This window comes from Panthera onca, chromosome D2 (genome assembly GCF_046562875.1).
Source record: "Panthera onca isolate mPanOnc1 chromosome D2, mPanOnc1 haplotype 2, whole genome shotgun sequence".
Lineage (NCBI taxonomy): Eukaryota > Metazoa > Chordata > Mammalia > Carnivora > Felidae > Panthera > Panthera onca.
In genome coordinates, this window is record NC_138349.1 from 63,222,307 (window position 1) to 63,366,485 (window position 144,179).

General features: G+C 42.3%; 2 protein-coding genes, 1 long non-coding RNA gene and 1 pseudogene across 7 annotated transcripts; 2 read left to right on the plus strand and 2 right to left on the minus strand.

The window, feature by feature from the left end:
• The first annotated feature begins 6,527 nt into the window (after positions 1-6,527).
• EGR2 (early growth response 2) lies at positions 6,528-12,221 on the plus strand. Of its 2 annotated transcripts, XM_060642659.3 has the most exons (3): positions 6,528-8,203; positions 8,304-8,412; positions 9,741-12,221. In XM_060642659.3, the coding sequence occupies exons 2-3, from the start codon at positions 8,394-8,396 to the stop codon at positions 10,991-10,993; spliced, it is 1,272 nt and encodes a 423-aa protein (XP_060498642.1). In that variant the 5' UTR covers positions 6,528-8,203; positions 8,304-8,393; the 3' UTR covers positions 10,994-12,221. The 2 variants fall into 2 exon arrangements, with proteins under 2 accessions (XP_060498642.1, XP_078290427.1); XM_078434301.2 differs by having other exon boundaries at positions 6,528-8,412.
• A 4,195-nt stretch (positions 12,222-16,416) lies between these two features.
• On the minus strand, positions 16,417-19,020 carry ADO (2-aminoethanethiol dioxygenase). The gene has a single exon (XM_060642660.3). The coding sequence runs from the start codon at positions 18,668-18,670 to the stop codon at positions 17,858-17,860; it is 813 nt and encodes a 270-aa protein (XP_060498643.1). The 5' UTR covers positions 18,671-19,020; the 3' UTR covers positions 16,417-17,857.
• Positions 19,021-21,155: 2,135 nt separating this feature from the next.
• On the plus strand, positions 21,156-117,581 carry LOC132685398 (uncharacterized). 4 transcript variants are annotated; one of them, XR_014135380.1, is made up of 7 exons: positions 21,156-21,717; positions 27,740-27,790; positions 79,358-79,549; positions 81,516-81,589; positions 83,165-83,230; positions 113,071-113,285; positions 117,406-117,581. It is a non-coding gene; the product is annotated as an uncharacterized LOC132685398 (long non-coding RNA). The 4 variants fall into 4 exon arrangements; XR_014135381.1 differs by lacking the exon at positions 81,516-81,589; XR_013550470.2 differs by lacking the exons at positions 21,156-21,717; positions 27,740-27,790 and adding an exon at positions 70,085-71,835.
• A 25,419-nt stretch (positions 117,582-143,000) lies between these two features.
• Positions 143,001-144,104, minus strand: LOC132684671 (small ribosomal subunit protein uS2 pseudogene; annotated as a pseudogene).
• Between the last annotated feature and the right edge of the window lie 75 nt (positions 144,105-144,179).

The following is a 144,179-nucleotide window of genomic DNA, read 5'->3' on the forward strand; positions in this document are numbered from 1 at the left end:
ACTCTTGGCTTCAGGAGCAGATTCCCGTGATTTATCACTTACATACAACACTCAGTGCTCATGCCAACAAGTGCCCTCCTCAATGCCCATCACCCATTTTCCCCATCCCCCCACCCCTATCAACCCTCAGTTTGTTCTCTGTATTTAAGAGTCTCTTATAGTCATCATTATTATTAAGAATATTATTATGATGAAGAGACACCAAGGAGCCTGATTCCTAATCTAGTGCATTTCCATACAGTGATGCACTCAGTATCGGGGTCTGGCATTCTTCCTCCCTTGAATCCTTTCCCTTTGCCCTCACCACCCTCCTCACTCAAGACAGTGAAAACTCAAACTCTCTTTCCAAACACTGTGGCCTTTCTGGTTGCCATTTAAAATTCTGGGCAAGCATGAGGGGATGTGATGTCTCTACATCTTTGTGACATATGGATGAGAAGTATCATTAGATACAGGGAAAGAATAGCCTATCTCCCAGGGCTTGAGTGATGTCACTAGAGGAGGCACTGTTGCTTCCTCCTAGCATCAACCGCCAACCCAAGATAATGCCATCAGTCCGCCGCAATGGTGTTCCACCCTCCACGAGGAGGGTCTTGGGGCTCCTTGCCCTGAGTCCTCTCGATTCCCCAGCTTCATGTATTATCCTCCATGGGAGGGCAGGGTCAGGCAGGAGGGAGGCTGGCCTGAAAAGGGCTTCTAGGTGGATGTCTCCACAGTGATCCTTGCTCCTGGCTGCCACCACACCAGCGGCACTCACTATGCTGAGGACAGATGGTGGCAGCTTGGAACTTCATGATTTAAACTTTCCCAAAAGGGTATAGCTGAAAAGAAGCCCTTCAGAGGATGTTTTCTGGGTTCCTTGCCCTTGCTCCGATGTCCAGCATCTCCTGGAGAAATCATTTAGACATACCACACCACGAGCTGGGTAGAATTAGTTAATTAAGAGCTCTCTGACAAGATCGCATATGAAAATCTCAGACAGGCCAGGTCTCATTCCTCTCACTGCTGGGAGGATTTATCAGTCAGGCTCTTTTCCAGAAACTCTGCTTGCTGGAATATAGACAGGGAGCACACTTGGGGGTCCCTGCCTTCAGGGAGTTTAGAGACTACGTGAGACAAAGCACAAGGCAAGTCCCATACACAGGTTATACGAGGACTAGGACTATTTCTTATGGAGCACCGTCACCAGATTTTGCCAGTCACTCACTAACCCATTCTTCCTAAATTTTAAATATCTACCCCATACTTCCAAACCTCCTTGGAAAAACAACAGTGTTATCGTTATGCATTTTGATCTTTCTGGGGGAAAAAAGGTTTTATCTCAGTTAGGTTATCAATGTGGATCTTGGCTTTTAAAGTTTAAATGACATTCTCCACAAAGGCATAGGTTGTTATAAATTGCATGCCAATAGCTGCTGCTCTCTGGATTCCTTTTTCTCCTTACAGCCTAACCTGAAACTCCTCAGTAATGCTGACATCATTATTCTCGGAAGCTGAAACTCTGGAATTTGGAAATAAATATAAAAAATGCTTCATATATCAGTATTGAAAGTATAGCTACTCTTTCGATTTTATCCGCTGCAAGATTCTCTGTATCACATGATGCAGTTGAGGGATGTGGGCTTTGGCAATTGACAAAATAAAGTTTGTATTCTGGCTCGGTAACTTCCCAACTGTGTGAATTTGGGTAAGCTCTGTATCTTCCTGAGCCTTAGTTCCCTCATCTGTGAAATAGGAATAAACAGCCCTATTTTGCAAGGTGATTGTGGGGAATAAGGCAATGAAACTATAAGAACATGGTACATTGTTTGTCTACACAGTAGATGTTCAGTAACAGTAGTAATTTAAAAGCTAACAATGAATACTTACTATGCACCAAACAGTATGCTATGTGCTTTACATATATTGCTACGTTTAATCCTCAATATACCCTATGAGATACATGTAATCATTCTGTCCACTTTATAGATGAGGAAACTGAGGCACAGAGAAGTTACATAAATTGCCTAAGAACACACACCCAGGTACTGTCAGAATTAGGATATAAATCTAGCACCTAGGGTTTGAATCCAGGCCATCTGGGCCTCCAGAGCTCTTAATCTTAACCACAAGAAATAGTGACTATTCTTGCCAAGATTATTCAGTTGAAATATGAAATGTTTGATATTTTTCTTTTTCTTTTGGTTTAAATGCTGCAAAACAAATGTTCTGACAACTGGATGCAATGACTTTTCCTCCTTTTTTTCAACATAAAAGCAAAGCTTCCATAGGAAGTCTGACGTTATTTGGAAAAAGGAAAATTGCTTTCCATAACCTAGTGATGTAAGCAGTCTAGAGAGATGTACAATAAAAAAATCCAGGAATTCTCAAATTATAGTGAACTTCATTTTTCATACATTTAAATGTGTAAGCTGAAAGAGGTAAAATTTAAAGGCATTCAAAAGGGTGATTTGGAGTGAAGATTTTGCTTTGAGCCTTTGTGACCAGACTGACGGACTATCACTTATTAACCTGGACCCTAGGTTGATATGTGCCTTGTTTTCAACAATTGTGATAAATGATGCATTCATTTACTTTTTATTTTTTGCCAGCAATGGTATCGTGATCAGTAGGTTTGACATGATGTGTTTTTACTAGAAGGGCTGCACTTCTCCAGTCTATTCATTTTAAGTGGAACAAAATTCACTTTGTCTGTCATTTCCTTATTGAGAAATAGACAACTAAGGAATGTTATTTCATTAAGACTGTCACTAAAACATAACAGTGATGTCAATAAGCACTTCTGTATATGTTCTCTCTTCTTGCTGAAATCTTGTTGGCATGTTCTCATTCCTTTGCAGAAGTTGAGTGGTAAAAAAAACTCAAGTGTTAAAATTATAATGCCATTGTCATTAGTCAGAAAAGATAATGGCAGAGAAAAAGGAGAGACCCTGAGAGGTTAAAGAGAGGCTTCCAAGGAGTCTGCTTGTATTGGCTGCCCTCAGTTCCACTGCACTAGGTATGGAAGGCGGCCTGGAGGTTTCCACCCACGCTGGACTTTCTTTATTCCGGAAATATGCTTTGCTCCTCCCACCTTGGGGCCTTTCCACACCTGCTCTTTCTCCTGGGAATGCTCTATCCATTGACCTTTCCTCAGTCATTGCTCATCCTTCAGACCTTGGTTCAGAGAAGCCTTCCTCAACCTTCCAGACTCGATTGGGTCCTTTGTCCTTTTCCTTCATTGGGGTCAAATATTGCCATTGTTTGCAATTGTATATTTGTGTGACTGACTGCAAGCAGGCCTGGTTTTAGGCACCACTGTATGTGCAAGATTTGGCATAGCACTTGATACATAGTAGATGTTCAAGAAGTTGACTCCATAGTTCACCCTTTAGTATGAACTGAGCACCCCCTGCTTAAACCAGTGTAGCCGCTGCTGGCCGCTGCTACAAAATAAAATCATAGGGGTCTTATTTCCTCCTCTCCAGGTTATTTGTGCCAACAGAACACAATTTCGGTTGCACACTGGACTGGTGTGAAGCATTGCTTTCTGTCAGGCTTCACAACAGCTCTGATTGACATAATCTGGGCTTGGTTTATAAACTCTTGAGATTACCAGATGCCCAGTGAGATGCTGAATGTAGAGAACCATTTATCAGTTTGCTCAGCACACAGGGGCACCTTTAAGAAAGGCGTGGCTGGATGGCAGAGTTGCCATTAGCCTGATTTTCATTGAGATGCACATGCTCTATGCCATTCGAGTTCGGATCCATAATGTCCTGTGTGTCCACAGTTCCGGGCAATTCTGACACTCTGTTTCCCACTCCAGAGCAGTATCAGAATGGAAGTGAATTAAAACGACATCACAATAGGAATAACCTCTACTGATGTTACACACGTTTCTTAATAAACCAAAATTCAAATCTTAACACATTATTTGTGATATGCCTTATGGCTGATTTTGATTCTCAGTCCACATCATGGGAAAAAAGCTGGAAGCCACGTACAGAAGAGTGTCAGGGCTGGCCAGAAGCCTCAAGCTGTCACCCTTGCTCCCATCTAATCCTTCCCTCGCAGGGGCAAGTCTACTAAATGGTCCTCTCTTTCCTTTCCCTTTTACTTTTTGGGTTTGGAATTCAGGACAAAGCAAATCAGAAACTGGTATTAATAACCCTGACTCATCTTGGAGTGCCCCGTTTACTTGGGCATTTTGACAACTCTGTTTTCAAGAAAAGCATTTGTTTGTTCAGGGTTTTTTGGTTTTGTTTGTGTTTGGAAACTTAAGAATCAGTGCATTTGCAAGGGTTGGCTCTTTCAGTTTTTTGATCAGAATAAGTTCAAGTGCCTAAAAGTAGAGACCATGGTACATCTCTGTATTCATGTGCCACATTCCCCCTTCCTCCCTCACTCTCCTCCCCAGCACAGTACAGAACTCTGTAAACACCTTCGGAGTTTTTATTGTCTCTACCTCCTTGTTTTCTCACTGACTCCCTCCAGGAAGGATACTGTGGGGTTGACTTCTCCTATTACAGGGCCTATTAGTATGCTGGCTTTGTGCCAACCCAGTTACTCCATCCATAACACAGTCTGGAGAGCCCAAGAACTCAAATTCTGCCTTCACCCCCGGGGGGAGGGGTGTGTGTCCCTGACAGTCGTGCAGCCCTTGCCCGTTGAAAGCCCTGACCTCAGCTTTCCTCTCCTCAGAAATGCCAAAGAAAAGAGATGAAGTTGGCGAAGGTGACCTGTTTCTGCTCTAGTGGGCGGAACCAGGCTTTCAATCCTCAAAGAGTTGTTCCCCTTCCGGAAGGGGCTTTTCCTGAGAGAATGATGTAGCGACCAAGAGCACTGTACTTGGAGTCAGAAGATCCAGTTTCAAGTTTGGATTCCACCACTCATCACTTTAGGCAAGTCACGTTAGCTTTCTTATTACCTACCGCAGAGTGGCTGGCTTCAAGTGAATGTACCTAGACTTCGTTCCATTATTACTCTTTTAAAAAGAAGAAAAAGAAGAAGATGGTTACAGGAAGTATCTACTGACCGGTTTCCAGCAGCGGTTCAGGGACGGCCTCCCAGGACTGGCCCCAGGCACCCTCCCGGGAGCCCGCCCAGCCTCGCTGCGATTATTGGTTGCCCTGCCCCAGTCAACCCCAGGCCCACCGCGGCCCTGACACCCAGCTCGGAAGTGGGGTGTGAGTTAGAAAGCTCCGAATAATTCCAGAGGGTCAGTCACTCCCACTTACTGTAAAGTGCTTGCCAGACGGGCCAGGCAAGCCCACCTCTCCTCGGTGGGGCCCCCTTCCCCAAACTCAGCCTCCTCCTTCGGGAACGTAGCAGCTCGAGGACCGCAAAGCTCCCCTTCGCGCGGGCCGTCCCCTGCCTGAGTCCTGCCCTCCGCGCACAGCTCTGCCTGCACTCGGGCGTCCAGGAGCTCCCCCTCCGGGCGGCGCGAGGTGACCGCCGGCAGGGTTGGCAGCAGCGCCCGCTGCGGGGCGGCCCCGAAGACTAGCCCGCCCGCCCGCCCATGTGCGTGGAGAGGAGCGAAGCTCTAGCAGTCGCCGCGCCCGCGCCTGCTGCGTGTGGGTGCCTCACCTCGGAGGCCGGCGGGGGCCGCAACCCGAGTCCCGCTGCCAGGAACTACATTTGCATAATTTGGCTCCCCCCCTCCCCCTTTTCGGATTCAAGGCTGGAGATGCGAGTCGGGCTCCCCTCCGAGGTGTCGTCTTGCCGGTGGTCAGCGCGGGGGCCGCGGGACCGGCCCGAGCGCAGGCGGAGCGGGCTGGCGCACGTGGTAAGAGCGCAGCTTTCTTTCTTTTTCTTTTTTACGAAATGCACGTTTATGCCGAGGGTGGGGTATCTACAAGGGCGCCAACCTCGCCGCGATTTTCTTTCTTTCTCTTTTTATTTTTATCTCCAATTGGAAAAGCGCGCACAGTGAGAGCGACAAACTTTCCCAAAATTTTACTGGGCGTTTGAAGTCCGGAAGGTGGCCGGCCGCCGGAGAAGATTTCACCGCGGGCAGGGGGAAACGTGACCCTTGGGTGGAGAAGCATAGCCCGCTCCCAGTCGCCCCCGGACCCTGACGGCCGCGCGCGGGGCCGGGTGAGAGCGGGCCGGCTGCGGCGGCGGCCGCGGCAGGTGAGCGGCGGCGGGAGAGCCGCCTGCAGCGCCGCGCTTCCTCCACGGCGTGGCGTCGTGGCTCTCGCCCGCGCGGGCCCCCACGAGGCTGCGGCCGTCCCGGGCCGGGGCGGGAAAGGGCCGGGCCGGGCCAGGCCCTAGAGGCTGCCCCCGCTCTCCATCCCAGGTCGTGGTGGCTTTGAGCGGTACAATAGCCAGGCAGGAGGCGGTGCGCCGGCTCGGGCACCTGGGACCAGCCTCCGGCGGAGCCCGGGCCAAGCCCGGAGCGCTCCGGCTATGGACCGGGAGGCAGGAGCGTTGCGTGCAGCGAGCCAGAACCCACCGCTGTCTGGACCTCTGAAAAGTTTTAAAAAATTGCTTTGAGAACTAACCAGAAAGGTTTCCATCGGGGTCAGTGTTTTTTGTTTTTTTGTTTTTACTCGAAAAGGGAAACGCGTGTGGGGTCATGGCGGCCTGAAATTGGCATTAGCGACGCTGTTTGCTGTCCCTCAGGACCTCGCTGAGCTCACCGAGGTGGCTCTTGGCGAGGCAAAGCAAGAAGATTCTTCCAAATGTGCGTGTTGTGGAGTAGGGCTCGGGTGAGGGCAGGGCGCACTTCCCGAGAGTGTGGGCTTTCGGGGGTCGGGGGCCGCGGTGGCGGCCATACGGCCGGAGAAGGTGAGGTGGGGTGTCTTGGCAGAGCATCCTGTCCGGCAAAGCCCAGCGCCCGCTCGGCGGGGCGGGCGCCCCGGCGCGCTGTCAACAGGGAGGTGTGTAGCGTAAGGTGTGCGAGTGGGTGTGTGAAGAAGGCAGCGGGGGCGGGAGTGTGTGTAGCGGAAGTGGAGCGTGTGTGAGTGTAGCAGTGTGTGTGTGTGTGTGTGTGTGTGTGCGTGCGTGGCGGGGCAGGGTGAGTGTCCAAGCCTCCATCTGGACGCCCCCACACAGCCGACCGCCCAGACGCGCCGGGAAGGGCGCCCGCTCCGCGCAGCAGCTGAAGGGGGGTGGGGAGCGCGCGGGCAGAGGAAGGGGGGTGTCTCCGGCTGAGGATTTCTCTCGAAGCTCGCCGCAGTTATTCTGTTCTTCCTAGGGTCTACCCCCACCAGCCCCCAAGGTGCCCGAAATACTTAAACAAACAAACAACCCCAAACCTGTTCCGTTTTCGATCCTGTATAAATAGAACAGACTTTCCAAAAAAGCAATACCGCATTCACTCTTATCACCAGCCACTTCTTTCCACCAAGTAATTCAGAAAAAAGCAGTCAGCTTCCGTGAATGCATGCAGCTTTTTTTTTTTTTCTTCGCTGCCTCCTTTTGCTTGCGGTTTTGAGTTGCCAAGAAAGTGAGTAGGGGTTTGACTGTAGTGTCTCGGCTCCGCTCGGTTTCTTTCCGAAGTTTAATTTTCCGGAATGGCTCCCAAACAAGGGCTGGGGAGGCGGAGCCGCCGGCACCGGATCTTCGCCTTTTTTGGAAAGCCTCGGAGAACCGGAATTCCTCCCCGCTCCGGGAGGCAGCGCCGCAGCTAGGACCTGCACGCTCTTCCCCCGTGGCCTGAGCCGGACTCGCGGGGCGCCGGCTCCCCGCTAGGCTCGGCGCCCTGGACCGGACTGCGGCTCGGCCTGCGCGTCTTAGACCCCCGCGATTCCCCGCGGTCTGAGAGCCGGGAGTCGCGAGCCCGGCGGAGTCCGCGCTGCCGAGACTGTATGCAAATCGGCCATGTGACGGCAAGAAGCCGCCTGGCCCAGCCCTGTTCCTCAGTCCATATATGGGCAGCGACGTCACGGGCATTGAGAACCTGCCCATAAATACTTACAGCAACACTTTCCGTCTAACCGAGAGAGCAGCAATTGATTAATAGCTCGGCGAGGGGACACACTGACTGTTATAATAACACTACACCAGCAACTCCTGGCTTCCCAGCCGGAACACAGGAGAAGAGTCAGTGGCAAATAGTCATTTTTCTTCTTAGAAAAACAGCAACTTGTTTTGCTAGTTTTATTTCTGTTGGATTTTTTTTTTTTTTTGTGGTTGCTTTTAAGTGTGGAGGGCAAAAGGAGGTACCAACTTAGACTCAGTCCAATCCCTCTCCAAAACGGCTTCTCTGACACTCCAGGTAGAGAGGGAGTTGGGTCTCCAGGTTGTGCGAGGAGCAAATGATGACCGCCAAGGCCGTAGACAAAATCCCAGTAACTCTCAGTGGTTTTGTGCACCAGCTGTCTGACAACATCTACCCGGTGGAGGACCTCGCCGCCACGTCGGTGACCATCTTCCCCAATGCCGAACTGGGAGGCCCCTTTGATCAGATGAACGGAGTGGCCGGAGGTAAGCCCCATGTCCCCTTCGCGGGCCGGGACCCAAGCGGCTCGAAAGTGGTGGGTGGGGTACGGTGCGTGTGCAGGACTTGGAGGAGAGGTTTGGGTGCGAGGTGGATGGTGTTGACTGAACGGGATGCAGGAGGAGCCCGCGGGAGCAAGGACCAGATCGCTGGAGCTGGGCGCGCGGGCAGATGCACCAGGTCGTCAGCGAGCGGGCGGGCGTGCGCCGCGGCGCGCCCAGCCCCCTGCGGGCGCAGGAATAAGAGTAGAAGAGGTGCCCCGCCAGGCTTCGGGGCTTGTGCTGGCCCTTGGGCTGGCGGAACCTCGGCCTTTCCTCTCCCGGGGCAGGGACAAAGTGACGGGAAAGTTCGGGGCTCCGGAGGAGAGCTGGAGAGCCGAGCGGCGGCGAAGCGCCAGAGGAAAGCGTCCGCCGCTCCCTCCCGGGCAGAGCCGACCCGGGGAAAATCTCCGAGCGCGTTCCGGGTGCGGCCAGAAGGAGCGCCCCCACCTGCGCGCCGCCCGCCAAGTTGAGGGGGTTGGCGAGGCGGGAAGGAGGAGGAGGAGGTGGAGGGCGGGCAACGGCGGGAAGCAGCCCCCCGGTGGCGAAGGAGGCCCGCGGGGGCACCGGAGCCGCTGGTTTCCTTGGCGATGCAGTGGAAAGTGGTCTCCCGCGGCCCCCGCTCCTTCCTCGAAGCTCCGCCACCGGCCTCGGGCTAGGGCGTGCGGGTGTTGGGCATGGCCGGGAAGGTTGGAAGGGAAAGGAAACCTATAGATTCCTTCCACTGCAGAGCCCCATACCCTCCTGCAGCCGTCAGCTGTAGCGCAGCGGGAGAGGGAGGGACGGAAGCGCCGGGGATGGGGAGCATCCAGGAAATCTCTGATCTCTTTCTCAGGCTCCCCTCTCGGGCGGCACTGGCTGGGATCAGTCTTCTGGTTAGGGTCTGCCCTGGAGCCCCAGCCGTGGGACCCCCAGGCAAAGGAGAGGCAGAGAAGTTCCAGGCAGATGGGGAATTTTTAATATTGTTGTTGCTATTATTGGGTGTTTTTATTGGGGAGGAGAGCCACAGATGGTTGTGTGTGGGGGTTGGGAGTAGTTCATCCTGCTTTTCTGGGTAGTTTGAGTCCCAGACTGTCATTGGCTGCCACAGTGGGATCCTGGGCTACCCTCTTCTTACTGTCCCCTAGGCTTCAATTTTTCCACCTGTTGGGCTCTGCCCCAGCTCTACTATGCTAAGATCCTGGGCTTTGGGAATGGACCTGTGTGAGAGTGGGTGAGAAGGGATTCTTGGCTGCATTCTCATCGCTCCACCTCCATTCTTTCTTTTCCCTCCCCAGATGGCATGATCAACATTGACATGACTGGAGAGAAGAGGTCCTTGGATCTCCCATATCCCAGCAGCTTTGCTCCTGTCTCTGCACCTAGAAACCAGACCTTCACGTACATGGGCAAGTTCTCCATTGACCCCCAGTACCCTGGTGCCAGCTGCTACCCAGAAGGCATCATCAATATTGTGAGTGCAGGCATCCTGCAAGGGGTTACCTCCCCAGCTTCGACCACAGCCTCGTCCAGCGTCACCTCTGCCTCCCCCAACCCACTGGCCACAGGACCCCTGGGTGTGTGCACCATGTCTCAGACCCAGCCTGACCTGGACCATCTCTACTCTCCACCGCCACCACCTCCTCCTTACTCTGGCTGCGCAGGAGACCTCTACCAGGACCCCTCGGCATTCCTGTCAGCAGCCACCACCTCCACATCCTCCTCCCTGGCCTACCCACCGCCTCCTTCCTACCCCTCCCCTAAGCCAGCCACGGACCCGGGTCTCTTTCCCATGATCCCGGACTATCCTGGATTCTTCCCATCACAGTGCCAGAGAGACCTACATGGTACAGCTGGCCCAGACCGCAAACCCTTTCCCTGCCCCCTGGACTCCTTGCGAGTCCCTCCTCCACTCACTCCGCTCTCCACCATTCGCAACTTTACCCTGGCCGGTCCCAGTGCTGGGGCCGCAGGGCCAGGGGCCAGTGGAGGCAGTGAGGGACCCCGGCTGCCTGGCAGCAGCTCGGCAGCAGCCGCTGCTGCCGCCTATAACCCGCACCACCTGCCGCTGCGGCCCATTCTGAGGCCTCGCAAGTACCCCAACAGGCCTAGCAAGACCCCAGTGCATGAGAGGCCCTACCCGTGCCCAGCAGAAGGCTGTGACCGGCGCTTCTCCCGCTCTGATGAGCTGACCAGACACATCCGCATCCACACGGGACACAAACCCTTCCAGTGTCGGATTTGCATGCGCAACTTCAGCCGCAGTGACCATCTCACTACCCACATCCGCACTCACACTGGCGAGAAGCCCTTTGCCTGTGACTACTGCGGCCGCAAGTTCGCCCGGAGTGACGAGAGGAAGCGCCACACCAAGATCCACCTGAGACAGAAGGAGCGCAAAAGCAGTGCGCCTTCCTCATCCGTGCCAGCTGCCTCCGCAGCCTCTTGCACTGGAGGCACGCAGGCTGGGGGGGCCCTGTGCAGCAGCAACAGTGGCACTATTGGCGGCGGGTCCCTCGCCCCTTGCTCCTCTCGGACCCGGACACCTTGAATGAGACTCAGGCTGACACACCAGCTCCTTGAGGCCCCGGAGGCTCTTCGTCCACTGGTCCACTTCAACTGCACAACAAACACTACCACCCTTTCCTGCCCCCCTCTCCCTTCCAGGGCGAAGGGCCTAGGTGGAGCCCAGCACTGCCCCCTTTTCACTTAGAAACAGGTCCTTCCTAAAACTTAGCCCACTTTAGTGTCTCTTAGGTGGGTTGACTATCACCCTAAGATAATGGGGAGGTGCAGAAGGGTGTTGGGTGGGGTCCCTGGCCTAGAGGGCTGAGGCCTGACCCTGCTTTAAAGGGTTGTTTGACTAGGTTTTGCTTCCCTTCTCTCATATCTTGTCCCATTACAGGTTTTGACTCTGGATGTCAGAGTTGATTTGAGACTTTTTCTACAATAGTAGGTTGGGAGATGCTGATCCCTTCAGGTGGGGGCAGCAAAAAGAAGCAAAGCTGATGTGCACTTTATGGCTTGGGACTGATTTGGGGATGCTGTACAGTGAATGAAGCATGGCCTTTATGCTGCATTCTGTGGCCCTAGAACAGTGAATCAAAGCTTATCTAGTCGTTCCAACCCTTTAAGCAATATGTATTATAAACTCAGAGAACGGAAGTGCAATGTGATGGGAGGGACATAGCAATATCTGCTCCTTTTTGAGTTGTTTGAGAAGTGTAAAGACTATTTTTTCAGTGTATATCCACTCAGATTTTGTGTATTTTTGATGTGCACTGTTCTCCAAGTTCTGAACCTTCGGGAAAAAAAGCATTTATGATCTCCTGAAATGAGTCAGAGATTAACTTATTTAAAGGGGGATGTACATATATTCTCTGAAACTAGGATGCATGCAGTTGTGTTGGAAGTGTCCTTGGTGCCTTGTGTGATGTAGACAATGTTAAAGGGTCTGCATGTAAATGGGTTGCCTTACTATGGAAAAAAAAATCACTCCCTGGGTTTAGTATGGCTGTATATTTCTGCCTATTAATATTTGGATTTTTTTTTTTAGAAAGTATATTTTTGTATGCTCTGTTTTGTGACTTAAAAGTGTTACCTTTGTAGTTGAATTGCAGATAAGAATGTAAATAATATTACTGGAGCTGACTTGTTTGGTTATTAGCTCTTAATAGTTGTGGAAATAGAAATGATTTATTCTAACGCAAAACCACTAACCAAAATTCAGATAATGGATGGTTTATGACTATAGTGTAAATAAATACTTTTCAACAATATTTTTGCTGCAGAAATCGTTGATGAAAGATTTACTTGGTGGGAGTTCAAAAGTTATCCAGTGCTTTGACCAAGCTAGGATCTCCCAGGTTTTCTTTGCTGGCCTTTCAACACCAGCCCTCTCACCCCCCAAGCAATCTCCATTCATAATCAAATGCTAGCGTTCCGGGGATTTCCCCCATGCATTAGTGTAAAAGTGGGGAGGCGTTGTTTTGACTCATTGTTCCGTCCTCTCTAACAGCCTATAGCTTCTCTCGACTCCTGAGTGGGCTCCGGAAAATAAATACTTACAAACAAGTGCCCACTCGGAGACTACACATTTGTGGCTGCTTTCAGAACTCTGACCAAGGCCAGGAACTCAGACGAGATGTGGCTTTGTGGAAAGTGTGGTGGCGTGGTCAAGCTGGAAATGACTTTTAGGTTCCAGGATTAGTCTCATGACCACAGAAAACTTTTTGAAAAATGCTATCGCCTCTTCAGATCAAAAATGCACTCAGACACTGCTGAAAACAGCATTCATGGTTTGCCAAAGGAATTACCCCAGGACTCATTTCTCTCTAGTCTTCTCTCCCTGGTTGCCCCTATTTGGAAGGATCACTAACCTGCCATATGTTTGGTGGGCCTAGAGACTATCAAAACACCCGGCTCATTAGATAAAATTGTTGCACACCAGCTTAATAAAATCTCAAAGAAAGACATTCTGAATCAAATAGGCAAATATGGTTCTCCATTTTACTTGATAATAGTTTGCAAAAGAATACTCTATAGGGTTCATTTTACTGTGAGCCTTTTGTAGCAATTTTAAAATATAAATTTCACCAAGAAAGAGTTATCTACCTGTCATACAAAGCAAATGGGTTGGGCCTCTGTGAAGAATTGGGCCTCAATATCATTGAAGTTCACCCATTGCTTCTGGATCCTCACATAAGTATAACATGTTGGAGCAGAAACTGTTCAGCTGTATCATCTGAAAACTGTCATCTGTCCTTTGCCACTGTCAGCCTCCTTCATATGTGGTCGGTAATTGGCCTGTATTTTAGAACAGCAGACAGCAAGTAACTACTCCTCAAAACTTTTTGCTCTTCAGAGGGCTGGAATTTTTAGATCTAACTTGTGGAGGTAATTAATCCTTTTATTTCCTCTCTTTCTGTATTTCAAAGATGCAGAATACCTCTTTCAGTAACTACTAAATAGAAATTTTCTAAACCCCAGTGCCAGATTGTTCTAGTGACTGATGTTATTCCATTAGATTCATATTTCGTAGTTTGTCAGCTTATTGTCATCCTTGCTTGGCTAATTTTGTTAAAACATGTATACAACAATGCCACATTTTGGTAATTATGTGTTTTAATGAATACTCTCCTCCTAGCAAAATTTCATAATATTAAAATACAGTAATTTGTCCTGCCAACTTAAATTTCAGAACACCTTCAATCAAGATAATGTAAACAATTGTTCACAAAGCGGGACTAAAAAAGCTTTTTAAGAAGTCCTTTTTAAAAGAATAAGTTAATGTTAAATGTATTTTGATGATAGTCAAATTGGTTACATAATCACTTTCACCTTGAGGTGGGCTTGGTGAAGAGACAACATACCATGAGGAACATATCTTGGTGTTTTTTCAGAGACAACTTGGTGGCTTTTACTTCTTGATTTTAACATGTTAGGTCAATCTTTCACCAGATTTCACTCTCAGCTTGCAACATTCAGGGTACTTTCATCTAGGTGTTTCATTTTTTACTTTGCTTAAGAAATAAAGTATATAAAGCTAAGTCTGATCCTTCTTATATTCAGTATGCCTTATTGAACAGTATTTCTGATAGTAAACCTGTTTAAAAATAAACTTCTGGAGAATAAGTAGGTCTATTAAACTAAACAAGGTTTTCAATTATTCATAAATGAGTGTATTTAAGTATCAATTGCTAATGAAATTAAGCCAAATTGTTTGGTATATATTGAAAATGGCTGTAGTGATATTTTAACTGTCCCTGATATATGTGTGTGTGTGTGTGTGTGTGTGTGTGTGTGTGTGTGTGTGTATAGAATGGTCAGCATCAAGTACCTAAAATGCTGCCAGTCCAAACTATAATTAAACAAATTTTACAGAAAAAGACAAATATTTAAGTCCAAACATTCTTTCCTTCATGGATAAAAGTATTTTTCTTTTCTTGCACTAGTTTATTTTCTTTAGGTTAAACATAAAGGAGAACTATTTTCTGTTGTAGCAAAATAACATGATTCCACATTAATTTCAGATGTGTTTTCAATCAGATTGTTTCAAAAAGCTCACAAGGAAATGGACTATGTAAGTTTCTACTACTTGGACTTTGGAATCTGCAGAAAGCCACCAGTTTTCAGTACAACATAATCTTATAGAATGAATGTTTAATAGTAATTTGACATCATAGTATTTTTCATTTTGCAATAATCAAATAAGATTTACCTCTTTAACAATTTCAAACATGCTTTTATTTTCCATAAGTACACTGATTTTAATTTCTGGATCTTAAGATTCAGTATGTAGGGGGCTTAACAAAGGATTGCCTTGACAGTAGATGCTTCATTACACTGAAATAATCAGTGGTTGGTTTCTGTTTGTAACCTGGCTCTCAGAATTCAGATGAAGAGGGTTACAGGAGTGGCACTACCCTCAGGTTAGAGTTGAATAGTAACGGGCTGAACCCTGAATTAAAGACATATTGCTTCTACGTTGAGCAGTAGAGCTAGCTAGTGCAGAAGATACAAAGTCATTTGGAATCAGTAACAGTCTACCTGAGATGCCAAGGCAGAGGTATCTACAAGGGGACAATGAAAAAGGAGAAATAAAAGGTGTGGACTCTGGAAGAATTTAACGGCTATTAGCCTTGAAAGTTCAGAGAACCCACTCCAGTTGACAACTAGTACTTTAAAAATGGGCCCATGATTTTCATTAACAAACAACAGTTAGTGTAACCTCAATCCACGTGAATCAGGCTTAGTAAAAAAAATCAATTCTCATAGAGTAGTAGGTAGGTACACAATACACACCATTAATAAAACTGGCTTTTGATATATCAGGGAATTAAAACGCTTTGGAAGTATTGAGACAGACTTCTCACCCGGGGGGAGGCAATTATTGCGTTTGTTATTCAACAGGAAAGTGATCAGTATCATTGTGCTCATCAGTCTGTGTAGGGGAAGACGACTTTTCTCCTCAGTCGTTACTAAAATAGTCTATATTGCAGCAATATATGGAACGCAATAGCAGCACATGAAGTCAGTCATGACGAACAGTTTAAGCGCAGATGTGCCAGGTTTTGCTGCACGACATTTTGTCTTTGTAGTAAGAATATTCTTCTTAGTGGCTAAAACAAGTTCTGTTTTCACCATTAATTTACTCAATATATTAGTGAACCACAAGTTTCACTGTCCTTACTGAACTAAATTAGAGAGATACCATATTGCTATTTTGGCCTGCAACAATTTCAGTTCTTTTGAAAAGCACCTTAGTTTTTTTTCATTCAGCTTGTTTGCACTTGAGAACTTTAAAACTTTTCACAATAAAGTTTGGAAAAACAATTCCTTCTTGCTTACTGTTCTATTGCTAGAATGTTTTTGTAGTTTTAATGCATTCTAGGGTGTATTATAGCATATACATCACTGTCAATAATTTTATAAATTCATCAACTTTTTGCTATAATTCAGAATGGGTAGGCATGTGATTGATAACCACATTCATTACTGTGCTATTAAAAAAACCATTTTGTGAACATTTTTCTAAGAAAATCATCATTTGCATATCTAGGATTTAGTTTTAAATTGAATGGCATTATGAACTGCTTCAAACTGCCCCAAGGCATATTAAACTATAGCATCATGTGAAGCCACCATAAAACGTTAGCAACCTTGGAGGAAAGGCTTGGCATTATGCCTGTTTCAGGTTTTACAAGGGTGGCATTTCACATGGAATAAGCGTCTTTTTTGTTTAAAAAAAAAAAATCAAGAATTTGCTTTCTTAATCTATTTAAAAAATTGGGAACAAATATTCCTTCACTCTGGGCCACAGTAACCCAGTATGCATAAAGAGGCAAAGGCACATACTGTCTCTCCAGTGTCAACACTTTCCACCAATAGCAAGTCTCCCTTTATTACATACAGACCTTAGAACTCGATTGCCATTTGGGCAAGTCAATCAAGAGGGCTTAGACAACAGCTGGGCAGATTTTAATGTGTTTATTTCTACAGTTTGTTTTTATTAAAAGTGTTGTGAAAAAGGAATCCTATAAATAGTAAAAAGAGGGAAACAATAGTGCTCCATAGCCTGAAGCAAATGGTGTAAATACATTTGTAAACAAGGTAAAGTTGCTGAGCTTACCGAAAGGACAAAAATAAAACTAGTTACAGATAGCACAACTGTTTAAGAGGTTGGTTAGTGTTTTGTCCCTCGTTCTGGTGCCCTAAAATGGCCAGCAGTATAGGTAATTCTCTATTCTGTAGCCTTGACCATGTGTGCCTTCTCTCTTCCTATAGAAACCACACCAGATGAGGCAAGCTCTGGCTCACTACTGTTGGGAGAACACTGCCATCAAAACCACACAGCTGGAACCAGCAGCCTTCTGGAACATTTGAGCTCCTGAGAATTTGAAACAGTCATCAACATTTTTCTCTATTTTTGCAGGAAAATACTGGAAGTAAACAGGGGCATGGAATTCAACAACTGGCTAGAAGTGTTTTACATTCAGTTGTTTGGAAGCATGGCGATTCAGCTCCTTTGAATCTTCTGGTTAGAAAACCCAGAATTAACCTATCACCTCTTAAAGCTCACGAAGACCCTCCCCCCAAAATGAAAAGTCATTTGAAGGTAATATAGTTTTTGCATTAAAGGTGAATCTGCAACAAGAAATCTGCTTAACTCCCAGATCTGGAGACTCAAGGGGACAATAAGCTCTAAGTGATCATCTGTCACTGAGATATGCAGGCGCTGGATTTCTTGGTAGATGCTGCCAGAGTAAACCAGATGTGGCTACCGGGCAAGAGGAGGAAAGAAAACAAATCTTGTCCTCTACATGCATAGTTATGCTTTGGGGGTGATACTCCAACTCTGGAAAAATGATCTAATTTTCACTTTACATAGTAGCTCATCTTGTTAAACCTAGTTTTTACCAGTGACTTGAACTAAAAACAATTCAAACCACTGGGTCATGCAATCAATAAATTAGAATTATAACAATAAGGAGTAAAAGGGACATAGGTGGAAAACAAATCCTATTTACCCGGGGTAGGGGGTGTGGGGGCTTTTAGTGTATTTTGTATAGTATAAAGAACAGAGAAAAGACTATTTTCATTATGGCTTTAGGATGGAAGCGCTTCAGATAGTCCCCTGCCCCCCTTTCCCCCAAACCAAAACCCCAATGGCAGTGACAGAGCCAGGAAACAACCTAGTCTACTAGCCTTCCCCGCCCCTTAACCCGACCCCGCGGCTGCACTCCAGTCGCCAGTGCTTCCCACGGCTCCGGAGAAAGCAGCTACAGCCCATTCCAGTAGATCCAAAGCCCAGGCCTGCGGGTAGGGAGAGAGCCCTTATGGTGGGTCGCGGGTAGCCAGGCCCAGATGTGAACAGGGCACGTCTTCGCCCCACGGCAACCGGGCGCTGGCGGCTTCAAGGGAAGACCTTGGGACCTGGATAGGGCTCCCCCTCGCACCAGAAGTCATCGGCTTGAGGGGTCTCCAGGAGCCACACCTCTCGGGGCAGGTCGCAGGCCGAGCCGGAGAGCTCCTTGTCCCTGACAGGCTCCAGCACCCGGTAATAGTGGCAGTCCCGGCCATCGTCCGGGTCATAGGGCGGGGCCAGAATGTCCAGGAAGGCGGCGGGCCCGTCCACAGCGTCGATCTGGTGCAGGTTGTCCTGGTGTGGGGTGAGGACGCAGGGGCCGCTGGCCTCGGTGTACTCGGCCCTCGAGCGCAGCACGCCCAGCCGCACGGCGTCCCGCTCCCGGGCTTTCAGCGGCGGCTCGAACTGCTGCTCTGGCGGCGGGGCCCGTGGCCGCTGCCCGCCGCCCGCCTCCAGCTTGTCCATGCAGCTGATGCGCACGGTGCCGTAGAGCACCTTGAGCATGCCGTGCATGCCCGGGTGGTCATGAAGCGGAATGGACGTGCCGCTCTTGAGCAGGAACACGCCGAGGCTGAAGCCGTCGGTTTCGTAGATGTGCATATAGGTGACCGGTGGTAGGTTGGGCGGCAACGGCTGCACCGTGGCCTTGCGCGGGGCGATGTTCAGGTCCTCCGCGCGGACTTGGGTCAGCAGGTTCTTCAGCTTGCTCAGGTTCTCCGGGAAGCCCTGAGGCATAGGGGCCTCGGAGCCCGGCGCCGCGCCGTGGTCGGAAGCGCTGCGGCAGCCCCCGCTGCCCCGGAAGGTGAGACACGCCTGGCGGGCGATCCGTTGGATCAGGGAGGCCATGTTGTCTCGGGGCATGCTCGGCTGATCCTCTGCGTGTCGAGGCTGGCCCCCGCCGCCCCCTGCTTTCCTCCGCCCCTTGCGGTCTCCGGTGGCCGCCACAGCTGCCAGCAGCCCGGGGCGAAGCGAGGGGCCCCGCAACTACCGGTCTTACGGGCGCGCGGCACCGCTGCCGCCAACCTCAGCAGCCTCGCGCCCGCAACGGCCCGGCGCACCCGCCCCGCGCCTCCGGCGAGCGCGCACGCGCACGACCCACGCGCCGCACTCACGCCAGAGGAGCAGGTACCGGCCGCGCGGACGGTGTAAGGCTTTGCGTTACGCCCGACGTTCCATTCAAGCAGCCCACACCTACGACGGTGGCCGGGCGCGCTGGCCGCCTTACAGAGCATGCTGGGACTTGTAGTCCGATATTACGGATGAGCGCTGACCGTTTCCTTTGCCAGCTGGAAAAGGAAGGATTGGATTTGTTTCTTATAAAGAGCCTTTCTTTAACTGTTTCAAGGTATTTGCTTGTTTGAGAAGAAGGTGAATTGGGACGCAAGAGAAGTAGCCAGTTAACTACAACTCCCGGCATCCTCAGCAGGCCGGAGTGGCGCACTTCCGGCAGCTGCCCTGAGGCGTGGTGGAGGCTCTTGGCCATCGCTAGGAACGGGGCAAGAGGGTCGTTAACCTTTCTGGCGCCGGTCGGCCTGTTCAGCCAGCCAGGGTCGCTCTTCTCTGGCGCCTACCTTTGGGAAGGAGGCTGTTGAGTTAACTTCATGTCTTCCTGGCCACCTAGGCAGCACAGGCTACCCACGGGGATTACGGGACAGCACTTTCGTAATTTTCCAAGTTTCTTGGGAGATGAGAGGGTCGAGGCTGTCCCTAGCGATCCGGATTCCTCTGCACAGCCGTCCCCAGCTGTTGTTTGCATCAGGGTGTGGTGACGCTGCTCTTCCGGTTAAAGAGCCGGATAGTTTTGCTGGCATTCGAGAGGCCATTTGCTGTGGCCAAGGATTGTGTATACTAAAGGTTATTAAACCATGGTTTGCCTGAGAAGCACCTGGTTGTAAGGGGGAGGTAGGGAGGAGCTTAAAAAAAATACAAATTATTGGTTGTCATGTAGAAACTGATTCACTAGATGATTCTAGGGCATCTTATGAGAAACAATGGTGTGCGAGAACGAGGCACGCTCTCGATCATCACCTTACCCTGAGTTTAAAATCCTTTTGGGCTTCCAAAGCTAAACATGAGTTTTTTGCTCATTTTGTAATTATAGTGGTTCCATAAATCCTCTCCAGCTAAAAAAGGCATGCTTTTTTAGTGGGCTGTGTAACCTATCTAATGAACACTTGATATATGCGAGGCACTCTGTTTGCATTATCTAATGAATATTATACTATTTAATCCTCATAGCAACTCTTAAAAGATGGGCTCTGTTATTAATCCCGGTTTGCAGATGAGCGAATAAGTTGCTCAAGGATAGTAATCAGCAGGGCCTAATCAGTAGTGAAGAAAAAAGTACAGTTTTACACACACACACACACACACACACAGTTTGAGTTGGTATTAAAAGCACTAAATGTGGAGTTAGGAAATTGTTTTTTCCAACCTATTGTGCTAATAACAAGTTGTATGTTTTAGGCGGATCGTACCCTTTCGGTCCTCAATTTATTTACTTGTAAAATGTTGGGGTTAGGAGAACAGTCCTTCTGAACACTAGTTACTCATCAGAAGCCCCTGGGAGCTTTATAAAAATAAAGATTTGGAGGTCATACCCCAGAGATTGTGATACAGAAGAACTCGTGTGAAGCCTAGATTTTTTTTTTTTTAAAGATGCTATGCAAGTGATTCTTAATTTTCAGCCCAGTTTGAGAATCGCTGCTAGATCTGTAAATTCTGAAGCAGTTCTTAATATTTGGTGATTTTGATTAAGACAGTGATTATTTGCTTTGGAAAGGACTCCTAATATTTGCTTTTCAGATTGCCATGCCATTGTTAAGGTATTTAAATTGTACTGTCAAAGTTCATCATGTAATGAAATCCCATGCAGTCTTTTTCTAAATTTTCTTTTAATACTTATTTTTGAGAGACCTAGACAGAGCGCGAGTGGGGGAGGGGCAGAGAGCGAGGGAGACAGAATCAGAAGCAGGCTCCAGGCTCTGAGCTGTCAGCACAGAGCTCCATGTAGGACTCAAACCCACAGACTGTGAGATCATGACCTGAGCTGAAGTCAGATGTTTAACTGACTAAGCCACCCAGTCTTTTTCTAAAGTGAGGAATATTTAATTTAAGAGAAAGAATCCCTGTCTTTATTTACAAATCTGGATTTTTATTTACTGGTTTTGCTTTTATTAAGATATAATTAGTGGGAGGTATAGATAGACTCGATAGAACTCAGACTTGAGTAACACATAGATGTATTTGATTTTCAAATCTATCACTTCTTGATAGTTACCTATACTTATTTAACTGGAACTCATCTATAAAATGATAAAATGATATAAAATGATATAAAATAATAAGAGACATGTGTAGAAATGTCATAATAGCATATGGAACATAGTAGCTATCCTATAATAATAGCTATTATTATGGTTTTTAAATGGTTAAAAGCAATTTAAAAAGTAGTTAACACCAATGAATTTAAATAATACTCAGCAAATATTGAGATGGAATTTGACTTGAGAATCAATTTCAAGGTAGAGATAAAAACTCTTTATTGGTTAAACCATTTACCTGGTGATGCCATCCTTCAGGTCCTTGCTATTATTGTTTGGCGAAAGAGTTGAAAATTTTCAAAGACTGGTTGTATCAGAATAACTTGGGGACATTTGTTGCAAGTGCAGATTCCTAGATCCTGTCTATACCTACTGAATCTGAATCTTTTGCATATTAAAAGTTTTAATAACTACTGAGTGTCCACAGGATATATAGTACTTTTTTTAGGCCACAGACAGGCTATCTCCATAATTCCTTTTGATGCTGTCCTTAAGAGCTGCACTAATGGATGAGGTCAATCCTAAGAGCTTTTGCCTTTAAGAAGCACTTCACTTGACCTTCTGCACCACTGCCAGTAGCATTGGGTGAGTAGGTTTCTATTACCATTAATGTTCTTTTTTATGCTCGTTGTTCTGTTTTCCTTTGTGTTGGAGCAAGCAAAATGAAGATCAAAAGAAAGTCAAAAAAGGGAACAAAGGAGAAGTGACAGTGAACAAGTGATAGAAATACAAGACAGACACAAGATTTTGGAAAAGTTTGGGATGGACAGAATCTATCATTTGATAGATTCTGGATACCAGGCATTGTGCTAGGTTTTGGGGTTTCAGCAAGGAATATCTGCTTTCGCAAGGAATTTACCTGTGTGTGTGTGTGTGTGTATTTTGGGGTGGAGGTCGTTACCCAGTATAAATCAGTGAGCAGCATAATTTCAGACAGAGATAAAACTTATGAAGACAAAACAGGATGATAGGATGGTGTGATATTTGTGTGTGTGTGTGATGTGTTACTTTAAACTGGGTTGTCAGGGGTGATCAGAAGGTAACATTTGAGCTGCTCCTGAATATTAAGGAGTCAGCTATGGAACAATGTGGGGTCAGAACATTTCAAGACCAGGAAACAGCCTTAAGGTTGTTAACCAGGGTATAGGATATTATGACTTTGACTCATTGGGAAGGAGCTTGGTATAACTGGGGACAAGAATGAAGGGCTATGAGATTCCTGCAGGGAGATGAAGTTGGGGAGGTAGGCAAGGGCCATATTTTATAGGCCTTCTAGGACATGGTTAGGGGGTTATGGGAATTGAGGCCCATGATGGGGAGGTGGATTTTGTCACAAGTAAATACAGTGAGCTTTTGGAGAGCTTTGGTCAGGATAATGACTTATCTGTTTTACATTTCTGAGAGACTGGTGGGGGAAGTGTGTAACAGCAAAGAAACCTTGATTGGAGGCCGTAATCCAGAGGAAAGACAAGAACTAGTGTAAAGATTGGGAATCTGTTGTGTAGGTGGATCTGACAGGGCTTGCTGATGAACTGTTGCTTTGATGACCTATTTCTTAAAGTGTATTCTCTCCACATTTTTTTTCATGAGTTCACAGCGATGTAGTGATGGGTGAGACTGACAAATCTCACCTCTTGTCCACATTTAACTATTAAATTTAGGAATGGGCAAGGCACACAGAAGCATGAGTAAAGCTGAATTTCTTTTTAAATAGTTAGTCAATTAACCAGGAAGCAAGAAGAACTGGAAAAACCCCCAAATACACCCCCCCCCCCAACCACACACACCCCTCTTAACTCCACAGTTCTCTGATCTCTTCATTCTTTGGGAATAGGCTTGTATTTTATCTTTTCCCCTGGTCTTCCTCTTCATGAGGACTTATTTTCCTTAATTCATGAGATAGATTACATTCTGATTTTTTTTTTCCCTCAAATCCTTCCTCAGGATTCATTTTGTCCATCTATTTTGGTCATACTAGGGCCCGGTCAAAAGAGTACCAAAGTGTTGACATTCTCAAATGCTCAGAGTTCCTAGCCTGCAGTTGTTTGTTTGTTTAAAGGCAGGCAGGAAGGTTTCTTTAGCTCTTGCCACCTTATTCCTAGATCTGTCTTCTATGTTAGTATAGAACATGGTAACTAAATTGGTAAAAAATTTTTCCTACTTTTAGACTAACTTACTCATGCTTAATTATATTTGAATATTTGGGGTTTATATTGTGGTTTTCCTTTCAGTTCTTAGAAAATGTTAGCACGTATCTCTCATCTATTATCATGAATGTCAGGTTATAAAAAAAAATACTTTTGAAGGCAGAAGAGCTGATTCTAGTCAGGGCTTTCCTACTAACTAGCTGTGTGTTATTGAGCAAGTCACTTGTCCTCACTAGATCCTAGTTTCTTAGTGGTTCTGGGATATGATCTCTAAGATTCCTTCCAGCATCTCATTGGCTCATCATCGATGATGGAGACAATTATAAGGACAATTCAGACAAAACCATGTATTTTGTTTTACTTATCTAAAATTATTGCACCATAACTCTCTTGGCTCTTTCCATCTCCACTAACATCTTAAAAGTAACTGCTCCACTCTACTCTGATTTAACTTTGTGTGGTTATCTGAAATCAAATCATTTGTATGTATGGGCTGTTCAGTTAAATATGCTAAGCTCAGGAATTTTTAGTGTTCAGGTTAGACTTTTGGTGTGCACATGGCACCAAAAAATTGCAGGGGTTGTGTTGTGTGATATAAGGTATAGGACATTGTTTTCTAACTGTGTGATTTCTATAGACCACTGCATGTAGCACTGAGATGGAGAAGGACTTAAAACTGGTTCATCTTTTTTCTTCCTTGCCAATGTCTTATTTCAGGCAAGGGGAGGCAAGGGAGAAAGAAGTTAAAAATTAGGAGCATGCAGAAGAAGGTAGAGGGGGGGAAAAAGGTGTGGCTTTTGCAATAAAAGAGAATGAATGAGGAGAAGCTTTTGCTGTGCTCAGTCTGAAGCACTGCCAAAGGCCAGGTATTACTATTTTTGGAGGTGATTTAAGAGAACACTCCCCTACCAATTTCATATTAGAGAGGTTTTCCTCTTCTTCTTGAAGGAGTGCAATTATGAGAATCAAAATAGTTCTGAACTGTAAATTAAATCCAAACACCTTTTACCTCTCTTAATTAACTTTTCCCCCCAATTTCATGCTTTTTGTTTTTCTTTCCCTTTTTCCCCCTCTAAGAAGACATCAGCTGTCTCCACCTCCTCCGCTTCCCCATCTGTCCTTTTCCTCTTGGCTGAAAGAAAGATTTTTACTTTATATTTATTTTAATTAATGGATTTGAATCACAAGTGGTGAAACAGTTGATGTTCATCTTCAAGAGGCAGTAAAAAGGAAAATCATCTTCTCTAACTTGGCAGAAAAGAACTGTATGTTCATTGCTGCTGCCTGCCTGAGAAGTGACTGTGGAAGGGGAAGGGGAAGATGGTTCCAGAGTTCTGTGTTGGTGCAGGGAACAGATATCATGTCCCAGGATCAAGAGAAATGAAGATGGGAAAAACTCTTTAGAATGAAATGGTACTTTCTTGGGAAATGTCTTTCTCAAAGGATGCATAGTAAATATTGCTTGATGGTTTATGGTCCCACCAATTGGGGATCAAATTCCCTAGGAACAAAACACATCCTAGGGCATTTGACTGATTTGAAATAAATAGGTATAAGTATTATACATTTCCTTGGATGAGTGAAATGCTATACAGCCTTCTTTTAAAAAGCCACTCAACAAATAAACAAACACCAAAAACCTTGTCCAACTAGATGCTCTATTCAGTATTTTAGAGAAAGCATGAAAAGTGACAGTATAATTTGAAAGTGGAACAGCGGAATCAAGGAAGAAAGCATACCTGAGAGGATACCAGTTCTTTTCCTGGTTCTAGCAACCCATTGTGTGACTTTGGATAAGTCATTTCACTTCTTGGCACCTCGTTTCTCTTATTTATAAAGCGAAGAATTTAGTTCCCATGGTTTACCGCTTTCCTTCTAGCTTAAAAAAAAAAAAACCTATGAATTTTAAAAATTATAATTATATGACAATAAGTAATATAATTTCATACTGTGAAATACTGCAGAGCACCACAAAAGACACTTTGAAAATGTATTTTTAAAAGCAACTTGTGAAAAGAACACTTAGTAACATGCATACAATGATATCGACTTCTCCTTTGTACCTGTGTTGTCTCTACCTAAAGCAGATTATATAGACATTTCTTGAATATAAATCATTGAATAAAATGAACAAGACTCTTGCTTAAATAATATTTACCATTGTTATTAAGTTTCCACAGCATTTTTTAAGGAAAAACTTAAAAAAAAATTCTAAACATAAATTATGCACCAAGAGTACCATGTATTGCTATTGGGAAAAGCAAAACACTCCTTGAGTTAACTGCACATTTCCACAGGACCTGCTGAGGTAATTGACAACCAACATCATAGCGGGCGAAATTCCTCTAAGGCAGCAGAACTTTAGTTTAATTAGATAATTAGCCCTGGTCAGCCTATAATGAATGCACAAGCAATTAGCAATGAATTTGAGCTGCTAAAACCTATTTTTCCTCTTTTGTGTTTCTTCCCTTTCATTAACAACTCTTAACTACTGAACAATTTATATCTTCACACTAACAATCAACTTTATTATCATCAAACTCTTTGTAAGCGATAAAGCAATGAGACCTGACTGTTGGTTGCACAACATTAAGTGATTATGTTAAGTAATGCCGTTTATTTCCCTAGCCATCCCACTGCTATATTATGTCAAACAAATAGGGTTTTTGAAAGCAGTGCACACTTCTTGATTTTGATGATTGCTTTATTTGTCAAATCCAAGCAACTAGTAAGAGATGTACTGCAATTTGGAGTTCTTTCTTAGTGGCTTTGAGCAGACTTGAATGAAAGGAAACAGTTCCATAAATCTACCTACAACAAGACCGTCAAAAAAGACCCCCCTGCTTTTTTTTAGTAGCTTGGAGATTCTTCTGTTTGGAAGCCCTTGCAAGTGCTTGAGATGCATTTCAGTAAGTGAAAGTCCTTACTTGGCCATCTTTTCCTATTTGGGAACAGTTTTCAGTCTCATGAATGACAGAAGGAACCATCATGGTTTTTCCTCACATGGGGGGAATGGCAGAAAAAGGAAGAAGTGAGGGGAGTGATAAAGTTAGGAGAGAGTGTTTTCCAACGTGGAAAAGCAGAAGTTACCAAAGTGCGCAGGTGCTAAGAATTAATGATACTAAAGTATAAATATTAAGAAGACATTTGGGGTGCTCTGGTTTGGTGCATATGAACTGAAACATCCATTACATTTCAACCAGAAATGGGTTTTGAAAATTGGACATTAAACATTTCTATGGGCAGATTATACATTTACAAAGAGATATCCTTTGCCACATCAGAAACCATTTTGATTCTATTCGAGTTTATGGAATCCTTAATATACAGAATGTTCTTATAAACATTGCTGTTCTACTTATTAATAATTTAACAAGATTTAGGGGATTAAATTCAGTGTTAAAAAATTAGTGAGGTAACCATTTGAATAAATATATTGCTTACTTTTAAGCAGAACTAAAAATGTATAAACAGCAATTTTCTTGTGATTGGAATAGGAGCATTGGCTTATAATTTCTTATCTTGAGACTTCCCATCTGGTCGGTCTTGGAAATAATTTTTTTCTTTCTTTCCCCAGCAATAACTAGCAATTAGAGTTTCAGAAATGCCAATTTTAATCAAAACTCTTATTTCCAAAATAGAAAAACTTACATGAACTATATAAAGCCTCTTCATTTTATTCAATTGACTGTTTTGAAAAAGTAATTTAAATAATTCGGAGCCAGAATTAAGATGTTACAGAAATGTTAAGAAAATAGTCTTTCCAAATTATGGTCATTTTTACTCTTACCATGGTATAGTAATTTCACCGGCATTAATGTTTACACCCTCCAGATAGCAACTGTATAGCAGCTAGTTCATATGAAGCAGGTTTTCTCAACTTTAGCACTATTGACGTTTTGGATTGGCTAATTCATTGTTGTGGGGGTTGTCCTGTGCAACATCCTGGCCTCTACCCTCTAGATGACAGTAGCACCAACTGTCCCCCATTTCCCTCCACTCTGGGATAACAGTAAATATCTCCAGATGTTGTCTAGTCCCCAGGCTAGGGAGCAAAGTCACTCCAGGTTGATAATCAATGATGTAGAATAAGACCGTGGCAATTTCTTCCTGTACAAGTATTAAAACATGAAAAAAAAAATAAAGTGTGTTGAATTTGAACATCTGGATAGTGTTTAGTAAGTGAAGTGTTAGTAGAGATAAAACAAATGAGCCTTGCTGATCTTCCAGTTTGGAGTGATTTTGGGGGCACTGAAAGAATATTCTTGCTCCCAAATTCTACTTGAATTTTCCAAATGGCCTGCTATAATATTGGAAGTTGGCACTCTTATTTGCTCCTTCTATTAAAATGTAAATATTCCTAAAAGGATCATTTTTTACATTAAAACTGAAACTTTAGTTTTCAGCTAAAAACTAGCATGTTTTAACGTATATCTACCTACCTTTTTCTTTATGAAAAGGTCCTTCAGGAAGAGAACCCTGAAGAAAATTTCCTCAGGAATTGAGAGCTGGTAGGTGTATGGGAAGCAAGCACCACGTCTGGGAAAAGGAAGGATGAAAGGGAGGTGGGAAGCACTAAAAAGATCCTTTAGACCACATTTTTAATGGGTCACCCTGAGTTGCTCTTGCCTTGTTTCAGTTTGTTTTTTCTACTACTCCCTGTATCTTTAAATCCCTGCCCCCCCCCTCCTTTTTACATTAATCTAAAAATTTTTTTTAAGTTTGTTTGTTTTTGAGAGAGAGAAAGAGAGCATGGGCGAGTGCATGCCTGAGCATGAGGGGGTGGGGGAGAATCCCAAGCAGACCTCGAGCTGCCAGTGTAGAGCTCGACTTGCAGCTCAAACTCATGAACTGTGAGATCATGACCTGAGCCTAAATCCAGAGTGGATGCTTAACCTACTGAGCCACCCAGGTGTAGTACCGTCCCCCCCACCCCAAACTTTTTATACTGCAGCAAAGTCTGTAGTAGATTGTATGGTAGTTGTTTTTTAATGTACTTTCTTTGCCACTTTGTGTTGGGTATCCCAAGTTAATTTTGAAAAGTTAGGAATAAATGAAATCTAAAAGTCGACAGAAGGATTGACTACATTATCTAGCATCTAAACCTATCATCCATGCTGATAGAGGAGATCTGAGCCAGGTGAAGCCTGTTTTCTTCCATTGTTGTCAAACACATCAGTGACTAGTAGTTTCAGGCCTATAAGGTGGCTGCCTGGACCTTCTAGCACCACTCAGTGGAGACCATAATGGATGGCCCTGCTTGTACAGTTCACAACCTCTCATAAGTACGTGTTCAGGCTGATATTCAGCTAGAAAAAAACAAAAACAAAAAAAACCCAAAAAACAAAACAAGCAAAACTCTCTAATGATTAAAATAACTCTCCATTTAAAGGAGCTTTCTAAAACATGGGAGAGACATGGATACCTGAAGGCCAGCATGCTGCAACTGATCCCAGGGTATTTGCATAAAAGTCTTAGTATAGCTCCCCACACTGAGCTTCCATGTAGCTCTAGGCTTTCAGTTTTTCATGCTGGGTATTTGTCTGGTTGGCTTTTTTTTAGGGAATTACTGTATCATGGCACTTGGACCATGGCCAAACTACTAAGTATAGGTTCTGTGTATTTCTGTTTTTCCCATCCAGTGTCACTTGCCTCTTCATTTCCTGATTTCTTCCTAAAGTGAGGAGGCCAGAATACATCACAGATTACAGCTGGATTTAGACAACAGGCATCTGCTTTGCAGGAACTTGCACAGAGCCTGATTAATTTACGTAAACATTTTACTGCTCACTATGTAAGATTACAGATTCCTTGGGGCGCCTGGGTGGCTCAGTCGGTTAAGCGGTCAACTTCGGCTCAGGTCATGATCTCGCGGTTTGTGAGTTCGAGCCCCATGTCGGGCTCTGTGCTGACAGCTCAGAGCCTGGAGCCTGCTTCAGATTCTGTGTCTCCCTCTCTCTGACCCTCCCCCGTTCATGCTCTGTCTCTCTCTGTCTCAAAAATAAATAAACGTTAAAAAAAAATTAAAAAAAAAAAGATTATAGATTCCTTGACTAGTTACTGGTCTCATGTCTTCTAGTGGTTAATCCAACATGCTTTCAAAACTGAACATTGAAATAAAATATTCTCATTTGTTCACAAGTTTTTACTTTCAGGCTGTATAGTGTAACATTCTGCATTGACCCCACTGTTTTTTTTAGGTTCTTTGCCTCAAACTGGACTAAATGGTTCCTGTTTTTAGTTTTGACTTATACATACTATGTAAGCAGTTGTCTTAATATTATACCCCACTGGCAAGTTTCACATTATCCCTTTTGGCGTAATTTTTCCAATCTAGCATTATGTTTTTACCTTTCGTCTCTCAGCTCAAGATTTTCCTACAAGATTTCGCATAGACATAGGGTTTTTATTATTGATAATAATAGCAATAGTACATTAACACTGATGGCCATATGAGTGTTCACCTTTGAGTAATTTGCTCTAGCCTTTTTTCTCCTTAAAATATAAGTGTCTCTGAAAATGATCCCAATCCTGCTTTCAAATGTTGTTGCATGTTTCCTTTAAGGTTTTGTTTGTTTTTGCAATACTAGACATTTTCTATAGCATTTCTAACTCTAACAGATATGCATGATTTCATAGAGTGAAAATTACAGACAAGGTGAAACACGGACTGAAAGTTTAAATTGTTCCAAAAGAATAAAATTCTTAAAGGATTTTAGGAACTCTAGGAAAAAAATCCTTAATGATTCTGAATTCATGTTATCCTTACTTAAGTTACCATTTATTCTTTATTGTTAGCTATCCTGGCCCCCATTTATTCAGACAGACATTTGTAAACTACTACCAACAGACAAAGGTGAGTAGAAATCCAGGGACAGGATATGAAAACTAATGTCCACATCCAGGACAGTAAGAATCATGCCACCCAGCTCTCCTTGGATTATAGTTCTCTGAACAAACACAGTTTAGAGAAACTTACTGCAGAAATTGTTTGGTGTTGTCAGCAAACAACCATGAGATACCGTAGACCAGAACAAGTGGTCTGTTACTGTCTTGAAACTCCATGGATTTTGCAGCAATTCCCTGAATTATATTACTGATAGAAAATACTTTAGTTAATAAGTTGTCAACCAAAGAACCATCCTATAAACATTTTATAAGGCAACATTAGATGGAAATATATTTGTTTTAAGATTTTGCACAAATCTGCGCAATTTAGTTCCTTTTGAGAAACTCCCACTTCAGGCTGTGTGTCTTACTGGAGTTGATGAATATAGTCACCAAAACCCTAAGGGGTAAAATGGCAGAAGCCCCAGAGCGCGGCCAGAGGATGGGAATCCAACATGGTGCCACCTGGGCCATCTCCTCACTGTTGGGGGCAGGGATGGCAGGGGGAATTCATGGATTGGCTTGTACATTTCTTGAGGACAAAGACTACATACATCTAATTGACATATTTTTAGCAGAATTCAGAATGGTACCATGAATATCTTAGCACACGTTAATGACTGTGGGGCTTATTCCTTTTGCACTTTTTAAATCAAGGCACGTTCTGGAATACACTCCCAGAAGGAATAGTAATTGGGAATTTTCTGGGGAAGTGAGGACAGCACTGCAAAGGAAGAAAGAAAATCTGGTGCAGAGAGTTGCTTTAATGTGTAATTTGCCCAAGTGACAGAGGGTTAGATTCTGAATTACTTTCCTCTTTCTATTAAAAAAAAAAGTTGGGAGGGGGGATAAACAGTCTATTTTAGATTTTTGAGCATCAGGTATGAAGCATTAAAATGAATGGTCAAAGACATAATAAGTCAATCTAAGAATTTGTGATTAAAGGGGCACCTGGGTGACCCAGTTGGTTAAGCGTCTGACTCTTGGTTTCGGCTCAGGTCATAATCTTGTGGCTGTTGAGTTCGAGCCTTGTGTTGGGCTCTGTGCTAACATCTTGGAGCTTGCTTGGGATCCTCCCTCTCCTTCTCTCTCTGCCCCTTCCCTGCTCTCTCTTTTTCTGTCTCTCCTTCTGTCTGTCTCCCTTTCTCTCAAATAAATAAATAAATAAATAAACTTAAAAAAAAAAAAGAATTTGTGATTAGTGATGGCACTGTCACTTTTCCTCCTCTCCTTTCCCTGGCATGGGGTGTAAGTTGGGAAGCATGTATGACTCTGGCTGCAGACTTTGGCCAAGACGAGAGCACCATTGATCCATGTGTGTTACTGCTAGAGAACAAGTTTTACCTGAGGCTGGAAAGGGTCCCATGAGGAGACTGCCTCTGCCTCTCGTATCTTCAACTGGTCCTTTGAGTCCCACAGGGAAGCTGGTCCTCTCCTGGGCCCTTGTACTGAGTAGTCAGGTGATCTGGGAAGGCTGCCCCGAATGGCCAGCAGTGGACACTCGGAGAACTGAGCCCCAGCCATGACAACTTTGATTTCCTGAGAGGCTTTATCTAATTATTTCTTATACTACCTTGAAAGAGAAATGAAGTGCCAGAAAGTATCAACATGGAAACGAACACCTTAATCAGGGGGGAGACCTTGGAAACTCTAAAGGTTTCAGTTATCACACATCATGAGAGCTGGGTGTGGCTTGGGAGATAATATCCTGGGAGTGCATCTGGCACTGGAAAGCAGTTTAGGGGAAACCTTCGCCTAACAATTCTTCTATATCTGGCAGATGAACTTGGTTGTGCTATAACTGTGGACTGTTCTCCCATTCACCTTTCTCCTACCTCAGTACCCCCCTCACCCACACACACCCAGAAATGTTCACTTTGTTTCACTCTTGGCTCAGCATTTGGCACATTTTTTCTGGAAACCCTCTTCTCATTTTGGTTTTAGTGCCACCATTCTCTCCTGACCTTGAGTCTTTGCTCCTTCTGGATCCCCTCAGTGCTTCCTGTCCTCTCCTTGGCCCTTAACTTGTACTGTTTGGTTCAGAGGTCTTTCCTTGCCCTCTCCTGGGTGAATGCCAGTCTTCTTTACCTCTTCCTCCTTAGCCTAATGTGTTTACTACTTTGTCTTCCTCCAATCATACTCCAGTGTTCCCCAAAGTCCAGTTCTTATGCAAGGGCCCCCTGGTCTTCAGGAATGAATCCTGTGAGAAAATAATTTGCTAAGTCATTCTGCCAGCTTTTATTAAATAACCGATTTGTGAGAATACTGTACCAAACTGTGGGGAGATAGGGGACGTACATCCCTCATGGTGGGGAGATTGTAGGCTACCTCAAGACAGGACACAAAGTGGCTTGAATGAAAACAGCAGATTAGGGAGATTTGGATAGTGTCTATTACAAATTAGTAAAGACAGGTAGGGGCTCACAAAATCCATCAAAGTCAACCCTAGGCAAGATGTGTTAGAAAAAGCTTTGCTGAAGATGTGCAACCTGACCCAGATTTCCACGAAAGAATTGGGAACAACTTGATGGAAAGGCTAGAGCAGAGAACTCCAGGCAGACAAACTCAGAGGGAAGGCTCAGCCTGAATCTTCCCACTTGTCTGTATGTGCAAGAGTCCCACATTTTTCTGTTTGGCTTTGTGTGCATGGTGTATCCCATGGAGGCATGGAGTCTGGCTTGCTTAACGGAATTCTCTCCAACAATCTGGTAATCCTGCCCGAACTTTCCCATAAGAGCATCTCCTGTCTTCTAGCTTCTCCCGTGATACAGTCAGCAATGTGTGTTCTCTCCCACCTGGGCTTTTGTTCTCCTGTTTGGGGAAGCCCACAGCGATGCACTGTAGCTGAAAGCCAGACACAAGCAGCAGATCCCAGTTTGTCATGTTTTCTCTTTAAATGTACCAAATGTATGAAGTGGACTTTTGGTAGTAGTGCAGTTTTCTTGCTCTAAAACTAAAACAGAGAATTTTCTGCCTAAGTGAACAGGATTAGTGAAAATGAATTTTCCGTTTAGCCATAGTCTCACTGTATGTTTTTAGTCCATCATAAAGAATGTAGGAAGCCTGGAGGATGCAGATATTTTTACCTTGGCCCTTTGGCATCCAGCTTCTAATTATTTAATTCGCAAAGTACGCTAAATACTGCAATGTTTATTTTATCTGCAAAGACAAATCTTCTTGATACTTCTTACTGGTTGTGGAATTTTTAGCTTAGCAGGTGACTTTTTTAGCATGGTAGAATCACATTGGCATAGCCAGAAATACTGTTGGTGGGGATAATAGATTTATGTAGCATCTGACTTCTAGTGTTTCCAGATGTAGGATTTGGGGCTCTGCTTAGATTTCGCAGAAGGAGTGGAGGTAAGGAGGATGCAGGGACGTGGATAAAACAGAAATCATTTTGTACAGCGTAGGTACTGAAAAAGATGCTCAGAGTGCAAAGTAAAGCTCTTGGTGGGCTTTTCAAAGTTAATGATTTTACTCATACCAAGTTGCTTTAAAATAAAGAGGTGGTCCTTGGGTGCAGCAGCTCCCTGGGAGTCAGAAGAAAGATGAAGTGATGGTATATATCAGTAAGAAAAAGTAAGGAATAATTCTGTTTTACAATTGTGATTCATAGTCTGGTAGTTCTATTCTCTAATAACAGCATGGACTTAGAAATTTTATTCCTTAAATTGTTTAGATAGTCTCAGCGACAATAGTTTTTCCCATTTACATGCTTCATTTGCCAGGTACCACTGGGAAATGAAATTCTCCTCACAAGAACATTTATTAGAAAATCCATTAAAAACAAGAAAATCCACCATTGATTTGGTCATTCATTCATTCATTCGTTCATTCATCCAACAAAGCTGTATGAACCCACCCATGTGTTAGGTACTCTTCTATGGGCAAGAGTCCTATTTGCGTAGAACTTACATTCTAGAAGAGAGAAATAGACAAAGAAAGAAAACAAAGGAACAAGATAATTTCAAAACACCCTGAGTACTGAGATAAAGATCACATAGTGACTATGACTGGACAACTGCCTTAGTCTGGAAACTGAGAGAAACTCTCTTGGTGAATGTAGCTTTTGAGAGGGACATGAAGGATAAGAAGGAGCCAGGAATCCTAAGATCTGGGTAAAACATTCCTGGCAGAGGTTCTAGGCTGGAATAAGCTTGGTAGTTTGTATAAACTAGTTTTGGAGTATACTTCTGTAGTGTACATTAAATATAGTTTTTTATTAACAATTCTTACCTCCTGTCCTTCAGACCCTCTGTCTTTTCCTGGTGATGGTCTTATTCTGTTGACCGTCTCAGTGGGTCATCCTCAGAGAAGCCCTCCATCCCTTCTTGGTATAGCCTAGGAAGAAACAAAGCAGTCCCAGATAGACAGGTTTATAAATTGACAGACTCAGTTTATACACACATTACAAAAAGAGCTGAGGAAGCAAAGAGGAAGCTATGGGTTCTTAGAGTGCTAACCTGTGTGGGTCCCATTCCTTTCTCCTTGCCTGGATTTTAAACTTCAGCACTGAGGTATGGGTCTACATGTTTGGAGTCAACATTTCCTACCTCCTGTGTCCTCCATCTTCTCATGCCAATTTCTTTAGCCAGGCATTTTCCTTTGCTAGTTTTTAGACGAAATGACTTACTTCTGGTTCTTCATCCCAGCTGGTTAATAGTTAAGATGAGTAGAGCCATACAAGCTGCTTCTGTTTCATTACACCATGCACTTGGACTATAAGTAGACATAGTTTTGAGTACATGTAGATTCTGTCCCAGATTTTTCTTCTCTTCTGGTTTGTTAAGGGGCTGTTACCATGAAAGATATTTAAAAGGACCTGGTGACTTGATGAGTGTCATATTTTAATCCATAGAAAGTGAGAAAATTTATTCCAAAATTCACTGGCATTTTCTGGTGAAATGTTAGTGGATGAAAGCTATTCGGAAGTATTTCCAAGACCTTTGATATGTGGTAAACATTTGGGCGTTGCCTGCAACTAAGGTTTCTTCAATATTTTAAAAAGCAATCAAAAGTTTTCTGCTCTGGGGTGCCTGGGTGGCTCAGTCAGTTAAGCATCTGACTTCGGCTCAGGTCATGATCTCACAGTTTGTGAGTTTGGGCCCTGCATCGGGCTCTGTGCTGACAGCTCCGAGCCTGGAACCTGCTTCAGATTCTGTATCTCCCTCTCTCTGTCCCTCTCCCGCTGGCACTCTGTGTGCATCTCTCTCGAAAATAAACATTAAAAAAAATTTAAAAAGAAAAGTTTCCTGCTTTGTTCAGATGCTAATGTATAATGTAGTTGTAATGCTGATACCCCTGGACCTGACTCCTCTTGATGGTGCTGCCAGAATATCTGACAGTTGCGATAAAAGAATGAATTGATCAAGGAGGTGTGTATATGTGAGTCAATGAAGATAAATGATCTTTTACTGTGAAAATAGTACCTAGTCACTATTTCACAACTGAAAATCCCCCTCTCTTTCACACTCACTAGTCAGGCTTCTCTTCTATTTAATATTTAAAATAAAATAGTTTAGCTCTCCAGGGGCCTTGGGACTTCCCCGGTGCTACAGGTTGTGATGTGCCTTTTCACACATTTGGGCTGGGGAAACCCCACACTGGGCAAAGGGCCAATTTTAGACCTAGCAGCTCATTAAGGGGATTCAGACTCTAAGGAGCTGCAGAGAGACAATTAGAGGAAGGAGAGAAATACAGGGAAACAATACCTGAAGCTGGCACTTTGGCCAAGTTAACAGTTATCTTAATATCTTAGAGGCATGGGGATTGGTGAATGAGGCCATGTGCAGATTGGGAAAAGATACTAGTTTGGATATGTAAAGGGAATTTCATGGGTAACAATCTTTGGGAGAAGATAAGGCCATTTATTTTAAATGACTCAAAGAGATGGTATATGAGCTGTGAGAGAAAATCATTCTCAAAACCTCATGGTCACAGCACTTAGGAACAAAAACCAGCTCTAACTATGGAAGGGGCTCTTGGAAAACATCTGGTTTATCCTCTGACTCCAGGTGCAGGAACATCTTTCAGGAGCTCCCTAACTGATGGTCACCTGACTTCCATCTGGCCCTTGTGGTTCTGGAGTGCCTATTGCTGGACATACATGGGTGACACAGCCATTCCTTGGCTGGCTAATACACTTGGCAAGAAAGTTCTCATGTCAAGATGAGATTACCTTCTTCTTATCTGCAGCCAGAGTTCTTCCTTTGACATACTACATGTCTTCTCTCCTTTTCTCATGACTTATTCCAAGAATTTGAGGTCAATTAACCATCTTATAACTTCTAAGTTTTCTCTTCTGCATGCTAAGCATGTCAGATGCTTCAGCTGTTTTCATGTTTATAGCTCTCATTGTTCTAGTCATCCTTTTCTAGACTCATTTAGTTTGTGGAGGTCCTTCATGAAACCTGGGGCGGGGAGTAGAACATAATCCTCTGGATAGGGTCACTTCAGGTGAAGACTATTTGTCTTTTTATGGCACAGGATGTGGTTTATCTTGGTAAATGCGCCATGCCAGCTTGAGAAGAATGTGTATATTGCTGTTGTTGGATGAAGTGGTCTATAGGTGTCTGTTATATCCAGTTGATTGATGATGCTATTGAGTTCAACTATGTCCTTAACTGATTTTCTATCTGCTGGACCTGTCCATTTCTGATAGAGGGGTGTTGAAGTCTTTGAGAGTGGTTTCATCTGTTTCTCTGTGCAGTTATGTGTTTTTGCCTTATGTAGTTTGATGCTGTATTGTTAGGCACATACATGTTAAAGATTGTTATGTCTTCTTGGAGAATTGATCCTTTTGTCATATGTAATGCCCCTCTGTATCCCTGACTACTCTCCTTGCTTTGAAGTCTACTCTGTCTGAAATTAACATAGCTACTTCTGCTATCTTTTGATTAGTGACAGCATGTATATTTTTGTCTATCCATATACTTGGAATCTATATGTTTTTATATTTAAGGTGGGTTTCTTGTAGACAACATATAGTTGGGTTTTGTGTTTAAGCCATTCTGATAATCTCCTTTAATTGGTACATTTAGACCACTGATGTTTAAAGTGATTATTGATATATTTGGATTAATGTCTACCATAGTTGTTACTATTTTTTATTTCTTGCCCTAATCTTTGTTCCTATTTTTGTCTTCTACTCTTTTTCTGCTTTTTGTGGTTAAAATTGAGCATTTTATAGAATTTCATTTTATGTCCTTTATTAGCATTTCATTTATACTTCTTATTTTAGTAATTGCCTTACAGATTCCAGTATACATATACCGCCAACTGAAGTCCACTTTCAAATAATGCTATACCACTTCACAGGTAGTGTGACTACCTTACAATAGCAAAAGAATCCGAATTCCTCCCTCTCATTCCTTATACATTGGATACATAAGCATACATAATTGAGTATATTGTTGCTAATAATAATTATTATAATTAATATATTATTATTTTGAATAAACTGTTATCTGTTAGATCAGTGAAGAATAAAAAAATAAAAGTTCTTATATTATCTTCACATTTCTTTTTTGATGTTCTTCCTTTCTTTGTATAGATAGATCTGAGTGACCTATATATTTTCCTTCTCTCTAAAGAACTTCATTTAATATTTCCTGAAATGCAGCCATGACTTACTGGCAAAAAATTTCCTCAATTTTTGTTTTTCTGAGAAGGTCTTTTTCTCTCCTTCATTTCTCCCATCCAAGTACTTACCAGGGCCGACCCTGCTTAGCTTCTGAGATCAGACGAGATCGGGCACGTTCAGGGTGGTATGGCCGTAGACACTCTCCTTCATTTTTGAGAGATAATTTCACAGGGTACGAGATTCTAGGTTGGTTGTATTGTTCTCTCAATATTTTAAATATGTTACTCCACTCTCTTGTTGCTTGTGTGGTTTCTGAGGAGAAGTTGGGTGTAATTCTTATCTTTTTTCCTCTATAGGTAAGGTGCTTTTCCCCTCTAGCTTCTTTCAGAATTTTTCTTTATCTTTTATTTTCTATAGTTTTAAAATTATATGACTGTGTGTTGAGTTTGTTTTTTTTTTCTCATTTTTTTTTCTGTTTGAAATTTATCCTGCTTAGGGTTCTTTGAGCTTTCGGGGTCTGTGGTTTCATGTCTGACATTAATTTGGGTAACGTTCTGTCATTATTGTTCCAAGTATTTCTTCTCTTTCTTTCTTTCATCTCCTTCTAGTATTCCCATCACAAATTTATTACACAGTTTTCGTTGTCTCCCAGTCCTTGGAAATTCTGTCCCCCCTCCCCACCACCAGTTTTGGAGGTTTCTTTCTCTCTCTCTCTCTTTTTTGAGAGAGTGAGAGAGAATCTTAAGCAGACTCCCTGCTTAGTGTGGATGCCCAACACGGGGCTTGATCCCATGACACTGGGATTATGACCTAAGCCAAAATCAAGAGTTGGATGTTTAACTGACAGAGCCACTCAAAGTGCCCCTGGAGGTTTCTATTAAGATATCCTCAAGCTTATGGGGCACCTGGGTGGCTCTGTCAGTTAAGCATCCACCTCTTGATTTTAAGTCAGTTAAGTGTCTGACTTCAGTTCAGGTCATGATCTCATAGTTTGTTGGTTCAAGGCCGCGTCAGGATCTGTGCTCACAGCTCAGAACATGGAGCCTGCTTCGGATTCTATGTCTCCCTCTCCCTCTGCTCCTTCCTCACATGTGCTGTGTCTCTCTGTGTCTCTCAAAAATAAACAAACGTTAAAAAAAATTTTTAAAAAGATATCCTCAAGGGGCTCCTGGGTGGCGCAGTCGGTTGGGCGTCCGACTTCAGCCAGGTCACGATCTCGCGGTCCGTGGGTTCGAGCCCCGCATCAGGCTCTGGGCTGATGGCTCAGAGCCTGGAACCTGTTTCCGATTCTGTGTCTCCCTCTCTCTCTGCCCCTCCCCCGTTCATGCTCTGTCTCTCTCTGTCCCAAAAATAAATAAATGTTGGAAAAAAAAAAAAGATATCCTCAAGCTTAGAGATTCTTTCCTCAGCCATGTCCCGTCTACTAATAAGCCCATTGAAGACATTCTTTGTTTGTTACAGTGTTTTTGCTCTGAAGCATTTCTTTTTGGCTTTTAGGATTTCCACCTCTCTTCTTAAACTGCCCATCTATTCTTACATGCAATCTACTTTATCTAGCATATCTCTTAGCATATTAATCATGGTTGCTTTAAATTCCTGGTCTGATAATTCCAACATCCCTGCATGGTTCTGATGCTTACCTTTATTTCTTCAAATTATTATTATTATTATTATTTTTTGCCTTTTAGTATGCCTTGGAATTTTTTCTTGATAGCTGCACATGATATACAGGGTCAAAGAAACTGCTGTAAATAGGCCTTAGTAATGTGGTGAAGTGTAGGGAGAGGGGAAGTGATCTGTAGAGAGATTAGGTCTCAGTCTTCTAGTGAGCCCATGCTTCTAGACAGTGAATGTCAGCAGTGTTTCTCAGTTTCTTCCTATCCCCTTAGGTGGGATAGGATGACTAGAGTAGGCTAGAATTGGGTATTTTCCCCCAGATCAGTGAAACTTGGATAATAATCTATAAGGTTAGGCTCTGGTTGACTAGTTTCTCCTGAGCGCTGGCCTTATTAAGAAGCACAGTGTGCTCTGGTGTATTTCTGAATGGTTCCTTTCCTCCTCTCTCTCTCTCTCTCTCTCTCTCTCTCTCCAGTCCTGGGACAGTGGTTTATCCTATGTCCTCCTACCTCTTAATGATCCAAGAAGAGTTGTTGATTTTTCAGTCTGTTCATCTTTTTCCTTATTGTTAGGATGGAGTGATGACTTCTAAGCTCCTTACATATGGAATCAGAAACTGGAAGTTTATTTGCCTTTTTAGATACCAATACTGCCCTAGTGGCTTATATTGAACTTGTCAAGTAAGACTTACTTTATATTGAATGTGTCAAGTAAGACTTACTTGCTGTTGTTATTTATTTGTTAATTTGTTTTAATATAAACTATTATAAGCCAGCTTTTCATACTATATCTGCAATTAAAAATTATTGTGTTCATATTTTATTGTGTACATATATGTACATATATGTATTTATGTATTATGTACATATATGTATTAAATATATGTTAATATATACATATATTTAATATATATAACGTATGATGTTGAATTCTAGGTCAATTTTTAAGTTTCCCTTTTTAGCATTATGAAGTGCAGATTTGATAAACATGTTTGCTATTTCTACCCCAAGTCATTAATATAGCTGTGTCGATGGGAGGCATGCAGCACACAACAGGTGATATTCAGTCCTTTATTTGCTATGGCTGTTAAACCACCCAACTCTTTTATATCCTCCGGGATGTTACCAGCATGCTGCTATATTTTTCCAACTTGTCTACAAGGCTATCACTAGAAGTGTAAAAATGCTTTTTGTGGAGTGAAGATACATGGTCTCTGTGGTGTTTCTCGGTCTAATTGTTTATTAAAGATGGAATTTGTTGTGACTTTGTGGATTCTATTGGTCCTTTTCTGAGCCAAATTCCTTTAGTGACCATAACTTGATTTTTTAAGTGTTCTAAGAAAACATCAGGACATAACCCAAGTTATTATCTTGATTTCCCCATTATGCTTAGTTTTATGATGGTAGGCAAGTCAATTTGTCTCCTTTACCTTCTGTTTTTTTTTAAACCTGTAAAACTATAACCTTGATTATTTTTAGAATTTTATAATTTGGAGTCATCTGTTTAACACCCTGTTTTAGAATTTTTCTAGAAACCATGTAGTTTCTGGATTCCACATTTTCCTCTACTGTACCTTCCCTTTGAAATCAGAGGCTTTGATCTATTCCCAGTCTTTCTCCTTGATTTCTTAAATGTCACTGACTATGGTTCTCTGATTACATTTGGAATGCTTTTTACCTTTCTTTGTGTGTGTGTGGTGGGGGAGACACGTGGGAGATAATACTTCTCATTTAAGTTAGTATTTTCTAACATCTGTCTTAAACTTCAGTGCCCTCTTGTTGTTGTTGTTGTTGTTGTTGTTGTTGTTGTTGTTTTAAAAGTTTTTATTTAAATTCCAGTTAGTACAGTGTTATATTAGTTTCAGCTGTACAATATAGTGAGTCAGCACTTCCATACATCACCCAGTGTTCCTCACAACAAATGCATTCTTTAATCCCCATCACTTGTTTAGCCCATCCCCCCATCCACCTCTGTAGTTAGAAGACTGTTTCCTGGTTTGCCTCTCTGTCTCCTTTCTCCCCCTTTGCTTATTTGTTTTGTTTCTTAAATTCCACACATGAGTGAAATTTGTGTATGGTATTTGTCTTTCTCTGACTGACTTATTTTCTTTAGCATTATACTCTCTAGCTCCATCATGTCATTGCAAACGGCAAGATTCTGTTCTTTTTTATGGCTGAATAATACTCCATTGTATATATTCACCACATCTTCTTTATCCATTCATCAATCAGTGGACATTTTGGCTGTTTCCATAATTTGGCTATTACAGATTATGCTGCTATAAACATCAGGGTGCATGTATCCTTTTGAATTAGTATTTTTGTATACTTTGGGCAAATACCTAGTAGTGCAATTGCTGGGTCATAGGGTAGTTCTATTTTTAACTTTCTGAGGAAACTCCATACTGTTTTTCAGAGTGGCTGCACCGGTTTGCATTCCCATCAACAGTGTACGAGGGTTCCCTCTTTCTCCACATCCTCACCAACACCTGCGTTTCTTGTGTTGTTGATTTTAGCCATTCTGACAGGTGTGAGGTGATACCTCACTGTAGTTTCATTTTGCATTTCCCTGATGATGAGTGATATTGAGCATCTTTTCATGTGTCTGTTAGCCATCTGGATGCCTTCTTTTGAAAAGTGTCTGTCATGTCTTCTGCCATTTTCTAATTGGATTATTCTTTTTTGGGGTGTTGAGTTTTATATATTCTTTCTAGGTTTTGGATACTAACCCTTTATCGGATATGTCATTTGCAAATATCTTCTCCCATTCCACAGGTTGCCTCATAGTTTTGTTGATTGTTTTCTTTGTTGTGCAGAAGCTTTTTATTTTGATATAGTCCCAATAATTTATTTTTGCTTTTGTTTCCCTTGCCTCAGAAGGCATATCAAGTAAGAAGTTTTGATGGCCAATGTCAAAAAGGTTACCGTCTGTGTTCTTTTCTAGGATTTTTATGGTTTCAGGTCACTTAGTACCCTCTTAATAGTAACTGCTTTATCTTTTCCCATTTGAAAATTGTTCTTTTTGGTGAATAGGTGAATGTAAAACAGCACTAACCTAAGTTGGTAAATGACCTCATTCACTAGAGTATATCTCAAAAGATTGTTGGCTACTTCAGTCTCCTCACAATTTCTCTAAACTCTGCCCACCCATCACCGAACAGAAGAAACAGTTAAATAATAAAGGTTCACTACTATTGAGGATATTCTAAAGAACTTGCTGAAGGCTCTGAAGGAAATGACAAAAGAGTCCTTCATGTTTTAAACAATAGCAGCATCCTTAGGATAAATGTATACTTTCCAAACTGCCTACCTAGAACCCTTTCTAGGTTGAAAGGTTTTGTTATGTTTGTTTAAAAACCAGTGGTGTTGCTTTCCATTGATCTCCCAGAGCATCCTGAGCTACAGTCGCTGACTCTGCTCTTTTACTTGGTCTGGAAAACAGCACTTGATTGCTAGGAGCAGGTTTAGTTTCCACACTGCTTTTGACTGAATCAGTTCTGACCTCAGTCATTTGATCTGAAGGTGTCACTGAACAGATTGGGCCTTAATTGGCTTCTTTGGGAACCAGTCCCTTCCCAGACTGCATGATTCTAGGTATCTCTGACAATGCAAATTCTCCTCATGCAAGAAGGAGTAAGTGAGGGGGCATTTTTATAGCAACCCTGAAATGGGGTTCAGAGAAGGCATGGTTGCGGATCATCAGAAGAGAGAGTGTAGGGGCGCCTGGGTGGCTCAGTCGGTTAAGCGTCCGACTTCGCTCAGGTCATGATCTCACGGTCTGTGAGTTCGAGCCCCGCGTTAGGCTCTGTGCTGACAGCTCAGAGCCTGGAGCCTGCTTCAGATTCTGTGTCTCCCTCTCTGTCTGACCCTCCCCCGTTCATGCTCTGTCTCTCTCTGTCTCAAAAATAAATAAACATTAAAAAAATTTTTTTAAAAAAAGAAGAGAGAGTGTAGCTCTGGGAGTCCTGGATATTAAGAACGATACATGATTTTCTTTTGCAAGATTTTCTTATATAACAAGCAGGCAGCTGTGCACCACAACTTTGTTTCTGGAAAAGAAAAAGTGTGTGTATCAGTTGATATTTTAGATACTTAACTACTTTTGAAATCATTTCTATGAAAAGATAATTTATGATTAAACTGTTTAATAGAACCAAATACTTTTTTTCCAATTTTTTTCATCTCTCTATAAAATTTGTGCACAAGACATAGAATATCTTAGTTTATAGGAATAAAAGCCCCAAGTTATAGTCATTTTTTTCAGGCAAATAACTTTTTTTTCAAACTATTTTATGATTTTCATAATTATTCTTCTTTAAGTTTCTGATGCTCCTTTGCCTGTGACTTTAGGAGCAGTATTGTGTGCCCTCTTACAATTAATGAGGGACATCCTTATAGGCAGTTGTGGGTGACTGAGGGGAAATAGAGAATCTTTAAGTGGTGAACCTGCAGAGCCTCAGAACCTTCTTTCACCACGACTGAGGTTGTATTTTCTGACCACGTGGATTTCAGAATATCTGGTTCTGCTAAGGCTGATCTAGCAGTGTGGAGTACCATGATAAATCAGCTTGAGCTTATCAAAGAGCTGCATAGTGTCCTAAAGATAACTGGGAATTGATAAGAGCTTGATGCTGCTGATGGCTAAATTAGCTTATTAATGTAAATTTAGAAACCGGGACACAATGCATATCAGTGACAATGCTTTGGGCTCACAAACTGTAAGTCTCTTAAATAAGGAGGGATTTATTATCTCACATAATAAAATGCTTAGAGGTAGGGCACTTTCAGGGTTGGTCAATTCAGTGTTTCAACAATGGTATCATGACACTAGTTCCTCTTTTGCTATTCTCAACATGTTGACCTTTTCCTAGATTTATTCCCTCATGGTTGCAAGATGGGTGCTAATGCTCCATGCATCCTATCATCATCTATTTTCTTTGAAATGAAGAAAAGGACAATTTGTGTCTTATGAAGGAAGAAAACTTTTCCTAGAGGGTCCTTAGCAGACTTTTCCTCATGAATCATTGGCCAGAATTATGTTGCATCCTCATTCTTAAACCAATTCCTGATTTAGGCAGTAGAATTATTATGATGGGAGTAGATTAAGACTCACCCCTAGATATTAAAAGGGGCATCTTCATTGAGTATATGGTCACACAGAGGGTGATCAATAACAGAGTTTAATTAACAAAGGAGAATTGGGGCAAATTGTTGTGGGGTGGGCAACCAGTATTATCTGTTACAAGTGCTTTCTCTTTGAACAGTATACCTCCTATCTCACTTAATAAAATGATTCTAGGACACCAGAAGTGAGAGGGTAATGCATTTTCTGCCATGCCATCATTGGAAATAATTTAGAAGAACTCTGCAAGGAAAATAGAAGTCTTATTTTTTTGCTTCTCTGTAGCAGCAAAAAGAAAACCTTAATATTTTCATCAAGATGGAAAATAAAAATGAGGGAACACTTAAGACACTATTCTTTGACTACTCAGCTGCCGTTTTCACCTTCTTTGCTTTTTCCTCCTTGCTGATAAATCTTGACTTCTTCTGGAAGCATTGTACTGACTGACTGCTGGGGCTGAATCATGATTATCCAGGCTGATCACAGTACTCTCATAACCAAATGCACACATTTCCAGCTTGCCTCGGTGGCAGTAGTAGCCATATGATATAGTTCTGGTCAACAATTAGAAATCCAGTAGAGGTGAGGCTTCTAGGAAAGCTTTTGTGTCCTTGATAAGAAGGACAAGTGTTAGAAGAGGACTAACTGGGCCCTCCCCATCCCTCTTCTTCCTGCCATAAATGTAAATGGGATGTCAGGTGCTATAGCAACTCTTGACAAGATGGGATAGCAGTCATGGGGAAAAAACATCATGTTAGCAAACGGTAGAACACAAATATATATAAAAAAAGAAAAAATTCCGAGTCACAAGACCAAACCTGGAACTACCTACTTTCAAATTTCTGGTTATGTGAGATAACTTAACGGCCTTGTTGCTTAAATTACTAGAGTTGAGTATTCCGTTTCTTGCAACTTAATGCATACTAACTGGCACAAAAGAAGTGAAGAGTATCTTATGTCGTTTCTACAGCTATCCTCTCACCTCTCTGCCCCCAACTCCCTTCCATGTTAGTTTTACTTTGACTCTGGCTTCCGACAGCCTCAATAACTTGCCCACAGCTATATAGCCCTTCAACTCCCTCTCATTCAGGTCACTTCGTTCTCATATACCTTTAACACTTTAGGATACTCTATTCTCTACTTCCTTTCTATATCCCTTCATGTTTTCTTTCCCAGTAAGATTTGAAACTCCTTCAGAAGAGACTCTGGGCCTCTTACTCTTTTGGTGTTAATTCCTGTACTCAGTGTAGAGGAGGGGGTTCTCAGTGACAGGGCAATGAATGAATACTGTGACTTTGCTTCTTTATCTCAGCCAGTAGTGAGGGAAATAGGCAAACAACGTAAGAAGATACAAACTTACCACCTTTTTGGTCTGTAAATTGGAAAGCAGAAACCCTGGAATATCCTGTGGAGATTATTTCAGGTTACATCTCTAATCCAAGGAAGTGGATGCTATTTGAATTTTGGTTACATATCAATATTTCTATTCTTTATGAACAATGTAGATGCAGGGTTCAGTCTGTAACCATCCTGTAATGGTTAGCTTGTAACAAAGCATTTTAGGGAAGAACCCGCAAGTATTTGAGTTCTAGTTGGCAAATGTGGAATAAGGGAACTTCTTAGTTTAAGGAAGATCTTCAATGGACATTGTTCCTTTGGGGGCGTTTGGATTGCTACAACGAAAAAATTCCCTTGCGTGAGTTTGTCAGTTTCAGGGGATTTTGGTCATGATTCAGTGAAGTGGAACTTTTCAGTTCAAATGGGAATCTCATGGCCTTTGTGTATCCTTGCTTATAGCCAGGGTGGCACCTTGTGAGTATTGATGCCCCTCACCAGCTTTGCACATGTCCCTGCTTATGGCACATGGCTCTCACTGGGTCACCTTTTCGTCCAAAGCCTCCGTTGCCATTTATTTCGCTACAAGCACAAGTGCTTTCTGTGGCCATGAGATGTAACTCCAATACAGTGCTTTATACTGACGACTGTGGGTTTTCCTTAAGGTAACTGTGGGTGGCCCTTCCATTTATTTTCTTGCTTCCTTTTTGTTTCTGTAAATTCTGCCCTCCGCTTTCCCCTGAAGCACATGCTGTTCATGTAATCTGAATGGCCATTTAGAGGAAAGATCAGAAGTTTGTTGTTTCATTACCAACATAAATCAAAACTTTGTGTTCGCACTGCAATCCGAGTGAGTCCAGGAATAGCTTTGGGATTGCTAAGTGTCTGGAGAGCACTGACTACACAGACATGTTTTGAAGCTGGCTATAATAGTTTCTACAGCTGTTAACAGTTCATAGAAGAATGGCAGCATTATATATCAGTGTTTAAAATGTGCATAACTTGCATTGCACAGAAGTCAGATTGGGATAGAATCAGATTTTTTTCTGAATCTTGGCCAGGAAAGTCTTTAATAACTAGAGAAATTCTTTTCACTGCTGAAATCAACATGAAGGACATTGTGTTATTATAATTGCTTATAGCTCCCCATGAAAGTTGTCTTTGTATGAGTGGATGTACGGGCTGTACTGTTTTGTTTTTATTTATTCTGCATTCTTTATTCTAATGTCCTTTCCTTTTTCCTGACCAGAAAGATTGTTATTGAGCCCTTCACAAAGCTGAAATAATGCAGTGTGTTAAAAAAAATGCTAACAATTCAAAGAAGTTATAAAAATTTATAAGTTGGCTAAATGCTTGAGAAATTTCTGCATATTTTAATATAAATAGGTAATGCAAATATTTGTTCTTTGCATTGAGAGGTGAGTCTCTGTTTTCTGAAAGGCCCCGCTATTTAAATTAGATTTACTTTATTGTATTGAAATAAGGATAGTTTCCATTTTGAATGATGGTAAAGATTAAATATCATGGTTGTTATCAAATGCAAAAAAAATCCTTGATAAGCTAGATTTATTACTGCATCATGGGGTTAAAAAATTTCCAGAAATTGGTAGTAATTGCTTTATGATTAGAATTCCCATGATGGAAACTTGCTCAAGAATTTTCTTGAGATTTCCAAGTTGAGTCTGAGGTTTTGCATATGACAAGAACTATTTGGACCACCTCTGTACCCTGTCAGTTTCACTATTTCTTTAAAGACTTAAGTGACAGACTTAATTCAAGGTAGGAGTGGGAGAGATATCTTGGCAGAATATGTATAAATAAAGGAAAAGAAATTGAGTAAAAATTAGAAATCAAATTGTGAGAGAGCTCCCTCTAGAATGTCAAGATACACACATTTGGAATGACTATGGGTCAGAGATCCTTGCAGAAGGATTTGGATCTAAGGTCTAAGGCCTTCGATATTTCTGAGGTAGTATGCCAAGGCTCATCCAGTGGGAAGCCAGAGCCACCCTGGTGGCACCACACAGGGGAAAACCCACCTGGCAGAGTCAGTTTCCAGAGGTAAAGTTGAGATGCCTCAGGGATCAGGTTCCAGGCCTTGGATACTCAGCATCCTGGACACTGTGGGCTGCTCCTTCACGAGCCATGCAGGCTGTTGTGTCAACTTGAAGATCTGGGAAAAGCTCAGCACAAACCTTGAGGTTCCCTTTGAGAGTGCTGATGAATTCTCATACCTCACCTTTGTCAGCCCCTCATTTACCACCGAATGCTTGGGCAGATATCCATTGCGATGAGAGAGGGAGACAAGAAAATATGAAGGAAGGCTTCCAGGGTGAAGGCAGTGTCTCCCACAAACTTTACACACCAACCTCAGTTTTACCCGGGATTTGGCCATCCCCTCACATCTTCACACTTGTGGCATGCATCACCTGGGAAGCCAGCCTGCACCTTCCCTTTGGCCTCTTAGGCTTGTGGAAACTAAGGACACATCTGGAGGAGTTTACCTTTCCTTGGGAAAAGGAATTAAATTGATAATGTTTTCCAGGGAGAACTGCCATGAAATTTTATGAACTTCATGAAAATGCATGAAAACATTCCCAAACAGGCCTCTTACCCTGTGTGACTGAGAAATAAGATTAACGGCTAACATTTTGTGTTGGGTGCTTATGATGTGCCAGCACTGTATCGTCGTTTAAAAACAGAGATGCCAGTGGGTAGGAAATACAAATGTAGTTTGATGGAAGGTGGAGCCATAGGCCAAAGGTGAACTAGAAAATAAATAGGAAAAGTAGACTTAAGTCTGGGTTTCTCCAGACACTGAGAATCCTTGGTAAATACTTCCTCCTTACTTAAGCCTGGTTTGGTTACAAAATAAGAATAAAAACAGTCTGGAATATACAATTCAGATTTCTCAGTTAGCAAATGGCTCTAGGGCAGTGATTTTGTTTTGTTTTGTCTTTTTTTGTCTTTTCAGCATCAGTACTTACTGAGAAGTAAGTACTATGGGCTATCTCTCAAGGAAGATACACACACATATATGCATGCAAACGGTTACACACAACTTCTGGGGTTACCAGCTCCTGGAGTCAGTGTTAGGTTGGTAGAATGTAGCATCTGAAAAGTCTGGTAATAGGCAACACTTCTAGGTCCAGGCAGAGAGGATGGCTGGCAGGAAGTTCAGAGATAACCTAGTGGATTTTCCCAACCGTAGGAAGGGAGCAAACAACAAATTATATTTCATTGAGGTTGGAGCTGGTGCTGGGTATGTCTTCTTATAGGTGTCAAAGCCTAAGCATGGGGACTGAGATTTAAAGGTATAATGACGATATGGAGACTCTTGGACTACTGAGAAAGGAGCCAAGAGAAGGCATCTGGACTCATATAAGAAGAGAGTAACTAGGCCTGGGTTAGAAGGTGCAGGCCAGGTCACAAAGAAGCCCAATAACCAAAACTAGGGTTAGAGCTGATTTGAATGGGCTCAGGATTACTCAGCAAGATTTTCCCATCCATCAGGTAGGGCAGTGTGAGTCTGTCTCTGGGAATCTGGTGGGAAAGACAGAGCTAGGCAAAGACTGCTTAGTAGGTACCACTCTGGTTCAGTCTCTCATCAACGCGTTAGTAACTTGGCTAAGGGTATGGTGAATTATCATTTTCAAATCCTCATAACTCATTAACTCTGAAACTAGAGAATGTATTTTTGCACTTCTCTCATCTTGTGGATTTTGTCCACTTATATACAGTTACCTTTAAACCTGCCACTCCTGTACCATCAGCCAGTTCATTTCCAGTCTCACTGGGAGACCCCACTGATCTTCATCCTGTGGCCTTCCTCAGCAAAATAAAAAGTTGTCAGCATTTGTTAGTCCATCAAACATTTTTGGAATTTTACTGGTCTGTAAAATCTAAATATTGGGAAACTATTGTATTATAGTGTCCTAGATTGGGTAGAGTAGGTAGTCAAGAAATATTTATAGTTATATTGAATGAATGATTAAATGAAACATGAATTGTATCACATAAAAGTAAGGGCTTAAATATCCACTGCTTGCTTACCTTTCTTTGATATCTCTTGAAAGCTTATTGCTGAGGCAGGCTGAGTTCCACATATGCATGGCAAATTGGGCCATCTTGACTATTCAACAGAGTAGACAGTCTGTCTACTTAAGTGCTGGCAGTTTCTTTTATGACATTTAGTCTATAAAATAGTGCTGTTGTCTTTGGTAAAGTAGTGATTGTTTTCAGCTATTAGTTGCTGGAATTTTGAAGGAGAACATGCATAAAGAAAGAGACAATTTAGCTGATGGGGTAAAGAGGGACAGGAGAGACTCCCAGTTCTGACTCAATCTGGTGAGTGCTGTGTCATAGAGTGAATCTGTGGCCTAAATCATGGATATTTAGTAGCAATTAATGACACCGCTGTAGGAGCTTAAGTAAATTCTAGCTGAAATTTAAGATGTGAAATTCGAAAAGTCCTAAGTAAAATGAAGATTAGAGGAAACAAGTAATGAGATATGAGAGTCATAATTCTGGCACAAAGGTCAGGCCAAGTAGTGCAAGAGAGCTTTTGTGCTTCAATTGATGAGAGTTGTCTACTTCAAATTAGATTAAAATTATAAAGGGGAGGCTTTTCTTGCTTTTGATGGCTGTATTTAGCAAGAGATTAGTTGCTTAAATTTACCCTTTTGTCCAATAAAAAGAAACACAATGTAACTTGAAGTCTAAATCAATGTAATTTAAAATATAATTATGTGTGTATGGGAATGTCCATGGTAAATTAGATGAATGTGGTTTTGAAGAAGGAATAGGAATCTAAGGATTGAAGAGATTCTTGTCAAATAGAAATCGATAAGTAAACAAATTTTCTCATTAAAAAAATGGAGCTCCACATTTCTGAGATAAATGATAATGTAAAAGTGACTGAAAAGAATATAGCATGGCTTGTAGAGATTCATAATGCTTTTAAGTGGCTGGGTGTGTGTGTGTGTGTGTGTGTGTGTGTGTGTGTGTGTGTGTCACAAAGCACAGGGTAGTAAGAAAAGAAGAAACAATGAGAGACAGAGGAAGGAGATCCGTTGGCTAGGGGTGATCCTCCTAATTTTTCTCTGCTTCTTCATTAGCACTCTGACTTCTCACCGCCTTTCGATGCCAACACTTTCTGCCTAGGTGAGCACTCAGTTACTTCGAAAATGGATGAAACACTTTAATCTTGCTTTCTTCTTTACAATGGTTAAGGGTGTGGATCAGGACAGAGGGAAAGAATGAGATGGAATTTCAACGTGGGCCTTGGGAAATGGCAAAGTTTATGTGAGGTGGATGTGATACCAATAAAGGAAGGATAGAAATAAATATTTCTAGAAGTTCTGAAGGAGAGATTACCTTCATGGGCAGCCAGGCAAGTAAGTCTTCAGAGAAGAAGTGACATTGAAACTGGGTGTGGAAGGATGGGTAAGGTTTCGAAAGGCATGGCTGGAAGAACATTCCAGGAAGAGAAAAATGGGCCAGACAAAGGTGTCATGGCAAAAAATACAAACCTGTTCCAGGAATGATATGTGATTCAGTGTAGCTGGAATGATAAAATGGGTGTAGAGGTAGAAGGCAGGTTATAAGAGGCCATGAATGCCAGGTTAAGATTTTAGTTGGTATGTAAGTAAACTCCTCACACAACTCACCAATATGAATGTCCATCTCCTAAAATTTCTGGTTGATAAGGATTGATTTTTTATCAACAAATATTTTCTTAAAGAAGAGGCACGATTGTACTTTGCTAAACCTTCTGAAAGAAGAGGCACAACTGTACTTTGCTAAACCATCTTTTAGTGTCTTAAAGGCAGGAGCTTGGCCAAGTTAACCTAAGCCTGGATTATATATGAGGTTCAGATTATCACAGAGCACTTTGGGATTCTAAGATGTTGTGTGGGGTGTTTTTTTTTCTTGTTTTTAAGATTTATTCATCTTTATCATGTGGTCACTTACAGGGTAGATGTGGCAGATTGCATTTTCCATAAATGACCAAATCAAGTTCTGTCATCCCACACAATCTTATTACATAGTTATCTTGACTTTCCTCTTGTCAAGTGGTGGGATCGTGTTCTCCTCCCTAGGCTGGGTCATAAAAAGCCAAGCAGCTTCCTCCTAGTTTTCTTTGGATGTTTGCCTTTGGAACTGTAAACCTCAGTGGAGGAAGTCAAGGGTCTCCATGCTGTGAGGAAGCCCAGGTCACTTCTGGTTGGCAGTCAACATCAGCCACCAGAAATGTGAGTGAAAAATGTCTCCAGATGATTCTTGGTCCTTGAAGTTAAATCACTCCAAGCCTAGAAGTCCTTCTTGCTGAGGTCCCAGATGTCAAAGAGCAGAATAAATCACCCCCACTCTGCCCTTTCCAAATTCCTGGCACACAGAATCAGTAAGCATAATAAAATGGTTATTGTATGAAGCTAGGTTGGGGTAATTTGTTTGCTGTGGTAGTAACTAGAACATTAAGAAGAAAATTAACAGTAAGCACTGATGACCTTTTGCAGTTATCTCTCTGTTCAGCATGATCATTGTTGTAAAGAAGGGAATTATCATTTTTTAGAGGGCCTTTTCAGGTGATTTACATATATTATCTCGTTTGATCTTCCTCATGACATTGTGAAATTAACATTATCAACTCTATTGTATAGAGAACCAAGGCTCAGAGAGGTTAAATGATTTCCCTAAGGTCACACAACTAGAAAGCAAACCTAATTTTTGTGGCTCTATAGTTCAAAGGATTTCCCCAACCACATGAGTCTTCCCTAGGCTGGGTGGGGGCCACTGCAGTATCATATGAACAGTGAATTCTTTTGCCTAACTTACCTCTCCATCAGATGGCACCCTTGATGAGCACCAGGGCCAGGAGCTGTGAGGGAGATGAAAAGAGAGACACGGCCCCTGCCTTTGTAGCAGTGATAAGTATTTTGGTGACTAGTCAGCTGTAAGTCCTATGGGAAGATACAAGCAACACAAGGCAGTATCTGATCCAGTACTGTGAACCTTCACAGAGGGAAGGGGTCACTTTGGAGTCTTGGGCAAGTAAGTGGCCTCCTGGTGATCTTCTTTCTAACTGGCCAAAGTAGGAGGGACCATATCTCCCACTTCTCCCAGACAGTTTTGTTTTGTGCTTGTTGTCCCAGGGAAATTATTAATAGCACCTCTTTTTAGTGTCACAGATATCCTGTTTTGGACGATAAATTGCATGGTCACCTTCAAATTGAACTTTTTTAAGGTAATAGGGTGAAACACTATTGAAGTGGCATGAAGGCAGTAACTAATGGCCCCAAACAAGTAGCAGAGTGTGTTATTTTAATGAAAACTTGTCCATTCACTGTAGAGCAAAAGAGCCAATTCGTGATTTTGTTCAACTAAGTGAATGTTTATTGGGCGTCAACTGTGTGCCATAATTAAAAATGAATTGACAAAAACAAACAATAAAATCTCACCAACCAACCAAACAAACAACCACAATTGAATTGGTCATCTAAATTGACCTAATTGGTTTGTGTCTGGCCAAAATGGCAAGGACAATCTATATCTCTTTTGAGGAAAATGAAGGTAAATAAATCTAGTATAAGGACCAGGCTATACATCTGAAAGTGTGGGCATTTGCTTGGAGTAGGAGATGAGGATTGGGGAAGAGAGCTTAAAATACAGATTCTGGGTCTCTATCCCAGACCCCAAAATCATTCTCAGAAAATGGACCCATATCTTGGCATATTTAGCAAGTTGCCCAGGAAATTCTGCTGTACCCTAAAGTTTGAAGATATCTGGGATTAGATACTTAGTATCAAGGAAACACTAAGGCCCTAGATAAAGTTCATTATTTGGAGAATGTTGTTAGTTTGATTTAAAGTCACACATACATTCAGAACTTGGACCAGTGGACTGATCCCAGGGGTAGAATTAATCTCAGTCAGCACTGTGAAAAGAATATGAAGCTAGTCTTAATTCCAAACCACGTCCCCATGTTCTAAACCCACCCATGAGGATGGGGAAAGGGTTGCATCATATTACAAGAAAAGGGGATATGTTTAAACATCAATATTTTTTTATTACCTCTGTCATTGGGATTAATCCCATAATAGATTTGCTAACTACTCTCTAAGTAGTTTAGGAGCTGCAGAAAATGAGTTGTGTTGATCTGAGTTTGGCCCATTTTGACCAATTGTAACAAAATGAACAAAGGGGAGAGAGGTACAAATGGTGCCCTGCAATTCAATGTGGTAAAGATTGCATAGGTCACTTTCTGAGGATATTTGTGCCTGTGTAAACAGAACTTCACAATGGAGTGGAAGAGCTGGGATGTTAGAGTTGAAATGGAGCTTTGAGTTCATCAACCCAACCTTCTTATATATGGATAAACTGAGGCCCAGAGAAAGGAAGTGGCTGGATAAATCCCAGCTCTGCTGCTCCCTCTCTGTGTATTCTTGGACATGTCACTTGCTTGTCATTTGTCATAATGATGCTGACTTTTTGTAGCTTTGGGGAGGAGTAAATGAAATGAGAGCATGCACAGGACGTGTTGAGCACACCGCTTGACACTCCTCGTTGACGTGCTGTTTACCGTTATTATTAGCTACAGTCATAGAGCTGGTTAATGACAGAGCCAGGCCCAGGCCCCAACTTTCCGACTCCACATTTTCTGTGGTGTCCGTGGGGTTCCAGAGATCAAGCACATGAGATACCTGTGTGTTTCCACGTTGTCAAATGCTATTTTAAGACCTTTCAGAAGGGCCCCGGGACAATGAGCTCTGGCTGGATGCCTCCAGCCGGACAGTCTGTTCTCAGGGGCGTGTGGCTTCTGTGCTCTGGCTGGCCATCTGTCTGTGCCCCGCAGGGCCCGGCACTACTGGCTCCTCACTGCTCCTAAACCACATGGTGGTGTGAAAGGGAGACTGAGGCCACAGTTGCCAGAGCCACTTTGTAGGGGAACACTCCTCAATTGTGAGAAAATCAGGAGGCCTGGGAAATGTAGGGGTAAAGTGTGAGTGTTATGAAGGCACACTGCCTCGTTCTACCACTTACTGGCAATGGGGCTTGAATAAGTTACTTGCCCTTGGAAAAAATCCTCAGTTTCCTCATCTGTAAAATCTACAACAAGCCTACTTCACAGGGTTGTTGTGAGGGTCAGTGAGGAGATTCACACACATCAAAAAACCTGGCCCACAGTCTACAAGTAATGGCTTTTGGTTAACTTTTAATGATGTTTCATGAATTTAGAGCATAATTAGGATATAGAGAACTTCTCAAGGGAGGGGACAAAAATCAGAACAGAGAATTTTCATTTGTAATGAGTAATGCAATAGGATTTTGAATATCATAGAAAGGTAAGGCTGAAATTGAGAATTGGTTGAAAATATTGTATAGCCATTGGTGGGCAAGTTAAAAAAAAGTTGGCAGTAGCTTTGCAAAGGAAAAATTGGAAGTGCTTTCCATACTTCACTGCTTTGTGAGGTTCTCCCCATCCCCCCATATGCCTACTTCTCCTCAGGGATGGTTATGGCTATTTAAGAAATTGGTGTAAAAATAAATTTGCTGGAAGTTTCTATCCGTGTTTATTAACCCACAATGTACTTTGAAAGTACATTGTACTTTGCACAATGAACTTTGAAAGAACTTTTAATTAACAATAAATTATATTGGTAGAATTTATTATTAGCATTTATACTATTTTATTTATTTATTTTTATTTTTTTAATATGAAATTTATTGTCAAATTGGTTTCCATACAGCCCCAGTGCTCATCCCAACAGGTGCCCTCCTCAGTACCCATCACCCACCCACCCCTCCCTCCCACCCCCCATCAACCCTCAGTTTGTTCTCAGTTTTTAAGAGTCTCTTATGTTTTAGCTCCCTCCCTCTCTAACCATTTTTTTTCCTTCCCCTCCCCCATGGTCTTCTGTTAAGTTTCTCAGGATCCACATAGGAGTGAAAATATATGGAATCTGTCCTTCTCTGTATGACTTATTTCACTTAGCATAACACTCTCCAGTTCCATCCATGTTGCTACAAAAGGCCATATTTCATTCTTTCTCATTGCCATGTAGTATTCCATTGTGTATATAGACCACAATTTCTTTATCCATTAGTCAGTTGATGGATATTTAGGCTCTTTCCATAATTTGGCTATTGTTGAAAGTGCTGCTATAAACATTGGGGTACAAGTGCCCCTATGCATCAGTACTCCTGTATCCCTTGGGTAAATTCCTAGCAGTGCTACTGCTGGGTCATAGGGTAGGTCTATTTTTAATTTTTTGAAGAACCTCCACACTGTTTTCCAGAGTGGCTGCACCAGTTTGCATTCCCACCAACAGTGCAAGAGGGTTAGCATTTATACTATTTAATTAAATAATCAAAGCCCACTGGCCACTATATAGTAGGCAAGTGAAATGTATTCTGCTAGGTTTCAAAGTGAAGGAAAAAACTACTAACTGTCTTTAAAAGAATTGCTGCTTTAGGTTAACTAATTTGGGTGATGACCGATGTAAACCTCTGGCTGCATAATGCTTCTGCCATGGTGGATATTTACTAGTCAGGCTAGGTCAGGTAATGCTGAGGTAACAAATAACTCCAAAAACTCTGGGTGGCTTGAACAAGATTTATTTCTTCCTCGTGAGACATGCCCATATCAGTTTGTCTAGGGCTGTGCTCCAAGCTGGGGACCCAGGTTGATGGAGCAGCCACCATGGGGCATGTTGCCAGTTAGCATGGCCCAGAGAAACAGTAGTGGATTGAGCCCAGGGTCTTAAAGCTCCCACCTGGAAATGGTACACATCCATTTCGAGTGGACACACTCAACTGTAAGGAAGCATAAAAGTACAGTTGTACCATGTGTTTGGCTAGAGAGCAGGGATGTTGGGTGACCAGCACGAATACTACCACATTTACATACATGTCTTGCCAACCATAAACTTCTTGAAGGTAAAGACACTGACTTGTTCCCCTGTCTGTCTGTCAGCACCAGCCCGCAGTAAGAAAGTGATACATGTTAGGCAGCTGGCTGCCTACAGAGCTTAGTATGTGGCTGGAAAAAAAAATGGGAAAGAGAACCAGTAAACTTGACTTTCTTTTCCCCTCCCATTTGGCACATCTGTCCTTCCCTTGTGCCAGGATTCTGACTGCAGCTGGAAAAGGGGGATATTATTACTGTCTTATAAAGATGGAGTAAGATGGCATATGTGAAAGGCACTGTCCAGTAAAGTCTTGTGGCTCTAGCTATTGCCAAATGCCCTCTCTGGGGCCCCATGGGTGTCCACTACCATCTGTTTTGCTGCCCCACTGAGGCCGCTGTCCCCAGGCAAAGCCTTACTGTGCATTCAGTCTCCTCTAATCTTTTCCCCAGTTTTCTCTTTAGATGTCTCTATCAAGACTTACCTGCCCTATATCCTGTTTCTTCAGAACTCAACTTTCTATCTACTAAGTAGGATAAAATAATCTCTATTAATTCATTAATAGATATTAATGGGTTAAAAAAATCCCCCCAAACTTGGCAGTTGCTTGACTGAAGGGACAGTTGACGCAAGGTAAACTGCTGGTAGTCACAGATTCTCAGTGTGTCCAGAATAAAAGGTGCCTTAGAGATCATCTAGTATGATGGTGTTGAACCTTTTTTTCTTTCAACTGAAAGATAATTCAGGACACTACCTATAACACAAAAGGGGCAATGCCCTGATTGAGAGGAGGTAGGCAGCACGTCCCTGCTCAGCTTTCCCCAACCTCAAAGTGCTAGAGACATGCACAGAATTCCACTGATTCTACACTAAGACCCAGACAGAGGAAGGGAGCAAGGATCCCCCAGATAGGTAGGACCAGGGTTGAAGCACTCCTGTCATGTGAGTGCTGACAAACCTCATCTAATCTGACAAACTTACTTGGGAGAAGGTGGTAGCCAGAGAAGGCGGGGGTTATTTTTGATGAGTCATGGAATTTTTTCATCTATGGGCAAAACACGTGTGTGTGTGTGTGTGTGTGTGTGTGTGTGTGTGTGTGTGTGTGTGTATTTCTTCTAAGGATCTAAACGACTCTAGCCAGAGATAATAAGATACAAAAACTTTACTTCTGAGCTACTCGTTTGAATGTAGTACAGACTGTTAGTTACTCAGGGTCATTATCATGTGATGGGTTATCAAAGGCCTGTGTGGAACGTGTGGGATTTTTATGAGCTTGTTTTTATTATAGTAGAATGTTTAAAGGCCCCTTATGTACAAAGGGCTTTGAAAACTCTAATGGGGCTTCATAATCACCCGCATGATTATGAAGGTCAAATTGTGCTGAACAAACTTGAGAGCTATTTTTGAACAAAGTAGTGGATGAACAGAACAATATTAAAAAAAACCCTCCAACTCTTTTGGTCACCACTCTTAGCTCTTCTGGGTACAACACAGTCTCTCTCAGAGCTGGAGAAAATTGCTACTCTGATGCATGTTCCCACTTTGTTATAAACTCAAGGAGGTATTCTTTCCCTGGGTTTAAGATACAGAATGGACAGACTGTACACTAGGTTTCAGAGTAAAGAGTTGGTTGTCGTGAGTATTCAGACATACTTGCTAAGGAAACTTGCTCCAGTTTGTTTTTAGCCCTGTCCCCCATTGCCCCACAATCAACACGTGCCCTCAGGAGCAGGTTGGGCCTCACCGGATGTCCTTCTATAGAGACGCCTGCTGCTTTCACTTGCCATCCGCAGTTTTCCATCTCACACTAGGAAACTACAAGGTTAGAAAAACAATGGACCGTTTCCTTCCTCTTTCTTTAAACTAAGAGGCTGAGAGGAGGGCTTCGTATTCATTACTCACAAGCCAGACGTGAGGATAAAGGTCATTATAGTTCAAGTGTAACAAAAGTGAAAATCCACAGGTCTCAATGGATCCTCAGCCCAACTGGGGTCAAATAGCCCTCATCCTGTCCTTAGGGTGCTGTCTCAACCCGAGGTTCGCCTTAAGCTTTGCAAATATTTTGGGCTGACATTTGGAATCTGAGCTTGCTAAAAAGAGCTCAAGATGATGGGCACAGGGAGAGGGGAAGAATGGCCACAAAACAGCGTCAAGTTGGGGAAAGTCTCCCCTTCTAGAGCCTTGGCTGCCAGGCAATCTGGAACTGTTATTATTATTGGTTGTGACAGGTACATTTCTTAGAACCCCAGATTTGAGTGCTCCCATTGAGCAGTTAAGATGGGTTTTCCTGACATTTTGTTTCCTCTCTGTAATATCCTTTTGCCGTAGACTGTTTTCTCGTGGCTAGACACTTTGTGGCCAGAAAACCCTCCTCCAATGGGTGATGCAGACACCCTGGTAGCAGTGTTTCCTCATCATGCTGAAAGGGAGAAGGAAACCACCTTCTAACAACTTGCACCAGTCTCCCAGGGTATGCTGTTTATGCTAAAGAGCTGCTGTCGTGCTTTTTACAAGCCAGACTCTGTCACACTTGACATCCACAGAGCCCGAAGTGACAAGCTGCGGTAGTGTGACCTTGGGGGCAATGGGAGAGACACATAAAAAATTGCATCAATAACACAGAGTGTCTGAAAATCCTGCAGAGACAACAGGCAGGGCCATAGTCAGACTTTCAGGGGGCCCTCAATGTTTTTGCCATTGTGGCCGCTTCCTCCATGAAAATTAAGTAAGTAAATCATTAAATTTCATGACTGCATTGGTATAAGACAACATGTTAATGTTATCTATCACAATATTTCTTTCAGCCTAAAGGTTCATTTATTTCTTCTTACTTTAGAGGAAAGTAAAAAATTTTTGTGGTCCCCTGAAAGTTTTTTTGGGTGGAGGCACTGTGCCTGTTGTACCTAATGGATAACTGAGCCCTACCAACAGGAAGCTTCCTTGGCAGAAACTGGAGAAACTGACTATGAATTAGGCCAGTTTCATTACTTTGAATGACAATGCTGGGGCGTCTGGGTGCCTCAGTAGGTTGAGCCTAGGACTCTTGATTTCGGCTCAGGTCATGATCCCAGGGTCAGGTAATTGAGCCCTGCATTGGGCTCTATGCTGAGTATGGAGCCTGCTTGAGATTCTTTCTCTTCCTCTGCCCCTCTTTCCTTCTTGTGTGTCTGCTCTCTCTCTCTAAAATTAAAAAAAAATTTTTTTAAATGACAGTGCAAATGATAAGTGGGTTTGGGTCATAAAAAGAGAGAGATTAATTAAATGTGTGTACAAATCCACAAACCAAGTTCTCACAATTAGCAATAGGCTTGTATACAGGCCTTTGACATTTTGAAGTAAATTTTGAAACCTTGGTTTTGAAGTAAAAACCAGAAGTGTTAGAAATATTAAGGTGGTATGGCCTTGGGTCAGAATCCTGGTTCCACTACCCACAAACTCAGGCAGCCTACTTTACTCCTGGAGTAAGTTATTTTATTCCTCATTCTTGGCTTCCATCTCTGTAAACGAGAGATGAGGAAAGCTACCTCATCAGGTTACTGGGAGAACTAAGTGAAGTCCTATTTGTAAAGCACTTGGTAGAATGTCTCTGCTATGGTAAAATGTCCAATACATGTTGTTATAATTAGTATTATTATCATCATCATGAAGTATGGTTATCCCATTAATAAGATGAAGAAACTCAAGGTCCTCCGTTATTTTGCTGGACAGTCATTTTGCTAAACTCAGACAGGTAATAAGTACTTAAAAAGAAGGATTTATCTGAGATTAGAATTAATCAACAGCATGTAAAGAGAATATAGGAAATGATGGGAAGTTTCAAAGATAATCAAGATACAGATCCTGGCCTCAAGAAGAGTACTTCATAGTTAGGGAGACAGGACACATCTAGAAAGGATCAGAGACAGTCACAGTGGCGGTGGACAAGTTCTAAGCCCTCAGTAGGTTGAGATTTCCAGGAGGAGACTTTTTCTCAAAAGCACCTGTCACATCCTATCTAGAATTGTCAAATCTCAGTTTGTAAAAATGTCCTATTTCAACTGGGTAGGGAGCAAAGGTGGTTTGGTGCTGCCACCACCACACTGGCAGAATCCAAACACATGAGAACAGAACTCTTGGGCATCCAACGGACAACAGGACAGAGAAAGCAGCAATAGACACATGCACGCACACACAAGGTATTTGAATTACATGAGTTATATGAATAATACTTTATGTAGTGCTTTTAATTTTGTAAACATTTTTACATTTTTATTTTTCACCATTAAAATGATATACTCTACAAGGATTCCAACTGTTATTTTCATTTAAGGGTGAGGAAATTGAACTTGACTGATTTACCTAGTATCAGACTGCTAAGTCTTGGGCCTTTTTGCTTAGGTCTTCTGATGCCTTGTCTTTGTTGAATTACTATAAAATCTTCGTGTTGATCACAACAATAATGGAGTATTTATTGATCCCCTACTATTTCTTTGGCATATGTACTGTTTCTCACAGCTACCTTATAAGGTGAGGCTTCCTAATTCCATTTATAGTTGAGGAAACCCAGTCTCTTCCAGGTCAAGTAACTTATTCCAGGTTCTATTTCTATCTAATAAGTTGAGATCTTACTCTAGCTTTGTCTGACTTTAAGGGTCAAGTTCTTTTTTGCATGCTTCTTTGTCATTAGTTATTGGGGCTTGAGGGGATATAATTTTACTTTAATTTTTAATGAATATTTACCCAAATGATAAAGAAGTAAAGATTATTCTCAGATAATCAGCCAGTGACTTCAGAAAGATGTCTTTGAAAATAATGCTTAGTGTTGTTTACACAAATGAGCTGGAGTATAGATTTTTCAGATATTAGGATGAGGCATAGGAAAAACAGTATTTATCCCACCCTTATATTTGATCACAGTAAGATTATTATGTGTGTGTCTGAAGGACTTGGTTCTGAAGGTCTGGGCTAGACGGTGTCAAACTTTGTTTTCACCTTGCTGACAGAGGTAAGAGGAACCTTTGGTCCGAGCCTGAGTTGGGAAGCCCCCACTGCTTCTATGTTGCCTGCCCAGAGTGTTTTCATGTTTCTCCATGGGGTCATCTGAAACACCAAGTTCTCGGTCACATGTCTTATGTAGATTTTAATGTAGACAGTGTTGAATATGACACTCCCCACCCATCAGAGTGAGAGCATATTGCAAATGGTGGGAGACCAGTTGTGAATTGGTCTTTTATGCCTGAACCTGAACCTTGTCCCCATTTAAAGGATTCATTATTCACAAAAGCTTGCCTATATACTAAAACAATACTCACTTTCCACCTCATTGATTTTTCATATTGCATTTGTGAGCCTGAGTTTCTTTGAAGATCATGGGTTTGATAATAATAATTTTGAAAAATAAAATTCTTCTTAAGCATCCCAAGCCAAGTTTGAAGTTTGAAAAGAACTCTACTCTCTTTAAGTATGTGGAAGCATCTGTTGAGAATGCAGCTGGCCATTTATTACTGTTTTGTATTAGCTAATTGGAAAACACCTAAATTATAACTAGTCACCCCCGCAGTTCAGGGTTGATTAAACAGCCCATGACACTTTTTCCCTTGTAGGCTGTCTTAGGAGTAATTATAATGACCTGCCCATTGGATTGAGTTAATTAGTCCTCATTCTTTCTAGTGTTCCTCCTGGCAAATGTCCTAAGAATATCATACCATCTTGCACCACTTTTCCCCTCATATTTCACAATGGGCATGTATAACCAGGAAAGTTTAAGCAATTGCTTGGTTTGGTTTGGTTCTTTCAAAGGAATAGATAAATCATTGAGCTACACTTGAGAGAGGAAATGACAGTTTTTATCTTTTATTCAGGTACCTTGTATTTACAGGAGACCACAAAAGTTACTGACAGGATGTTATTGATTGCATTTACCCAATTGAGGCTTGAGATGAGGCCCTGCCATACCACACCACACAGTCTTCTCATTCCTGCCTGACAGCCTGATCCCAGATCTTCTGGACTCTCTCATGAAATCGAGAATTTTTATAATAGAGATTTCAGGCCTTCTGACCAATTTCCCATGAATTATTCTTCTAATTTAGCTCCCTTCTCTCTGTGCCAGTCAGTAACAGTATCCCCTTTTGTTGGCTACCTTGGCTAATTACTTGAAGGAACTAATGAAGATCAAATATTCGTTGTAGTAACTAAGTACCAGTAACTGAGTATTAGGCCCTCTTATAAGTGATTTATCTATTAGCTCTTTTAATCCTCACAACAACTTTCAGAGGGAAGGGCTATGTTTTTTTTTTCCCCTCATTTTATAGGTGAGGAAACAGATACATACTGATTTGTGATTAACCTGAGGCATAGGCCTTCCTCCCCTTCCTTTTTTTACCTCCCCTGCCCTATTTTTTCCTTCCCCTTCCCACCACTTCCTTTCTCTTCTTTCCTTCCTCCGCTCCCTTTTCCCCTCTCTAGACCCCCCCTTTTCCTCCCCTGTCCATCTCCTTCCTTCCTTCCTTCCTTCCTTCCTTCCTTCCTTCCTTCCATCCATCCATCCATCCATCCATCCATCCATCCATCCAAGTCTAGTTGAGCCCTTAAAGTGTGCTGAGTAGTAGTATAGGCACGTGGGGTGACAGTGAACACAGAAGACAAAGTCCATGCACTCAGGCAGCTTCACCACTATCCTGTAATACCCCAAATGACACATCTCCCCCAGGATTTCCAGATTAATTCCACCCAACTTCTAACCCACCTTCCCTTTCAATCCATTTTAGTAATTACAAATTTCAAAGGGTCTTATTTTAGGTAATGTGACTGCTTCAAAACCTTTGTGTGCCAATAGACAGTGTCTATCTTTATCTGAAGTACCTTGTTACATGGTCTTGCCTCCTGTGAGTGGTCACAAAATTCAGTGTAACTGTGAGACTGTGTTGCAATGAGAGAGAGCTCTCTGGGACATGACTGGACCCATTTCAATAAAAGAAGCTGATTTAGGATTTCCTGAATGACATTTGCAATTTGGGAGTGGGGCATTTAATCCCAAAAGCCATGGATCATGCTAACTGTGGACATCAGCCTGAGTTAAAACATTCACCCCTAGGGAGAATTTCTAGATATTTTAATTATAGTCAGTTAAGATCACTCTTCCCTCTCCAGTTTTCTCACTTCTTGTCATGTGACATTTCTTCTCGTGTCAGCTTGTATAGGGGAAGGTATACCTTTTATATATTTTCAAAATCAGAATACCTAGATTTGTATTTGTCCTAGCTCATTGCTTGTTAGCTATGTGACCTTGCACAAGACATAATCTTCCAGAGCATCAGTTTCATTAACTTTAAAATAGGAATGATAATATTATCGGCCTCACCTACTGCATAGGTTGTTTTCAGGGTCAAACAAGATCAAAGGAAGAGTTTATTGTACCCTGTGAGCTACTTTACAAAAATAAGTACCCTTTGCTTTCCTCCTCCTTCTCCTCTTTGGAGATTCCACTTTTACTGCCAGGATGATATGTTGTATCTATCTGACTATAAGGAAGACCCATGCTAATGCCTGTGTTAACTAGGAAACTGAACATTGTTTTCAATTTTCCCTCAGGGACAGAATATTTATTACATATATATATGTGTGTGTGTGTGTGTGTGTGTGTGTGCGTGTGTGTGTGTATGGAGGCCTTTAGAATATGATGATACATATGTGAGGAGTGTGGGCTCTTGAAATATTTTCTTTGGGGAAAGAAAGCAGAGGGAAAAAAAGAGTACCATCTTGAATTTTTCTTGAGTTGAGGTTATTGAACACGTAGTGTATTAAATGGAGTAGAATTTCCGTAATGAAGATGTTTTACATTTTAAATATCTTCATCACATCTTATTGAGTAACTATTGGTATGCACATCTTAATTACAACAAACCGTAAAGGATTGATTGTTTTTTATCCACGTAAATTATTTTATGGGCCTCTGGGTTTCTGTCTTGGATACCGAAAGAACCTCTCCCAAAATGTATGCAAAATATACAGTTTGGAGATAATGACAGGTGTGTGTATATGTTTTCTTTTTTTTCACAATTTCCTTACTTCTTTGCAGCCTTCCACCCATTGTTTCAATGGAATTTATTACTTTAGTAGAAGGCTAAAATAGCTGATCCCAAAAAGTCAATTGAGTTTCTGAACTTATTTATTAAAGTTCTCAAAGAGAGAATACTTTTTGAAAGCTGAGACTTTTAGTATAAAAGCCTGAGCTGGAAAGCTTAAGATTTTGGAAGTTTCAATGCCCAGAGTTTATACCAAACCACATGAGTATTTTGCTGCCCAAAAGAGATCTGGTTTGAGCAGCAGGTACCCAGGGGGAAAAACAGAAGTTAGAGGCTAATGAGGAGCTGAAGCAAGTTTTTAGTGCTCTGCTTCCCTCCTACAGAACCTTTGGGGAACCTGAGGATAGGATGGGATAGGATAGGATAGGATAGGATAGGATAGGATAGGATAGGATAGGATAGATTTGGGGCCCTGTACCTTGATTCCTGATGAAGGTCAAGAGAAGGAAAGCAATTCTTGTAGGTAAGTCCATTCCAGCATGGTTTTGCAGTAGCAAAGTATAAAAGATGACGGGAAGGTCTAGGCAGAGAAAGTCTTAAGTAGCACCCCAAAAAGCCTGCAGCCCCTAGAGATGCCAGATTCAAAAATCCCCATTCCCCTGAGATGAGTGTGGCCATTTACATTTACCATTTTTTAACACACAAAATTCGTAATGGCTACAAGTGAGTCATTGCAGTCTGATTTTCCTTTCTCATGTCTAGATGTCAAATAACCCAAAGTCTCTGGAGTCATCTGTGTGACCTTCAAAGACCCATCAACCTGAGAACAGAGCAGTAGGATGCAGGTTTTTCAACCATGGATGCCATAGTGGTAGGTCACAAGGTCATAGAACAAGTTCCACTACAAATCAGTGTTGGATGGATGCTGATGGACAGGGTTGACATCATCTGGTACTCACCAGCAAGGCCCTATCACTTGTGTCACTTGGTGCCTATTCTGGTGATTGGTTGGTGCCTGTACCCTATTGCTTGTTAAATATTTTAAATATCACATCTACTGATGTCCTTGGCCTAATATCAGGAAGTTTCAAAAGCCCCTTCCCCTGACGTGGATCACCCCATAGGGATACAATAAAAGAAAGGGATGGAAACATCCTGAAATGATGATGATCCTGTCCTAAGGAGACCAGAATGAACCCATGACTAAGCTCACCTTGATTGTCAAACTTAAGTTTTCCACTATCAGTTTGTGAACAAATTTAAGTTCATTTACAGTGAATAAAAAGCTCCATTTTTAACATGTAAATTACGATACTGCTACAAATGTGAATCACTGTATTCTAGCTTTTGCTTCTCATCTCTAGATGTCAAAGCCTCTAAAGCCATTGGGCATTAGGTTGGGGAGGTCGAAGGGGAAACCTGTTCTTCTGCAGTTTTAAGGAGTGGGAAAGAGGGCTCAGTGGTAGTGTGTTACTACAGTGGAGTTGGACTTCCAAGCTGGCATAGTGGAACTTTATTTTTCTACCATGTAGGCATTGAGAAGAATTTGTCAAGCAAACCCCACAACAGATATGAGGTTAAAGGATATGTTTCTTTCACATGGGCTAAAACCAGGAGAGCTCGATATCAAATAGGAAAAAAAATCAACTAGAGGAAGAGTAAAAAACCAAACCAATACAAAAATACCAGAAAGGAAATGGGCTGATGTTCATAGCTTACCACAAAGTTAATCAAAGGGACTTAAATGTTCTTGGAGGGAAGAGATTTATCAGCATGTCTAAGAATGAAATTTTAAAAGAAATAAGTGTTTTGAGTCTATGTTTGAAAGTAGCAGGTAAATTCAAAGGGATTTAAGACATGGTCTTTGTAGAAAAGTTACTTGCCCCTTAAAAAATGTTGTATTTGCCTGGGTAGACTAGGATGGGGCCATTGGATGTCTCTGGTTAGGACCCTGGTTGAGAGATATGTTCATCAGATCAAGGATGAGTTCCTCATATGGGAGCAGCGTGGATATTGTTAGGTATTGGAATGGGTAACCAGACAGAGCGAGGGAGTCTTTTCTCAGAGGTTATGAAAATCAGGAAACATTTTTATTGGTCTATTTAGGTTTTAAACTTCTTCAAAGTAAGAGGAAGAAAAGATGAAGCAGCTGAGTCCAATGTAGTGAGCATCCTGAGCCAGTGCAATACTAGGTTGTCTTCAAATATTAATTATGTATATTTGAAACTTAAAACCATCATAGAAGTTTCACTTAAAATAGTGGATAACAAACATAGGTAAGAATGGTAAGAATGAAGAGCATGGGGGAACATTACTGACAAGGGTCAAGGGAAATGGTCTTATTGGTCTCAACATTTATTTTGATTTTGAGTCCATCTATTTTTCAGAATTCCATTAGAAGGCATTCCATTATTGCTACAAAGTGTCACCAAGTGACCCTCATACTGATACTGGTCACAATCTGGAAAGCCTTCAGAGGATTTGCTATGCTAAAAAAAAAAAAAGGCTTGAGAAAGGTATTGTTAATTCAGTATCTCTAGGTTTCAGGGTGATTTAAAAAAAAACTCATAGGATCAGGGTCATCTCTATGTTGTACGGGGCTCTAGAAATGTATATTTTTTTGCAGGGCCCTGTTCATAGAAACACTTTGATTAAAAAACATAAAGTCAATGGACCCCTGTGAGGTATAATCATTTATCAGTGAAAATTTAGAATAATGGATGGACAAGTGTTACTTCTGTGTTTGTTATGTGTCCAGTCAGCACCTGTGAAGGTCCTCATGCTCTCTGGGCACTAGCTCTTCCTGTTTAGGTCCAGGGACCTTCTCTCTCTTCTCCTTTTTGTCAGATGCACCATTCCTGGCTAACTTCATATCTCCCACTGTGGGAAAAAGGTAAGAAATACATTATTAGTCCCCACAGTCTTTGGAGCCTGTTGGTATTAAAGCAGTATGGACTGATTTTACCTCTTTAGCTCTCCCACAGTCCTCTGTTCAGTGCTGGTCAGGTCGGTACTCATGACACCTTATCCTCTTTGCGCTGCCCGTGAATATGGGCCTCCAGTGACTCATAAGCATCATTAACCAAGCTTCTTTGCCGATGACCGCAAGGGTGAGTTTTACCCGGACAATGCAGAAAAGTGGGAACAGTCATTTATTTTTTTGGTCATGTTAAATTGACTGCTTGCAATTACATAGTGTAAATGTAGAATAACACATCTTCAAGTATGTCTTCTGTCAGGTGCTGCAGACTAGTGATCTCCTTCAGTGTTGATAGTGGGAGAGGGTCCTGCAGGCCCAGCAGAAGAGTGGTTCCCTACCTACAAAAAAGCCAACATGAGAAAATGCAATGTTAGCACATTGATCAGAGACAAGGGGACATGTGTTACAAGGGTATGTGATACAGTTAACAGTCTCCAAAAACCTTGGAGGAGATGAGGGACTCAGGCATTCCTGTAGACTGACATGTGGCGAGGAGTGTGTCAGGGGACGGTGGCTACCCTTAGGCCAGCAATGAGGGTGGGGCGTCCTGATGTTGAAGGACCCCCACTGCCACCCTGCTACCCTCGGGTTTTGTAGATTGGAGGCAGCACTGCAGTGGGAACACTGACAAGCCCACAAATGCCAGGCTCAAGTCCAAAAGTGGTTACTTCACCCATTGCCCTGAATAATCCTATGTCCGATGTGAGTGAGTCACCCAAAGTCAATATGCCAGCACCCACGCTGGCAGCCCAGTCGTTTGCAAGGAAACAGCATGCTGGCTGTTGAGGGGGAGGGGACCTGTTTGCCAGGCTAACCTCCTGGAACACATCTGGACCACAGGCCCCAGAAAACCGAAAGGTATGAGGTCAGGGGTTCCTTGGGGCATCTGATTGAAGCCACCCTGGGACAGAGGGTTGGAGAGTGCCCTGAAAAGAAGTGGAGGCTAGCACCCCTGCAGGCACTGGTCTGGGATGGGGCTGCCAGACCTGGATGGCACTGCTAGCCAGCCCTGGGAGATCCCAGGCATCTGAGGAAGACTTAGAAACATTTGCACAGGTGCTCTGATGGGATTGGGCCACTTGCCTGGACCTAAGGTTGGTGCCGTGTAGGGTGTTTTGTCGTAGATCTGGAAGCATGCAGGGATCATATGTAGAGGGCCATACTGTTGACTCAGAGCTGGATACACGTTAACCCTTCAGTTTGCAATGGTCTGTCAGAGTGCAGGGGTAGTTTTCCAAAAAACAACACCTGTATAATAATTTGTTAGGGAAGCATATATATGTGTGTGTATTCCCCTAACACATGCATGTGGTCACATATATACATTTTTATATACATTCATATAAAAATATATAAGCACATAATTTATACTTTTTTATAAACAGGTATAAACATAAACATGTGTATGTCTTTCACACGTATATCTCTTTCATTTGATAGAAGAATTTGGCTTCATTAATTCATTTTAATTGATTTTTTCATTCATGTAACCTATTTATTGCAAAGCAACCATTTTCATGTTTTTGATCCAATAAAGTATTCCAATATGTGAAATCATGACACTAATATGACATTAATCTTCATTTCTTTTTTTTAAATTTTTTTTAACGTTTATTTATTTTTGAGACAGAGAGAGACAGAGCATGAACCGGGGAGGGTCAGAGAGAGAGGGAGACACAGAATCAGAAGCAGGCTCCAGGCTCTGAGCCATCAGCCAAGAGCCCGACGCGGGGCTCGAACTCACGGACCGCGAGATCGTGACCTGAGCTGAAGTCGGCCGCTTAACCGACTGAGCCACCCAGGCGCCCCTTCATTTGTTTTTAAAATAATCTCTAGGCCCAACATGGGGCTCAGATTTACAACCCTGAGATCAAGAGTCACACACTGTTGGGCACCTGGGTGGCCCAGTCGGTTAAGCGGCCGACTTCCTTTGGGTCATGGTCTTGCGGTTTGTGAGTTCAAGCCCCATGTCGGGCTCTGTGCTGACAGCTGGGAACCTGGAGCCTGCTTCAGATTCTGTGTCTCCCTCTCTCTCTGCCCCTCCCCCATTCATGCTCTGTCTCTCTCTGTCTCAAAAATAAACACTAAAAAAAAAAAAAAAAAAAAGAGTCACATGCTCTACCCACTGAACCAGCCAGGAGCCCATTTCTTCACTTCTTAAGGGAGCTGGATAGATACACTTATGGCACCTTGGTTTCTCTTTACAACCATATTTTCTTTATGGCTGATACTTTTGTGTAATTTTGTATAAGTTGGGAGATTTCTTACTAATTTGACCCTGCTTGTCTAGTCTTTTTCCTTTCAGTATATAGTACTTCTTGTTATATTTTCAAAAGAATACTTTATAAAGAAAAAATATTCAGCAAATAAAGGAAATGAAAACCCCAATGGATGTTGTGTAAGAATAGGATTGTATCATTACCAATGAAATTTTCTTTCCTATAAACAAAATGAGGAACCAGACTAAGAAGTATTAAGTATGCTTAAATATGCTGAGGTCTTGGAAATTGTAACTGTAAGAACGTGTATCACTGTACCGTGCTTAAGGGGTATAGCTTTCTCATTCTCTACATTCACTGGAATTTTGAGAAGTAGTGCCAAGTATATGTTGTGAGCTTTGTCCACTCTGAACTCAGTGGCAATGCAAGAGGCTCCTGGTTTGGTGGCCACATCTCAGGTTCGAAGAGGGAGGCAGTACAGGGGCAGAGTGGGCTGCATGGTGAGGCAGTGGTGCATATGGGCCTCAAGGGCTGGGCAGTGGTTTGGAAATTGCAGTAGTGGATGTGGTGAGGTGCTGCCCAGATGTCCCTTCAGGAGGAGACAGACACACATCGCCCAGCTGCAAGGAGAGCTGGCTGCTGATGGATCTCAGCTGAATCCCTCTCTGAGAACTGCCTTTTGCCAAAGGTTATACCTCCTTCCTGGGAGGAAGCCCACCTCTGGTGCCTGGTCAAAGGGGGGTGGAGGGCACAGCACCTTGACATAATTTCTGACATCCTGAAGGGCCACCCCAGCTCCAGAGCTTCAGATGGGATCCACTGAGGCCTGAGTTGTGGACGCATCATGGTTCGCCTTCCCCCTTTGCCCAGTCCCGCACCCCTCGCTCCCTCAAGGGGCTTCCTGAGAGCTCCCCAGTAAGCCCTGCATGCAGATCTCAACATCTCACTGTCGGTTTCCAGGATGCCTGATGTAAGATAGTAACAGGCTTTCCAGGCAGAGGGTGGCTTTGGGAAACAGTCAAGATGTCCAGTTGGCTGGGGTGTTGTGTTGAGTGTAGGGGCAAGTGAGATAGAAATGTGGCAAAGGGGCAGGTCTGGGGGGTGGTGAGGATCTGCAGTTTTGAGCACAGGGCAGCCTTATGGCCAATTTAGGTCAAATTACCAAAAAATTTTGTGGTATATCTCAGGGACCATATTATAATGAGAAAAGTAACTGAAAGAAGTCGGTTTATAATGTACTGTCATTTTGAGATGCAAATCCCATCATTAGTGAACCATAGTTTTTAAAACATTTTTTCAGGAAACAGGGATAGATCTGAGAGGATTGTCTACATAAGCAATCTCCACATGCATTTACAAAATAGCTGGTAGGGGTTAAAGAGATTGCCTCTTCACTTTCGAATACTTGTTCCTAGGTGAACAGAAACTATGTCCTACTAGGTACTAGAGATTATGTATGTTCTCTCTGAACCTACAACAACCCTGCAAGGCAGTATTAATGTACCAGTTTTAGGGATAGGGAAACTGAGGCTTAGATGGAATAAGGGACTTGCCTGGTGAGTAAGGGGTAAAGATGGGATTCAATCCCAGATTTCTTTAACTTAGAAGCTTCTGCTGTCCAAATCAGATGAGCAGGTCTCATGGAGCCCATGACCTGGGCCTCGTGCTCCAGGGCTCTGACTCACCAGGCCTAAGTGGTGACCAAGACATGTGCTTATTAACCCTTGTAAGTCATCTGTTCAAGTAACCAAAGTGGCGCTTCAGTAACTTAGCCGTTGATTTCAACAACGGCTCCTTCTTCAGTCACAATAATAATCATAAATAGCACTTCTATTTTTATTATTTGCAGAGCCCTTTCTATGCATCGTGTTGTCCGAGCTTCACAACAGGGCTCTGTGGTAAGTAGAACAAAGCATTAGCCCCGTTCTGTGGATGAAGGGACCGAGGCTCAAAGAAGCTTAGGTGCTCACTCACTTGGCTCAAAAGGGGCAAGACCAGACCCTGAATTCTCGTGTTCCCTTTTGTGTTCCAGGTCGCTTCTCTTAAGCCATTTACTTAAACATCTGAGAGGGAATGAGGCTCTAAGGAGAATGTATCTCTGTCTTTGACCTTGGTTGAACTTAATACTCTGTAAATACACCAAGATTGTCTGTGAACAATTCATCAGCCAAGAAATAAAAATGGCAAGTTCAAAGTGATTAAAAAGGAGGTTCGACCCTACTGTAACTTGCTGGGTAGACACCATATTCTGGCACCCTCGTACTTGACTATAATTATCTCTAATTATCATTCCATTCTGGTGGATGCTTTCTACTTTTATCAAAACCTGATCTTTCCCCTCATGTCACCTGCAAGGCCCTTTTTTCTAAACTCCATAGGATTTGTCATTTAAAGGTGATTGCCATGTCTCACTAGCAAAAAATTCCCAGGTTATTGAAACAAGCACCTTCTTCTCTATACTTGGGGTTTTATATCATTGTTTACCTGACCCTTTGTGCTCTTTAAGTTTTAAGGATTTTTGTTAATTTTTTTCGACCTTTCTGATGCCTCTAAGCATGGTAGTTTTTGTTTGGGTTTCTGGCTTTGCAATATACCTGGTATTTGTTAGCACCACAGTCTTGCAGGAAAAAGGAATAGAGATGGGGATTCTCTGTAACTAGGAAAAATGGGATATACCAGATGTGGATGGGAAGAAGTATAGGAAGAAAGGGGGAGGGGAGGGACAGAAATGGCCTTCCTGAGAAAATACTTCCCTCTGGGCTCAGCCAGGCATTGGGACTTCTCTGTTTCTCAGAGAAATTCCCCCTCCCCCCCCCCTTTTTTTTTTTAAATAAACTTCATGAAAGTGAATTGTGTGTGAAGGAAAAATGACCTCACAAATTACTCTGCTTTCCATGAAGTAAAAAAATCATCGTGGAAAATTTACAAGGAAAACAATTTAATTTCTCTATTTCTCTTGCCATATGATTTTCAATATTACTCAACACTTGGACCATCCCTGCTAAGTGTCTGTCCTTTTTGACCTCATTTGTATTTCCCAATCACTTTGTTTAGCAGCTTGCTAAATATAATGCCCCTTCACCCTAGGTCCTTTTTTCAACAGATGAAGGATGAGACAGGAAGTAGTGATATAATTTCCCTGGATTCACACTGCAAGTTAATGGCAGAGGCCAGGGCTGTGTGAGAACTTAGCACCAGCCCTTTTCCTAGCTCTGCTCTTGGGCACAAATAGTAGGAGACAGACCAGCCTTCCAGGGTGAGGACTTTATCAGAGATTAACAATTTGGTCTTATAGAACACGGGTGGGCAAACCATAGCTAAGGGCCAAATCTGGCCTGCTGTCGGTTTTCTTACGGTCCTCAAGGTAAGAATTTTATTAGAGTTTTAAAAATCAAAAGAATAAGGATATTTCACAACACACAAAAATTATATGAAATCAGTTTCGTGTCCATAAATACAGTTGTACTGGAACACAGCCACACTTGTTTGTTTACATATTGTCTTTGGCTGCTTTCATGCTACAATGGAAGAGTTGAGTGGTTGCAACAGAAACTTGAAAAGCCTAAAATAGTTTATAATTTGTAAATTAGATGGCCTGCAAAGCCTAAAATATTCACCATAGTGCCTTTTATAGAAAAAGCTTACTGACCCCTGATATAGAAGATTCTGAGGGATGAGCCATGAAATAAGTATTAGTTTTTTGGCTCATGCCTGGGGCCCGCGTCTGTCAGCAATGGGAGGCAGAAAAGGGTGGGGCAGTGGAGAAGCTACAGGAAGATTCTAATTTTTCTCAGACTAGGGCCTGTATGAATCCCTAAGTATATCAAAGGACCCCACTCCCCTTTTAAAAACCAATTCTGAGGTTTTCAGTTATGGGAAAGGAAAACGACACTTAGAAAAGTTCAGTGACTTTCTGAAAGCTATGCACCCAGTCAGTGGTCTGCCTGTGACTTAAGCCCAGGAGTTTACGTTCAATGCAGGGTGCTTGAAGCACACCGTGCTTCTTCTGCAAGCTGGGCAGCCTGGGAGAAGCCAGGGCTGCTGGTGGGAAGCCTTTGTACTGAAGCAGGGGAGGCGGCCACCAGGCCTCCACTAGCGCTCCCAGATCACACCACTCTTTTTTTTTTTTTAATTGAAATGGCCTTTTTTTTTTTTTTTTCCAAGTTTATTTATTTTATGAGAGAAAGAGAGAGGAATAGAGAAAGGGAGAGAGAGAGAATCCCTGGCAGGCTCTGCACTGTTAATACAGAGCCCCTCACAGGGCTCAAACTCACCAACCGTGAGATCATGACCTGAGCCGAAATCAAGACACTTAACCCACTGAGCCACCCAGGCACCTAGATTGCAGCACTCTTGTGTTCTCTGCTAAACCTGGCAGTCCTAAGGGCCTGTGCGGTCACATCTTATTTCAGCAGCTGGAGTATGAATCCTTTGAATAGGGTTTCCAGATTTAACAAGTTAACATGCAAGATGCCCAGTTAAATTTGAATTTCAAATAAATGCTTTTTTAGTTCATGTATGTACCATGCAATATTTGAATCTATTTGTATGAGATATATTTAAAAAGTTACATGAAGAATTGTTTATTGCTTATCTGAAATTCTGATTTAACTGGACATCCTGTAATTTTTCTGATTACTCCTCTTTTGAGGGCAGGGATCAGGTACTTTACTCTTTATTTATCTACCTCTTTCCTCCCACGTCACCATCACTCCCACACGCAGCCCCACAGCACCTAACTGTGCCTTTCAAAGACACTTAGGTACTAAATTTAATGAAAACCACCCTCTTTCAGGCTAGGCACTAGCTCCCACCGAGGCTGAGGAGGCAGACATGTAAACAGATTCATTTCACTATATTCTGATTCCCACCAGTGGCAGGGTGAATCAAGAGCTGCGGGGGTCTCAGGGAGGGAGCCCCTCGGCCTCCAGGATACAAACTGAAAAGGCTTCCCAAAGGATGTGATCCCCAAGGTGAGATTTGAAGTATGGGTAGGAATTGATAGACAAGGCGAGGGAAGGGAATAGCATGCGTGGAGTCATATCTAAAGAAAAGGGAGGGACGCCTGAGTGGCTCAGTTCTTTGAGCCTCGGGCTCTTGATTTTGGCTCAGTTCATGATCTCGCAGTTCACGGAATTGAGCCCAAATTGGGCTCTGCGCTGACAGTGCGAAGCCTGCTTGGGAATCTCTCTCTCTCTCTCTCTCTCTCTCTCTGCCCCTCTCCAGTTCGTGTGTTCACGTGGGCTCTCTTTCTCTTTCTCTCTCTCAAAATAAATAAACATTTTTAAAAAAGAAAAGAAAAGGGGATGGTGTGCCCAGGAACAGAGAGATAAGCTGGGTGATTGGTGCACTGGTATCTGGGACACAGTAGGCACTTGATAAACAGTGATCCAGAGATTTGCCCCAAAGGCTAAATTCGGTAGCTCTTTAGAAGTGGCCCTAGAATTAAGACCACACAAGATCCTTGTGCTCAGTACTGTGACTCTAACTACCAGTGCTTGGGCCATTAACCTTGCAGCCTTTTCAGTCAAGCAAATGTTCTTGGAAACTAATTGCCTGTTTGCTTCAGGTTAGTTTCATGATATAGTTGGCATGTCCTACACCATGGCATGAAAGAAATCCCATAGTGAAGTCTAATATTCACTTACCGTTCTTGAACTAGTGATGGGAAAGAGACCCATGCCTACTTGGGCCTGAGGCTGAGCATTTCATCTACCTTGAGGATCTAACTGGCCATGGTGACTCTCTGTGAGGTAAAAAGGAGTCTGTCATTAGTCAGCCTTATTCCTGTTAACATTAACCTCATGCTTTGCTGTCCTTAGTCTTTTTTCAAATAACACTAATAGATAATATAATATGCATGGTACCTTGTATGTGTCCCTCTTCTCTACTTTTCCATCTTGCTAGGTATCCAGAAGCCTGCACTGTATGGGCAGTCTCAGTGGACAACCTTACCCTCACTTTGGAGGGCAGTTGGTCAGTGAGGTGGCTCTGTCCCTGCTGAGTCACTCTAAGTTCACTGTGTCCCTCTACAAAAGTCTACAGTTTTCATCAATCACCTTTTCCTTATAGCAGCCCTCTGGTTCCAGTAAGTGCTTCCTTCCCTTGGTCCTCCCCTGCTGCAGGCTTTGGGTAGTAATGGCTCCCCACTCTTGCTTGCCATAGGGTATGCATTTTTCCTGGTTGTTTTTCCTAAATACTGCCCACACCTTGATAAACAGTCATCACTTTATTAAACTCTCCTGAAGTGTACCATTTATTTCTTGATAGAATCCTGACTGATGCAGATAAAATAAGTATCAGGACAATAATTTATTTGCTTATTAATTTCTATTTACAATACTAAAGATGGAGGAAAAGCTAATTCAAGGTCATACTTCACTCTATTGTACATTTTGAACAACAGGTGACTGTTATGTAGGAAAATACGTTGGTTTGGAAAATAAACTGCATTTCAACTTAGTTAATATCTCTAGGGTGTCTCTGGTGTTAAACACAAAACAAGTGAATTATTCAAGAGAGTTGCCTTTTTTTTTCTGCAGGTGCAGATATAATGGTAAAGAACATGAGTTTTGATGTCAGGAAGATTTAGTTTTGAATCTGAGCTCTTTTAGTTACTTCCTTGTGGTTAAGGGATAAGTTGCTTCCCGTGGCCTTATCTATAATATGTGAATGATAATTCCTCTCTCACACAGTGGTTGTGACAGTTAGGTGAGATATCAGGTAGAGGACCTGAATAGACATTTTTCCAAAGAAAATATACAAATGGCCAATAGGTACATCCCTAGTCATCAGGGAAATGAAAATCAAAACCATGAAGAGATATCACCTCATACTTGTTAGGATGACTATTATTAAAAAGACAAGAGCTAACAAATTTTGGGGAGGATGTGGAGAAAAGGGAACCCTTGTACAGTATTGGTAGGAATGTAAATTGGTGCAGCCCCTCTAGAAAACAGTATGGCCGTTCCTCAGAAAATTAAAAAAATAGAACTGCCATATCATCCAGCAATCCCACTCCTGGGTATATATCTGAAGGATATGAAAGCAGGATCTGAAAGAGAAGTATCTGCACTCCCACATTCATTGCAACATTATTCACAATAGCCAGAATGTGGAAACAACCTGCATGTCTGGCAATGGATGAATGTGGTGTTTATACAATGGAATATTATTCAGCCACGAAAAAGAAAGAAATCCTGCCATTTACAACAGTGCAGATGAATCTGGAGGGCATTATGTTAAGTGAAACAAACCACACAGAGCAAGATATATATTGTATGGTATCACTTATATGTGGAATCTTTTTAAAAAAGCCAATTTTGGGGCGCCTGGGTGGCTCAGTTGGTTAAGCATCAGACTTCGGCTCAGGTCACGATCTCACTGTCCGTGAGTTCGAGCCCTGCGTCGGGCTCTGTGCTGACTGCTCAGAGCCTGGAGCCTGTTTTGGATTCTGTGTCTCCCTCTCTCTCTGAACCTCCCCCGTTCATGCTCTGTCTCTCTCTGTCTCAAAAATAAATAAACGTTAAAAAAAAATTTAAAAAAAGCCAACTTCATATAAACAGAGAGTAAAATGGTGGTTGCTGGTGTCTGGGGGAGGGGAAAATAGGAAGATGTAAGTCAAAGGGTACCAAATTTCACTTATAAGATGAATAAGTTCTGAGGATCTAATGTATAGAATGGTGACTGTAAGTAAATAGCACCATATTTTACACTTGAAATATCCTGACAGATCTTAAGTATCTCACCACACACACACACACACACACACACACACACACAGAAGATAATATTTATAAAACACTTAATTTGTTGCCTGATACATAATAGGAATACTAAAATGCCTAAGTAGGTATTTCCCCCCAGAATGCAAAAAAACACCAATTTAAAGGGATAAGGCATCTCTGTGCTGATTACCTCATTATTTACAATATCCAAATAATGAGAGCAGCCCAAGTGTTCACTGATAGAGGAATAAAGAAGATATGGTGTGTATATATATATATATATATATATACACACACACACACACACACACACACACACACACACACACACACACACACACACATATACACACAATGGAATATTATTAAACCATAAAAAAAAAGAATTCTTCCCATTTGGAACAACATGGATGGGGCTGGAGACTATAATGCTAACTGAAAAGAGTCACTCAGAGAAAGACAAATACCATATGATTTCACTCATTTATGGAGTTTTAGAAACAAATGGCCAAAGGAAAAAAAGACAGGGAGAGAGAGACAAACCAAGAATCAGACTCTTAATTATAGACAGCAAACTGATGGCTACCAGAGGGGAGATGGGTGGGGGGATTGGTGAAATAGGTGATGGGGATTAGCACCAGGTGATGCTCATGGAATTGTTGAATCACACCTGAAACTAATATTACACTGGCATTAAAATAAAAAGCTTAATAAAAAATACCTAAGTGAGGCTTACAGACATCATTTTAATTGTGTGCAGCAATAAGCCTTGGATTCTAGAACAGAAGCTTCCCATAGAACTTTCTGCAGTAATGGAACTGTTCTATATTTACACTAATATACACCCATTGAATACTTGAAATGTGGCTAGCTGAATTTTCAATTTTATTTAATTCTAATTAAATTGAAATGGCCACATATGGCTCATGACTACCATAGTGGACTACGGTAAACAGTAGGTCAGAAGAATAAACTTAAAAGTAACAAGTCATTTTGTAAGATCACCTGTGCCATTTGGACACGTGGTCATAAAAGCTATCAGTCGGATACAGTCAGAAGTATCAACTGTTCATGCTCCCAGAAGCTGACATGATAATAGTGTATGCTATACTCATATAAGAAATTTTTGTACTAGAGAAAGCAGATAGATTGAAATTATATGCAAATACATAAACATGCACACACTTTAAAGGGAATATTTAGGATAAATTTATTTTAAATCAGATTACCTGGATAATTATTCCCAATTTCTCCTTCTGCTTTGGTTCACTGAATATGAATATGAATATGGATCTGGATATGAGGACTTCTCTGCTTTTGCCCTTCCACAGTCCGTGGTGTGCATACTTTCATAGTGGCATGCCTGTAGCACTGCCAAGCCCAGTTGGGCCTCCCAGTCCTCAACAAGACCATGTAGGAAGGTACAACCCACTGATTGGAATTGACATGTGAGACACAGCCTATTTCCCGCCCTGGATTTAAGAACATTTTTTTAAGGAATGCTTGGGTAATCTGGAAAGAGATTTGTAAATTATATACTAAAAAATAAATAGAGTTATATAATTTTAGAGCCAGAGAAGGCTCAAAACATTGTTATATTTTTCTTGGACTTGCTCTATTTTCCTATACACAAATGTACCATATCTGCTGCGTGTCTTCTGATTACCACCTCCCACTCCCCCCCTCCCCCCAGATCCAGTGCCCACCCTTCTCCACCCAGATGTGTGCCCTGGAAGGCTGACCTGTGGACTGATCACTGGGCTTCCAGTTGAAATTGGCCAGTTGGACGCACCAGCAGATCTGGCAATCAGATAAGAGTGAAATTGGGGTATTTATTCTGCTCCCTTCCTGTGAGGACAATGTGGACTGTCTGGATCCTAATACTGTGAGTCATAGCTCCTGTCACCTGTTAGGGACCCTCTCCTCACAATTCTCTTTCCTTGGAAACAGCTCTTTCTCATGGCCTCTTGAGGCCTAGGGACAGTAAAGGGAGTACTGTTTTTGCTGCCCCAGATGCTACACTATTTCTTGTTTCCCCATACCTGGCCAGTTCTCTGAAAAGAGCCTCTTTATCATAAACTCTTCTCATATTTCACAAATTGAGTGTGCTGTTATTTTCTGATGGGACTTTGATATATCTATGAAAGAGTATCTGGATGTCCTCTCTCTGGGCCTTTCTTCCTAGAGGCCATTGCTACAGGGATAATTTAGGACATTGCTTTTTTAAAGCAGTTCTTTAATCTCACTGCCTTACCAGACATCAACTCAGACCCCTCTGGGGTGAGTCATTCTATTTGTGTGGGTGGGGTTTGTTAAAAAAATTTAAGAATTTTCTCAAAAGTCCAAGTGCATAGCCCCAAATAAAATAAACAACTGAAAAAAAAAAAAAAAAAAAAGGACTGTGCGTTTAAATGCCTTGGACAGTGACCCACAACTCAGCCCCTCCTTTCTGGGCAGGATGTGGTCAGAGTACTATACACGGCTAAGAAATTTCCCTTTGGGGCCGTTTGTTCATGCAGTTTGGTGTGGATGAAATCAATTCCAAGTAATACCTAGAAGTTGAGGTGTTATATGTACAGTATTAGTTGAAGAGCTTTGGAAGAGTCAGGATAGCATATTAATTTTCTCCTCTCCCAAAGACTGTTAAAAATGGTTCTTGGTAGGACTCCTTTCCTTTATTTTGGTCACAAGCAGTAAAAGGCTGGCTTTCTATGGCATGCAGTGACAGACGGAGACCCACCTGGACCCTTGCCTATCTGGTGTAAAGCGTGCAAAAGTGCTAAAAACTCCCTGCTCAGAAATACCTTTCTTCCCAGAAGTTCTGTCACAATTCCAAAAATTCCCATTATGAACATGTTACCTTAAGGGTATTACAGAGTGATCTGTTTTACTGGGTTAAGGCATCGTTTTGTGGGATAAGGACATTGCACATCAGCTGGTTGATGTCTTGGCAGAACGAAATGTAACTATCGCCTCCTGGCATCATTTGTAGAGAGAATGGGAAGATAAGGGTCCTGGTTGGGAAGGAGGTAAACAAAGGTGTGAGGCTTACAGAATCACTCAGGAACTAGACCTGTTAGGGAGAACACAGTGGTGAGTTAGTGAGTACAGGGGCCACTGAGGTGCCTGAGTGTGCCTGGGTATGACTAACACTGTCATCAACTGTGCTGAAACGTGAAAATACGGTCCATGTAAAGTGTTTGGGTCAAAGCTTAATAAATAGATTTCCTTTTCTGTGCCACTCATAATGTGGCTGAAAGCTGTCCCAGGCAGGAGATTGTCAAAGGATACCTAAGGATGTGTCAGAGCTTGAAGAACTAGACCATTATGATAAATCAGGAGCCAGAATGGCAATCATCTGTCAGGCTGACTGTGATTAATTGGTAGTGACTGCCTGAAGTGCAGTTAAGGAGTGTGAGGTGGCATCTAGTCACAATGAAAAAAAATGGCATTGTTGATTACAGTGGGCTTATGAGTGTGGGCTTGGACTTGGAGGTAAGGGGAGGTGATACATGTGCCACACATTTGCTAGGCCTACCAAGGGTCTTTTTCTGCTTTATTCCATAATCAATGTGATTGCTGGGTTTTGGGGGGCCTTAGACAGGCTTCAGGAATCCCTAGTACCACCTTCCTGGGGATTTCCTGTCACTGGATCAGTTTACAAAGAGTATATGCACGAAACTTTTCATTTCTTCCTATGATAAAATCTGTTACTTGGGCTAGATGCCAGATGATGGTTTGGGGATCCAGGCTGGGGTCTAACAGGCCAGGAAGAATCGTCTCCAAAAGGAATGACTGGTGAGGAACATATCTTCATATGCTTCTTTTCTCATTCCATACCTCTACACCAGGTCAGGACTGCAGGAAGCCCTAGGAGTCATCCTTGACTCCTCTCGTTCCCTCACATTCTCCATCTAATGTATCGGTAAGAGCTGACAGAATATATGCTCATATGATGCACTTCTCACCCCTACCACTGCCACTTCAGTCCATCTCTCCTCTGGTCTGATGGCATAGGTTCCTGTCTGGCTCCCTGCTTTCACTCTTGTGCTTTGCAGTCTGTCTCCTCACACGTTTTTAAAAACGTAAACCAGGTTACATCATTCTTCTGCTTACCACTGTCCAACAGCTTTCCAGCACACCGGAGTATAATCAGAAGGCCTCACCATGGCTTCAGATATCCATGTGATCTGTGGTCTGATCCCTGTGCTCTGGTTTCTCTGGCTTCATCCCCCCCGTTCTCTTTCTCTCTCCCTCTCTTCCAGCCATCCTGGCCTACCTTCTGTTCCTCCATCTTGCCAAGCTCATTTCCATCTCTGCCCCTTTGCTGGATATGTTCTCCCCCCAAATCTGTTGTGGCTTTCTCTCTCATTCTTTCAGGTCTCTTTCAAGTGTTACCTCCTTTCTTGACTCCTTTATCTGAAGTGACACCTCCTCCCCAGGTTACTCCCTGTTCTCTAACCTTTATTTTTTCTTCTTGGTGCTGCTCATTACTAGTGGATACCATGTTAAATCATTATTTATGTATAGATTTTTCTTTCCTCCTCCCTGGAATGTAAGTCTTTGAGGGCAGGATCTTGTTTATTGTCATAGTATTTAGAAGAATATCTAGAACATAGTACGTATTCAGGAAATATTTATCAACTGGATGCACGGATTTTGAAAGTGAAGCGTCTTCACTAGGCCATGCGGTTGCATGTCAAATCATGTGGAGGATCAAGACGATGTGCAAATCCATGGCAAGGAGTGGTGCCTGAGTGGCAGGACCAGCTAACTGGTGGTCTAACTAAGGGCTGATTGGGGAGCCTCGTAGCAGGGGAACAGTCAGAAAGTACAGAGCTTCCAGGGAATTGTGAGTCAATATCAGAATCCAAGAAAATGATTGTGACAGCACACAAGAGTTCCTAGCACGAAGACATTAGCATTGAGACACTTTCTCAGATGGAAGGCTTTCTAAACACTTATGCCTAGAACAGGGACCACAGTGTAGGGACTGAGTAGAGTCTGAAGTAGAGCTTAGTTCAGAGATGGCAAACAGGTTAATCAATCCACTGAATTCTACAGAGTCTGGAGAGAGACTCACAATCAGCTCCTAATGCACCATGGCTGCCACCTCCTTGCAGATGCTGTCCCAGAAACCAATTCTTCAAGGGAGATGTCACTGTGCTGATGATCCCCAAGAGGCCAGAGACCAATGAGTTCAGTGGCCCACTTACATCTCACATTGGGGAACTCCACTCAGCAGCAGGGGCCTCTGCACTGGCTGGGAATCCCCACTGCAGCAGCAGCCTTTGTGGGGTTGAGCTGCAAGCTACTTTTCAGATTTAGCACACAGCCTTGTGAGGAGACAAAGTTGTATTGCCTCTGACGAGAAACAAAGCCAGTGATGTTGGCATATATGGGAAATGGGAAGATATCCAGAGGTTGGAAGCAAATCTCCAAGCTGGAAGTGTGGCTTGTACTGATCTTTGTGTGTCCCCATCCTCAACTGTGTTTGCAGGCTTCCAGGATCTATGTAGAAAGAAGTACATTGCTGTGTGTTTGTAGCTCCGCCCATCATTTGAGGGTAAGTAGAAAAGAGGTTTGGCGTGGCTTTCAGAGGAAGTAAGGTGAAGATTCTTCTCTCCCAGCCTAAGTAAACCACTTAGGCCTTTCATGACTCAGAAACCACAGACCCCACAGCCAACATGCATCTATTCATTCTTGTCTACAAATATTGATTGAAAGCCTATTGTGTGACTAACACAGTACTTGGTTTGAGGATGTAATGGTAAAGTAAGATTAACTCTCTCCCCTCAAAAGTAGATAAACTCATTCTAGTGTGGAACATTTTGCAACATGGAGGACAACGTAATCTAGTAGCAAGGAATGTAAGCTGCTGCCACTCACTAGACTGTGTGATATTGTACAAGTCACTTCCTTTCTCTGCATTTTAATTTTCTCATGTATATTTCCAGGACATTACCCATGTTAGGGGATTTAATAAAATAATGCCTATCAAGTGTTTAGCCTATGTGTCAGTAAATGTAAGCTATGATTCTGGTTATGATTTTATGGTAAGAGTTGGCAGACAATGCTGTGGGGGTACATTTATATATCAAAATACCATATTTCTAGACAAATGTATTTATATTCAAGACTAAGCCCATAAAACACTTGAGTAATTGGAGATTACATTTTTTTTTCCTTTCCTGTCCAAGACCCTCTCTATCCAAATCTATCTTCTTTCCCCTTTCTGGAAGCCTTGAGTGCCCTGGATCTTTCTCTGATTTTCTCTGTCAATGCTTCTCTCAGTGGATTGGTAGATGGGAATGAATCCAAGCAAGATATGTATGTCACATTGTCACTGATTTAGAGCATTGCCCTTCCTGGAGGTGTTCTCATCTCACCCAAAGAATGGCATCATTTCAGGTTATCAGTAAAATTGCCTTTTCTGAAAGTAATGAAGGAGCTTGGTATCTGTACAGGAGGAGAGCAGATCTCTTCCTGTACAAAAATGGAATGGTCTCAACAGTAGACTCCACACATGGGAACTTGGTTCACAACAGAGACAGCAATATAAACCTACGGAGAGGGGAAGAATTATTCTTCAAGTGTTGGGATAATTGGTGGAAAGGAAATCCCTACCTCAGAGTTTAGACACAAGTAAATTCCACATAGAATTAAGATGTACATATGAAAGGGAAATTTTATAACTTTGAGCAGAAAACATAGGGGACTTTTAAACATAGGGGCTTATGTCTCAAAAGGCATACACCAAAAGGAAAAGTTTTAAAATATTATATTGAAATATAATTCTGTACCAACAAAGACACAATAAAGTATAAGCTTCAGACTTAGAAAAGATATTATAATGCCTATAACCAACCAAGAATTCTTAATAAAAATTTATTTTAAAAAATTCCTATGGATCAATAAGAAAAGATAATCAAAGAAAAGTGGGCAAATAATATGAACTGGACCCTCACAGAAAAATAAACTTAATCTCATTAATAACAATGAAAATTCAAATTAAAACCATAGTGTGATACTATTTTACACCCTGAGCCTGGCCAAAATGATAATATCTGGTAAACCCAGTTTTGATGAGGCTGTGGGGAGACACATCTCACATATTGCTGGTTAGAGTGTGTCGGCAACATTACCCTGGAGAGCACATTGGCAATATCTATCAAATCGAAGAAGTGCATAACCTAAGACCTAGAAATTCCACTTGTAAGTATATATCCTAGAAAATCTCTTGCACATGTATACAAAGAATGATATTTTCATTATTGGAAAGGCAAAAAACTGGGATGAATTAAGGCCCATCTGTAGCAGGATAGATAAGTAAGTTGTGAATTAGTCATATAATGCAATCTTATACAGCACTTAAAATGAATGAGATAGAGCTACATGTACCAATATGAATCAATTAATCTCTGAAGGATAACATTGACATACAAATAGCAAACTACAGAAGGATCTAAATTATATGATACCTTTCAGATAAAAATATACAAACACACCAAACTTTATACTGTTCACATTATATGTTTATTATATGTTATATTATACTGGGTTTATTATATGTTTACATAAAATATATGTAGCTTATATGTATTTATTATATATGTACATCTAAATCATATGTTTATTTATTTATTTATTTTTTTTTTAAATTTTTTTTTTTTCAACGTTTTTTATTTATTTTTGGGACAGAGAGAGACAGAGCATGAACGGGGGAGGGGCAGAGAGAGAGGGAGACACAGAATCGGAAACAGGCTCCAGGCTCCGAGCCATCGGCCCAGAGCCTGACGCGGGGCTCGAACTCACGGACCGCGAGATCGTGACCTGGCTGAAGTCGGACGCTTAACCGACTGCGCCACCCAGGCGCCCCTGTTTATTTATTTTTTTAAAGTTTATGTATTTTTTAAAATTATTTTTAACATTTATTTATTTTTCAGAGAGAGAGAGAGAGAGAGTGAATAGGGAAGAGGCAGAGAGAGAGGGAGACACAGAATCCAAAGCAGGCTCCAGGCTCCGAGCTGTCAGCACAGAGCCCGACGCAGGGCCTGAACCCATGAACCGTGAGATCATGACCTGAGCTGAAGTCAGATGCCCAACCGGCTGAGCCACCCAGGCACCCCTAAAGTTTTTGTATTTTGAGAGAGAGAGAGAGAGAGAGAGAGAGAGCAAGCAGTGGACGGGCAGAGAGGGAGGGAGAGAGAGAATCCCAAGCAGGGTCTGCACTGTCAGTGCAGAGCCTGATGCAGGGCTTGAACTCATGAACTGTTGAGATCATGACCTGAGCCGAAATCAAGAGTTGGAGCCACCCAGGCACCCCTAAATCACATGTTTTTTTTTTGTTGTTGTTGTTTTTTCGTTTTTTTGTTTTTTAAACACGTATATGTTGTTTGTGTAAAAATACTAGAAAGTATCAGAAATGAACATGGGCAGAACAAATATCAACCTGAAGACAGTTTGGAGATGGAAGAAGGAGAAGGGGATAGTAGTAGTTTGGTGGGGAAAGTCTTCAATAAGATTTGGATGAAATATGATAAAAATGCTATTATTAAATCTCGGTTGTTGAAAGATGTTTATACTTTTCCATATGTTTGGCATTTTAAAATTAAAAGAACCAGTTCCCTTTCTTGATGGTGAGACCGGCCTTCCTTATGGTTTTATCAGTTAGCTCTCTGATAAGATATTGTGTGATGGGGGTCTATTTATTCCCTATAGTACCTCCTGGATTTGTAGTACTTGGTTTGAGTCTACCTCATGTTCTCTTCTTTGGAGAAAGGGCTTATCTAGGGCAGGGATGCCATGTGTAGGTGTGCAGTCCCTTCGCTGTACAAAGGTGCTGGCCAGGTGGGGTCTGAAACACAGTCCATGTTCTGCTCCCCAAGCGATGGCCCTGATACAAGACTGCACCCTTGCATGGCTGTGTAGGGGCCTTTTGCTAATTCAGGTGTCTGAGGAAGAGTCTTTCTAATCTGACCATGTAATAGGCAGTGCCTTTTTCTATTTGCACAAAGGCACACTCTAGTGGAAAAGCAGACCTGACCTAGGAGATTAAGGCCACAGCCAGAGTTTCCCAGGCTTATTGGGGTAGATATTCACCCAATCTTTGAGAAGACGGTTGGAAACATGTTTATCCTGCATGGGACAGCCAGAGAGAGGCTGGAGGAGAATCCAAATCACTCACCAGTTGTTTCCCAACATGTTCTAAGTCCACAGCACATAGGAGCCAACCAGGTCCTGCAGACCCGCCCCCTCCTCACCAAGAAGCACCCACATGAATATCACTTGGCAACTTCTTTTATAAATTTGTGGGCATTTTCTTATGACTTTGAATGGGAAGGTGTGATTGATGTGTGAATTAGATCTTCACTGGGAAGGCAAACTTAGGTGTCAGCATTTATTTGAGGTGAATTTTCTGATTTAATTTATTTCACCTGGTGTGTTTACTTAGCATCTGCTTTCTAGGTATTGAGTACAAAATAAACAGGTATTTATATTCTGTGCTCCAAAAGTTACAACAAATCCTTAAAAAATTTGTATTGATACTGCTTTGAGGATGATAGTTATTGGATTGATATATTATTGTTGAATCCTTCTGTCTGAATAAAGATACAACTATAACTTAAAGTCAAAATAGTTCAGATTCTATAAAGTATAAGATTCATCACTGGCCCATTTTTCCTTTCAACTAATCATCCAAGACACATGAGTCTTGAGTGCCTCATGGTTTTATCAGTTAGCTCTCTGATAAGATATTGTGTGATGGGGGTCTATTTATTCCCTATCTATAGTACCTCCTGGATTTGTAATACTTGGTTTAAGTGTGCTAGGTGCTAAGGATAGAAGATTGAATAATCTTCTTTTCCTCAAGGAAGCCAGACATTCAAAGAATTACACTTCAGTGTTTTAAGAGCAGTAAGAGAAGGGAATCCAGGAGACTGGCATGCCTAACTCAGCAGCTGGTTGAGGGCATGTGTTTGTGTCACTGCAGACTTCCTGGGGGAGGTGATGTCTGAGCTGGATTAGAGTCTGCAGTGGGGAAGGACATTCAGGTAGAGGAGGCAGCGTGATCCAAGGCACTATATATGACATTTGGTTTTTGCTGTTGTTGTTCACCCAGATGCCGTTTTCTTTTCCTGATGACCCTTTGGGAACTCCCCCTCTACTAAGAGCAGTCTTGGTGGAGCTGTCAGTCAAGGGACTCTGAGATCCAAGCTCTAGGCAGTTGAGCCAAGCTAGTCTCATGGAATTCTCTTACCCAGGAATCTGACTCTTTAGCCCAATTATTGCAATGAAGGAAAATGGTTGTTGCAGAGACCTAAAAATAATGTTCATAGTTCCTGCCTAGATCCCAGACTTGTTCTGGTTCTCAGATTTTTCCATGCTTGATTCTTTAGTTTTCCTTCAATTCTTTCCTTCATATCCTTACAGTAAAATCTGTTTTGCTTGTTATCCAGAATCAGTGTATATTGCTTACATCTGAAAAACCCGAAGTGATACAAGAAAAAAAAATCAATGGTGGAAGCTATTAGTAGCAGTCTAAGAAGTCTACTTATTATCTACCAGAACTCCTTAAGGAAAATTTCCAAATGCTTCAGAGATGGGAAGGAGAGAAAGAAAGAAAGAAAGAAAGAAAGAAAGAAAGAAAGAAAGAAAGAAAAGAAAGAGAATGAAATGAAACTAAAAGAAAATAAAAGAAGAATAAGAAAGAAAGAAAGAAGAGAAAGAGAAATGGAAGGAAGGAAGGGGAAAGGAAGAAGGAAAAAAAAAAAGATTTCTTTATCATACCATGACCAAGCACCTTCCCATATGGTGTGATGGGAAGGTACATTCCTGAGGATGGCTGGGTTTGCAGGGTGGACCCCATCGGCATCATTTAAACTCCTGCCCCTGGCCAGCCTTGGTCTCTTCCTCCCTGGACTGGCTGTTACCTACAACATGCAGGAGAAAAGGAACAGTTTGATGCTGCTTCACACAGAGCCCAGCTGGAATCTGCCAGAGACTGCTCTGCATCCGGAGACAATTTACCTTGTTGGCCCTCAGGGCAAAAATGAAGATGACAATGAGCCAAGGATGTCAGATTTTCAGACTGCTGCTGGCTGAGTTTCTTAGGTTCTAGTCTGCAAGCCTGAAGTCTATATTAAAGTGGAAACAATTAAAAGCTCTGACTTTTTCATTGTATTGTAATTAAAGCAACATCTCTGGTACAAATTATAACTCACTTACTATTCTAGGCAGTTAGCATCTGGACTGCCACCAAGGAGACCCTTTTTAGGTTATAAAGGGGTATCACTGGGTGCCCTCAGAAAGCTGGAGACTCATAAGGAAGAGGCTTTACTCAAGGCAGAAACAGGGGGAGGGTTATACTCTTCATAGATGAGGCGTCTTATTGAAAATACTTGGGTTCTGACACCCCCTGGAATATTATTGATAGTTAGAAGCCTTTATTTGTTATCTTCATTATTGTGTATATTGCTGTTATCAGAATTTATCCGCAAAATGATCATGGGAGTTTAGTCTGCAGGGAACTACTTTATGAATTTATGTGAATTTTTACTTAAATTAAATTTTTGCTTTCTTTACCATTTCTCTGTCGGAGGCAGCCAATGGAGAATTTCCTTTGGCAGATATATAGGATGTCGTGTCTGAGAGAAAGCAATCAATCATAAATTCTGTAGCAGCTCAGATAAAATCGGGATTTTATCTCTTCTGATGAGTACTGATTCAAATACTCTCAGGTTGCCTCTAGTATCAGTCACAAATTTTTCCAGTGACAAAAATCCTGGCTTGAGCTGACTTAAGCACAATGGGGAATTTACCGTCTCTGGCCATTGAAAACTAAGATGCTGATTTGGCTTTGACTTGATTTAGAGTTGAAGTTTCTCTCTTCTTGAATAGATTTATTCCCAGGTTCCACGTAATACCCCCAGAAACTCCAGGCTTATTCCACCACAAGGCAAAACCCATCAGAGAAGAGCAATAGGTTGTCTGAGGGTTTCTTGTCAAATCCTTGAAATTCGCCATATTGGACCAACTTAGGTCACATGCACACTCTTGAATGATCTCTGTGGCCAATGGAGGGCCATGATCCCACTGTGTTAAACATAAGGTATAGGTGGAATCTCACAGCCTGTGGGGCTGAGTCAAGGAGAATGGATCACCACAAGCAAACCCCAAGTAAACAATCCCAATAAATCAGTGCCTTTGCAGGAGGAGAGGGGAATAGTTTCTGGAGAGGAAAATTGCACATGTCCCTCACACCTCTTTAGTATGGACATCTCTAAATGTAGTCCCCAAGGATGGCAGAAGGAGTGGGGCCTCTACCCCAAAGCGTTGCCCTCATTTCTTTCAGTTAACTCCCAAAATTCTGAAATTATTCTAGACCCAGAAATCTATGGAGAGTCATAATCCTGTTGTGAGGGGGTGATGGAGAATGAACTAATGCATAATCAGAAGGTTTTCCTGAAAGATAAGATCTTCCAATTACTTGCAAATCTCCCCAAAGCATATGAAACAGAGTTTAAATATTTATTTTCTATGAAGGAATTTTGAGAGATATAACTAAGCAATCTAATGATTTTAAATAGGATCCTCCCTGAAAATAACAAGACTCCCATTAACCAAAGACCTACTCTATGCCAGACTCAGTTCTAGATGCTTGGTTAATTATTTCCCACAGCAGCACTCTGGGGAAAATATCATCGTCTCTATTACAATCCAAATGAAGAAACTGTAGGTCAGAGAGCTTAAGTAAGTTTCTGGACCCAGCTAGGATTCAAGCACCCTCTGTTCAACCCCAGGCCCCAGAGCCCCAGGCATTGCCCATCCTTTGAAATTATACATGACGGAGAAAATCCATCCCCCTTCCCTAATGGAGCAACAGGGATGAGAAAATCTCTCTGCGGTGTTAGGATGCATTTTTATACTTTTTGTAGTAGGAAAGGGAGAATAGTACTAAACAATTCCGGAGCATCAGCTAGATTTGGGCCACTGGGAGCGGAGGGAAAAATGCTTTGTAGTCTACTCAACAATGAGTTTTGAGTAGAGAAGAATATGATTTCCCAGGCCTCTTATCAGATTCAATTCATGCACCAGGTTTTGCACAAACTGCAATCAGTGCCGACAAGAGTGCTGGAGGTCAGCATTAGCAGACACCACGTGGCTTTCCACCTAGCAGCTACTCCCAAGCACTAATGAAATGATGCATCAAAAAGCCGCCCTGACTCACTACTGGAGTCTGTCCACGCCAGCCTCTGCCACCCCCGCTCCACAGAGACCACACTTACTAAGATCACTGAAGATCTCTTGCTCCTAAACCCACACGGAAATTCTTCTCTGGGACTCTTTCTGGTCTCCGTGGTGCTTGATCCAGTGGGCCGCTTCTATGCTCTAAATCCTCTCAAACAAGCAATAGCATCACTGCTGGGCTGTCTTCTCTTCCAGGTCGTTTCTAAGACACTTCTTACAATTGGCAGGAGACCCTTCGTATTTTGTTTGGGGTTGATGACCGTGTTAATGACAGATCAAGACCCTGAGCAGTTCCACTTGTTTCTGTGTGTTCAGTATGCCCCCAACAGGTTCAAATCTCGAGATTTTTTATAAATGACCTGACTTTTGCCTAAAGGTCACCCAACAAGAGCACTTGATTCACAAATCCATGATCCTCTGTCCCATTGTAAACCTGCTGTAGAAACTTTTATAAATATTTTGAACTTTGGTATACAGATTTTTGTCATCAAGTTAAGGCAAGCACAGTATATCTTTCCTCATTTAAATAGAATTTAATAAGGAAGTAGGGAAACAGGTGCTGGAGGGCTGAAAATATACAAAAGGGAATACTGAGGCATCACAGAAAGTAGCTAAGGGAACAGAGGAAGAGGTTGGGGTGATTAGGAATCTAGAATCTTGGAGAAGGGGGTATACAGAGAGCTAAGGCCCAGGCCACTGAGGAGGGGCCATGGCCAACTGGTGTGGGGAACTCTGAGGAAGGTCTAGTAGCCTTGGAAAAACTCAGGGAACTGGGACCAATACCTACTGCCAAGATAAAGGTCTTGGAATAGAAACAGTATAAGCAAAAACCAAAACAGGAATGAGCAAGTCCCTTTTCCCTTCCCCTTCAGTCTCTTTATTTTGCCCCCGGGAGCACCTAAAAGGATCCGCTGGCAAAAGTGAAATAGGTTTGCTGAATTCCCAACCCCAGCATCACAAAGCAGAGCATGGAAGAGTGCCTTGCAGCTAAGAGACAAGAGCTTAATAAACACACACCTCTGACCCATTCACTCTCACCACTGTCTTTGAACTTTCTGCAAGGAGCATTATTTGCCCAGAATTTCCATTCCCCAACTCTGCCGGGTCATTAGCCTTAATTACAAAAAATCCAAGGGTCTGTTTGCTCCATGAGATCTTCCTGGATTGATCACAGGAAGGAGAGCAGTTCTTGCCCGCCATGCTGCCCACACTGCTCTCCAGCTGTGCCTGCTAACATCTACAGTGATGAAAATCCATCTCTCCAGCTGCTTTTCCCTTGTGGTTTAAGCATGGCCTGTGCATTTGGTATACTGGGAATTACTGAATAGTTGCCTCCCTGCTGTGTGCAAACAATGCTTAATTTTCTTTGTGGGAGCACTTATGTTTCTTTGACAAGTTCCCATTCCCTCTTGGAAGAGAGGATACTCAATTTCACCCAAACTGTGAAATTAGGTTTGATCCTAAATATTTTAAGTCACTTATGGCTTAGAATAGTCTCATTTCAAATGAATATTCAGTCCAAATCAGGTGCTGTGACCCTTAGCCGCTGTCTAATTTAAAACATCAATTTCATGGTTTCTGTCTGTTTCTCAAGGATTTTTCTTCCCTCCCCCTGGGACCTTGAGCTTGCCTGTGTGCCTCCATTGCAGGGAGAGGAGGAAGATGTCCTGCAGGTGAGGGTACATGAGTGGGAAGAAAATTGATCAGCTGGGATGAAGTCAAGGACTTTCCAGCAGAGCCCAGCTAACTGGTTTCTTGTTGGTCTGCTGTCAGGTGCTGGTGATGCCAGCCGCCCTGATAGGTGGCTCTCTTGGCCTGGATAGTACCTGGTGCTGCTTTCTCATGGGGCATGTTGGATGGCACTCTCTAGCCTGAACATGTCAGGGCAGCATTGGATAGTACTGCTTCCTCACCTTCATCCTTGGAGAACAGTCTGCAGGGGGTCCCACCACGTTCTTCCTTCCAACAGTGGAAGTTTCTGGGGCGTGGCTATCTGGCTTCTGCTACTCTGCCAGTCTCAGGCATTTTACTCTTGAGCTCATTTGTCATCCTTCCCCTGCTACCCTTTGTTATCACAAGGGGCTGATCCTACAGGCTATGTTGTCCAGGCTGCCAGGTCAGCTGGGTTTTGTCCAGAACCAGCAAATGGGAGGATTGGCAAGAGATTGTAGGTGGCATTACTGGCAGCCATGGGGTGTCCTCTGTGGCTCCAGCTCCCACTGGATGGGTTCTCCATGGTCTTTGGCCCTTGCATTCCAGTACTACCTCCATCCTTTGTCTTTCCATCCTAGAGCTAATATTCATTCCTACTTTGCTAATTTCTGGGTTGTTTCATCATTCTCTGTTTGACTCTTGGCTCCTTCATCACCTGTATAACCAATTCCTTGCCCTAAATTCCTTCTGTAATACATACTTAAGTGGATTCTGTTTTTCTGTTTCCCAAGGCCCAGCCTGGCCTAGATCAATGGGAACCTTAGGAACCCCCTCCATACCTACCTTGGCTCTATGAACAGTTCAAGGGTGATCTGTGCCAATTCTCACTCACTACGCCACCTTGCCAGGGCAGGTTGGCAGATCCTACCACCCAGGAAACTCCAGATGAGTAACTGGTTCCAGTCCCTGTACTTTGAAAACCCCCTAAAATTCAGTGGAGAAATGTCCAGAAATTGCAGCTTCCCATCCCACTACACGGTATGCTAGGGAGGAAGGACAGAGTGCTGAAAGCTCCCCAAATGTTCTCCTTCAACTCTCTCTCCCTCCTAAAGTGCTCTTCTTTTTCAGGCACAAGAGCTGCCAAACCAGTTGTGCCTTGTTCACACCTCAGTGAGGATTAGGTGGATTTGACCCTGGGACATCTGTCTTCAGTAACTTCTATAACTTCTGCTTGGCCAGTGGGTGAAGGGCTGACAGGCTAGTCAGGTAACCTGGGGGAGAAAGAAGGAGTCTCAAGGAATATTTCACACCTTATATCATATATGTTCCTGTATAAGATATGCCTCTGGCCTAAAGTTTTAAAGATATTCTTAGAAAACTGTAGGATCTGGAGTAAATCCTATGACTCCACTGGAGTAAATCCATTGTGTTGGATTAAATTAAATGAATATCAAAGGAAATCTTGTAGAAGCAGAAGACATAGCAAAAGAGAAACTTGAATTCTTGCAGGAATATGGGCCTACAGAAAGAAAAGAAGAAAGATCTCTCCCTAATGATATTATATTCCTGGATATTCCTAATACCGTCTGGTAGAAGTTACCTCTTTTTCCAGTGAACTACACATCCATTATGCTGACATATGCTTCTCAGAGAGTAAAGTGTACTCTATGTAGATTCATTCATTGTTTTTCATTTCTGGCCCCTTACCCTGTAATCACTAAAAGATACATTGAAAAACAGGGTGGCTCCATGGAGCCTTCACATGGAAGTGGTTCAAAGTAAAACAAAACAAAAGCCCACTAAGCTAAAACAAAAAAGCCCATTTGTTCTAATTCTATATGTCATGCCAGACACAATGGATTAAAAACTGTAACGCACTTATTAAGTCTTGAACTTGCCACAACCCCTTTAGTTTTATTTTTATTGTCTGAAATTCTCTAACGATTCAATGTCACTTTTTCTTTTTGGGATCATTAATTTTCAGGGTTAGATAGAGATCAATAGTCATAGTTTGAAATTGGCATTTTTGGAGGAGAAATATGTTGTGCCACTGTGCATAGATTGGATGGTGCCCCAGTTAAGAAAATGGTGTGCTCTTTTATGATTGCGTTCATCGATAGTACCCTGAGCATTATTTTATTCTGTTGTGAAGATTCTGACAGTCTCTTATAGTATCTTATCTATCACTGAGTTTTCTTTTCTCTCCTTTCATATTGGGTCTATGGAGTGGAACTTTATTTAAAAGGCCCTGACATGAGAAAGAATGGCCATGGCCAGGCCATTCTCTTTTAGCACCAAGGAAAGTGGCCAAGTGGTCAGTCACCCAAGTCAAGAACTCAGTGTAGTGCCTGTGCAGCTAGGGTGTGGCTTTAAAGGTAATCAATTTCATTTGGGGGACTATATGACAATGGATATTTTGACATTACAAAACACTTGGCAAAGTTGGCAATCACTTCCCTGAGCAAGACTACTGCCTGAAGCCTGGCTCAGAGGAGGCAGCCCTCAGAGGCACTCATCTAGGAGGCAGAAATTCACCTTATTTATTTTTCCTTTCAACAAATATTTATTAAGTGCCAGGTGCTATAAATACAACAATAAACAAAACTGATAAAAATCCCTGCCCTCATAGAAATTTTGTGTGTGTGTGTGTGTGCATGTGTGAAAAGACAATAAAAAAATTAACCAGGGAATTATGTATCTGTTTGACTAGCTGCCCTATCTTTTAGGTGGTGATAAATATTATGAAGAAAATATAGCAGGAAAGTTTGTGCCAAGGTATGGGTATAGGAGGAGAGTTGCCATTTTAAACATAGTGGCCAGGGAAGGCATCACTGGGAAGGTGATGTTTGATCAGAGACATGAATGGGGGACAGGATGTAGATATTTGGGGAACAGAAAATGCCAAGTCTCTGGGGAAGAAGCATGCTTGATGGACCAAAAAAAATGGCCAGGGTGGCTTGAGCCAAATGACTGGGGGGAGTGGTAGGAACTGAGGTCAGAGAGGTAGCAGGGACCAGATTGTCCAGAGCAAAAACTCGTACTCAGGGTCTACTAGATATTGTTATTTAAGGTAATAAAGAATCTCATGTATTCACATATTACAAATTTGGACTTAATTTTTGTTCACTGTGTTTCAATATGGTTGGTTTCTTTTTTAACCCCATGTCTTTTACGTACTTAAAAATGTTATTTTGAGAAGGAATCTATAGACTTCAACTGTCTGCCAGAGAGATTCACTTCACAAAGAAGGTTAAGAATTCCAGATGCTACTGCAGTACTTCAGCTTTTCCTCTGAGAGATATAATGAATGATCACTCTGGCTGCCATGTTGAGTGTAGGCTAAAGATGGACAAGGGTGGTGGCAGGAGATAAGTTAGGAAGCTATGACAGTGATTCAGGCAAGACATGATGGCAGCTTGTACCAGAGTAGTAGCAGTGGAGGTAGTGGGGAGAGGCTAATTCCTAGAGAGATTTTAAAGGTAGAGCCAACAGGATTTGCTGATGGGTTGGATATGAGCTTAGAGGGAAACAGAGTCAAAAGTGATCATGAGATTTTAGTCCTTAGCAACTGGAAGGATGCTGCTGCTTTCTTTTGAGGTAGGGAAGTATGCAGGGGAGCCAGGGAGGAGGGATGGGGAAGACCAGATTTCGTTTTTGGATATCTTGTTTGAAATGCCTACTAGATATCCCAGTGGAAATATCGTATAGGCAGCTAGAGGTAGAAGTCTAGAAGTGTGGAGGCGAAGTCCAGGCTGGAAACACAAAGTTGGGAATTATCAGTATACACCTGGAGTTAAAGCTGTGTGACCAGATAAGAATTTTTATCTTGCAAAGTGGTACACATGGAAAAGAGATGAGTTTTGATGGTGGTTACCTGGGGTGACCTAATGTTTAGAATTTGCGAAGAGGAGAGGAATCAGACAGGAGAGCAACCAGTGACTTAGGAGGAAATTAGGAGGATTTGATGTCCCTAAACCCAAGGGAAGAAAATGTCAAAGAGGAGTGATTACCTGTTACATGCTGCTGATAGGTCAAGTGATATGAGGCCTGAGTTGAGCATGGATTTAGTAACTTGGAAGTTGTTGGTGACCTAGAAGAGAGTTTTAGCCAAATGACTGGAATGAAAGTCCTATTGAAATAGGTTCAAGAAAGAATAAGGAGAGGGAAGTTGGAGACAATGGGAAGAGGAAACTCCTTTCCAATATTTCCTTCAAAGGGAAACAGAAAATTTAGGTGATAGCTGGAGGGGGTATGAGGATCCAACAATTTTTTTTGAGCTGGAAGAAGTTTCGGCATATTTGAACACTGATAGAAATGATTTTAAAAAGAGATCACACAGATTACTCAGGTGAGTTGGAGGCCATCATTGAAGCAATGTCTTAGAGTAGACAAGATCAGACAACTTAGAGTAGACAACTAGAGGGAGAACAGAGGGGTTGACCTTAAACATGACCTGTGGAGTTCACCCATAGTAACAGGTGGGAAGGCAGGTATAAGAGCAGAGTATTATGGGGAGAAGTGACAGTGAAACATGGAATTTCTATTTTGGTTTTCACCATTTTTTTTACAAGAAATAAGAAGCATGATAATCAACTAAAAATGAGAATGGATAGGGATAAGAGGTTGGAAATTTGAAAAGAGAGGAAAGGTGTTGAATGGTTGTCTAGTGTGGTGGAAACGTGAATGGAACAGCAAAATGCAGTAGGAGTGCCAAGAAGCATTCAGGACTCTCTTGCTAATTAGTGAGTAAGAATTTCAAATGAATCTATTCAAAATTTTATATTTTTCTTCAGTCATATTAAACTCGTTGGGTACAGACCTGAAGTAGGTAGAGAGTCAATCAAGATTGGGTTTTGTCATGTAAGTTGAAGGGAGGACAGAGCAAGAGAACTGACGGCTGACCCAAGGGAATAACTGATTATGGAATTTATGTAAAGAAATGAGGCTGTGAGGGTGGTGTGGACAGTAAAAAGGTGGTAGAACCAATAGATTGTAGATTCTAGTGCCGTGGAACAATTCTCAGAGTCAAGGCACTAGAGGGAGAGAGGTGAAAAGATAGGAGGTGGAGGACAGAGAACATAGTTAGAATAGAGATTATGGGAGTGATGTGGCTTTTGGTAAGGAGTAGGTTAAAGTTTGACCTTGAGAAAGAGAAGCTGAGTTAGGGTGGAGAGTAAGGTCATCAGAGGGAAGGAAGTTAAGGAACCAAGAGTCCAGCCTCTTGGAAAGATAATCTACTTGGATATTTAAATCACTAAAAATTAGGTAAGGAGTAATGTTGACAATGATAGTAAGTAAGCCTGGGGATAAAATCTTCATGAAATAGCAATGGTGGCAACCGTATCTGCAACAAGAATAGACAATGCCTCATTGTCTAATTGTATATGATTTAAAGCTGGGGTCTGGAATAGTGATCTTCCATTTGCCAGGGTCAAGGCAATGAAAATGATCTTTTTAACACAAACTCGCCTCAACTCTATCTCTGGGAGCTCTCTTCATTGAGTAGGTAGCTGGAGGAAGCATATAATTAACGCTTGTCTTTTTTTTTTTTTTCAGGCAGATTTTATATATTTTTTCATTTTAATTTTGGTTGTTCACCTACTTTTTTCATCATTTACTAGGGTGACAGACACTCTTTGTGGGTGATGGTGAGGGATAACCTAACTTTTATCCATAACTGCCTTTTACCTAGTCAACTTCTAGCTAGTGATGGCGATGTGACACTATTCTGGCCAATGAAATACAAGCAGAAGTAATTGAGTGAGGTTTCTGAGAAAGTTTTTCCTTTCCTGAGAAAAAGAGACAGACTCAATAGTCATTTCCCTTTTACTCTTTGCCCTTGTTTTTTGTTTTCTTTTCTGCAAAGTGGATAGGCGGCCCCAAGGTGCGACAATCATCTTGTAACCATGAGTGACAAATGGCAGAACAGAAAGATAGTAAGAGTCTGAGTTCCTGATTCCACTGTGCAGCCACTGCCCCAGCCCTAACTATTACCTCTGGAATTCTTGTCATGTAAAACAAATCCTTCTTCCTTGAAGCCAGCGCATTAGCTTTGTTTGTTTGTTGTTTTTGCAACTTGCTGCTTCCCTAACTCATAAAGCTACTTTCTTGTGAAGATAGAAATTCTAGACAGTTGAATTTAAGAGGGAATTTCACAGACTTATTTGTGAGTAACCTTATTTTTATAACATCTGTCGACCAAAATGTTTGCTTGAGTCTTCCTCTTCTTCAGGTTACTGCCTTATCCTCATTCCTCAGTCAGATTTATTGTATGAGTAGCCCACACACGCTTTCTCCACTCTTTTGCATTCTACCGTATATCAGGCCTGTAGAGTTGATCTCTAGATAACTTCGATGGAAACTGTTATAACTAACATTACTGATGACCCTGTGGCATTTTGTTTTTTGATCCTTATCCCCCTTGAAACCTTTGTAGGGATGGCTCAATTGGCCACTTCCTCCTCCTCTTCCTCCTTGGGCTTCTGCAATATGACCCTTCCCTAGTAGAAGTTCTCAACTTCTGAATTATTTTCTTGACCCTTTTCATAGCTCCTTGTCATCTGCCTAACCCTCACTGTTTCTTCTTTAGTAGTCCCCTTGGTCCTCTCACCCTATTTTTCCTCCACTCCCATCTTCTCGTCTTTCACTCTCTAGGTTTCCCCAAGATGGTTTCATATGCTACTAGGTTTCTACCTGCTTCCAAAAGGTCAGCAATATATAAGTGTATCATTTCATTCTAGACCTCTCACTAAAGTTATAGATGCCTATTTCTAACTGCTTCCAGAACACCTTATTTTAAATATTATTTTATCAAAACTGGATTCTACAGAAATCCTACCTATTCTATCCTATTTTGTTTCTTTTGTCACCACCATTTATCCAAGTGTCCAAGCAAAGACTTTGAAGGCAACTTCAACTCTACTGTATTTTCCCCCCATTTTTCATATCCAGCTGGTGAATAGCTCTATTAATTTGTGCCTTGGAAATATTTCTCAAACATCGGTTCTTTTCTCCATCCTCATTACCTCTGCTTCTATTAGGACCTCCCTTACTTGTATATACCCTCCCTTGACTCACTTCCACAGAGAAGGTTTTCTCTTATGTTTTCTCCATTCTTATGAAGAGCCATCCTCAACCTTTAGAAGAGATATCAGTCCTTTCTTCAACTTGATTATCTACTAAGACAAAAAGACTTGTGATTAATGGCAACATAGAGTAATTTGAGACTCTTGTTAGTTGAAGCCCTTTCCAGCTTTGGACATCCAGTTTTTATTAAGAATTCAGCTCAGAAAAGGGAGTGAAGGATGGCTTGAAGATGAAATCTAACCCTGTATCAAACCAGATCTTCAGAGAGCTAGTTGAAAAGAGATTATCAAGGGTGTTACTCATGACTTCACAGAGACCTCCTTTTGCTCTGTGAGATGTTCCTGTCTCGTGTCAATACCGAGAAGAGTGAGTTGTACTTCCCTTAAGCAATCAGTAACAAATATATAGAGCAATTTATTTTTAACTCTTGATTTGTGGCTCTACCCCAAATGGAGCCTTTTGATCCTTGTTTTTCATTTTTCATTGGCTCCACATTTATTTTATGCCCCTTATATTTATGTATCTTTGGATGTTAACTTCCTTTTTTCTCTAGAATATGGTGAAAACAAATATATAAATAGTCTAGGTTCTTATTATGTTTTTCCCTGGTTATTGTAATATTGGCCTTCCTTGCCCACCTCATATCTCTCCTTCTATATATCCTTTACTTATATATATCCTTTACTTACTCAAATTATTCTTCTGTTTAAAAGCATTTAGTAGTTTTCCTCCTGGCTCTTTAACAGGATATACATATCTCCATATGTACATAATCTTCACAATCCTGCAATATAGTTTCCTAGCCTTGGCCCCGTGCCTCCCCCATGCCCTTTTTTCCAACTATGCCAAGCCAGTCTCTTGGAAATGTGTGTCTCAAGCTTCTAACCTTCATTTTGTTCAAAATGGTAAATATAGTTGTTATATATGTTACATGTATGTATATATGCTGTGCCTGCTACTCATGCTATGCTCATGGTTCCTATTCATCCTTGAAGACACATGTCAAAAGTTACCTCCTCTGTGATGCCTTTTCTGATTCCTTCTAAAAAGAGTTTTTCTTTCCTATAAGTGTTCCTGTAATACTTTTAGGTTCTTTTGCTAATAATAATTATCACACTGAATTTTATTAATTTGTTCCTTGGTATATTACTTAACCATTTGTTTTCATTCATCTCTGTACTTTGCTTGGCATAGTGTACTGCTTAATAAGTTTGTTTTGATTGTGCAAGTGAACACTACAGTGTTTTTGGGTGGATGTCTGTGGCTGACATTTCACCACCTCATGTGATACTGTGGCCACATGACTTTTTGGATTTGTGGGGTTTGTTCAGTTACAACAGTAAGTTACTTAAAAAAAAGTTTTGATTCCAATAATAGATTTATTGAGTCATAATAATCATCTCTAGGTCAGAATAACTAGAACACAGTTTACTGACAGCTGCTAGTATCTTTTGGGGTCCCACCATTCTATCTTTAAAAAAAATCATTCTATCAATCTCTAACAGAATCTCACTGACTAGAAGGTTAATGATAAATTAGCAATGGTTAGAAGTCTTGAATTAAAATTGGAAACAAGGGCTATTATTAGGGATGCCATTTTTATGGTCGATAGCCACATAAGAATTATTATGAACCGAGACATTTTTGAAAAACAGTTTTGGTATGTTTTACTAACTAGTCTTCAGACATTATTTTAGCACCTGTTTGCCAGCAATTTACTAGTCATTTTAGGTGTCAGCAGCTTATTCTTCAACTAGATTGAAGGTAATGTAAGATCAGGGATCACACATTACCTACTATTGGACATGAGCTGAGCATACTGATGGCAAAATACTAACTGCTATAGCCTATCAAACATGTGCATGATGTGGGAGGGATTCTTCCTGCATCATGGGAATACAGTCTAGTTTAAGCTGTTTTGAAAGTGGAACATCCCTCTTCTTCCTCCTGCTATACCACCCGGTGAGTTTTGTTTTGTTTTCTCCATATTTGGCTCTGTGGGAAGTCATCTGATCTTTGGCCCTAGCCAGGGACTAATGGGCACATGAGATCTTGAGGGTTCTGATCCAAAATAAAATGGGAAAAAAAAACCCAACCAACTGATAGGCTTTTGTCAAAGCAGAACAACTAGTCACCTCTGAAAATACATCCAAGAAATGAAACATTCTCAAAATGTTCACAATAAAGATTTTCCTGATCCTGGCCCAAAGTAGTTATGGCATTCATCCAAAAGGATCTCCTGGACATGAAACCCAAGAAAACATTAAACATAAATTTTCTGTTAGGAGCACTTAAAAGGGTTACATTTTTAAGGAGAAGAGCTGACTTAGCAAGGATGTGCTTTTAGGAGAACTTGTCCTGGAAGCCTTCACTGCTATTTAGCTCTGGCACTGGAATTCATGCAAAGGTTAAACACACTGCCTATAACTATGACCTCAGGAAAAATGGGGAAAAAGCACATAAATACACAAAATCAATCTGCTAGTGCAGCAAGAAAACATAGATGATTAAACCATCATAGAGTGGTTTCTTTGTGTGTTAAAAATAAAACAAAACAAAACCCAACAACAGAATTCCATTTTAATGTTATTATTGCCAGTTTGAATCCCCAAAGGATCAAATGGTGGTTGAGAGTGATTCTAGTTATGAAAAGATGAATATTTAGCAAATGTATTTTTTCCATTGGTATTAGGCTACAGGCATCCATGGGAGCCAACTATTTATAGTCTCGGATTTGTATTTCTCCTTCTTCTTCTTCTTCTTCTTCTTCTTCTTCTTCTTCTTCTTCTTCTTCTTCTTCTTCTTCTTCTTCTTCGTCTTCTTCTTCTTCTTTAGCATCAGTAGAGTAGGGGTGGGCAGGGTGAAAATAGTCTCACACTAATTTTAGAGAATTTACATAGCATTCTTAGAACATGGTCTTCTCTTTGACTTTCATGAAATGAGCAATTGGACCAAGGAGAACAGGATACAGATGAGGCATTTTAGTGGGGATCTTTCAGTCTTTGCTGGCATAATACATCTATAAGGTATACTTGAAAAATAACTTGGAGGGTCCTTACTGTGTATGCGAAGTGGTTGCTTTTCTATTTAATAAACTTAGACAAGGCTAAGTGTTAGAGAAAAATCTTCCAGTGTTTCTCTGTAAAGTGTTGGTAACATACTGAGTATGTACGACAGAAGTCAAAGTGATGGCAAGATTCTGTCACTATGAGTAGTTACAGTTCCTAACAAATGGCAAGGGACAGGACTGTAACTTGCAGTTCCCTTGTGTGGTGTAGACATGTGGAAAGAGAATGGCAAAAGGAATGGAATGGATTGAATACATATTTTGAAGTTCTCTGATCTTTCTTTCTGTTTTTGAGTGAAATGCAGCCATTATTACATCCCTTACAATAAACATAGAGGTATGTGTGCTGCCCATATCCAGAAGTAAGCCAATCTTCTTTGCTTCAAGGACCAAGAATCCTATAGAAAGGCTGATATTACAAAATTAAGTTTTCAAAAGAAAATACTTTTGCATTTTCAAGCAATGCAATTATTCTATCGATATACAACAAAACTTAACCACATGCCTCAAATGACTTGAGATACTTTTGTTCTTCTTAAAGCTTTCATCTTTTTTAGCCAGCTAGTACAGAACAATACTGAAGTGAGTGAACTTTGCCCAAACATAGTTGTTGTTGTTGTTGTTGTTGTTGTTGTTGTTTTAAGCATAAGGCCTTTTAAATGCCTTAACAATGTCTAAGAAAATTCATGGATCAAGGACACTAGTAGTTGTGTGCTGAATGCCAGCAGGCCAAGAGTTACTGCTATGTGGCGTTCCACAGTGAGAGTCTGGCCGTTCTCATGTCAATCTACATATATAGATCCACTTTTCTCCTACTCAAATCCCCCAATGCCAATCTGGTTCTAATTTTATTAAAATTTTGTCAAAGCTGTTCCTGGACTGGAAACTTGCCTGCTGAGTTTTAGCCCAAGGCAGATTTTAATGGCCAAGTTCTACAGGCATCAAAGGGAGGAGGAGTTAGTTTGAGGGTGCCGTCTCTTCCTGAACGTGACAGCCTGCTCTCCTGCAAAAACTCCACAGATGTGTCGCAAGTTAGGAGACTGGAGCATCTCTGACAGGCAGCCTGGAGTTTAATGACACCTCTCCTTTCCATAGCACCACCTCAGCATAGGCATTTCCTGCCCTTAGAAGTTTTAAATGCTCACACTGATCGAAGCATTTGGAAGTCAGAACTAATTTCACCTACACCCTTTCCTTCATCACAAGCTGTGCTTTTCATGTATTAATTCACTTCTTCTTCACTTGGATTTAGCTTTGGTTATTCATGAATCCTTCATTTTCCCATTTCTCTTATCCCTGAATGAGACACTTGAAGACAAAGGAAAGGGAATTGAGAGCCTGAATTGCCTTGATGAATTCTGAGTTATTGTGAAGACATTTAAGTTTTGCTGAAAGTTTTTAATGAGAAAACAATGCCCAGATAGGCCATGGCCCAAGTCTTACCTTCCCATTGCCTTTACCTTGCAATGGGGCATAATTTTAATTAAACAAAGTTAAAGACAGAGAGGCAGAGGACACAATTACTGTATTAAATTTTCTGGTAGTGGAGACTGAGGGATGCAACTGGACCAATTATGCTAATGGGCACCTCCTTATTAATGGGGTGGTTCAGAAGTAAGTGATTCCCAACCAGAAAGGGGTTGACTAGAATCTACACATTGGTGGTTGGTTCAGGAATAGCCATGTAAAGTCCAGCTTCAAGGCTGATTGACAGCTTTGCTCTGCTTAACCTCCCCCTAAGGTCAAGAAGCCAAAGAAACGAGATTCAGCAGAATTTGAGGCCACCCAGGTTCTATATGACAATTTTTGACCCCCATTGCATGTGTGTGTTGGGGGAAGGAGGAAGAGGAGAAAAAGAGGAAACGTATCTCCAAAGGGGTCATGACTCAAGCAACAGGTTAATCTATTTGGAGAAAGGTCAAACCCTATAAAATCCATCACAGATACATCAGCCTCCTTCCCAACCAACCACACACACTAACCAGCAAGAGGTTCATAGATTCTGGGGCATCTGTAAAAGGAAAAAGACAATACAGGGTTGGGATAAATTTTTCCTTCTTCTATGGCATTGACTCCTGGCATCTTCACTGCCTTTGTCTTCAGCGAGTGTAGGTAGGCTCAATGGCTCATCCATGGATCCTCACCAGGAGTCCTATTACTTGGTACAAAGTATCTTGCCAAAAAACAAAGTCAGCTGCTACCATTTTAGACTGAGTCCCTCCCAGAACAATTGAATCAGAATTTCTGAGGATGGGACCTGGACAACTATTGTTAGTAGTACCCCAGGTGATTCTAACTTATACCAATGGCTAAGAACCAAAGAACCACAGCATTACATAATTCTATACACCCTGTGGATACAGAATGAATGCAAGGTTGCTGAATAAAAGCAAAGCTGGCACTGTTCTCCTCCATCTGTTCAGAAAAGCCATTTATCCAGACATTTGCTAAGGGCCAGCATATCTAGGTCTTGGGTTAGTTCTCACAATTTCATGTGCATGAGAATTACCTGGAACCTTGTAAAAATAGTCTGGTTCAGTAGGTCTAGGGTGAGGCTGAGTTTCTGTGTGTCCTACAAATTTCCAGGTGATACTGGAGCTGCAGGCCTAGAGACCACAATTTGAGTAACAAGACTAAGAAGGTTCTTTTCCTCTGTCCTGCAGCAATTTCTTGGGCTTCCTTCAGGGTTGACACAAAGTCTGTTTGGACACAGAGGTCTGCTTCTCCATCTGGGTCCTCCTCCCTTCCTGCCTCCCTACCTCTCTTTTGCCTTCTTATATTCTGGATCTTTTATTCTCATCAAAATATTATCTCTGAAGAGAATACACATGTAAGAGTGTTTTATGAGGACAGTGACAGCAGCTTTGCTTTAACTATTTATTTCTGTTCCCTCACACCCTTCTCCCTACCCCCACCCCCACCTTTTTGACGAGGTTATAAAAACTTAAGCTGGGGTTTTCATGGGAATATTTCAGGCATCCATGAGGCTTCCTGAGAGACAAATTTTAGGGGTTGGAGGAGGGGCAGGAGGGTCAGCACCTTGATAAAGCCTCTAAGGTCACATCACATAGCAAGAATTGATGACATCAATGACATCGTTGATGACATACCTTTGTCTAACAGCCGCTTTGTATACAGACACCTTGTGTTTCTCATTGTAGCACAATTGTGGCCGAAGTGAAGATACATTTCTTTTTGGCACTTTCTATCACAGCAGCTAATATTTATAGAGTGTTTTTTTTACAAAGCATTTTTATTATAGAGAATGTGAACGTATCCTAGAAGTAGAGCCCTATGTGCCCATCACTCAACCCCAGCAAACATTAGCCCATGGCTGGTTCTGCTCCATTCATACCTCTGTCTATTTCCCTGGAATCCTAGATATCACAACAATTACAGAATGCTATTTATGAGGCAGGCATCATTTGAGTGATTGATATATATTGGCTCATTTAATTCTCACCACACCCCTATTAGGGAGGCCTCATTATGATCTCCATTTTATAGACGACAAAACAGAGGCAAAGAAAGATTAAGTGACTTGCCCACAGTCATACAGCTAGTAAGCACTTGAACCCAGGCAGCCTGTCTCTGGAGGAAATACTCTGAACCACTATACTGCTCAGCTGATCAAGATTTGGGAATTTGAGCTGCCTTCTTTTCCTCTTCTCCCCGTGGGAGCACTCAGGACTAGAACTATTGGTATTTCAGCTCTGGATTTGCACTCAATTTTCGAAGCCCACCTACAATGTTGTTCCTTAGGGAAAATGAATCAAGTCTCCCAGTTCCCACCATTTTTTCCAGGACCATTCATAGTGAGCCATGGGTCCCGAGATGATCGAGCTTCCTGGCTTTGTTGCCCTCAGGGCTGTTGATTGCTAGGTTGCCTATAACATTTATGGCATGCTAGGTAGAAAAGGAAAAAAACAGTACAGTGGGATCTTATTTTTGTGAAGAAAAATGGTATATAATAATATTTACATCCACACACACACAAGATTATACACATAGACACACACCAGATATACACACAGAGACTCATACCAAATATACACACAGATGCACATAGTGTTTACACAGAAACATACACACATAGAAACACACAGGTAAGTTTGGTATTATCCTTCTATGCAATTTTCTGTGCTGTTAAAAACATAAAGTTAGGAAGTGCTCTTTGTTCCATTTTTCCCTTCTGTTGGTTTAAAATTATATGTTCCATTTCTATTCTTTTATTGGTTAAGGGTTTTTTTTAACATTGTAGTTTTTGTTACATATCCATGAATATATTTTTGTAATAAAGACAAGAGTTATAATCAGTCTGTGTCCCTCTCTAGGTCAAGACAAGAACATTTACTTCTCTTTGTGCTTCCTCTGCTTTCAATGTTCATATGATCCAGAATGTTACTTCTAAATCGCTCTGACTGTCCTTTTAAATAAATACTTATTTAGAACTAATCCATTCATTGTATTCTTTGCTTATAAATATTTCTTGGGGCGCCTGGGTGGCTCAGTTGGTTTAAGCATCTGATTTCAGCTCAGGTCATGATCTCACGGTTCACTAGTTCAAGCCCCACATCAGGCTCTGCGCTGTCAGCATGGAGCCTGCTTGGGATCCTCTCTCTCTCCTTCTCTCCCTCTCTCTCTCTGTCTCTCTCTCTACTCCTCCCCTACTCTCACTTTCTCTCTTTCTCAAAATAAATAAATAAACTTAAAAATAAATAAATGTTTCTTATCTCCTACTCCTTCCTACTATGTTCATTTGTTTCTCTGTTGGAGTACATTCTGGAGTATTCCTTTAGAAGATCACCAGTGAATGCTAAATCTTCTGAGATTTGAATCTCTGAAGATATTTGTTTTCTTTCTTAAAGCATAGTTTTCTTTCAGTATTTTATATGTGTTCTTGAGTTTCTGAAATTTCACTATGATGTCTAGAGACTGATTTAAAAATTTTGTTGTGTATATGAGTAGTGGCACTCATTCGATCTGAGGATGCTTATCTTTTTTTTTTTTTTTTTTGGTTCTGGCAGTTTCTTGGTGATAATTTCCTCAAACATTGCCTGTCTTCCATTCTCTCTATTCTCAGAACAGTAAACTTCCCAAGTATCATCCTTTAGTCTTGTGTGCTCTTGTTCTTGTCATTTCATTGTACTTATGCCTATTCTATACACCCCACGATGCATTGTTATTTTTATGGTAAATGATTAAAATTATTTTAAGGAAATTTAGACATAATGCACATATATGAAAACGTTCAAAATAATATTGGGTATACTGACATATTTTCCTTTCTGGAGTGCTTAATTCCTTCTTGCACAGCCAGGTTTTCATCTGGTACAATTTCTGTTCAGCCTGCAGAACTTGTCTTTGTTGGGGCTCCTGGGTGGCTCAGTCAGTTGAACATTGGACTCTTGATCTCAGCTCAGGCCTTGATCTCAGGGTCACGAGTTCAGGCTCTGCACTGGACTCCATGCTGATGTGAAGTCTACTTAAAAAAAAAAAAAAAACCGGGGCACCTGGGTGGCTCAGTCAGTTAAGCATCGACTTCAGCTCAGGTCATGATCTCACGGTTCGTGAGTTCAAGCCCTGTGTCAGGCTCTGTGCTAACAGCTCAGAGCCTGGAGCCTGCTTCAGATTCTGTGTCTCCCTCTCTCTCTCTGCCCTTCCCCCACTCACACTCTGTCTCTCTCTTCCTCTCAAAAATAAATAAAAAGCATTAATTAAAAAAATTAATAAAAAAAACCCCAAAACAAAAAAACTTCTCTTTGCATTTCATGTGGTACGGTCTGTGGAGAAAAATTCTTTCAACTTTTGTCTAAGAATGTTTTTATTTCATCTCCAGTTTTGAAAGATGTATTCATTGGGTATAGAATTTCAGAGTTGGCAGGTTTTTTCTTTTAGTACTTAGAGATGTCATGCCATTGTCTTCTGGCCACTATTTTTGATGAGAAGCTAGTTCTCATCCTTATTATTCTTTCCTTATATAAAATATGTGCCTCATCCCACCTTTTGAAGCCTCCATTTGCTTTCAAGATTTTCTGATTTGGTTTGTTGTTTATTTTCAACTGTTTGACTATAATGTGCCTAAGTGTGGATTTTTTGTTGTTGTTGTTTTTAGATTGTTTGGGGTTTGCTGATCTTGTATCTGTGGGTTTATATCTTTCAACAATTTTGAAAAAATTTCAGCCATTATCTCTTCAAATACTTCTTCAGTCCCTTTCTTTTTTTTCTCTTTCTGGAATCCCAATTATATATATACAATCTGTTATATGTGTGTGAATATTTCCCTCCAGACTATATAATTTGTCTTCCAATCTTATTTACGGTGTTTTTCCCCATTCTGTGCATAAATTTGAATATCTTATATGGATGTCACTGAATAAGAACATTATAACTCTGTACTGGTCTTTTTTTGGCGATTTGGGCATTATGTACAACATGTAAAATTGGGTAGCCTGCAAATGCCATTGTCAACTTTAAAATAGTTTGTCAGTTGAGTTATGAACACATAGCATGCCATGTTGTAATGACATGTTGAAGACAGTTGTAGTTCTAGGTGTTTTTATACATTTTGGGTAACATTAAAAATACTTATTCATTTATATATTAGAGTTCAGCTTAAGTTTTGGTTCAAAAAATTCGCTTTCTAAAATTGTTGCAAAACCACTGATCTAGATGATACTCTGGCAATTGGGTTTTGACTGGTAGTATGTATATGAAAGTCTGTTCTGATTGTTGTTTGGGCTTTAGTTTTGTTTTGTTTTAACTGAAGGAGCACTCTTTTGCTGTTACCTTTATGTGATAGGAACTTAGTTCAATATTCTCTGTGGCTCACTAGGGACAGACCTGCTCTGAATCCTATACCATTTCTCTGCCTTAAGAAGCTGTTGTGGACTCCCAAAGATTTTTTTCTTAGCTCTCCTGCCCATGGAGAGCTCTAGGTATGGCAGAGGACCTTGAGATTAACTTTTTTAAAATTATAAAACTTTAAAAAATGAATTAATATTAAACATAAGGTGGCTAAAGCAGAAAACTTGGCAAATGTTAATAAACATTAATGGGCATTTATCAAATGCCCTTGCTAAATTTTGTAGTGTTGGGTACTTAAGTTACTTTTTAGATTGTTTGATTTGGAGCCATGTTAGTTATGTAAATTTACTTGTGAAAATAGTATCTGGCTCTGAGTTTATCTGCTTTTTCTTTCTCTAAAGATCAGAGCCAGATTTACTATGGCGCAAGTGAAACACAAGCTTCATCCAGGGTCTTTCACTTGAGTGGACCCCCAAGACAGCTGAGTTGTTGCTGAGGGTTGTAGAGTGTTCATGGGCAGGGGAGCCAGACTGAAACCTGAGAGCACTTCCATATAAGCATTTCTGCTAAGTTACAAGAGAAAAAAACTAATCTCTAAAGCTCCAGGATTTGTGTGTGTGTGTGTGTGTGTGTGTGTGTGTGTGTGTGTGTGTATGTGTGTGTGTGACTTATTTTCTCATTCTAAATTGAAATACACATCAGTCACTGATTTTATAATTAAAAGTTTATATTCTTTTTACAAAGAGGCCTCCTAAACTATATAAGCCTCAAGCTTCACATAGACTCTTATCCACCCCTGGTATTGATGGTATTATTCATTTTTTATATTACATTTTTTTCTGACCATAAAAATATAATTATGGAACAGTATCCTTCATGGTGCCATTGTATGAGTTTAAAAAGTCATCCTCTCAGGGTATCTGAGGGGGCTCAGTTGGTTAAGCGTCTGACTCTTGATCTCAGCCCAGGTTACGATCTCACAGTTCGTGAGATCAAGCCGCGTGTTGGACTGGACTCTGCACTGACAATGTGGAGCCTGCTTGGGATATTCTCTCTCTCCCTCTCTCTCTGCCCCTCTCCCTCTCATTCTTACTCTCTCTCTCTCTCAAAATAAATAAATATACTTTAAAAAAATTTAAATTAAAAGTCATCCTCTCTGAACAGAGGTAGTGCATGGGTCCATGACATGGAGTGCTCTGTGGGCTTGGTTCCCTTCTTCAGTGCACAACTGCATAACTGCATGTGGCAACCTGAGGTCCATCAAAGAATTTAGAAAATGCAGAGAAGTTTATAAATAGAAATAAAGATTACTTATAATTCCACCTAAAAATAACTAGAGTTCACATTTTGACGTACTATACACACACACAAACACACAATTGGCATCACATTGCATATCCAATTTTTTGTCACTTTTTTTGGCATAGCATTATATATTAAGAATGTTCTCATGAAGTGAAATATTCCTTGAAACACCATTTCTAATTAATTGCATAATAGTTCATCATAGGGCTATTCATTAATAAATTTTGCATTTTTCTAATACTGGTCATTTGGTTTGGTACCTACTTTTTCTATTATAAATAACATTATGTGGAACATCTCTATGCATACATTTTGATTCTAGGTTCTTAATTTCCTTGTGACAGATTCCTGGGAGGTTAATTGTGGATCAAATGGTTAAAGCTTTTATTTTAAAGCATTTAAGGCACGTTCTCAAATCATTTTCCTGAGATGTTGTTCAAATACATGGGCTACCATGAGTTCATTCTACTCCATGTCTCCCTGACATAGTTTTAATAAAGGCAGTGGCACATTATTATTATTATTATTATTATTATTATTATTAAAGGCAACTGCCCCTTTACTTTCTGTAATCCTCTACAGTGCTGATTTGGTTATGTGGCTCTAGACCAGAAGAACAGCTCACCCAAGACAATGTAATGTCTGGCCTAAATTTTACAAAACTATCTTATTTCTTCACCCTGGAGTGAAGCAGACACTCATGTCTGACAGCATTATAAGTAACTCAGATCAAAGTATTGATCAGGAGTGGATATGTTGTTTTCCAGTGGGAGGATAAGGATGGAGAAGCCAATCTATTATTGCCTCTATCAGCTATCTCACTGAAAAGCGATTGAGCTAATGATACCAACTTATAATTGTCAATTTGTTTTAGCTAGAAAGTAGGCAATAACTCATTGTATTGTCAAGGCATCTGTTAAGAGGATACTATTGAGGATGTCAGTTTCCAAATTTGATGCTCTTCTCCTTTGTGTACATTTTTTAAAAAGAGAAACAAAACCCAATCTTTTCTTAAATGAGAAATGTAGATGGCTCTTCAACCTCTCTTTCTGATCTCCAAGAACATATGTTTTGCCATTTAATTAGAATTCTGTTCTGACTACCTGATCTTTGCTAGTGTCAGAGCTCCATCTCCTCACCTAGAGTCTATAGATAATCAGAAGCTAATCAGTATCCTTGCTTCCATAAAATGAAATCATAAAACTTTAGGGAACCTGAAGAAATCCTTGGAATCCTGTAGTTCAGAGTTGTAAACCTGTAGCCTTTAGGCTGAATCTGACTTATAGCTATATTTAGTTTAGTTTATAGTATTTTTTAAAGTTATTTTTATTTAGTTTTATTTATTTATTTATTTATTTATTTATTTATTTATTTATTTGATATACCAAATTGTTACACCTTTATTTTAATTGCTTTAGAAAATAGCCATTGTATCAAGCATGGTAACTTGGCTGCCAACATAGTTATTCCCAATAGTCAGAGTAATACAAAAATCTGCCAAAAAACAAGAGTCCAGGGCCAGATGGCTTTCCAGGGGAATTCTACCAAACATTTAAGGAAGAGTTAACACCTATTCTCTTGAAACTGTTCCAAAAAATAGAAATGGAAGGAAAACTTCCAAATTCTTTCTATGAAGCCAGCATTACCTTGATTCCAAAACCAGAGACCCCACTAAAAAGGAGAACTATAGACCAATTTCCCTGGTGAACATGGATGCAAAAATCCTCAACAAGGTATTAGCCAACCTGATCCAGTAATACATTAAAAAAATTATTCACTGCGACCAAGTGGGATTTATACCTGGGATGCAGGGCTGGTTCAATATCTGCAAAAAAATTAACATGATTCATCATATCAATAAAAGAAAGGACAAGAACCATATGATCCTCTCAATAGTTTTTATTTATTTTGAGAGAGAGAGAAGGAAAGAGAGAGAGGGAGAGAGAGAGTAAGAGCGGGAGAGGGGCAGAGAAAGAGGGAGAGAGAGAAAATCCCAAACAGGCTCTCTGCTGTTAGTGTGGAGCCCATTGAGGGGCTCAGTCTCATGAACCATGAGGTCATGACCTGAGCTGAAATCAAGACTCAGCCGCTTAACCGACTGAGCCACCCAGGTGGTATTTTTATATCTTAGGAATAATTATGGTTAATATGTAATAAGCTCTTATCCCTTCACATATGTTGTGTTATTTAATCCTGACAATTATTTTATGAGTATTATTATTGTCTTTATTTTACAGGTGATAAAACCAAGAACTAGTGATTTTAAGGAACTTGCCAAATATTGGAATCAGTAAGAGGTAAACCTGGGGTCTGAACTCAGACAGCATAGTTCCAGAACCTACTTTCCTAACTGCTACAAGGAAGGAATTGCCAACATTAAAAAAAAAAAAAAGTCAAGCGATTTCACGGAATCATGGGATTCATGCCCTCTCTTGAACAGTTGTAACATATGGTGAGTGTCCACTGGAGGTGAAGAGTATTCTCCCCTTTTGATTGGATACATGTTCTCAAATTTGCCTTTCTTTAATCTAGCCTAGTTCTCTCATTTGTATAATAGCTTGACCTTTGTCTGCATTTATTACCCCTGATCTAATTCAGTTGTTCTCAGCTGGGGTGATTTTGCCTCCCCACCGCAGGGGACATTTGGCAATGTCTGAAGATATATTTGATGGTCCTAACTGGGGTGGACTGGGATGGGGGTGCTACTGGTGTCTAGTGGGTAAATGTCAGGCACGCTTACAAACACCTAAGGAATTACGTGTTCCAAAATGCTGAGGTTGGGTGACACCCATTGGATTTAACATCCCCATTTCATAGGTGGGAAAAAAGACTAGAAAGGACATGAGTTGCTCCAGATCCCAAAGCAAGTCAAAGTCAAGGGTGGGAAGGCCCACATATCTCACTTCTCCCTGACCATTTTCCAGGTTATAAGCTTTGCAAGCCTTGAACAGAGATTTAAAAAAAAAATTTTTTTTAACGTTTTATTTATTTTTGAGACAGAGAGAGACAGAGCATGAACGGGGGAGGGGCAGAGAGAGAGGGAGACACAGAATCAGAAGCAGGCTCCAGGCTCTGAGCCATCAGCCCAGAGCCCGACGCGGGGCTCGAACTCATGGACCGTGAGATCATGACCTGAGCCGAAGTCGGACACCCAACCGACTGAGCCACCCAGGCGACCCGAACAGAGATTTTTATAAATGGTATCTTTCTAGTTTGCTTTGTTAAAATGAGAAAAAGAGAACTAAATATTACAATTGTTGTGAAAAATCTTCATTGTCTGTCTATTGAATGGAAGATTTGCCAATTAAGAATCCTCTAATTAGCTTTACATGAAAAATGGTATGCTTTCAAAGTAGCTGGCAGGATCCAACTATAAATCACACCCTTTTCAAAGAATCTCTAATATGTATTTATTACATAACAGGCACATGTTGGCTGGGAATATTGCTTTTTCTTCATAAAGTGTGCAGTTTACAAGGAAGAGGAGAGACACTACTTTCAGTTTTGATTCAGTTAATGACCAGGAAATTCACAGTAAATCTCTAAACTATATCCCTTTATTGTGGGTTTTTATGATTTTGTAGTCAGGTGAGATAAGGTGGTAGTCTTAGCTCAAACCTCTATACTCCTTTGCTTTACATAGATTCTGTTCAGACTGTTGCTATAGTTCAACATACATGTTTTAAGTTGAATATTTCTGAGACTTCCTGAAGACCTGAAATGGATTACATAGACCAGTTACCTTCATTATTTGCCTCTTTACTCAAAGGGCAAGAGAGAAGACAGAGCTGGGAATTTAAACACATATGAAGAATATAATCATAGCTAAAATTTCCTACCTGGCAGGCACTGTCAGAAGTGCTTAGTGTGGACTATCTTATTTAATCTCATTTTACCAGTGTTTCCTGCAGGATACTCTATTGATATACATGATGAAAAATATATATCTTACATAATCAAAACTCCAAGGTAGGAGAGCTCTGGGGTTGGTTGATTTGGTGACTTAACAGTGCCTTCAAGGACTCAAGTTCTTTCCATCATTCTAGACTCTCCTTTTCAGGGTGGTAGCCTGAGGTAGCAACATGGCTGTTGTAGTTCTGGTCATCACATTATTACTTTGTGTGTGTGTGTCTCTCTCTCTTTTTTAATTCAGTGCAGAAACCTTTCTAGAGCCCTCCTGCATACATCCCTTTGCACCTGATTGGCTGCAATTATGTCATTTGTCCATTCTTTAGTTGCTCACTGTCAAGGGGAATGGAGTTACCATATGGGTATAGTGAAACACTGGACTGTGAGGAGGAGGGTTAGCTGAACAAGATCCGGGTTCTATTAACAGAAAGAAAGGGGATGACTGACAGGTAGGAAATCACAGGGTCTCTTACAACCATTTTGAGCTCAACCCAGCTCAAACTGGGCATGATAGCAGCCCTTTTCTAAGCAAGTGTGTTGAAATCCACGTGGTAGAATTACTCAGTTCAAACTTTTAGGAGCCCAGGACAAGCTAGTGCAAGCAGAGACAGGGCTGAAAGGGTGCGCTGCCCTGCCCTACTGGCAGGCCTAGGAACCAGACCCCTACACGCTGGTTTGTCACCAGGCAGGCAGTCCCAGGTGCTCCTCTCTCTGCCCGTTGGCGAAGACCAAGCTCTGGCTCTACAAGCTGACACCAAGAAAACCAAACTCATACTCACCATCAGCTGATAAGCTTTCCCTCTCAAAACCAAGGAAAGGCCTGGGTCTTTCTCACTCACTCTGGTGCCACGTTTTCTCCTTTGAGACTTGCCTTGAGGTTCATTTTCAACTGATTTCATCCAGATTAACACTGGTGAGGAATCCATTAATGAATGCTCCTATGCTTCATGGTTGTTTCCTTCTACTGTGATAGTCCAGACTACTGGACAGCAAATCAGTATTTATGTTGGCTCTATATCGACACTAGAGTCTGAGTCTGAATCCTAATTCCAGCAACTGCTAGTGGGGGACCTGGTGAGTTACTTGATTTCTCTAAACCCTAGATAATGATGGTAATGACATCTCTCTCTCAAGGTGCAGATTAAATGAAAATATGCACACAAAATGTTTAGAACAATGCCTGACACATAGTAGGACTCAATGAATAGTAACTATTAATATTATTAGTTAGGAAATAGGCACAAGTTCTGGAGTGTTCCATAGCTGACCAATTAGTAACACTGCAGTGTCAAAATCTAGAATCAGACAAATAGGTTTCTTCTACTTTTGGCTGATCCTCTAGGCCTAAATTTTATCCCTTAAAAAAATGTCCTGTAAATGTAAAACAAGACTGTTGTGAGAATTTAATAAAATAGTACACCCCGTGTTTAATTAAATACAACTATTAATACATATTCCAATTCTCAGAGACAATGTGTCTTTGCTCTGTCAAGACTCGGTGTATCCATATTCCATGAGCTCTTCTGATTTGGGTTTTTTTTCCCTCTGCCTCCCTGCTAGTGTCATCGGAGCCCTCTCCCAGCCTCCAGAGATTGTGGAAGTTTATTTAAACTTCAGATTTACAAACTGGCTGTCCTCCCCCATTCTTCAAAGTCCTGGGCCTAATTGGAATGCAAATGTCTCCCCTGGTAGCTGAGCATTGCTTCTGTCACTCCGGGAAGGCCCTTGGCCATCCAGGGCTGGATGGGAGGCAAAACGTACCCCACCCCCGGGGTTTTCCATCTTTGTGGGGAGAAAATGATGATGATGTATGAGACAGTGATGCTTTGGAGTCCAAGGAAGACATGACAGACGGGATAATATGGGAGGAAAATACTGTCTTCGTAATGGAGACTGATGGCCTTTGCTTGTCTTCCTGGCATTGTTAGGACTGGGGCTGAGCCGGGCCTTCCTCATGCAGTGGCAGGTTGGGTATGTCGTCCATGATGCCCTCAGTGGTAGTCTTCAACCAAGGGGTGGGGGATGGGAGAAGCAAACAGAGGGGGCTTGTGGGGTGTTGAGTGCAGGCCTCAACCCCCCTTGGCTTTGACATGCATGTTTGTCAGGAGTGACAGGCCTCTCTGGATCTGTTCATAACTGCTGGCTTTGGGGTCTTTTGCCTTCCACCCACTCTGCCTCCCCAAACCCCCAATAAAAAACAACTATGTTAAACTAAAAACTCTTAAAAAGAAAAGGCCCCAGATCCCTACCAAACCACTCCTACTCCCCCTTCAGGCCCCTACTTGGCTGCAGGAAAGAAAGCCTAAAACTAGAGTAGGAATGTCATCTTTAGAAATCATCTTTTGGAGCAGTTTTATTAATTTCACTTCTCTGTGGTTACCACATGTTTGGGGAAGACAATTGGTTTCACAGATCTGTGTGGGAGGCTGAAGATTTGGCTCTGAGGCGGCAGAGAAAACCTACCGCGAGAACAGGCTCACTAATTGACATACAGCAAAGATGTTCTTTAAGGAAACTTTTCTCCTACTGCCTGTTTTTTTTTTTTTTAATCTAATTTTTAATTTTTAAGTTAATTGTATTTTTTAAAAGAGAGGCTCTATTTTTATTTTTCCTCTACTCATCCATTTCCCACCCCGATTCCCTCCCCACAATTTCCATTCCAGAAATGAAAAGGAAGACTGGACCAAGTATTAAGTCACAATTTTAGCTTCAAAGTCGCTGCCAGTGGCTACCGATCCAAGGCCAGGGCTCCAAAAGAAATGAGTCCTTGCCTCCTGGGCTCCCATCTCTGACACCTCCAGCTGAGACGTTTCTGGCTGGAGCATGGTCCTGGCAAGGTACAGAGAAGCAGGTGATTCCGGGCCATGCATGAGCCCTCTTGTACTTGGGAGAAGTCTGTTCACAGTTACTGAGGGCACTGTTGCAGGACCTCCCTGGTATATTTTTTGAGATGTCAGCTTTTTTGAGATGTCAGCTTGAATGACTGCATCATCCAGATAGAAATCAGTTCTGATTCTAAATAAATAATAGGCCAAGCTAAAAAAAAAAAAACAAAACAACTCAATTGTTTGATCTGCGGGTGGTGGTGGGTGAGTAGCTGCTGTTTTAGAACTTTGAATGTGGGTCCCTTGGCATTAGCTTTATTTAAAATAGAGTAGTAGCTCTTCATGCTCTCTGAAAAGTTAATAGCCCACCTTAAAGGAGATGGTAGCCCCGCAGCGCTTTTACGTTGCTAATTATACTGCCCTAGTGGGAGGAAGAGTACATGGCACTTTGGAGAACTCCCAGAAGACAGGGTTCCTCCCCAGCAGCTTCCATGATGACTTGAGATGGGTAAGAGGTTTACCAGCAGATGTTTGAGAACTTGACGCGAAATAGGAGTGACAACCGGGACTTACATCTTTGCCCAAACATTCAAGAGATCCCTCAACTGGTTCCCCAGGTGTGGTTGGAAGCAACCATGGTCACTTTTCCTTTCCCTCTGTTCTTTCATTTGCTCCATCCTCTACTTCTTTGTGCCATGTAATCAGGTCCAGAGTGAGCTGGGAGGGGTTTGTCCCCACTGTCTCCATTCTGCCCCAAAGTTTCCCTGACTATCATGAAAGTGAGCAGTGTGGCTGAGCCAGTCACTTGTGTGAATCCCGAAGAACTGGCTTGGTGAAGTTATGGCAAGGCAGGGAGGTGCTCTAGAGGTCCTGGTGTGGGTGGGAGGCTGGTCCAAGTGCAGACCATGACAAGAAAGCTGCCATGGAGCCCTTCTAGAGCTCCTGGGGTGAGGAATTGAATCTTAGCTCTGTTGTTTTTGTGACCTTGGCTGAGATCAAAACCCTCCCCAGAAAAATGGGAGTTATAGCATATCAGCCTGCCAAAGAGGGGTATTATTTCAAACGCGAAAGCATTACGTTAAAAAAAAAAAAAGTGAGACCCAGGGGAAGGAAGGAAAAAGGGGGCCGTCAGTGGAGAGGAAGTGACACGTTTCGTGAAATCGGAGCTTTTTAAGGTTGTTTTGGGCACAGTTTCAAGAGGAAGTGCCGGTTTATTAAGACAAACAATTGCTAATCTAATCTCTACCAAGAGACATATTTAAGTTCAAGCACATTTTTTTTTTTTTTTTGCCTCTTCTGGATTCTGGATTTTCAATTGAATGCTGGAATATGAGTGTAAATCCAATGGAAGCAAAACAATTTACGGAAGAACCATTTCTGATTTCTGTTACATGTATGAAGTTGGAGAAAATTGATCAGCAATCCAGAATGATTTGATTTTTTGGACTTCTGCCTCAAGCCCCCTTTCCTAATTAAGTAATTAATCTTCCTTTAATGAAGACTTCCTCCTTTGAAGGTTCCCCAGACCCCTGTTCTTGTCAGCCTGCCCTCTTCCAGGCTCTGAGGCCCCTCAGGCACACGTACGTCATGACCACATCGCCAGGCTCCAAAGGCCTGATTGCTTGCCTGCTTTCTCTACTAAACTGGCTTCTTGAAGACTAAAAACACCTAGCCCATGTTAAATGCTCAATAAACATTAGGTCAATGTTGAATATGGTTGGGATATAGAGAAATAAGGATCATCTCTTTATTAGTTTTGTATTGCCATGTAACAAATTACCACAAATCGAGTGGCTTAAAACAACACACATGTATTAACACAGTTTAATTCACTAACGCAGTTTCCCTGCATCAGGAGTCAGGGCACAGCTTAGGTGAGTCCTCTGCTCAAGGTCTCAGAAGGGCTGCAATCAGGTGTTGACCTGGGCTGCAGTCTCACCTGGGGGCTCTGAGGGATGATCTGTTTCCAAGCTCATTGAGGTTTTGTTAAGAATTCATTTCCTTGTGGTTGACTGATGTGGTCCCTGCTTCTTTCTTACTGGCTGTTGGCTGGAAGCCACCCTTAGGTCCTAGAAGCCACCAGCAATTTACAACGTGGATGTTTGCATCTTGAAGGCTGGCAGGAGAATCTTTCTCACTGTAACTGGCTAGGATGGAATCCACATAGCATAACGTAAAGGAGTGACATCTCCTCACCCTTGCCTACTCTGTTAGCTAAAAGTGATTCCCAGGTCTTGCTTACACTCAGGAGATGCGATTATTCAGGGTATAAACCAGGGGAGGGGGCAAGCTCAGGGTCTATCTACCTCAATCTCTATGTATAACTAATTCCACTAGGACAAGAAACTTCATTCCAAAAAAAAACCCCAAAAAACAAAACAAAACAAAAACTTGTTTCTTTTCTTTGAGGCTTGCGGGAGAATAGCTTACTATTTCTAGTATGTGCTCTATTATCTGAATCAGTTTCTATATTTTGTAGTTGCTTGTCCAGAAAAATACAGTGACCTGATATTTATCAAATAACATGCTATATAAAAGTCTTTGTGTTAATTATTCAACTATTGGTTCTCAGCTCCAAGTCCCTGTGACAATGGGACTCTGCAAACTGTATTTCCCCTTTGTTAGCTGGCTTCCTGTTAGGTTCTTCCGATAAGGGGAAGAGGAGAGGAGCAGGAGAGGAGACTTGTTCCTTCCTATTTGGCTGCTCATGCTGGCATCTCCCCTTCACCCAGCAGTGACAGTTGGTTCTGGTTCAGCTTCTTCCAGCACTTCTAGAGCCAGCCTCAGTATACTCCTCAGAGAGCAGCACTAGCAGGGTGATATTCCCTTCATGGAGGTCTGAGCCCAGCCCCATGGGATCTTTCTCTAAGCTTGTAGGTTCTGATCACTCCATTCTTCTCTCTTCATTCTCCTTAGTGCTGGTGGCAATTGCCTGCAGTTATTACCTTGGTGTTAGTTCAGTGTTTTCATTTTGCTTTTTCAGTCCTCCAACACATATTTAACCAAACCCCTATATTATATTCTCTCTGTTAAAATACCTAGCATGGTTTGTTTTTCTGACTGGCCCTGATAGATACAGTATCATAATTTTCATCCAAGTTGCCAAGACATTATAGGGTTTCAATAACTGCTATTGGAATTTTATATGCCAAAGGAACTGACATTTAACAAAGAATTGAAACCCACCTTCTGGTTCCCAAGTTGATGCTTTTAGAATGTTGGGGCCATAGTTGACTTTGCCAGTCTGTATAAGGCTTCCTGGCTAACTAGTAAGAGATATAAATAGGCTCACAGGGGGTGATTCATTTATTTCCCAAACTATAGTGAATCATGACTAGAGACTCCAGCCTCTGAGAAGCCCAGACTTAGAAATTAGTAAAGCTATTTGTGTGAAGTTATGGAATATACTCAGATATCCCTATTTCGCAGATGAGGAAACAGAGTAATTTCCATGCAAGGCCTTCTTGCCAGTAGAAGGCTTCAAGTCAGGCACTATAGTTACAAGTGTCTTCTCACCTGGACACTAATGAACTGATTTCTCTTCCTGTGTCCCCTAACTTTTTTTAATGACATCTGTACCCATGTTCAAAATCTATGAATTACTAAAAGATGACTCTGTCTTTCTCTCTTAAATTAGGTCTGCTGATCTTACTCCATAATGTCTCCTTCATTTGTGTTCTATAGTCTCTGAGTTTTGTTAGGCCCTCTTTATCTCTTTCCCACGCTATTAAAATAGCCTTGTGATTAGTCTTTCTGCTGTTATCTATTTGGTCCACTCCTACCAGAAAAACATATCTCAAATAGAACTCATAATATTGCTTCTTTCCTCAGAATGCCCTACAGGGTAACAGTCAAATATCTCAGGTGGAAAGGTAAACTTCCTTCAAAATTTGTTCTCAACCTCTGTCCTGATTCTCTCTTTTATGTGTTCTTCATGCCAGCCAGACCTGTCCACAGCCACTAGAGCCTGGCCTACACTCCTACTGAACCTGGCTTTCCCCCTGCTGCAGCTCACACACCCCCTTATCATGGACTCCTCCTCCCCAACCCTATCTCCTCTCCCTAGAGACACTCTCACGTTCCACTTCCTCCACTCAGCCTTCCCTTAATTCTCCTAACTGAAGAACCTCTTCTTTTTTCTTTCTGAAATGACCATATAAGTCACACGTAGATGGTGATGATAACTATAGGAGCAGTACAGCTAAGCTAATACCTGACGATGGTCTATTCTGCTCCCCAGCACTGTATACACTCTTGACCCACATTATCTCATTTAACTCTCATGGAGTTCCTATGAAATATGAACTTTTATTTGTATTGCTGAGTAAGCCGCCTTAGTAAGGTTACATAAATTGTTCAAAATCTCATAGCTCATTTTATGTCTTATGTAAATTATTTGTATTCTCTTTTATTTATCCTCCAAATGGATAATTGAGATCAGGGAGCATTCTTTGTTCAGCTGTGACCCCTATTCTAAGCCTATGGAGTATCTTGTGCATGGTGGGCAGTAAATCACCAATTTGCTGAAGAGTCTCAGAATTCACAACTTTTGCCACCAAATTGGTCATGTTTTTTGGTGCTGAATTTTATTTTATTTAAATTTTTTTTTTTGTTATCTATCAAGCATACACCTGTGTTCTATGTAATGTAAGTCGAGATGGGGAGCAAAAAATTGTTTCTAAGAAGTTTGGAATAAATTGATTCCTGTTTTCCTTCTGTTATAGTTTGAGAGAGGGTCTGTCTTTTTTTTTTTTTTTTAAACATTTATTTATTTTTGAGACAGAGAGAGACAGAGCATGAACGGGGGAGGGTCAGAGAGAGAGGGAGACACAGAATCTGAAACAGGCTCCAGGCTCTGAGCTGTCAGCACAGAGCCTGACGCGGGGCTCGAACTCACAGACCGCAAGATCATGACCTGAGCTGAAGTCAGCCGCTTAACCGACTGAGCCACCCAGGCGCCCCAGAGAGAGGGTCTGTCTTTATTTGAGAGGGATCCTGAAGTCTCTGCTTCAGGAAGTTACAAACAAATTTAGGAGCACTTTCAGTTTGTAAAGAAACTCTGCTCAAAATGCAAAGAATCCTTCTGAGTGTCTGCTGGTGATCCCTCTGTTTTCAAAGTTTGCATTTTTGCTTATTGGCATATATTTTTTAAAGCAGGGCATTGCCTGACACAATGTGGGAGGCACATCCCTTTGGAAAAACTGAATGTCGCTGGGCTTGGGGTAGGAATCATTCAAAAGCTACTCAAATGATTTATTAAACAGAAAGTCAGGAGCATAGATTCAAGGTCACGAGTTAGAACCATGGGGTTGAGAAGGAGCTCAATTTTCTTGGAAATAATAAGGCTGACCTTTTAGGAGGGTAGCTTTGGGGAGACGGTTGTATAGAGAAGTCCTCAAGATTCACATGCAGAGGGACACAATTTTGGTAAATGCATTCAGCTGCCTTTTGCTCTGATTTCTGAGCTGCTGGTGCTCCTGGATTTGAGATGGCTTTCAGAGAACCAGAGGCTCCTTATGCAGCCCCACATCTAGGTGGCCATTTCATATTCTTGTGAGGGGCCCAGGGGACAGAGATGGAAGTGTCTGAGGTGTGGGGGAAGAGTGAGGAAGGTCAGGAAAGAGGCTAGGGTAACCAGACTGCTTGTCAAACAAGTGGAATAGGCGTGGAGGGGAAATGGTCATTCAGCGTTTCTCTTTCTCTTTTCTGGGCACCTTGTCCAGGAGCCACTACTCTAACCCTTGATGAGGGATGGTCACTAAAGTATCCCCACTTTGTACATAGAGACATCATAAATGGCCTGCCCTTGGTGGCACCGGATTTGCAGCATTTCCTGCACTGAGCATGAAGTCCTGTTACTTTCTCTGCACTGTTCTGGCTTTGGTTAGGGTTGTTCTGGGTCATAGGGCAGAGATACCTGGCCACCATGGGGTTGTGCCCTCCTTGAAAGCATTACGATGCTGGATGCCTTGACTGGCTCTAGCCCCCTGGGCTGCGTGTACACAGGCATTGGACCGTGCATTGGCACACTCTTCGGCCTGGACCCACAACTGTGCAGACCTGGGCCTGCGGAAGCCATGGATGTTGCTCTGCTGGCCAACACTGGCAAGGAGACCTGAGCCCTTCTATTGTCGGCCCCACAGACAGGCTGAGCAGGCAGTCTAGGGAGATGCATTGTGATTCAGAGGATACTGAAAGGCGGCACAACCATATAATATGTCGTAAACATGGATCACTTATAAGCATGGAAAGGGGCACTAATTAATAATTATGTTGGGGCCACAAGCAAAAAAATGGAGTGGAATCTGGAAAACCTGGAATCACTGTACCTAAAGGTACCTTGGTCTCAATTCAACTTAACATTTCTTAAGCATCTCTGCACCAGTCATCATCCCCTTTCACAACTGGGCATGGACCTGTCAACAAGTAATGCCAGGATAGAAGATTAGATGCAATTGTGGAAGCGGGGAGAAACCAAAAGGCAACAAAAGGAGGGAAAGTTTACTCTCTGGGCAGGGGTGGGAAGGGGGCACAGGGAAGATGTTAATGCAAGGAGTTTTCAAAGACATGCTTTGGAGGCATATGGATGGCAGAAGGGGGTTCTAGAAAGGGAGAACAGCAAATGCAAAGTCACAGATACTTGAAAGCACAGAGCACATTTGAAGGATTGTAAGAAAATGGAGAGTAAAGTGGGAAGTGGGAGTGACAGGAGATAAAGCTAAATGGAAGCCAGGTCACAAGCCGCCCGTAGGCCAGGCCGGACAGCTTGGACATGCTTGGAACAGGATTGGCAATTGTGGCCCATGGGCTAAATCTAGTCTGCCTTTTGTTTTTGCAAACCAAGTTTTATTAGACTTCAACCAAGCTCATTCATTATGTGTCATATAAGGCTGCTTTCACACTACAACAGCAGAGTTGAGTTGCAACAGACTACATGGCCCACCAAACCTAAAATACCTGCTCTCTCTGGGGCACCTGGGTGGCTCAGTCAGTTGAGCATCTGACTTCAGCTCAGGTCATGATCTCGCAGTTCATGAGTTCGAGCCCTGCATTGGGCTCACTGCCATCAGCCTGTCAGCGCAGAGCCCATTATGGATCCTCTGTCCCCCTCTCTCTCTGCCCCTACCCCACTTATGCTCTTTCTCTGTCTCTCGCTCAAAAAAAAAAAAACAAAAAAACAAAAAAACAAATAAAACATTAAAAAAATGTGTATCTGCTCTTTCTTTACAGAGAAAGTTTGGCGACCCCTAGCTGAGCCATGGTGGACCACTGAAGGACTTTAAGTAATAACATAATATCTCTGATTTAGAAAGATTTCATGGGGTATGAGGGAGGATAGATGGGTGGGAGAGGAAGGGTAGGAGGCTATTGTGATAGACTTGTGAGTAGCATTCAGTCTTATGAAGGGACCACCATATGCCAGACACAGTGCTAGGCTGGGAATTCACAGAGAGGACACAATCCACTCCTCATGCCCATCACAAACCAGACAAGAAAAGGTAAGGACTTGGACCAAGGCAGTATAAATGATGATGGATATGAGAGGGTGAACCAGAGAGAGGTTTAGAGAGTTGGAGCAAAAAATGTTAGGGCTCTGGATTTGGGATGAGGTGGTTGGTGGTGACCTTCTCTGAAATGGGGACACTTGAGGAGAAGCAGGTTTACTTCTACTTGGCTCTCTTATGGCCTCCTTGAACTCACTATATTTGTCCTATTAGATAAAATTCTTAACAGCTTTCTAGAGGCATAGATGTTTTAAGTGGGTTCAGATTTATCTGATACTGACACTTGAACAAGAATTCATTTACCAGAATATATACCATCTTAATTCATGTTGACCTAGAAAAGAGCTAATCCCTGACCAAATTTGGAGGAAGAGGTCCTATATGGTCTCATGGGAAGTCTATGCTACAAGTGCTCCCCTGAGCCAACAGGTGGAAAGGACTGACTTCTTCATGCTGGTAACACCAGTGCCAGATTGACTTCTAGAGCATAGTAGGTGCTCAGTGAATGTGCACTGGATGAAAATTTGAGGTTGGATCACTTAGGGTCCTAGCAAAAAAAGACGGTAAACTCAAGATAGTAGGCTTTAATTGAAGCCTGTTTTGTGGAGGGTATCTACAGAGGTGGGGGCAGGTGCGTGGAAGCATCGGGGATAGTGATGCAACTGAAGACTAGCAACAATGGAAACTGACCTAAAGGGGAAGGAAAGGTGTCACCAAACCAGTGTGAGTCATAGCCATAAAAGAGGGGTGCCATTCAGAGACAGCTGAGATTAGCTGGGGCTGCAAGGAATTTCAGCCACTGAGGAAACTATAACTTGTCATGGAGTTGAGGGGGGTGGGCGCAGAAGGGGAGGAGAGGCGAATCAGCACTTCAACCCCTCACTCCTCCTTCTGATCTGCTGATGTCTCCCACTGGCTGAACCCAGTCAGGAGTCTGGGAGCAGGGGAACCACAATAACACAATGGGTAGTGGCTATCCTCCCAGCACAAACAGCTGGGAAGAGAAGAGCCTCTCTCATTTCTTTTAGTTTTTGGGGAACTTGGGCCTGGCCACACTTGTACTATTGAATTGTAGTATGGAATTGTTAGTAGCAATATTGAAGTACTTGGACAAACATGTCATTATTTAGCAAAATAAATACTTATTGTTCATATATTTCTGTAAATAGTTCTGGCACACCTAGCAAGTGCCAGGTGCTTTACTGAGTCATAAACAGAGATGATAGACAGTGCCAGATGGAGCATCCTTGTACACAGGGCTTTCTGCGTATTCTAGTAGCATAGATCCCTGGCAGTGAGGTCCTGGGCCAAGGGGCATTCACAGTTTATACTCTGACAGACCTGACAAATCACCTCTCTGATAAAGCCACTGTATACTCTAGGGGCATTTGAGCATATGTCCACTTTACCACATTGTCTCCTTGGTCACTGGTGAGGTGAAGAATTTTTTTTCCCATATTTTTATCAGTCCTTTGTAATTTTTCTTTGGTGAAACATAGTGGTTTAGAGCTTAGTGCTTGAAACCAGGCTGCTATGTGGATTCAAACCCTATCTTTGTCACTATTGGCTGTGTGAACTTAGGCAAGTTATTTAACCCCTTGCCCCCCCCCTTCTTCATGTGTGAAATGAGGATAATGATGTTATCTACCCTTTGGGGTTTTAGAGATTGTTAAGTGCCTGGCGCATAGTGAGCTTGATGTAAGAATTAGCTGTCATGATATTTGCTCACATCCTTTGCCCATTTTTCTCTCCCAGCGATATTGATGTGTGACCAAGACTAAGGGCCGCCGGATAGAAGACAGGCCATTTCTGTAGCTCTTGTCCAATTTCTGAAATGGTCTGCTATCCCTGTAATGTGACCGTGCACTGACACGGTAACACTTCACTTTCCTACCTGGACGATAGCCAAGGGTGCATTTTGAGCAGGCAGAGGGTCATCTGAGTGTGTTGGTTCTTCTGATGTCTTTGGGGTCCTGGTCATTGGGATTTGACTGAGGTTCCCCAGAGTCACTTTTGTGCCAGGGAAGGACGGCCAGTTCCTGCAGGCCCACAGAGGCCTCTGAGCTCGGCCAGTCTTTTCGCAGGCAGCCACCAGGTGGAACCGCTTCAGAGCTTGGGGCCTGCAGGAGTCCAGGTGCTCTGAGGCTCACTTGCAGAGGCTGAGGGCTGTGGTTGTGGCTGCCTGAGCTATTGCTGCCTTTGGGGAGATCACACGCCCACAAGGGGAATGCCTCAGGTTGCCGAAAAAAAAATTGAAGGAGGAAGAGAAGAGCCGCTTCCTTTACAGGCCAGCCTCTCAGTTATGCAACTCTGACTGTACATTTTCAGACTTTCCATACAAGTGAAGGTCACCTGAAGAGAGATTGAAAAGTTTGTATCATAGTCACAGGAAAGTTTAAAGGTGTGAGTGTTTGTAGAGTCCTACTGAGGCTTCCACAGGCGACAGAGGGAAGTCACCGTTAAGTCACCAGCGCTGGCACCAGAGTGACTCTTCTTTATTGATGCCAGCTATGTGCCAGGAGTTGTCCGACGTGCTAGCTCTAATTCTTGTACAGCAAGGAACATGTGATCTTGGTGATGAGGAAAAGAAAGCTCAAAACATTTAACTATCGTGACCAAGATCCATCAGCTGAAAAGCGGCAGGCCATATTTTGAAAACAGGTATTTCTGCTGTCAGTTTATGTTCTTCCCGCTGTCCAGTGTGTGGGATTGCAGAGTTTAGAAGTGGAAAGGCCGTTAGAATTCGTGATTCCTCTGTGCCCGAGATCACAAAGTTAGTGGCAACACTGGAACTAGAATCTTCTATCTCTTATTCAAGTACTTTTTCCAGCCAATGAGTTTATTTCATAAAAGTCGTGGCTAAAAACAAGTGGTGAATGAATAAGCAACATGTAATATCTGGCAGTCAGCTGGGGAAGGTGGCAAGGAGTTATAAGTTGTAGATTCGGATTTTGTTTCTACTGCTTCCTAGCTGTGTGGGCAAGTTACAGAACTTATGTGAGCCCCAGTCTGTCATCTGTAAAATGGTAATAATAATAACACTGAAATAAAAACACTGAAAGTGAGTTGATGTAAGATGTGTAACATACACTAGGTACTTACATTATCTCTAAAAGGACAATTTTGAAATGGTGTTGGATCCAAGGTTATTTTTAACTCAAGGCAGCTTGAAAGTGGGATCTGAAAAGGTAGAGCTATTTGTTGAAACTGGAAGCTGTGTAATGCTTAGTTCAGAGTCCAGGTTCTAGAATCAAGACTGTGTGTATTCAAATATCAGCTCCATCACTGGTTAGCTGTGTGGCCTCAGGCAAGTCACCTAACCCCTCTGTACCACAGTTACTCATCTGTGATTGAGAGTCATGGCATTTATCTCATTAGGGCTGTGCATGGATTAAATGAGACAATGCAGGAAGGGCATGAGCATGGTGTATTGATGCAGTAGATCCCCAGCAAATGTTCATCATCATTGGAAGAATCAGGAAACCTAGGGTCTGAGGTTAGAACTAATATGATACAGTCATAATAAATACACAGGCAGAAAGATCTACTCTGTGGGTTCAGAGTACATTTTGTAAAATAGTCATTGACAGTCCTGCCTATACATAACTTGATTTGGCAGGTGGACTCCTCCAATACTGTTGATGTAATTTGGCCAGTTGTTTTCAATTGACTTTTAGAAAATAAGTGATGGTGGGGTGCCTGAGTGCCTCAGTTGACCATTTGACTCTTGATTTCAGCTCAGGTCATGATCTTATGGTTTGTGGGATAGAGTCCCACATCAGGCTTTGCGCTGACAGCATGGAGCCTGTTTGGGGTTCTCCCTCTCCGTCTCTCTCTGCCCCTCCCCTGCTTGTGTGCTCTCTCTCAAAATAAATAAATAGACATTTAAACAAATAAGTGATGGTTTGGTTGAAGGCATGAAAAAGGAAGTCCTTCACTCTACATACATACTAATGACAGGAATAGGAATCACTTCTTTTCTGGAGGACAATTGAACAATGTATGAAAAATCATAAAAATGTGCCTGGTATTTGAGCCATGCTTTGGCTTTATTTAAGAAAATTGTTAAGGATGTCCACAAAGATTCATTCATTTATTTTTTCAGAGACACTAAATGTCTACTATGTGCCCTTGCTATACTCTGGGGTAGCATAGTGAAAAATGGAGTCACAGATGCTGCCCTCACAAAACTGATCATCTAATAGGGAGGATCGCCATTAGACAAAGAATTACATGACCAATTAATGAATCACAAATATGTTGAATGCAACAAAGGAGCTGTGTAGGGTCCATGAGCACAAACAACCAGGGGACCTAATCCAGTCAGGACAATCTTGGAAGGCTTCCTGAAGAAGCTACATTTTGGCTGAGACTTGAGAGGCTGAGAGTGGAGAGTGAGAAGGAGTGCTCCAAGTAGGTGAATCACTACATGCCAAGGCCATGTTCCTTCCAGCTGCAGAGTGTCAAGGGATTTGGAGGAAGCTGTGAGGAGCCTGCTTGGAAGACTTCAACCATACAGATGTCCATCACAGAATTTCTTACAAGAGTGAAAAGCTGAAAAACCAAATGATACCCAAACCCTAAATGTCTAACAATAAAGGTTGGTTAAATAAGTTGTGGTATCCATTCAAAGGAATATAGCAGCTCTGTACAGCCTCCTGTAGCACAGAAGACTAATTTATGATAAAAAAGAAATGCAAGATACGTTGTTTTATGAACAAAAGTTAACTATATGTGCTGTATAATTCTATTTTCATTAAAGAAAAATAATGTGTATAGGCATAGAGAAGTATGGGGGCACACTTACCAACATGTTAACAGTAGTTATTTCTGGATGGTGAGGTAGTAGAAATTTTCATTTTTTAAATATTTATTATTTATTTATTTATTTATTTATTTATCTTAGAGAGAGTGTGCCTGAGCAGGGGAGAGAGGTGGAGGGACAGAGAGAAAGAATCTCAGGCAGGCTTCACGCTCTGCACAGAACCTGATACAGGGCTCAATCTCATGAGCCCGGGATCATGACCTGAGCCCAAATCAAGAGTCAGACATTCAACCGACTGAGCCACCCAGGGTCCCCTTCTTTTGTTTATCTATACTTTATAATGACCACACACACACACAGACACACACACAGTATGACTATGTTACTTTTGTAACAAAACACTTTTTTTTTAAAGGATATCCTAAGTTGCAAGTTTAAGATAGTGGTGAAGTGTAGGGGGCTCTAGAGCTGGCAGTCTCAACCCTGGGACCCCAGGTAGATTTTTGTGAGCCTAACTTGCCTCTTTGCAGAGCGTGGTTGTTGTGTGGATTACATAATGTACTGAATGCCTAGAAAGTGCTTAGCGTTTTGGCCCATTAGTAAGAAAGAGCTTGACTATGTTAGCTAGTAATGTTAAAAAGAAATATAACAAATATTTACAAACACCCTCTAGAAGCGCTTCTCGAGGCTGGTTGGTTTTGCATTTAGGATGATGTCAGGGGAAGAGGGTCCCATTCTACGATCATGGTTGGCCATGTTGTATGTGTGTGGATGGCAGGGAGGGGTGAGGAGGAGTGCCCAGAAACAGCCTAGGGCAGAGCAGACCCAAGGTTTCCATGGCAAACCATGAGACTAACAGATTCCCTCCATAGCCCACACCCAATTCCCTTCTCCCCTGTGTCCACCTCCCACCCTTTCCTCTCACCTTCCTCCCACCACCTCTCTCCTATAGTCTCTGCTGAGTTGGAAATTCCTCTGAGGCCAGAGGCATGCATTAGGCAGGTTGTACATCAGTTTCCCTGTGCTGTGTGCAGGTGCTACCTTTGGCTGTTATCAGTAGGGAGACGTGTTAGAGACTCCCCCATGGGGTCTGACGTTAGATAGGAGTGGTAGCAGGGAGACAGCAGGGATAGACAGATGCCAAGAGTTATTTTGGGGGGAAATAAAAGATCTTGGTGAAGGACGATGAGAACACAAACTTTGGAGTCCAACAGGGGTGGACAAGGGGTGATGATAAGTAGCCTACCTGGCATTCTATTTAGATTAGTTTTCTTCCCTCGCAGGTTTTGTGAGCATGGTTGCTAGAGGGAGAGATGGGAATAGTTCTCTGATGCCCTTCAGAGAACCAGGGAAGCAGCAAGCCAGCGTGTCTCGTGGGTAAAGATAAGTTTGACTTTCGGTATGTTGTATGTTGACTTTGAGTAGCTATTAAGACTGCCAGTTGGAAATATCCCATCTGGTAACTGAAATGAGGGATAGACAGAAATTTCTGAACCATCTTATTAATTTATACCTATCCTTATGGGGGTAAATAGGAGAAGGTAAGACCTTTGAAAGAGAGCACAGAGAGGAAAAGAAGAAAAACAACATTCAGAGTTCAAGTTTGTAGAGGGGGCAGTTTCAAAGTTTGATACAGGTTGATGAATCAAGTTGGGTGATGGTCAAAATCACCAGGATCAAGTAACTAAAACCTGCACTTGTTTTTTAGGAAACAATTCTCTAGATCCTTCAACATAATCCATTTGGTGGAGCCAATGTGAACTCCTCTATTGCCCAGATCCTCTGCTTTTTAAACATACCGGGCACATTCCCCTATTTATGCTGTTTGTTCTTCACCATCCAGGAAGCTCTGTCAGGATCCTGGCAATCTTTCAAGGTCCAGTTCAGGTCCTACCACTGTGAATACTTTATCCTCTCTCTAGCCCACCACAGTCTAACTCTCTTGCTCCTAAACTCCTAAAGTGTTTCCTGACTGCTGCTCTTTTCACATTTATTCTTTATGTCTGGGATGGGAAGTGGACTTCATCCCACATGCTGATACTGGTCAGCTCCCAATGACTGCTCAGAGAATTCTGGGATGTTTTCCAGATTCAATGGAAAGAAGCCATGGTCAGTATGCATGTCTGTCAAGAGCACTGGAGTGGAGAGGGTGGTGCATGTGCTATTTGCTGACCATAGTAAATGATTGTCTTAGTTTGAGTTCCCCAAAAGAAGATGCTGAGACAAAGGCTTGGGTTCAGGTAGTCAATTTGGGAAATGAATCCTAGAACCCACAAATGACAGAGTGTGAAGATGAGACAAAGCAGGGAGAGAGGTGAAGGAAGAAAGTGTCTGTTAAAATATGGGCTACCATGCGTGTGCAATCATGGTCTGCCTCAGAATCTCCCAAACCTCAGGAGGAGACCAGAGAGCTACAGACACCTGAGTGAAAAGCTGCCGGAATGTGGTCAAGACTCTGTCACAGATGCAGCCAGGTGAGTACAGACAAGGTGTCCACAGGTCCACCACAGATGCCTGGTCCTGTTTTCTTTTCACCTCCTCTCAGAGGAGAAGCACAGAGCCCTGTGAAAAGCAGATGGCAAAAACACCTAAAAAGTGTTCAACCATTATACAATAAATGATTGTTGATTACTCTATGAAGAGAGGGAAAAGGGAGAATCATGATATTCACCAATCGGAGTTCCTGGTTTCAAGTCCAAGATTGTGCTGGTCTGATTAGCTGCTATGAAATCCAGCTGTTGGGGCAAAGCAGTATGCTTCTAATTTAGATCGTTTTTATCACACAGGTATCACTCAGAAGGCCAGAGAATATATTCCTAGGAGAACAACTTTGGGTTCTGAGAAAACGTGGGGGATGTCTTAATGAAAGCTCTTTTCCCTGTGTCACAAACAGAGCAGCATGGATTGCCCTGGGAGGCAGTTGAAGGGTCTTTTTAAAGATGCGGTACTGGGCTATCCCATCACATGGTATTTATGCACTTTGCATTTTAAAACTATCTTTTGTAGCCAAAAGTGCTTCCACCTTCAACTTGCCACAGGTGATGATAATGATTGCTAAGTAAACCAAACACAAAATGCTTTCAAAGGTGTATACTCTGGGGCATCTGGGTGGCTCAGTCGGCTAAGCATCTAACTTCTGCTTAGGTCATGATCTTGTGGTTCATGAGTTTGAGCCCCACATCAAGCTCTGTGCTGACGGTGCGGAGTCTGCTTGGGATTCTCTCTCTCTCCCTCTCTGTGTGTCCCTCCCCCACTTGTGCACTCTCTCTCTCAAAGTAAATAAATAAACTTAAAAAACAAAAGGTGTGCACACTTGTAGAAATCTATACCAGAATCTCACTGCTATGAACTGAATTGTGTCCCTGCAAAACTATGTTCAAGCCCTAACCCCTAATGTGACTGTATTTGGAGATACTGCCTATAAGGAAGTAGCTAAGGTTAAATGATATCATGGGGGGTGGGGGTGGGGCTGATCTGATAGATTAGTGTCCTTAAGAGACACAGACAGCTAGAGCTCTTGTGTATGCTCTTTCTCTTACCCTCTCTGTCTTTCTCTCCCTCTCTGTCTCTGTCTCTCTCACCACCACCCTCTTTCCACCATGTAAGGACATAGCAAGAAGATGGCTGCCTGTTAGCCAGGAAGAGATCCCTCACCAGAAATGAATTGGCTGGCACTTTGCTCTTGGACTGAGCCTCCAGAACTGTGAGAGAAAATAGTTTCTGTTGTGTAAGCCACTCAGTCTGTGGCATTTTGTTACGGCAGGCTGAGCTGACTATTACAACCACTCGAGCCCATCTGTAATGGTTCATGCTGAAGTCTCGGAAATAGTGCTACAAAAATAAGTCTTACACTGAGAAGGGCTTTGTCATCTAAACATCTCACTATGATTTCCACCATGGCCTGGAGGGAGAGTTTGGCCAGGAATTCCTATGCCCATCCCAGAATCAGAGAACGTGGTTCTCTAGCATTTAGGAAAATGACTGGCTCACAGCAGAAGCTTGATAAAAGTTTGGTGGATGTAACCTTTGAGCATCTCAGGGCTGAAATGGATGTATTCCATCTTCTTTCCCAGGGCTTTTTATTTTAGTCAGCACTGCCTTTTCTCTAATGTCACATAGTTTAAAGCTACCACATGTCAAAGCTACCTTAAATTGTAATCTGGAATCAAAGCCCTACCTGAGTAATCTTGGGCCAGTTAAAAGCCTTAGTTTGGGTTCCCCCCGAAAGTTTCAAATCTCAGTAGTTTATTTGGGCCGTACAGGAAACGCCAGTATGGTGGTGGGGAGACGAAAGGGAAAGGAAGGCAGCCGATCAAACTGTGTTGCCAAACACATCACCACTGTGGGCCAGTGGAGCTTAGGCCCCCTGGGGAACTTGAAAGATCATGCTAGAACATATGCCTCATAATTAAATCCCCACCCTGTCAACCAAGGGGTGAGGAGGCCAGGGAATGTGTACATCACCTCCTGTCAATTACTGGTTGGTGACTGCCCCTAGAGTATGTTAATTCCCCAACATATCTGGCATGCCAGAACACAGCAGGCAGAAGGTCTTGGGCCACATCCTGGCATTTAGAAGTTGAGCTACTAGGTGCTGAAATTGTAAGGACCAAGGACATATGGACATAGCATCTGCTATCTGTGAAAGGAAGTTTAGTGCCCAATTCATTAAATGAGTTGCTATTTGCAATGCACTTAGAACACTGTAGGGTACACAAATGCTGTGGGTAAGTGTGGCTTATTATACTGTCCATACACAGACACAGTTGTCTTTTTTTTGTTTGTTTATTTATTTTGAGAGAGAGAGAGAGCAAGGTAAAGAGAGAGGGAGAGAGAGAGAGAATCCCAAGCAGGCTCCAAGCTGTCAGCACAGAGGCCCCTGCAGGGCTCGATCTCACGAACTGTGAGATCATGACCTGAGCTAAAATCAAGAGTCAGGTGCTCAACTGCCCCCAGACACAGTGGTTTTCTGATCCCATATGCTCTTCAAGAACTTTCCCATTCCCTAATAAGGAGTAGAGTCTGTTCCTCCTCCTCCTGGACCAGTGGGACTTGGTGACTACCTTGATGAACACAATACAGAAGTGAAGTCTCTGGCTTCCAAGGCTAGGTCATGAAGGCCTGCCTATCTTTCTGTCTCTGTCTTTCTCTCTGTGTGTATATGTATATGTAATGTGTATGTGTATGTGTATGTATATGTACTGTATATGTATATGTATACACACACATACACACACGTACACACACATGCCTGCACCCTGGGATTCCTACCCTGAGGCTGCCACCCTGGAGAGATCACATGAAGAGACTACATAGGAACAGAGAGATGGCCGTCAAGCCTCCACTGTTGGAGGTATCCTAGAACTGGTGTCCAGTGGGGGAGCAGAGAAGCCTCTGAGATGACCCAAGACACAGCCATCTAAAAACTACAAGCACAGGAATGACCCTGAGCCAGATACGCCCAATGACACGGGGCCTGAATTCCTGATCCACAGAAACCGTGAGAGATAATAGATGATTATTGTTATTTTAAGACACTAAGTTTTGAGATAACTTCCTATGTCACCATAGTAACTGGAACAGTGCTTGTTGAATAAAATAAATAAAGTCTCACCTCCTTTACTCACAAGCTCTCCTAAGATATGAAAGGAAACTTTCATATTCTGGATTCCATAGTCTAGCAGATGGTCATAGCCCAAGCTCATGTTCCCTAAAAGTCAGATCCCCACAGTGCTGATATGGTAAGGTTCTTATGTAAGGCTGAAATGTTAAGGGTAGTGTGCAAAGGTTAGGTTTAGTCTGGGACTGCACATTGTGCTAATTCCTCAATACCAGTTTTGTTCAACTTCTACCCAGTAGGGGCCTGGTTGTCTGGTCACTCACCTCCAGCTCCAGAAACAGGCCCCGAATGATCTAAGCCACTGGGGAATCCCAGGCTTCTGGCCATGGTGATTGGACCACACAGGTCAGGCATAAGCCAATCAGCATTTGGATTTCATTTGGGATTGGTTAGGGATGGTGTAATCAGCACCATATCCAGGACTTTTGCTCGGGATTCTAGGATATAGGAGCATCCTTCCTCTGGGAAGTTGGGACTTCAAATAGACACACTGCAGTCATTTTGCTCCCATGAGGGAAGCCAGACTGAGGATGGAGTCTACACAGAGAGAGGCATATTGAAAGAATCACATAAAAATTAGTCTAGAGCCTTGATCAAACCATGCCCAAAGCCCAGACTACATCTGCATTTTCAGGTGCAGGAGCCAAGAAGTCACCTTTATTGTTTAAGCCACTTTGGTATGCATTTTCTATTACTTGCAACCAAAAGTATCCAAATTGATTCAGGTATCCACACATCAGCCACTGATACTAGAACCCTTCTCCGGAGATCAAAGAGAGGAGTAATATTTAATCTATATAAAATTTCTTAACATTCTCTTTGGACATTTTTTGATAAAACCTTGAGTGTTGCTAAAGAAATAACTACCAATTTCTTGCTACATCTTGGGTGTAAGTGTGTATATATTGTAAAAACACCAGGGAAAGATCTGTTCCCTATCTCTCTCTTATCTTCTTGTGGAGTCAGGCATTCTTTGTCTTGTACATGGATATCTCGCCCCTGTCTCTTCAGATCATTTTCCTTCTCTGGGTGTTTGTCTCTGTGTCCACATTTGTCCTTTTTAAAGGACACCAGTCATATTGGGTTAGGGCCCATCCTAATGACCTCATTTTAACTTCATTACCTCTAGTGTGGGCCTGATTTAAATAAGGTCACATTCTGAGGTACTGAGGGTCAGGGATTCAAGATATTTTTACTGGGGGACATAATTCAACTCGTAAGAGTGGGGTAGAGGGAGTGGCTTGGGAGGATGTATGTGGAAATGACAAGACATCAGACATAGAAAAGTTCAACAAACCAAACACGGTTTCGGAGTTGTCCACATGTAGGAAGGCCTTGCTTTGATTTGTGGAAGGGATGACAGGAGCTCCTGACAGGAGACACTGCCTCTACTGAGACACAGAGGTGAAGCTGAAAGAATCAGAGCCAGGTTCCTAAAACACAGAGCCTGGTTTTTGTTTTTTTTTTTTTTTTTTTTTCTAGCCTGGATGTTTCCATTATAACAATCTCTGTTTTGTTGGGTAATTTTTTTTTTTTGAAGGAATACACACAAAGCTTTCTCATTGCTTCCAACTGAATGAAATTTATGAAGCTTCTTGTACAGTGTGTTCATTGTTTAGATTGGGATAATTGAAGTGTCAGGAATATTTGCTTATTGAAAAACAACTCAGGGAGGCCCTGAGCACCCAGCCAGGCTGGGGCCACAAGTCGTACCACCTTCAGGACATCCTTTTTTGTAATGCCTTTCACAGCAGTGCTGTCTTCCCAGGTAAATTAATTTCACACCTGGGGAGGAGCACTGGATTAGGAGTCCAAGAGCCCTATTTCTAATATGAAATTCACCATTCACTCACTGTGTGACTAACTTTGAATAAATCATTTAACTTCTCTGGGTTTCTCTGACCTGAATGACAAGGTCTTGTCTACCTCACAAGAGATATACAGGGGTACGGTGTGCCTCAGAAGGGACAACCTATGTGAAGACACTCTATGAAGCATAAAATGTTACACAAGTATGTATTATTAGTGATAAAAATTAATCATTTCTACTTTTGCTCAGAGGATGACATTGAACTAAGAAACCCTACTGGGTCAATGTTCTGCTTATTCTCCATTTTCTCTCCACCCTTTTCTGGCCCACCCTGTGCCTTGGGAGGCTAACAACTATGTGTTGCACTAGCTATACTTCCTTATCTTGTGGCTTCTGCTTGGGTTTGGCCAATGAGAGCTGTTCATAGGAAATGGGGAAAATGTGGCCAGAGAGAAGCTTGGGTATGTATTCCTCTTGCTCTCTCCTTGACTATTGGAGGTTGAGGCATGAGCTGTGTTCTCATATAGCCACCGCTCTGATGGGACACCTCTTCCAGCCCTGTGGTCCTTACTGGGATAACATCATTCCCTCTTCTCCTCTTCACATTGAGGAGGATGGATGATCCTTGATGCCTGTCTCTGCAAACAGCCCCTTCATGATCACTCTTTGGCTCTTTGAATGTGCCATCTGATTCCCAAGGGACCCTAACTGTGGCCATGATGACCACCATGTGGACACTAACTCAACTTTTCCTGAATGAAGAATTATCTCTCTTGTTTGGGACAGTCTGTGTCCTCTCTTGTTTTTAGCCACTGGGAAGGTCTGCGAAAAGGATTCTGTCCTGAAGAAATGTGTACAACTGGATCTTGAAGGATTATAGGGATTTGGAAGCCTTTGCTGTTTCCCATCAGCAAACCAGATGCTTTCTGTCAGTTGAAGGGAGGCTAGGGCCCTGCCTGCTCTTTCTCTGGTCCCTCCTGTCACTCCCTGTGCTTGAACTTGAACTCCCAAATTCAGCCAGTTCTTCCTTTGCACTCACCCCTTCTGCTGTCAACCACCTGCAGGCAGGTTATCCCGATCTTTGGTGGGACCCACGGAATGTCCACATGGGACACAGCTACTCTCCTCTCTCCTGCTCCCAGCACTCAGCTTCCCTGCCTGTCTTCATGCTGCTCAGGCTTGGAACCCTGGCTCATTCTTAGCATCTCTGCTCCTATGTGTCAGCAGGTACCACCAATCATTGTTTCTCTCCTTCAGAATATTTCTTGTGTTCCTCTTTGCACTCTTATCATCTCAGTTCAGAGCCCCCTGTGCCTCCTGAATTTCTGTGTCAGGATTTCCAAGTGGCCTTCCTTTTTACAGTCTGTCCCCAATGAAAGATAGCCCATAGACTTTTGCCACACTAGCTTTCCTGAAACTTGGCTTTCATTTTGTCCCTTCTCTGTATGACCTTCCACGACTCTCTGCTGCCCATGAGACAGAATCCGAACCCTGATCTTGGCATTCAAAGCAACATACAGTCTGCTTCTTGGCCTATTTATTCCCTGATGAACCTGCTCTTCCCTCTCACTCCCATCTGACCACACCAGGGGCTTTTCAGCCTCCAGCCTAGTACTCACTTCCTACCCATCCCAGGGGGGATCCCATCTTGCTTCCTCAGGTGAACACCACCTATTCTCCAGAGCTGGACTCCAATGCTACTTGCTTCCTGAAACCCTGGCTACCTCAAGCCACAGTGATATTTCCCTCCTTTCGAGCCCCGTGGGAAGTCTCAGGACATGTTTGCCAAAGTGAACTTCAACTCCTGAGGACATTATTGACCCTAGTCATTTGAGGCTTCTAACAATGTTGGGGCTACGTGTCCTGTAAGGTAGGAGGCCCATATCACTTACTAAATGAACAAATAAATACACAAAATACATTGGCTTATTCAAACTGCTGATTCTTTGAGGGATTGGGTGCTTGTGTATATTCTGCATCTCAGTGGGTCTGTGGCACTAATGCTGCTGCATGTTTACTCAGTTGGGCAGTGGGTCTAAGAAGGAATGGGGCCATGATACGAGGATGGGGATGATGACAATACAATTTAAAATGTCTATCATGTATTGAGTGTCTGCTGTGTGCCAGTACCTCACACACATGATCTGCTCCTTTGCTTATAATCCGCCTGTGAAATAAGGATTGTTACTGTCTCTGTATATCAGGGAATGGAAGCCCAGAGCAACTAAGTAAATTGTTCTACATCATACACCTGGTTGGGGGCAAGGCTGAATTTGAACCCAGTCTGATGATGCGAAAGCCTCTTCTACCAACCAAATACTGACAGCCCTCGGAAGTCTCCAGGGCTCTGCCATATGTAAATGCCTGCGTGGATTGTGTCTAACTTCTCTTCCTCCTACTGAGGGCAGGTTACTATCTTTTTTTTTTTTTAATTTTCTATTTTATTTTAGAGAGAGAGAACGTGAGCTGGGGAGAGGGGTGAAGAGAGAGAGCGGGAGAGAGAGAATCTTAAGCAGGCTCTACGCTCACCAAGGAGCCCAATGTGGGGCTCAGTCTCCCAACCCTGGGATCAGGACCTGAGCCAAAATTGAGAGTCAGACGCTCAACCGACTGAGCCACCCATGCGCCCTGGGCAGGATACTATCTTAAAGCTCTTTGTATGCCCCCAGTGATGCCAAGGACAGTGCCTTGCACACCATAGTTTGTTAATTGGTTCCCAGCTCTCACCCACTCCACGTCTGAATTGCAAGTGCTCCTTGTAGGAGGAGCTGGGCAGGGTTATTCGCTGGCATTGAATAGGAATTCCCTTGCCACCCCCCGCCGCCTTATTCTAAAACCTTTAGTTTTTCTAATTACTTGTCTTTGAAGCTCTCCCCTGTTATGGCTTTGTTTTGTGTCAACTTGGCTAAGCTGGTAGTGTTTCCCAGAATCCCTTGCCCTGCATGGCTCCAGGTCAGGCCTGGCCACAAGGGGCATTTGCTTGATACTGAGAAGGCAGAGGGGAAGCAGTGGCAACACAGGACAGGTGGAGAGCGCCAGGCGGGCCCCTGAGCGCACGCTCACCCGGAGGCTCGTCCTGTTGGCCAGCAGCTGCACCTGAGCCTGCTTCTCTTCCAGCTCCCACCCAGGCCCCTCCTACAGACTCCGTGAGCCACAGGCTTGCTGTGCATGCAGGCCCACAGAGAAGGTGCCAGCTTTTGCAGGAGCCCTATGCTGTCCGAGTTGGAGGCCATGAGAGCCATGGGTTCCAGCCTGTGCTCATTGGTTCCAGTGCTTCCCGCACTTCCAGTTTGGGTAGCTTCCCCCACTTTAAGTCCCATGTCCCCTCCTGATTACCAGGGCTGCTGACCGACAGTGAGCTGAGGCCCCCAGCAGATGCAGAGGCGACAACCTGCCGTCGCCTCCTCCAGTTCCCATAGTTGTGCAAGGTCTAACCTTTATGACAAATGCCTTGTTCTGTGTTACCGAGAGCATCTCTGATCAAACTAGCTGCTGCAGTCATCGTCCCAGGTCCCCAGGGTCCAGTGTCCTTGGTCACGTGGCTGCCCCACAGAAATGTGTTCATGGAGATTGGGCAAAGTCACCATCAAAGCAGGAAGAAGCCTAAGATTGGGCAGCCCCTCATAACCCTTTCTGATTTCCTCCCCACAAGACTGTGGTGTTGTTTCTGGAGGCAGGAGCTAGATCAGATCTGACTCGTAGTGAAACCCAGTGTAAAAGGCCACAGAGTTACTCAGGGCTGTATCTGCCTGAGCAAACTTGAGCTGAACTCAACTCTGCTCTCACTGCTTTTGGAGGTTGTGTGGCCACCCCCACCCCTTTATGGTTGCTCTCAGATGTCACTGGCCTCCAGCTGCTGTGCATGGAGCTGGGCTTGTGATTAGTCACAGTCAGACTAGAGTAAGGTCTTGCCTGTAGTAAGCGCTATGATCCCAGAGGCTCTGAAGACTGATGCTCAAAGGTATCTGCCTTCATCCAGGTGTTTTAAAGTCTAAAATTTCACCATTAGAGAGTCATTCCTTTGGATTACTCTCCTGATGTTTGTTATTAAAATGACATACACCTTTGGTAAAGGGATCATCTGCAGAGTGCAGTGGAAAGAACATGATTTCTGGAATTATCTAGCTCTGAATGCTGTGAGACTTTGATAAAATAATTACTAATCCTTTCAAGCTACAGTTTCTGCCTATTAAAATGAGAATAATAATATCCAATTTGGTGTATGTCAGTCTGTTTAGGCTATAATAACAAAAATATCATTGACTGAGTGGTTTATCAACAACAGAGATTTATTCTCACATTCTGGAGGCTGGGAAGTCCAAGATCAAGATCCAGACAGGTTCTGTGTCTGGTGAGGTCCTGCTTCCTTGTTCAAAGATCATCATTTTGCTGTGTCCTCATGTGGTGGAGGGGGCAAAGAACCTCTCCAAGGGCCCTTTTATAGGACACTAATCTCATTCATGAGGGCTCTATTTCACATCACCTCCTATCCCCCCAGAGACCCCACCTCCTGATATCATCACAATGGGGGTTTGGATTTCAACATATGAATTTCAGGGGACACAGGCATACAAGTCCCTCATAGTATAGAAGCTAACAAATGTGAAAAGGAACTGGCACAATGCCTGGCACACAGGTGATGTTGAGTGAATGTTAGCATTTACTACGGATTCCCTTTCCGTGAACTGAGTAGTGCACTAGAATTTTTGGTAGGGTGCTGGGTGTGTGCCACCATTGCTGTGTTCTCGTCACAGCTGGGACCTAGCAGGGGAGTGCGTGAGGTTTTGCTAGGAATGTGTGTCCATGTGTTTCAATGGGGTAGGAGGGGAGGGAGAGACAGGGACAGAGACAGAGATGAGAGAGAGTTTTAGAAGAGAGAAAGGTCACCAGAAGAAGAGATGAATAGATTATTTCAAAAAACTGGATTGTTTCCATCTGCTTTTCTCTACTTCCATTGCCACTATCCTAATTCAAGGTCATCCTCTCTGTCCTGGATTACTTCAATAGACTTACCTGGTTCTTTTGGTTTTATTCTTATTTCTTTTGAGTTTGTTCTCTTCTTGGAAACTTTGGAAACTTTTTGAAAATGTAAATTAGATCTTACTTAAAACCCTGAGAACACGTTAACTCTTTGTATTATTCTTGGCATCTGATCGTCCTGGTCCCAGTCTACCCCTCCTCCCCTCAGCTTCATTTCCTTCTTCTCCCCCCTCAGTCATTATAGGTTAGCCACCAGAATTCTCCCAGAATCCCGGATCAATGAGCGCAAAGCCTTGCCCATGCTTCTGTCTCCCCTACTCCCCCTGCCCCTTTCCTCCTTCCCTTCCTCTCTCCTTCATTCTTCTGACAGCCTTCATATCTTTGTTCATATGTGATTTTCTCAGGAACACTGTTCTCCTAGGCCCACCTCTTATTCTTTCCTAAGGAAGATCTCTTCTTTGCTTTTCTCCTTAGAGCCTGTGTCACATTTCAGAATCATGGGATTACGTGAATAGTTGCTTTCTGAAACACAACAGTCTTGTTCCCTGTTGTATTGCCAGCAGCCAGCCCATTGCCGGACACACACAAGTTTCCATAATGCTGGTTAATGGTGAGTAAATATTCCACATCATAATCCTGGGATAAATCTAACTGTATGGAATTCACATTTTTTTCAACTTTTAGAAACTGTTTATTTTCTTTCTACCTTATTTCCATTTTGCTTGCCTTTGTGGAAGAGCCACTGAACACCACTCAATGGTTGTTCCTATCCATCTGGTGGCCTGAGCAGTGGGAGCTGGGGGGCTGAGCACCTGAGTCTTCAATAGGGAACTGCCAAGTAGGTACAGAGTGGACCTGCCCGCCTTCAGACGTGAACTGAGGAGCTGGAACGGCCCATTCATCTGGAAATTCCTCTTTGGTCACAGCCTTTTTTTTTTTTTAAGTTTATTTATTTATTCTAAGAGAGACAGAGAGAGAGAGAGAGAGAGAGAGAGAGAGAAGGGGGTGGGGCAGAGAAAGAAGGAGAGAGAGAGAATTCTAAGCAGGCTCTGAGCTGTCAGTGCGATGTGAAGCCGGACGTGGGGCTCAAACTCACGAACCATGAGATGGTGACCTGAGCTGAAATCAAGAGTTGGATGCTTAACCCACTGAGCCACCCAGGCGCCCCAGGTCACAGCCTTTTAGTAGTAGCCTGATCTTCCTTTTCAGTCTCTTCAGGCTCTCTGTAGAAGTACAGATCAGACAGACCTCCCGTGGGTGTTCATGGGAGATGGTGCCATGTGTGTGCAGAACTTTCTGGGCCAGCATCCGCCACGTCTGACCCACTGAGTGAGCTTTCTTGCTGTTGCAAGGAATGACAATGTCCACACAGTGCAGAGGAGAGTCTGTGTTACCCAGAGCGGTGGTAGGTGGGTTAACAGAAGACGCCCCTGAGAGAGGCTGGTGGTCAACACTGGGATCAGTAACCATCAGAAGACACTGGGGAGGCTGCCTGCATCTGGTTAGTGAAGGTTCCAGGAGTGAAGCGGCCCACGATAGGAGTGGCTCTGGTGGCAGCAGCAAACTTCAGCACAGCCCACGGGCGGGTATTCCTGGAATATATGACGCTCTCACTACCTGGGATTTCAATGGCAACAATGGCACGAGCTGTCAGCAGAAGCTTCTCCCAGGCTCTCTTCAGATTTATGGTGTAGATGCCATCACTTTTCCTTCTGCAGATGTACTGTTCCATTTGAAAGTCAAGGTTGGTGCCTCTGAGTGGGTTCCTGCTGTGGGTTCCTCCTCTGCTTGCAGGATGTCAAGGGCTCTGGACACTATGAATGTTCCCTTTAAGTTACAATGGGAATGCAGAACCATGCCCTGTGGGCCCCTCCTGGGCAGCGCAGAAAAAGGTGGAATTTGCATTTTTTCTCCTCACAGATGGGTCATAGT

Coding starts and splice junctions, on each gene's coding strand:
- EGR2 (XM_078434301.2), top strand. CDS start 8,244: ATGATGACCGCCAAGGCCGTAGACAAAATCCCAGTAACTCTCAGTGGT. Junction 8,413..9,740: donor GATGAACGGAGTGGCCGGAG/GTAAGCCCCATG, acceptor TTCCCTCCCCAG/ATGGCATGATCAACATTGAC.
- ADO (XM_060642660.3), bottom strand. CDS start 18,670: ATGCCCCGAGACAACATGGCCTCCCTGATCCAACGGATCGCCCGCCAG.